General features: G+C 47.0%; 2 protein-coding genes across 2 annotated transcripts; both read left to right on the top strand.

Moving 5' to 3' along the window:
* The first annotated feature begins 3,449 nt into the window (after window positions 1–3,449).
* On the top strand, window positions 3,450–27,936 carry LOC107202187 (calpain-14-like). Its single transcript, XM_033513267.1, has 21 exons — window positions 3,450–3,803; window positions 5,970–6,039; window positions 6,980–7,098; window positions 7,700–7,836; window positions 8,905–9,079; window positions 9,794–9,859; window positions 11,211–11,296; window positions 12,556–12,630; window positions 13,284–13,447; window positions 14,125–14,288; window positions 15,007–15,018; window positions 16,934–17,139; window positions 17,681–17,717; window positions 18,560–18,622; window positions 20,352–20,409; window positions 22,146–22,210; window positions 22,648–22,716; window positions 22,833–22,911; window positions 24,014–24,130; window positions 24,827–24,882; window positions 25,167–27,936. The coding sequence occupies exons 1-21, from the start codon at window positions 3,573–3,575 to the stop codon at window positions 25,191–25,193; spliced, it is 2,076 nt and encodes a 691-aa protein (XP_033369158.1). The 5' UTR covers window positions 3,450–3,572; the 3' UTR covers window positions 25,194–27,936.
* Window positions 27,937–42,095: 14,159 nt separating this feature from the next.
* Window positions 42,096–134,601, top strand: GALNT14 (polypeptide N-acetylgalactosaminyltransferase 14). Its single transcript, XM_015623271.2, has 15 exons — window positions 42,096–42,395; window positions 74,914–75,083; window positions 93,622–93,720; window positions 102,098–102,165; window positions 104,643–104,708; window positions 106,745–106,866; window positions 111,220–111,307; window positions 111,957–112,041; window positions 113,437–113,540; window positions 117,959–118,085; window positions 120,658–120,750; window positions 122,029–122,112; window positions 123,276–123,420; window positions 130,791–130,910; window positions 131,486–134,601. The coding sequence occupies exons 1-15, from the start codon at window positions 42,267–42,269 to the stop codon at window positions 131,642–131,644; spliced, it is 1,659 nt and encodes a 552-aa protein (XP_015478757.1). The 5' UTR covers window positions 42,096–42,266; the 3' UTR covers window positions 131,645–134,601.
* Window positions 134,602–141,776: the final 7,175 nt, after the last annotated feature.

Here is a 141,776-nt window from a genome sequence, read left to right as displayed (position 1 = left end):
ATAAAGCAGCTAGATGAGCCACATCAGCTGCCCTGCATGTCACAGTTCCAGCACTTCTGCCTGCCAAGTGCTTGGCAGCACAGGCTGGTGTTTTAGCTACCCCAGATTTTGTGCATCCTTGTTCTCTCACTTTTGCTGTTTAGAGGTGGTTTGGCTGATACTTGATCGCTAAGTATTCTGCAGAGATCAGAAATTTTATCTGTCATTAGCGGGAGTTGTGGGTAGTCAGAATATCTAATGATGGGATACTTATGAAAAGGATGTTGTAACCTTAAGTGCTAAAGTATAGATCTTGAGTAAATGGGATTTTCATATTTCCACTGATTTTGATGTAGCTTGGATATTTCCACAGCAAAGGATATGTATTTTTAAATCTCAACCAGAGTCTTTAAAAATGAATCTTTAGTCAGAGAGGTATTGCTTGAAGTTCTGAAAGCTGTCCAGGCGTTTTGGGTACAGACGTTTTGTTAAGATCAGTGGGAACAAGTTCACTGCTTGATCTTGAAAATCTCAGCACCAGAAGGTGTTCATCAACCTTTGGGCCAACAATCTAAGCACAGGAAATGCAGGGAAAGGTCATCAACCTGTCTCTATATCCATTCATTTAGTGAGAAAACATAGTTCAGTTCTTCTTTTCAGGATATTTCTATTTGCTTTAAAAGCCCACAGGAAGAGCAGAAGTCAGCCTTGAGGGGTTTTTTTCTGAAATACAGCACTCTGTTTAATCAAAAACTAGAGGTTGTACCTGCAAGTGATGGTTTTATGCTGTTTGTTTAGAGACTAATAAAGATTAACAAAGCCTAATACACTCACACTATCATTTTGACTAATGACTACTAATTTCTGTAGCTAATGTTCTGCTGTACTACATGAATGGTTGTAAAAAATGGCCCTGCATCATTTGTTCTACTCACCCTAAAATTTATTATTTTGCATGCAAACATTTACTGCTCTGTTCCACACAATCAGGAGGAGCTCCTCAGCCCAGATTTGGATTGTCTTTGGTAAATCAGAGGAGCTGGGCTGAGCTCTGTCATCCCCAGGTTTAGAGTTCAAATTGTCCACTGTCCAAGTGTTGCCTGGTGTAAATTCACTTGTAGACTAAGAGGCTCTCAGAGAATTAATTCATGGTCCAGTTACTTTTACAAAAAGTGAAGGATTTTCCATGGATTCTTCAGTTTCCCATTTCAAGACTTAGGGATGAGGCATTTAAGATCTTAAGAAAGCTCAGGGGAGATCACAGGGTGCTAATGCAGTGGAAAGACTCAGATCAGATGGTAAATATGCTAACTAGGGGAATGTGCAAAGAATAGAGAATCAAATCCATTTAACCTACTGGCTCATGGCTTCCCTCTAAAGCTTTTAACCTCTGTCTGCTATACTTGGCTGCTTTCCCTTAGAAATTTTAATTGCTGGAAGAGATATGCACACACTCTGCTCCACCTGTGGAGGAGGACTGATTCAGTATGGCTCAGTACTGTGGATGAGTGGAGTACAGGAATACCTTGGCTGGTCATATACAGCTGTGTCTGGTGCCCTCTCATAGAACAGGCTGTGGCCAGACAGCAGGCAGAAGGTTAAACACAAGGTGGAACACTTGTTGTCTTAGAAGGGACTGTTCATGACACATAAAATGTTTCATTGCATCTTTTGTTCAAAGATTTCCTAGTAATTTGGAAAAGACTTTAAAACAGAAAAAGTAGCATCATTGACTCAACACACACAGTTAGAGTTGATGCCTTAAGTTCTCCAGGCATCGCAGTCAGGGGTGCTGGCTGAATTTCTTGAAAGTAAGGCTACACATTGATGTAATTTAAGCCTTAATTTTGTTAAAGCATTGTTTTTTTCATACTATTTTTGGGTTTCAAGACCTGTATATAAAATTCAATTCTTCTTCAAATTAATGCCAGAGTGAAGTGAGAACTGGTGAAAAGTTAAAATAATTTTATCAGGCACTGTGAGTACTCTGCACACCCAAAAACCAAGTCTCAAATATTTGTTCTTCACTGTAGCTCAGTGTGCCAATTGCTCTCCACTTCTTTTCCTGGGGAGCAGCAGAATGAGAAATTTTTCTTCATATATATTTTGTCTGCCTATGTAAAGTACAGCTGGTCTCCAGGCTGTTTTCTTCCTTTGTTTTTCTCTTAAATCTATCTCTGTCTGTTGCTCATGTTGCAGCCATGAAGGCCAATGGCTGTAAAAAGGAAAGGTTTGGAGGGAGCAACAGCATTTTTCATCTGGAGAAAAAGTAAGCAAGTTGTTAGACACTTAAATTCTTTTTCAGCTCTGAAATGTCTACTGTACAACAGAAAATTGAATTTTCATTTCCAGCGTTATCTTTTGAAGATTTTTTTTGTTTGGTTGCCCTTGAGGGTCAAGCTTTGTGGATCACTTTAGAGTGGGTTCATAACAAATGAGGGCTCTGTATGGTTGGACAGTACAAGCTGTGGTTGTTTGTTTTCTCACAGGGACTGCTGCTGACCTTCAGCTTCAATGGGAGTAACAACAACTGGTGGCTAACTGAGACCAGCATCCCCGGGTGCCTGGGGCAGGGATTTTGAGTCTCAGAGCTTCCTCGGTGGGGGAGCCTTCCAAATACTGTATCATTATGGCATGTGAACCATTTCTTAAACTTTTTACCCTGGTTGATTTTTTCAGCCCACACTGTACTGATTGTGATCACCTTGTTAGTACTGATGGAAGTGATTTGCCTACTGAGATTTTCTGTGATTTCTCCCAGCAAGGGGTGGTGCAAATGTTTAACATAGCTGCTAATATTAAAAAAAGGCCTAGGACATCACTCTTTGGTGTTTTTAGTGAGGGGATGAGAAACATCTGTCTTGAATGTTACAAGGAAAAAAATACCTCAGCATGCAATTTCATGTGTGAATCTGTGGTGGTTCAGCAAGATGGAATGTGAACTCTTGGGGAAGATCATATCATTTTCCAAAATGATGCAAAAAGGGCAAAATAACTATCATAGGAGTGTGAGCTGTGGCTTTCTAAAACCTAAAGTATTCCACTTTTCTGTTAGCCTTTGGTTTATCTTGCTTTTTCTTTTCTTTTTTCTTTTTTCTTTTTGTTTTTGGGGGGTGGTGGGGGGTGGGAAATCACTTCATGCCAGAATGTGATTGAATAAAGACTGTCATTCATGTTGCAACACATTATGAAAATGTCCTGAAGAGCCTAAAATAGTCCAGAGAGAGACATAGAACAGCCATGTGTATGACTGTAGGGCTCTAGTAAAAGTCAGTGGGGTTACTAATTTTGATTTCACTCAGATCTACAGTGATATTAAAGCCTTGAAAATGCAGTGATAAGTGCTCAGTGAGAACTGGGTGAGCCCCTCCTGGGGATGCCACTGTTCCTACCCACCCCTGCTGACTAAGGAGAAAATTTTAAAAGGCAGGATGAAATTTACTTTTTATACTTACTTTAACTTTCAGGAATTCTTCTGAAAAGACACGCCTCATCCGAGAAAACCAAGAGTTTCCAGCAGAACTGTGCAGTGTGAGATTCCTCCAAAATCCTCAGTGGAAAAAAATTATCCTGGTGTTATTGGATATATCAGCATGCCTTTTCTGCTGTGCTTGAAAAAAAATAAATCACCTGTGCCTTTAGGCAGAAGTATCTTTCAAAAACACACCCCTCCTATCCAGCAGAACTACCAGACTTTGCTGGAGTCATGCTTGAAGAACAAACACTTGTTCACAGACGACACCTTCCCTGCTCACATCAGCTCTATTGGAACAGGAGCACTGCTAAAGAAACTGCCCCAAAATTTACAGTGGAAGAGGCCACATGTAAGTGACTTTCAGTGGGTACTGTGTGTAAGAGGATGTTTACAGATGATAGCCAGCAAATAGTTTTAGCATTGAACAGACTACATTCAGACTTTAATTTAGGTGTACTTTAATGTCTCCAGGGATTACATTTATTGCATCAGGTGTCATTTTGGAAGCTGGAGTACATGGAGTCTCATAATTGCCTTTGAAGCATTTGTTGCACAAAATCATAACCAACCTTGTTCAATTTATATCCAGTAACACTTGGAGCAGGCAGGGAGAGGAGGCAAAGGGAGCAGGGAGAGTTGGTTTCCTTATAGTCATGGCTACAATGATCTCACTGTGATTCTGTGATGACAGATGAGATCCTTTTCCTCACAGTTCAAGATCATGATCTTTTAGAAGATTTCTGAGTTTCTAGACAGTTCTTAGCTGTGACCCCTCTCTCCCATGGACCTCATACTGTTAGGATGCTGGAGGCTGCTACTTTCCCAGAGAGGACAGGTGCCTTATCCTTTTGCTGGGCTGTTTTTTTTTCCCTGCTTAACTGTTTAGTCTATTGCACTTCAAGTAATCTTTCCCCAGCTCTCAAGGCTGAGCTTCTATCACAGACAGTGACTGAGCATCAGTCTGTGAGTTTGTTTTAGTTTTGGGGCCTTTGTTTTCTACTTGTGCTCACATTTCCAAGGCCTTTGCTGGAATTCTGGGCTTAAACTGAATATCACAACAAGAGACACCCAGGTGCAAGGGCTGGTCACAGAGCTTGTTCTCATAACAGAAGGGTAGATAACAGGTGTGGGTGGCCTGGACAGGGACCTGGCATAGTTCGCTAAGGCCTGTTACTAGCAATGCCAGTTCTGCTCTTACTGAGCCAGTGAGCAGAGTATTGACAATCAGATCCTCCTGAAAGCACTGTATAGGATTATGTGAGAATTTCATAATTCCTTTGTCTGTGGGAAATTCTGCCAGGTAATACTAGATAGCATCCAGCTATGTTATTTTCTAGCTGTCATGTTTTGTGAGATTTAAACAATTTCCCAGTAGGATTGAGTTTCTGCAAAGAAAAGGTCAGCATGAGTCTTGGCCACTGCAAAGCCTTTCAAGTGTCTCTCCACCCCTCAAATATTGGTGGAATGGACTTGAAACCTCCTTTGTCTCTCAGTGGACTATTCTTCTGCTCTGCTATGTTTGTTGGGGTGTCCTGTATAGATCCAGGAGTTGGACTTGATGATCCTGATGGGTCCCTTCCAACTCAACATGTTCTGTGATTCTGTGATTCTAGAACTGCCTTGTGAAGAAGACAGCTGTCTACTCTGGATGCCAGACTTTCTGAGCAAAGATTCTTTGAGAATGGATGCTATGCATCCTTCAGTCCCTCTGCTGCAGAGGAGATGCTGAGATTCTGCCATTCAGCCTGCAGGCTTGTAGCTTGCTGCATCTATGACTGATGGCCTGCAAACTGAACACCCAAGCTCACCAAGGGCAGGGCTTGGTGTCTAATTACTGTGACTGCCTTCTGAGGGTTTGCTGTATCTTTGCTACTGCCTGAAGGGGAAGCCAACAGTGTGAAACTTAGCTTGAGCAATTTCTGGGTCATTCAAGTGAAATGTAATTTTGACACTTAGATTATTAAGTTAACACCAGAGGCACTTGTGAAGGGAAAAAATCACCACATTATTTCCCTCTGTACAATTATTCACAGACCTATTCTTGTCACAGCAACAGGAATTCTATAGCAGCCATCAGTCTGTAGCTCAATTGTCAGCCAAGCTGTGGAGATGTCAGCCAGGTTGAGTGAAAGTTTGAACAGTTATGCTCTGCCCTCATAACCTCTTTTGGCTGGCACTTGTGTGGAGGAGCGGGACTGGCAGGTTTGAAGGATGTCTTTTCAGCATGGTTTCCATGGAAAGCCATGGTGATGTATCTGAGCACCAGTGACTTATGCTGGAGATGAAACTCAGCACAGACCAAGCATAAATGTGTGCCCAGGCTTGTGTCAGGTTAGCCAGAGCACATAACAGTAGGTTTATACCTGAGCCAGAACAATTTCTGCTGGGACAAATGATTCTCAGTATTTTAAAAGCTTTAACTTTCAAACGAAATCAGCTCATGTTACTGGCTTAACTCTGTCCTTCTATTTTTTTTCTTTTTCTTTTTCTTTTCTTTTCATTTTGTGCTTCCCAGGCTTTGCACAAAAGTCCCGTATTTTATGCTGCAAATAGAAAGCAGCTTGATCTCCGCCAAGGACTGGTGGGTAAGGAAAATCCTTTGTATAAATATCTAAGTATTCTTACACAGGGTAACATTTTGCATGGAAGTTTGAATGTATAAAACTTGGCATGGAAATAGAAGGTATCCATCTCCTCTCTCCACTTGGCATGGTGTGGATGAAGCAATCATTTACTGGCGTAGGCTCAGTAAATAAGCTGGCAAGCTTTGAGATGGGATTTGAGGCATGAGAAGTGTCTCCACAAGCTGAAATCACCACTGTGTGTTGTTTCTGCCCATGCTAATAGGAAGTGATCCTGTGCTCTTACTGGTCCGTGGTGTTGCTGCTTGACAATTGAACAGAGACCACAAAAGGACTTTATATTTGTACCTAATGCTCAGTGTGAGTGTATTCCCTTCTCAGCCTTACAGTTAGAAAAGTAATTTTATGCCTGTGTTGCCTAAAATAAAATCCTATATTGCCATCTGAAAAACAGGTAGAGGTGGGACTAAATTAGTTTTTAAGTGCTTTATGTCCTTAAAACCAAAGTTTGCTAAGTACAGTCTTGCATGTTAGATCCACTGGAAATTATTTTCTTTTCTGAAAAGCTAATGTTTTCAAAGAAAAATGAAAAAGGTGTTGTTTGGTTTTTTTTAATAGTGTGCCTTTATAGAGAACAGAAAAAAACCCCACACATTGTCAGTAAAACACAGAATGTTTCTATTGACAGTTATTGCTTGCTAAATTTCTTATTTAACCAAACAGTACCCAAATGAGAAGACCATGAGAGAATAATTATAAACCAATCACAGTTTGGTTAAGTAAAGAACATGTCTAGATCATCTAATTTTGTGTGTATGATTTGCTATAATTGTAAAGACATCAGCACAACAGCTCTTCTGCTGAGATCTTGGTGGTGTTGCTGAACTTGGCTGAGAGCTCTCACTTTTCAGCCAACTGCATGTGTCCATTTGTCTTGGCACAGAGAACTGCTGGTTCCTGGCGGCCCTGGAAGCCCTGACGTTCCACCAGGACATCTTGGCTGCAGTTGTGCCACAAAACCAGAGCTTTGAGAGGAAATATGCGGGCATTTTCCACTTCCGGGTACAGCTGCTCCCCCAGATTGCAGGACACCCTCAGATATCCTCTGCTATGTTTTGTGTCACACCCTTAGATAATTTGTACGTGGTTCCCTTCGGTCAGGGGCAAGTGGCCAGAGGGTATCCCAGTTTGGAGAGGAGCCCATCACCCCTCCCACAAAGTAGTGCAGGCAGTGAATCAAGCCACTGAGGAAACACCTCTGCTTGGCTGCTCTCTCCAGCTGCGTCCTGTCCATGTTTTAATGCAGACAAAACTCTTTTTCAAGAGTGGCAACAGTCAGTAGGACCTGAGCACATCAGCTCCAATCTTCTTCCCCTTTGTCCATCTCTTGGTACAACTCTGCTACCCTGCAAATTAGGAATTCCTTCCCCAGAAGTCCACCTGTGGCTAATTTCCCTGGTTACTCCTTTTACACCTGATGGATGCTTTGTTTTCTCCTCTGGCCAGGTGGGGTTGAGGAGTTGGCTCTGTGAGTGAGTCAGCACATCACACTGACCCACAGCAGCTTGTTCTGTGCCCACAGCTAGGCTGTCTTGTCTTTCCTGTTGTTTCAAGGGGAGGTCCCTTCCAAGGGAAACATCAGCTCATTCCTTTCCCCTGACAGTTCTGGCACTTCGGGGAATGGATTGACGTGGTGGTTGATGATCGCCTGCCGGTGAATGAGGCGGGGGAGCTGCTCTTTGTTTCCTCAGTCTATAAGAATGTGTTTTGGGGAGCCCTTCTGGAGAAGGCATATGCTAAGTAAGTGACTCATTTTAAGTTATGCAAATAGTCTCTCTAAAATATGTTGGTTGGTGCCTACGCAGTTTGTTCTTGTTTATAAATGCATCTTCTAGGCCTTGCTACATTTGGAGTGTAGTAGATGGCTCTCATCTTTCTATTATCTCACATAAAAGCTGCCATTGCAGTAGCTGTTATCAAACCAGGCCCTTGAGTTTAAATCCAAGGGTTTAGGTGTGAAAACAGCCCTATTGTGGTGGGTTATTCTCTGAGTGTTATCACTGTTTGCAGTGTATTGGCTGAGGCTGATACCTTCCTTGTAAATATCACAGAGGAATAGAACACCACAGATACACATTTTCGAATGTGAATAATTTCCAAGGCCTCCTTTAATGTATTATCAGTGTAAGAAACCTCCAAGGATTTTAATTTTGGAGGTCTGCTGAAGCACTGCACTTTGTTTTGGCAGATGTTTTTTTTGCTTCTCTCCAGGGTGTTTTGTCTAGAGTTGTAGTATCAGCACAAAGAAGAAAGCAGCAAGGCCTAACTGATAGAGTTTGTTAATGTTTGGCTGAAATAGTCTTTGCAGAGGAGGGAAAAATAGTTAACACTGAGAGAAGGATCACACAAAGGTGAGAATGTTCAGTTATTTTCATTTGGTGTTAGTGTTAGAATGAAAAGACTGGGCCAAGTTGCACTGGAGTGATAAAATCAGATTGGAGACTGAGCTCTCAAGACAGTGTCTCTCAATGCACTATATCTTAGATACAGCACAATGCCTGGTGATAAATTCAGGCAACATTCTCTAAGGCAGAGTTATCAAAGAGTCGTGATGGGCACGTTCTCATTACAGTGCAGTCAGGGATGACAGCGAGTGAAGAATCCCTTTCAGACTATGGCCAATCTTGGAGGCAATTTTGTAGATTCTCCCCTTCCCAAATGCCAAAAATTCCCTTAAAATTAAACATGAGTTACAGCCCTCCTTTTGCTTTTTGCACACTTTTTTTTAATGTTTTCATTGGCAAGCTGTTCTCAACTTGTCATCTGCGACTATAACCCAAAGAATATATTGATGTCTTTTTTTGCTAGACTCTATGGCTCCTATGAAGATCTGCAGATTGGGCAAGTTTCAGAAGCCTTGGTGGATTTTACAGGGGGTGTCAATACAAGGATCAAGCTTGCAGAAGCTCCTCCTGATCTGTGGGATATCCTGACAAGAGCCACCTACAGCAGATCTCTCATGGGCTGTCAAACACACTTAGGGGTGAGCTTGGAGGGACATCAAATGACTTTATAACTAAAAACCTTTGCAGACTCATTTCCCACTTCTCAGCTAGTCATTGTGATTCAAAACATGTCAAAGCTGCCACACATGGCTTTCTGTAGAAGTCACGTCTTCATGTTAAACTTTGCTCATGGCTTGAGTCCCTGATGCTCTCAGCTCTCTGTTATTATGTTTAGGACCTGGTTTATCTATCAAAGCAATTCTATTAAATAGGGACCTACTGCATTTTCCCATTTTTATTAAATAAATTTTCCATTTTTACAGATGGTGCAGTGAGATACAGACACACATGGAATAAAGTTATAGCTAAGGTAGAGAGGTGGGTTGTTCAGAACATGCATTAAAGTCTTGGCTTCCAAGCTTTATGCTACCACCTCAACTGTTGGGAAACTACTTTTCTGAAAATCAAAACCTAACCTCCTGGACTTCCTTAAAGTGAGATGGTCTCTAGCTGAAGAGCCACAATTGAGGAAGGGCCATTAACAATCAGCCTTCCAATTCCAAGCATACTTAAAAATCTGGATTTAGGAGCTTCTATTTATTTATTTATTTATTTATTTATTTATTTAATTTTCAGTTCTCCATTTGCTTTGAAAGCCATTGCTTACAGGAGTACAGGTCTCTGGTATTGCTGTATGAGTAGGGATATAATAAAAGGTTTGTTCTCCTTCTGTTTCTCTTTCTTGTATACAGACAACAAAGGTCCTGAAGAATGGGCTTGTTGTTGGCCATGCCTACACAGTAACTGGTATTAGAAAGGTAAGACCAGCCCAAATGTCCTAGGTCCAGATTAATTTGGATATTAGCAATTTTTATTGCTTTCATGGGTTTGCCCATTGATCAGAGCAACTACAATATCTCCTCCCCAATACTCTGTTCTTAGTCTAAGGCTGAAAGAGACTGTGGGCTTTGTTAAGACTCACATTTAAAGTGTGTCCATTGTACTTTTGAGGCCTTGATGTAAAGGACAATTGTTATGGATCAGTGTATCTCTAAGGGTGGGAATGATTCACAAGACTCTGCTGAGACCATCACCTAGAAACGCACCTTAGCTGTTAAGTATGAAAGGACTGGCCTTTGGGGCTGCTGGGAGGATGTGCTGAAACTTGGGGATGTGCTTTTTACTTGGGGTAAAAAGCCTTCCTCTGAAGGCAGTAGAGAAGCTATAGAGAAGCAAAGGTCAAAATATGAAAAACTGCAGATGAAAATGTGAGTCAGGGGAGGACTAAGGGAACTGAACTGTGCTCCTGTGCAGACAGTGCAGGGAGACCCCACTAATCTGCAGAACAATTGCTGGGAGTCCCCTTAGGATATTTGTCTAGAGGTGAAGGACTTGAAATAATACATTTGACAGAGTAGTTTTTTCATCCTGAATTGGTGGATGACTGTCTTGTCCAGCTTCAAAAGGAGGTTGACAAGGATGGCAAAGACTATGTGGAGCTTTGGACATTTTGGTGAAAGCATGTTCAGTACCTTTAGCAGGAGATACTAGGAAGGGCAGAAGAGATGAGCTGGATGAGGCACATCTGTGTCTCCCACAGGAGGAGGAGCAGGAGTTACGTGTGGAGTTTTTCAAAAACATGTCTGTCAGTCTGGCTCCTCCAGTGAGATGAAGAGCCAGGCAGCCTTAAGGGACTGACCAAACATATGGAAACAGTGTGAAGTCAGCTGTTCTGCTGTGCACTGTCGATAAAGCCCCTAATTGGCCTGGTTCCCTCTGTTTCCACCATGGCATCCCAGTTCAGGAGGCATTAACCTGTGTGGGCACCCATGGCGGGCTGCATTGTGCTGTGCCATTGCACTGGGGTAGGACTTGGCTTTCACGTGAGTACAAAATGAACAGATATAGGAAAGGAAGAGGAATTTACAGTCAAGCCTTTATATTAGGAATCTGTCATGTCTCTGGTTTCAGTTTAGAATGTAAGATGAAGGATCTTAATCTCTTTGTTGTTGGCATTCAGAGTTACATATTCAAATATTTTTATCATCATACTTGCTGGCATCTATGAGAACAAACAAAATTGTTTTTAATATCTGACATAGTACAATGATATAAACCAGATGAGAACTGCTGAAACTTTGATAAGCAGAATGTTACTGTTTTCTGCAGGTGACCTGTCAATATGGACCTGAAAACTTAGTGAGACTGAGAAATCCATGGGGAAAAATTGAGTGGAAAGGAGACTGGAGTGACAGGTGAGTTTAAAAAAGGAAAGGTGTGACACTGAGCGAAGGACAGGTTTCTTGGAGGAAAGATGCTGCCATCTTCAGGCATGAATTAATGTTGAGGGCAGCAGTAAGATAACAGTTGCTTGCACAGACCTTCTGGTGTCAGAGCAGTGACTCCGTGGATTTATATGTCTCCAACAGACAGTGCTGCACTTCACACATGCAGCCTCAATCAGATCAGTTCTACTTTTCCTTTTATTGAATGCAAGAGGAAACACAATAGGAACATGAGATGCTGACCACCTTGCTATGATGTGGAGAGCATGCAAAGGGACAGATAGCTGTGCAGGAGACTCTAAAAAACCCCCATGTTTCAGGACATAGTCGTTTTTCATGGGAGGGCACAGAAAGAGTCTTCCACAGGCTGCAAAGTGTTGGAATTGGGTAACTAGGAAGGAGTCCTCTGTCCTGGCTGCTTGGGGAAGTACAGTTGGGCATGAGATCAGAGGAAACAACTAGTGTGGTAAATGGGCTCTATATTTGCATCTACCTGATTTTTGGGTTTTTGTGTTGGTTTTTTTTTGATTGGGACCCATGAAAGACAATGGTTTGCATTCTAGACCATGGGCAACTGTAAACTTGTGTCCTGTTCCTCTTTGAAATGGAGCATGTTTCTTGCTTCCAAGCTTCACTTCATTCCCTGCACAGGCTGTTTGCTGAGGCTCAGGGCATAGAAAGGAGGGAAGAGTAGAGAGGTCACTGGGAATGTGAATGGCTTTCACCTTGTCTGCAGAGCAGTAACTTCTCTGATGCGTGTCTGTCACATAATGACAACACACCAGCTGTTCTGTTGAGGAGCATAATGAGCAACATACTGCAGGCCTGCCTTTGAAACGACTCCCAGCTGCCTCTTGTGCTGTCCTAGTCATTCATTCATTATGCCAAACACTCTTCCTATTATGTCTCCTTTGACAGAAAATTAACCAATAAAGCAGGTCTAGATTTTTATATTTTAAGTACTTGGAAGCTGTGTGTTCAAGTGAAGGGACTGGCTGATGGAAATGGAACATTTCTGGCTTCTGCTGGAGAAAACTGGAGCCATGTAGCTACATCTCATGGGACCCAGGGTGGTCGTGCAGAGTCTGGTGTGGCTGAAGGCATAGTGGGGGATAAGCATGGAGATATGTAGAAACAGGGATCTGGCCTCTTTTTATAGAGGAAGGTTATGTCATCTGCCTCTAATCTATGGCCACATTTGGTTAGTCACCTCATGTTTTTCCCCTTAGCTCTTATAAGTGGGAGCTGCTGAGCCCGAAGGAGAAGATTTTGCTAAGAAAAAAGAAAGAAGATGGAGAATTCTGGTAATGGCATAGTCTTGCTTTTTCCCTCTCACCAGTAGCCCTGGGACTGCACCTGGAGCTGAAGCAACACATTGCCTCTTAGGGCAAGGCATAGGTGATGAGCTTTATAGCAGCCCATGCTCCTCTCAGCTTGATGCCATGAGAAGCAGTGGCTGTGCAGACATGGAATACACTGTTCTTCAATGCAGGAGTGAGGGAGAAGCAGGACATTGCTAGGTCTCCTGGGACTACTGGAGATAAAGGGCAGTCCCAGGAGCTTTTGTCCTAACTTTTTTAATTTTTTTATTTTTTTTTTTAACATAGCTTCGGGAAGATCTTTGCCTGTTTGTCTGCTAGGTTTCTCCACAGCTTTTGCCACAAGGCGGCAATGTTGCTGCCCCTGTAATTTCACTGCACTTCCTTTGCTGGCAATATTATTTTATTCTCTGTTCTGCTATCCTTTGCTGAAGTTTTAGTCGTGCATTAGCTACTCCTAGATGCTGCTGTGAAAGCAGACGCTCTCTTCTTTACTGCCTAATAAAATATGAGCATTACCATATGTAACACAGAATGGTGCAGCTTCTAAGTTCCCCGCTCCCTTTTCTTTCCATTTTATGAGCCATATGGACTAAACTAAACTGCTGACAGGATGTCTCTTGGCACTCTTTTCCCAGGATGTCTCTGCGAGATTTTAAGATTCATTTTGTAGATCTGGTGATCTGTAAATTAACTCCAGACCTGATGAGCCAGGAAGATGGGAAAAAGTGGATGTACTCCTTGAAGAGTGGGAGATGGGTTAAAGGAAGTACAGCAGGAGGAAGTCTGGGATTCTGTAATGGTGAGGGGTGCTCTTTTGGATAACTCTGACTTTTGGATACTCTGCTGACTCAGTTATCAGCTCCTTATAACCTCTTATAAAACTGATAACAGAAACATGTGCTTCCTGTTTCAGCCTCCGCACAAACATCAGAATTAAGCAGCTGAAGGGCTTTGGCTTCTGATATCACAGAAGATGCACTGCTTGAAAACATAGGGCAGTGGGCTGATTATAGCATGAAATAAGCCTTAGGATCCCAGGATCAATGCTAACACTGATCTACTCTAGGGCATTAAACTTGTCTGTTAAAATTTGCATCCTCAGCACCTCCAGGGAGTGTGTTTTAAGTAAAGTGAATAAAATAGTGTCTCAGCTCTTTTGGGAGCAGAGCAGGTGAAGTCTAAACTCAGCTAGTCCATACACCAGAGGTGAGAGAGGAATAGTGTTACATTTATAAACAAAATAAGCTCCTAGTTGCATATAAGCAGAATTATAGTTCCTTGTTCCTGGGTCTTTGTCCTGTCTTAGTAGTTGCGCTGCTAAACTTGTAAACTGCACCTTAAAATCAAATTCCTGTGGGGTCTGGAGGTCAAGACAACCTGTGACCTATTTAGTCCAATGCCAGGCATCATGTGGGAAGCTGGCAATCAATTTTGTGATGGAAAATGACATCAAAATGTTTTTCTTGTTTTGCTTAGGCAACTTTTGGATGAACCCTCAGTACTGGCTGAATGTGTTGCCAGCTGAAGACAGTAAGAAAAGCCCAAGTACATGCAACGTGGTTATATCCCTCATGCAGAAACACAGCACCAAACACCGGAACCGAGCCCCTCACCTTTTCATTGGATTTTTACTCTATAAGGTGCAAATTGCTTTGCTTTTCTTGCTGTCACCAAACGGGAGAACTTCCAGCCCCTGTAGATTGTAGTGTTCTGCAGGCCAAGAGCTCTTGTTGTTTGCAGGGTGATCTCTGCTCTTTCCTTCTGCCTGTGCCCAGTCTCTTCACACATCAGGTGTAGGCTCCCTCGGGCTCTGTGCCCCCCTTGCTGCCTCACCAGCATGCTGTGTGTCACCCTGCAGAGCAGTGAGAAGTGCCTTTTGCTTAAAAGCACATTGGGATTTATTTTGCTGCCTCTGAGAGTATTTGCAATAGCTGGAAGAGAGTGCCAATAACTTACTTTGGGGCAGGAAGACCTCTGCCCTCAGGTTATTTCCAACCATGGTAAAATTTGGTCTAAAAAGTGTTCCTAATATGAAGTGGAAGCTGCTCATGTGTGCATGCTGCTATGGAAGTTGATATCAGTAGGAGTGAGTTTCCTACCTTCAATTCTCTGCTTATCTGAGTACCTTGAGAGCCACTCTTCTCCCTTGAACAGAGCCACAGGTCTTGTTGCTTCTGTGAGCTTGCACAGTTATGGAGTTGTGACTTGGGAAAGGGTTTTTGGGTGGAGAGAGTGAGGCTTCTGAAGGCAAAGACCCCATATAGATGTATGTAGCTGCTCAGCTTCCCAGGAATGATTTGGCTGTGTTTTGTGAGATAGTCCTGACTGACTGATGCTCTGTTTCTTTTCTTCCTGCAGGTGGGCCTACAGGTGAGTCCCTTGCCACCACTGCTGGCTGTTCTCTGGGGGACCTGGGCTGGTGCAGCTGTTAAGACAATGCTGAATGTGGTGTGTTTGCCTTTGTTCCTTGGCTGATGCTATTTGAAGTGAGTGACAGTATTTGAATTCAGTGAGGCACCACAGCAAGGCACTACTAATGCAGAACCATCCTCTCACTCTACTGAACAGCAGCCATATCAGGAGAGCTCATTGGCCTTGAGAGTGGGCATTAGTTGTTCAGCTTCTGTCCTGGGTCTTCAAAGGTATTAGAAGTAGCATCAACCTTTACCTGATGAGCATTTCATCCCTGCTGCAGCTGTGGGATGGTGCTCCAATTCCTGGCTGTGTCGTGGGAATCAGAGATGCCTTTCTCCTGCCTTTCAGTCTTAGCATTAGGTGGGAAAAGAGCCTGTGCCTCAAAGATCTCCTAGGGACCTCAGGTTCCTGGCTGTCTGATGGTACAGGTGTTTTCAGCTTCTTCAGGTCAGCTGTATTTCTAGCATTTTTTTTTTATCTAAGAGCCTTTGGGACATAAGAAAGGGCCATGTAAGTTAAATCCTGATGTAAGTCCTGATTTTGGCCTTGACCTCAAAGGGCTATTTAAAACAGAGAAAGATTTAGCTCGTTTTGTCTTTAAAGGGCATATCTTCCACTCTGTTACTACTCAAATGAGAGTACACCTCTTAAATGATAACTTTTGCTGGCAAAGAACTAGTTTGGGTATATGGTTAGGGCAGCACAATTGTGTTCCTAGTTACTGTAGACACAGCCTGGTAACCATGGGGTAAGATGCCACTCCTTCCTGACTTTAATTTATCTTGGGCACTATCAGGGTTGCCTTCAGGATAAACTTTCTGGCAGAGGGGGTCTGAGCGTGGCCCTAGCACAGTGCTCTGCCACACCTGAGTGGGAATGTGGCAGCCAGGACTTCAATTTCAGGTTTGTAGTGGTTGCCAAGATCAATACGGAGAGATGGCAAGCTGCGAGCATCTAAGGTATTGGAACTGCTGTCAACAGAGTATTGACTGGAATATAAAAACTTTGAATTTAACATAAGGGGCATGAGGAGGAGTAACCCTGAACCCTTCATAAGAAAGATTGCTCTATTAGTAAGAAAAATACTGGCAAAGGAAGAGGAATAGCATCTCCCCATGAGGCTGCAGAGTAGAATGGCTAAATGTTTTGAGGAACAGCCAAGATCAGAAGGTGACAGTAGTTTTAGCTAGCAGGATTATTTATTTGGCTTGTGTACTGGGCACTCAGTGGCATTGAAATTAGTTCCATGTTGCCTGGATCAACACTTTATCCATCATCCCGTGTCAGAAAAGGGCCTGCAGAGCAAAGAGTGCCAGACAGATCAAGGACACTTGCATGAAGTCAGGACAAGGGCTTAGGTTGCTTATGCAGTATGCTCGGGTCACAAGTGTTCTGAAAAATCCTTTGTTACCAGATCCCTAGTGCAAAGGACAAGCTGGGGACAAAGTATATGGTTCCTGTGGGAAAAGAGGTGCTCTGGCTAGTGAAGGGCAGTCTCTAGAGCAGTTCCTGCCTGCAGTCATTTTGACCCATATGGCAAAGACTTTTGCAAAAGCCATGTTGACAGGAATAGCTTCTTGTCCCCAGTTCTTGCTGCTGTTCCTTACAAGTAGCGTAAGGGTTTTTTTTAAGCTGTAGGAAGCCCAGTCTTTTGTCATATTAGTGTTGGACAAGGATGCTGCATAGTGAGAACTGCCATGTCCTGGGAAGAGACAGAGTACTCTGGGCTCTGTTAGCTGCTTGTGCTGTAAAACAGGCTGAGATGTGAAGAAAGGCTGGCTGTGCCCTGCCCGTGAATCCTCCACACGCCTTTTGCCCATGTGATCAGCTGGGGCAGAACACAATTCTCTTGCCTTTCTTCTCTGAACAGTACCAGGAGAGCAACAGAAAGCTACCCCCAGGTTTCTTCACCCGACATCAGCCTGTGAACAAGCACCAGGTTTTCCTTGATGAGCGGGAAGTAACTCATGACTTCCATCTGGAGCCTTGTGTCTACGTGATTGTCCCATCCACCCTGGAGCCTCAGCAAGAGTCCGAGTTCATCCTGCGGGTCTTCTCCAGGAAGCACGTTCTTCGGTGAGATGCTGCTGCCACTCTGCCAGCACCAAATTCCCTGGGAAAGTCTGGTCTTTCTAGTCTAATGGGGGCAGCATAAAGACTTAACTCTGCACAAAGCAGCACAACCTCTTTCAGAGAAGCTGGCTCTGGATTTCTCCTGCTGCAGGATTCTCAGTGGTTGGAGCACTGGTTTTGGCCTTACCCTTTCAAAAAGTCTGAGATAGGCCCGCACAATCCTTGCAGCATGCTCATGTTTGAAACTGTGAGAAGGATAAGAGATCTTTAGCTTTATAGCTCCATTAGTTTCCCAGGAGTTCCCTGCTGGCAAAGCTAGGATGGTTACTTGTACAGAAATGGTGCTTTGGATACTTCAAATGCCAGCAGCTTTTGGGGTTCTGCGTGGATATGAGGCCTTGCCTTACTGTAGCTGTAACAGCAGAGAAAAAAACACAGCAAAAGCAGGTTGGGGCCCCATCTGGGGAAGGGGAATGACACCTGTTGTGAGACAAACACACAACTCAGATCTGTCCTTAATGTGTCTGCTTTTTTGCATCTCCAGGGAAATGGGTGGGAACACGAGCTTCACCCTCTCTAAGGTGAGTGGGTGTGAGGGGAGTAGGGGGTCTGTGGTTCAATCAACAGCTCTGAATATTGGATTTTTACTGCTGCTCTGCCCTAGAGGAGGGGCTGAGTGAGGATGTCAATGCTTGTGTTGCAGCACTTGATAGCACAGCTTGGATTTACAGACAGAATCCTTGGGACCAAGGGGACAGATGCAATCAAATGTGGGGGAGAGGCAAAACTTCCGACAACTTAGTTGTCCTTTTTGCATACATCTTTTAATGATATCATCTTACTTGCTCTGCAGTCTTTCCCATTCATGGCTTTTTAGATACTCATGGTCCATACTTGTACTTCCACCTATCCCTTTCATGCCTTGAACGTTTTGAAGACATTATGGCACCTTAGTAGTGCTATTGTCATGCAAAGGACTAATGGTTATTTTCAAAAGAACTGTGCATGCGCATCTGCAACTTGTGCTAGGGAATTTATAGCATAGTCTGTTCCCCTGGCATAAACAGGGCCTTTCCTGCTTTCATCTCCTCTGTTGGGCTATATAAAGGATTACAGAGACCCTTCTCTCTTCTTGGCACAGAGTGAGCCCTGTGCTTCACACAGCTTGGGTTGGGGTGAGGGGAATGTTTCTCCCCACTAAATGTCATCTGAGTATTTCTCTCCAAGAAATAGCAGTTCTGTGATATAGGGAAGTATCTTAGCAGTGGGCTGTGTTAGTGATGTAACACTGATTACAGTGGTGGGCAGAGGGTGGAAAGGGCAAAGAATGGGATGCCATTCTGGGAAAGCATCTTTAATAACTTGGTTGGCAGTATTTTTCTTCTGCAAGTTAATGATTTTTTTTTTTTTTGATATCTTAAAGGAAATTGTTGATAGATATGAAGGCAAGATTTGGGAGGATTTCTTCACAAAGCATTTTGAACAGGTAAGTGCTTGCATGAGTAAACTCCTCCAGAGCTATTATGTAGCTCTGTGAAAGTAAAAACATGTGGATGTTCAAGGGAGCTCTGTGGATGTGTGGTGATCAGAGAGGGGCTATGGAGCGGAGGTTGGAGTCTGTACAGTGATGACTCCACACAGCAAATTTGCCTATGAAGCTTAGCAATGTGATAGCATTGAGACAGGCACTCTTCTCTGCACAACAGGATGTCAATGCCTGGAACTTCATGTGGGTGTGACAGTATCAAGAGGCTCAAAAGGTATTAGCAAACTGATGGACAAAACGTCCATAAACAAATGCTAAAAGACTGAACAGGAATGTACCCTCTAAGTTAATTTTTCCAACAGTGAAACAGCAGAATGGACTACCTGGTTAGAAGCTGACCAGGCTCATGTGCTCTTCCTAATCATTAATTCCTGTTGCCTGTACTGGGGACAAAGTGATGGGTTGTGTGGATCCATTCTACCCTTTGGGGCATTCTTACATTCACTGGGAAAAGTTACCTATTAGAGAACACTCCTGAAATACTGAACCTTCAATACATACTTCATCACAGTTGGATGGCAGCTAACCTGCTTTGAGAGGTGAAATAGATATTGGGTGTCCCATCATCTTTTCCCCCTAATTTTCCTAGTGAAATGTGATCCTTGCTGTGAAAGATTCTCTTTAGTGATTTCTCTGGCCTGATTTGGGATGGAGCTGACCATCAGGGGTCCCACTGACTGTGGTGACAGATGCAAGTGTTTCACCTTTCAGAAAAGGTCACTGCATTTATTTAGCATCATACCCTGTATTTGGCAAACACAATTTCACAAAAACAAATTTTCACTTTTAAGAGAATATTTTGAAGGAAGCTGTTTCTTAAAACAAGGAATGCTTTCACTTTTTGCCCCTTGTTTAAGATTTTGGTTTTGAGAATGGTGTGGCTTTGATGTGTTAGAAATTGCCACATACTGTGAGGTGCTGGTCCTTTGCTGTCAGGATGTCCAAGTACACACAGAGGCAGAGGGAGTTACTGCCATTTCTGAAGGCTTTACCCTGCCATGTCTCAATGATCTGAAAGCAGGCTTTTATTTTTGAAGAGTGACATTTAAAAAAATCCTTCAAACAAAAGATTGTCACAGCTTCTAAAAGATCTGTAAACTTTAGTATGACAAGAGAGAGGGGGAGTCTCTGCTTTGAAAAGTTTGGGGAGAACTATTCCAAAGTTTTCTTGTTTTTTTTTTTGTTGTGTTTTGTTGTTTTGGTTTTTTTTTTGTTGTTGTTGTTGTTTGGGTGTTTGGATTTTTTTGGTTTTTTTCTTATTTTGTGGTTTGTTTTCCTGTATGGTGTTTTTTTGGGGGGGTGGGGAATTGCTTGTTTGTAAATGATAAAAGGGGAATGTTTGAAGCAGGTCTCTTGACAGTGTGCTTGATGGGACAGATGGCACCAGGGCTGAAAGGTTAACAGCCTGCATCCTCACTCAGTGGAAAACTGCACTACTGCATTGATCTGTGTTGGAGCCCTGAGAACTTAGCCCAGAGCACACTGCAGCTCTTGCAGGCTCAGAATCTTGTCATATTTAAAGGGAGTATTTTCTGTCGATTTTCACAGTGGCTGGAGTGGGGCCAGAAAAGCAGAGAATGAAGATGGGACATGCTGGGAAAACAAAAGAGGGAGAAAAGTGATTTAATACTTAGAATAAAAAAAAAATTAATTCTCTTCCATATCACAGAATCCTGAAATAAATGCTGTTCAGCTCCAGAGGATCTTGAATAATATATCTTGGAGAAGTAAGTGCTGAGAAATAATGTTTCTGTAAAATAAGCCCTCTCAGAGAAAAGCCTCAGTTCTTGTATCTATTTCTTGAATTCTGGGAAGAGAAACTGGCTTCAATCTGACAGAACTGACTCTTCTGATGCCATGTTAGATTTCCAGAGCAAAAGGATTTGCTGGGCTGTGAATCAGCATGGCAGAAATTTTAAAAGCAGTGCTAATCTAGTTTGAATTTCAACAACTGAAAGAATGAAGGGGGAGAACAAGCATGGATGCAGATTCTTAATTTGGCCTCCAAACCCAGACCTGAGCTTTGATTCTGAAATTGTACCTCACTTCACCCTGTGCCACTTCCTCAGTCTCAGCAGCACCAAACTAGAAGATGTGGAAAGCTTGATCTGTAGGAATTTGTGTGGTGGAGAAGGGTTTGTTGTTACTTTCATGTGCCTGATCCATGCTGCTGTTTCTATTTACTCCTCCCTGCTGTGCACGTACAGGGCTCCTTGCTCTGTGTTTGGGGGACAGGATGAGGTGCAGGTGGCCTCTGTAACCCATGCTTGTGAGAGCCAGGTGAGCTCCAGGCTTGTCTCTCTTGTGTGTGACATCCACTCTGCTGGGGGCAGCCCAAAGCATTCCACAGGCTCATAATTTGGACCTTAGTAACAAACAACACTACCTGGACAGCAGTGAGGCATTGCAGTGGCTGTTCTCTGTGAACAGTGACAATGAAATTACAGATGTAATGATGAATCCAGATTTTCTTCCCAGTTTCTTCACTGGTAACAATCAATATGCAATACAGAAAATACTGTGTCCAGCCATTACAAGCAAAAAAGAGGATGATCAAAAGAGTGATGTGATGCCTTTCTCACTTAAACTGTATTTGATATTATTCTCTTTTCTACAAAGGTGGACAAGGAAAGTTCTTCTGTCTTTGTAAACTGACCCACCAGGTGCTGCCTTATCTGTGAGAAAATGATATTGAACAGGGAGCCTTTACTTTTCATAAATTATTGATTTTAAGAATTATTTAAATATCTTTATGGTACTTGGTTCATATTTACTAATCAGGGCTATTACAATATTAAAACTATTAAAGTATCTTGACTTTCTGCAGGGAAGGGATTGGTGAATTATGATTCTGTCGCTTACTCAGCGGAAGGCACAGACTAACTGTAATCATGATTTGTAGTGAGATTAGAGCTGATTTCTGTTACTCTTCATGTAACTTATATATGAACCAGGAATGCTAAGCTTTGAGGCAGCATCATGTTTTCAGCAGTGCCTGTACTTTTAATTAAATTAACAGAGCTGGCAATGTGTCTGTGAAAGAGAGAGAGAGAGAGAGAGAGAGATGCTTAGTACAAGGGTTTCAATTAATCTGCAGTGCTGTTCCCCAAAGCTCTTCAGGTCAAGTGACTTTGCTCAAGGTCATGCAGTAAATTCTGTTTGGGATTAGAGCTTTGGATGTCCTTTTCCTTCCATTTTCTCTAATAGCTGGAGATAGTGTACCATATTTCATTCTATATTACATGCCTGCAGGGAGCTCATATTGGATTTTCTGAGACTAGTAGAATCCATCCTGTTGCCTCATATTTTTATCATCATAAATGATACATCTTCTCAAGTGGGAGTAAAGTTTCACAAAGGCTTTGGGGCCTGAGCCCTCTCAAGTAAGGGGGAATTTTATGAGAGTCCATTTTTCTGAGAGATGTCCAATGACTCCCCAAAACAATTTTTTTTTTCTCTCCAGATTTCCAGAGTTTTCACCTGAATTTCAGTCTGGATTCCTGCCAGGGTATCTTGGCACTCCTGGATGTATCCTTGTCATGAGTGATACTTTTGACTCATATAATACTTTACCAGAGCATTATTTCTTAGGCCAGTCTGAGCGTTACTGTGATTTCTTTACCACCAGGACATGACCCTGCTTATTGAACTTCTCACCCTCCATAATAACAGTTCAGCTGTGACAGAATGGAGCTGGTTTGGGAAAGGGTTGATTCCTGCCACTTGTGAAATCAGCAGCCAGGTTTCCATTGACTTTAGTGGGAGGAGGATCAAGTCTATTAATAGGCACGTGGACTAAGAAATCATTATCCTCATATTATAATTGCATGGATGTTAGAGTGGCTGCAAGTTTTTGGGTTGTTTGGGTTTTTGGTTGATTTTTTTCTCTTTTAATTTTTTAATATATGTAATGGGTGCTTTCTAATATTTAATTGAGTTGTTTTGACCTTAATTCTCCCACTAAGCTGAATGCCACTGGCACACTGAGTATCCAGGAATTCAGAGTCCTGTGGAAAAGACTGCTTTTCTATTTGGTATGACAGTAATTTCTATGCCCCCTTTCAACATCTCCCTGCTCACAATCCCTTTGGTGTCACCTGTTGGGTTTTGGGTGCTTTAGTTTGTTTAAAAGTACTCCTTCACCCCACAGGAAGTTTTCCAGAAGAGAGACACCAAGAGATCAGGAAAGCTTGACCTTGTGGAACTGCACGCAGCTGTACAGGAGACAGGTGAGCCCACATATTTTATCAAGTCTCATCTTCTTTCTCATGAAAGGTGAAGGAAAAACACAGGGCTGGGAAACATCTTGATAACTGTGTGTAGAGCCCAGGAGGACTGGAAAATATTATAGTTCACATGGTCTTGGCTATCTCTTCTTCCTTCTTTAGCTAGGTCAACACATCTGAAAATTATTTTGCCATGAGATAGGCTGCTCACTCTTTTCTCAGTGTGGTCTCGCACTGAGAGTTGTCTGAAACAGAAGTGTCTGTCTATTTCAGACCCAATTTTTAAATCCCTTCCTGTGTGCTGCTAATTGAATTTTAAAAGATTTTGTGGGGTTGTGGGGATGCAGGAGGCCAGATCTAGCTCCTATTAAATTGCTACCTCTGCTGAAGACGACATCTCAAGGACCAAATCTGGACGAGTGGGACTTGTATGGAGGCTATATCAGTGCCAGACTTCACTAATGCAGTGTCTGAGGCTTGATCTAGAAATGGAAGATGATACATATGGGTCTAAATACCAAGCTCTGTTGCTATTGCTGGGTGTTGTGTGGGGGCTGGAGCTCAATCTTATAGCTTCTTTTGCATGTTTACACCTTAAATATCATTCCTCTTTTTTGTGCATATTCACCCAGTTCATCTGAGTCAGTTAAAGCACAGTGAGAAACCCAGGCAGACCTCTGCTAAAGCAAATTAAAATCCCAGGCCATTAATAGAGAATGCTTTTGTTCCTTGCAAATGCTGCTGCTGCTTGACATTGGGACTGATGCTTTCTGTATGAGCTTCCTCTGGATTTTCATCTCCTTTCCTACCCTCTTGGGAATATTGCTCTTAAACCCAGCTGCTGCTATTACCCTCATATCCCATGAGCAAAAGAGGCCTATTTGTATTTTATTCCAACTCTGGGAGGACAGTAAGTATAGGAAAGCAGACCTGAACCCTTTTAAATTTGGAGAAAATATCTTCATGTATAGATTTCATTTGGGATGGCTAATATTTGATTATCTTAGGCCAGGCTTGAAAAAGAAAGCTATTGGAGAAGGGATGAAGGCCACTCAGTTGTGCCATCTCATTCTGTTTTCCTTTTCTTCCCCCCCATTTTACATAGGCATTTCACTCAGCAATGAAGTCTGTAATTTGATGGCAATCAGATATGGTGACCCTGACTTACAGATCAGTTTTGAGAGCTTTGTTTGCTTCATGCTTCGAGTGGAGATCATGGGAGGTGAGGCTGGCGCTCCGTGTTTGGCCAGGCAAGCTGGGCTGCCAGCTGAGCCATGGCCCCTCTGATGCTGTTCCCACTGGCAGTGCCAAGGTCAAAATTGCAGGACTGAATTTATGAATAAAGCAAGAGTAATGAGTTTAAAGTTAGGGACAGATACAGAGGGGGCCAAGCTTTCTCTTTACCTCCCCACCAGTCCCTTCCTACAGACATCCAAGCTGTACATATCAGAGTGATAAAGCTCTCTGCACACTTGCACTGGCCTTCTGTTGGAAGAGGCAGGCAAATTACAGATGAAAAGCTACTTGTTTTCCATGAAGAAGACAGCCTTGAAATACACCTTTTCCAGGAAGAAGAAAGCTTTGAAATATGTCTTTGGTGGACTGCAGTTTGATGATGAGACAGCTGTGTCTTGGATCATGCTGTAAACACTTAACATGTCTCATAATTGTAATGGGTAAGGTTGGGACCACCAGCATTTTGAGGTTTTGCAGATAGATGGGCAGAGAGTAACATGCCTGACTTTATTCAGCTGCTCCCAGCATTCCAGCCTGCAGGGACCTCTCAGGAACAGAGAAGCTCACATATACTTGAGAATAGCCTACAAACTCTGCCATTGGGATTTTTCCCAAGACAGTGCCTTGGCTGTGATGATCTCTTGGCTATCAAGTTAAGGCTCCTCATTTACTTCTTTTGCAGAGGCCTTTCGCAACTTAACACAAGATGGCAAAGGGATATATCTCCGGGAATCTGAGGTAAAGCCCATTCCCTGACTGTCAGATGCAGGCCCCTGTGTTGCATGTGGCATTGCATGTTTTATTCTGCAGCCTTAGAAAAGGTATCTTTAACTGACCACTTACAGGGAAGGTTACAAACAACAGGAGGTTCAGGCTTCTAAGTCTTCTGCTTTATTATGGCTTATATTTCTTCTTCTGAAGGTAGAATATCTCCAATGCCCCATAGTCCAGTCCAGGTGAGAGTATGGCAAAGCTCTCACAGGGATGGATTATTTCAACCCCCTTTCCATATTATTTTACAGTGGATGATGATGACACTTTATTCTTGAAGCAATGCTGTAGAGGAGGAGACAACCAGACCTGTTCCAGGACAAGGAAGGCTGCCTTATTTCAGCTTTTTACTTCATATGAAAAGTCCTTCCCTCAAGCAGACTTAACCTGATTACCACAGATTTGATGAAGTTTTGCTAATCAATGCATTTGAGTCCTATTTCACTTCAGACAACCCTACTGAGGAGAGACCATTGGATGGCAACCACCACAAGTGCACGGTGTGACACCTTGGAGCATGGCGGCTGAGTTGTTTGGGTCACCTACATCATGCTGATGTAATGCTGCTGTCATAGGCACACAATGTGGCAGTGCCCAGAGGCTGTGCTTGGTGATGGGGCTCTTTAGTCTGGGAGGGAAAAGGCCCTGTCCTGAGTAGCTTGTCACCTGATAGAGAGATCCCAGTTCTGTAGCCGCTAGGCACATGGTAGAGAACTGGAATCTGTGTGCTGGGAAAGTAGGGGTGGAGACTCACAATGAATGAACACTCTTCCCTAGCCCTGACTTGGAAAGGTGATCTGCAAGCATTCAAACCATCTCTTCTGCTTTTATAAGTTAACATAGCCCTATTGAAGTGACCCTAATTTGACTTGACCAAGTGATGAGTTGAGCCTCCAAGCTGTTTGTTGATGATTGTGTATTTATTTCAGAAAGGTGGTAGGTTTTCTCTGCAGATTGAAAAGTACAGTACAGTGAAAAGTAAACGGATCCCATATTGTTTTTAAGTCACCAGAGACTGGCAGGGAATGAATATTCTCAGTAGGGTTATACAGGAGCTGTCTGATAAAACATTTGGATATTTATTTTATAGAGGGTGAGTGTGTGAGTATGTACTTCTAAAGGATGCAGGTAAATGTAGGTTGTAACTAATTACATAGTGCAGCCTGGGTGCACAGCTGTGAACAGTGTTAGAGAACATGGTATAAGAGGGACAATTCACATCAAAATCCATGAGAGAGTTACTTAATGCATCTGTCTGTAGGATCCTTTTGCACTTTCTTACCATTCATTTATTTGGGCTGGAAGTTTCCACGCTAAGTGCCTGTTACAGGTTGCTACTTTGATTTTTCTTTTTTTTTTTTTTTTTCCTTTTTGCATTCCTGCAGACAGCTCAACTGAGGCTCTTTTACAGTGCACAGCCTAGTCTGAGTCTGGGTGCTAAATGAAACAGAGCTCCAATGGGAATGAACATATAATGAAAGACCATACTCTAATATCTTTGTAGGAAGGAGTTATATTAAGCTGTCATAGGAAGCCTTCCCTCTGGCTTTTTGTGACTTTTTAGGTGCTTAATCTCATAAATATTTTTTTCAGAGTGCATGTGAGATTCAGGAATGAGGTAAACTGTGGATAAGAAAGTAAACATGGGCATGACTGAGCTCAGGGATGTGCTTACCACTGCACTGAGGCCTGAGCAACAGCATAAGCATATTTATAGAGGAACTCCTTTGCATATAAGTGTTCCCAGTCAGGAGGCATTAAACAGTAAAAACAACAGCATGCACTTAATTCCCCAGAACAGTCTGTTTCTAAGCAATATCATTTTCATCCTGTTTTTATGAGAAAACTCTTAGAACCAGATAAATAGATGGCTGTGTTGGTACTTGTTTATTACAGATGATATATCTATCATCTATTGGGAGCAACCTGCTGTGGAGTCACAGGGTTCAGGTCTGTGAAGCAGAGCAGGTTGGAGGGAGCAGGGATGCCCCGGGGCCCTGGAGCAGCCGAGGGCTCCGTGTCCCGCTGGGCTCCCAAAGGCTCCCAAACAGGCTCCATGTCCTGCCGGGCTCCTGAGGAGGCTCCATCAGCAGCTCCCCTCTCAACACACATCTCTGTTTCCTTTTGTGACTTGTAGCTGAACATGATGGTGCAAAGTAAATTAGCCTGATTTAATTTGCACTCAGCTCAGCAGGGGATGTTATAAACACTGATTTACTGTGTGCAGGAGCAGTGCTGGAAGAACCAAAAACATTGGTTGAAGGAGCGTAGGTCCTGCTTTTCTCAGTATGTTTTGGAAAGGATGGTCCCTGGCACCCATGGGAATCCAGGGGGATCTGTGTGAGTGCAATGTTCACAGCAGGCTCTGTTGGACATGATGAGAGGGAAATCTGTCAGTCCCAACTGGGTTTTGTTGCACATTTAAGGCTGGGAGTGTGCTGAATGTAGCTCTGCCACAGGCTGTGTGCAAAACTGGTGCAGGACACCCAGTTTCAAATTGCAGTTCATTTTAATGTTGTGCACATTGTTTTTTCTATCAGATTTTGTACTTATTTACTTCATACCTCTTTAATGCAGAGCAATGTAATTGCAGGGAGATTATTTTGCTATTGATTACTTGATCCAGGAAAGAAACAGAATTCATCCATGCCATGAATCACTAAGCATTTGCAGCAATAAACTTTATTGAGCCATGTGACTTGCTGTTACAGAATTGTAAAGAATGCTTTACTGGAATGATTATACCAAACCATGTACAATTCAAACTGAATTATCTGGCTCACAATAAAATGTTTTTGGCAAGGTCACCTACTTGGACACTGTGAAGCTTTTATATTGCTAACAGAATAATGTTTTCTGGGCAATTCTGAAGATATATTACTCCTCATTTACAATGTGCATTGTGAAAAAATGGTCTGAAATGCTGCTGAAGGATGCATTCGTTTGTAACCACAGCATTTATAGGGATGCTGAGCTTTGCAGTGGGTGGTATTGCTCCAGCAGAAATGAAAGAAAAGTGGAACTGTGGCTTGAGACTAGTATTGCTAATAAAAGTCCTTTTTGAAAAAGGCAGGTGCAAGAATAGTAAATAATGTCTGGAGTGGGAAGAGGAGATGGATGGTGAGGTATACTGTAACAATAAGGCTGAGATGAAATTGAAAGGAACTAATCAACCCTTTGCAAACAAAGTCTTCTGCCAGAGCTTATTGCTGCAAATACACACACACGCAACTGGAAGTGTTTAATGTTTCCTGGATATAGTTGGTGAGTATGTTGAAGGTGCAGTTGGGGTACAGCAGGTACCAGTCAGCCTCAGTTCTCACATGCATTCTGCATGGTCAGGGATTTTGTCTAGATGGCACTAGGACAGGGTCTCCTCTCAAGCCTGACAGGATTCCAAAAGATCTAAGACTTAGAGGAATGACAAGCATAGCTGTGGAGGTTGTGGCTACAATGAAGGGCTGTGGCAGTTTCAGGCAAAAGAGGAAGAGCTGTCCTCTGGGAACAAGTAACCACAAGGCAAATCACCTCAAGATCATGGGCTCTTGTCCTTAGGCAACTAGGGATGACCACCATGGAGACACCAAGCTGGCCCAGGTTTGAGAGAGGCAGAAACACTCAATCTGTGTGTTTGTTTCTGGGTAATCAATTAAATGCTGTTGAGACATTGCAGAGTAATTCTCTGTCTGAGGTCACATCTCGCCTTTTACCAGTTTTACAGTGGGGTCAGCAGGACTTCTGCCTTACCTAAAAGCATATTGCAATCCTTTGCTGAGAGGTATTCTATTCATGCAAGTGGCTACTGCACTATTATAGCTCTTCAAGCTGTCTCAGCAGACTTTGATCACACCACAAGATGCTCTATATGGACTGAATAATGTTTGGTTTTGATTATTAAGCAGTACATGTAATTCTGGACCTCTAAAAGGCAAATTTTCACTGGACTGGCACAATAAAAGTGAGAACTTTTAAAGCTTTTGGAAGGAAAAGCCTGTTTCCAGGGGCAGGTGGTGTCTGAAAACTGTCCACTGAGCAGAGAGTGGGTGCAAAGTGTCCAACTAGTGCAGATCTTTGCATGGGGCAGTGATGGGGGTCAAGAGATAATCTGGGGACATGGAGTCAAAGCCACTGGTAAATCCAAGTGTCCACCAGTCCTCAATCACCCCCTCTGCAGTTCTACAACCCTACCAGGAGACTCAATTAAGAAAATGGAATTTCAAAATTTGCAAACCTAAAGTCTTACTTTATTTCCTCTGTGAGCTGTTCAGGTCAGTGTTTCATGGAGAGCTGTGAAGACTTTTCTCCTAAAGTTAGTCCTGCTGGACTCTGGTTCAATGCAAACCTGTGGTCCAATGTGGAAGAGGGTGAAAAGTTGGAGTGTGATACAAAGGTATGATGTTTACATCCAGATTCAGAAAACTGAAGGGCAAAAATCCCCTTTGTAATCATTTATAGTGCCACAGTGCTGAGGGGAGAAAGATGAGGTCCCCGGGTGATGGCTGCTAGGTGACACAAGAGCAGGAGTTGAGTTTACTTAGAAAAGAAGTACTTCCCAAGTTCTGAGGGAGAGTGATCTGTGTTCAGCCTGGGGCTCTGTTAAGAGATAAGATTTGATCTGACCTCAGCCTCCTGAGGTCCTTCTCCCTTTGCATACCATAGCATTGCTGCTCTGTAATCTTCCTACTGCTGGGAACTGGATTTTTACCACAAGCAATGCTTCTTTCTTGTTGGCATCCAGGAGCTCATGTTATGACCCCATCCCAGGGTTTGGGGCTTGGCAAGAAGCCAGTGATCTCTGAGTAGTTCTTTTGCACCTCTTTCTCTGCACATACACCCTCACATATTCCTGTGAACCTCATGTCACCTTCCTTAAAAACTGTTGCAATGCTGTGCTGAAAAAAGAAGACAAAAAAAATTTTTTTTTCCTCCTCTGCTCAGGGAGCAGCTCCTTGCAGAATGAAATGCTAACGAGTGCCTTTGCCTTTCCTTCCTGCTGTGTCTTACACTGAATTAGACCTGAAAAGCAGTATCACCAAGCTTGAAGTTCAATTTATCAGTGCAGTCAGGATTGATTTGTTACACTACCTATTCTGGGGAAATGAATGTCTCCATCGCGCTCCCTTCCAGTGCAGGCAGACCTTTGTTTTGCTCACATCAGCCATGTAATGTAGGAAGCTGACATTCCACAGATAAAGGAAAAAACCTACAAAATCCTGACTAATTCTACCAAGCCTGGCAGTGCCAGAGTGATGCCACTTGCAAAGGACATGCTTGGCATTGTGGTAGCTGCAGATACCAGGCAGAAGAGCTCTCTACCTGGGCTTGCCTGCTACTTTTTTGTTATTGAATAAATGTTTAATCCCGTAAGTGTCCTAGAAAATCATTCTGGGTGAATTACATGTCCCCATTATCACTATTAACATTATAGCTGGACCATTGTGTTCATCCTTGGAACTCAAATTTACAGTAAGAGTCAGGTAGAAAACAAACTTGGTTTTTGTACAAATTTTCAGCTGTTGTATGAGACAAGAAAAATGGACTTTGCTACTGCCGTTGAGGAGGAAAATTTTCACTCATAATCTAGCACAGGGGATCTCCATTAAGAGAGCAGCAATTATAAATCCAGTTTTCTCTTGCAGCACATTTTGATGGAATATTTGCAGTGAACCACATACAAATGTGGGATTTGCATTTTCAGATTCAAAAGATCCAAAATGTGATTGCTATGAAGTGTTACAATTTTAAAAGACCCTTTCCCCCCCCACCCCCCCAACTTGTCATGCACACATCAAATGTGGAGGGAAGGGTTAAGAGCTAAGCACCCAGCAGAACCTTGCAGAGTTCTTCATGCTCCTGGAACTATGGCTACAAGAAGGATGTCTACAGCATCTATAGCTGATGCTCATTAAATGTGGTGAAATGAAAGAACTAGCTGCTCTAAAGTAGCTTTTTTTCTTCAGGTAAAAGCAGGATTTCTTTCCCATAAATATGCTGCAGCTAGACATAAATGACTTAGTGTTTGAAAGCAGCTCTGCACTGCTGAAGAGCTGGAACATAAGTGAGAAATTTAGTCTTAAGCTACTCTGAGTGGGTGCTTTCAGCCTGGCTGCTGGCAGCAGCAACACAGCTTTTTGCCTGGGCTGAGGCAGCTGAGGGCTCCTGCCTCTGCAGCTAAATGCTGAGCTTCCACAGGATGCAGGAGTGGGATTATGTCTGTGATTGTCCTGTTACCACAGTCTCTCCCTTTCCACAGCCCTCATCAAAATGAAAGAGTTAGTTTGGAATACTGCTCCAGAGAAACTGAGGTCATGCTTGCTCCATAAGTCTTTGGGTACAGCCCCCTATTAATGGAGTAGGTGTTTTATGTGCTCCTTTGGAACACCCACCCTTGTTGACCCTTCTCTGCAATTTGGGTGTTTATTGGAATTTGCTGTGTTTCCTTTCAAAAGGAAAAAGAAAACAATCCCATCATCACCCACTCTTCCTAGCTGCTCCTTGATCTCGTATCTCAGCAGAATCATAACCCTAGTCTTAAAAACTGTCTCCTTCTCTTAGGGTATAGGTATGCATGTAGCAAAAGACTAACACAGAGGGCTGAGATGTTCCCCCTGATCCTCTGGCCAACATTAATTCCAGCTGTTCATTAGCTCCAGCTCTGCAAACTGATGTCTGAAGTCCTGCAGGAACTGGCTCATGTTGGACCACTGCCCCAGCACTGGTGTGTGACTGCACCAGGAGAGGTGGCACAGACCATTGGAGGTCTTATTTTAACTTGGAGTCACACTTGTCTCAGAGCCCTTTTCTGAAACCCAGGTAGTGTCCACGCTGAACGCATCCCTTGTGCACAACTTTCAGTGAAGCTGGGGAAACGCCAGCCTGATGTTAAGATGCTCGTCCTCAGGGACTCTGACTCCTGGCCTCCCAACACTCACCAGGCAAATACAGACAAGAGAAATAACCCTGAGCATCTCCGAAGTAGTTTAATCTGAAGGGCTCATTATTTTTGAACAGCTGAGTTGAACATTACTGAGAACTCAATTTCCATTTCAGTTTGCTTTTTCACTTGTGCAGGGCAGAGTGTGGGAGCAAGGTTTGGACACTTCACAGCCTCCTCTGTATGGATCAATATTTTCCATTGTGCACAAGTTTCCAAGAGTTTAATCCGCTGAGTTTTGCAGAACTTTAATTGTATCAAATGCAAAAAAGAAAGGGATACTCTATCAAACCAACACATAGCTAAGCACATAAAGAATTTAGGGGATTAATTAACAGAAAATAATTCATATGCTGCAATAATAAACTGCTGAGTCCAGTAGAAGGAACTCACATTTATTCTTCATTTTTATTTTTATTTTTATGGTTTACGAGTACTTGGAAGTACAAAATGGCAAGAGAAGTTTGGTGGAAAGGCTGTGTGGAGGTGCCATTCCTCAACACTATTTTTTAAATTATGAAAAATGTTGCAATAAATCTGTAGAACATCAAAGAACTTCTGTCAGTTCTGATCACCTGATGGATCTGAAGGAAGCTGAGAACTTTGCTGATTTAAGATGCCAGAACCTGAGCTAGACACAGCTGTCACTAGAGAGCTTACTGTGACAGGAAATAAGCCCTTCCTGCTGCAAGGCAGAAATTCTTCCTTTCTCAAATTATTTAAAACAACCAGAGGCAACAGATCCTCTGGTGGCCCATGCTGCTACATATGCCTGAAAGGACCAACTGAGAATGTTTCTTCTCAATGACCTGGCATATAGAATCATAGAATAATTTGTGTTGGAAAGAACTTTTAAAGGTCATGTAGCCCAACCCTTCTGCAGTAAGCAGGGATATCTTCGACTAGACCAGATTACTCAGAGCCTCATCCAACCTGGCTTTGAATGTTTCCAGGGACAGGTCATCTGTCGCCTCTCTGGGCAACGTGTCCCAGTAATTCACCATCTTAATTGGAAAAAATGCCTTCCTTATATCTAGTCTAGATCTTACCCTAATTCAGTTTAAAGCTATTTCCCCTTGTCTTATCACTACCTGCTCATGTAAAAAATCCCTCCCCAGCTTTCTTGTGTGCCCCCTTAAGGTACTGGAAGGTGCTCTAAGGTCTTAATGGAGCCTTTTCTCCTCCATGCTGAACAACCCCAGCTCTCTCAGCCTGTCTTTGTAGAAGAGGTTCTCCAGCTCTCTGAGCATCTTCATGGCTTCCTCTGGACTTGTTCTGACAGGTCCATATCCTCCTTATATTGTGAATCCCAGAGCTGGTTCAGTACTCCAGGTGGAGTCTCATGAGAGCAGAGTCTCCTGAGTAGAGGGAGAGAACCCCCTCTCTGGACTTGCTGGCTTTGCTTCCTTTGTTGCAGCCCAGGATGTGGTTGGAAATATATGAAGAGCTGGCTTTAGTTAAGAAAGCCCAGAGAGAAGGTCTCCTGATTGTTGGTAAAGCTGCTTTCCTAAGAGGCTGTGCTGGGTGCTTGTGCCCTTCCCAGGCTGGGTCCCGGAGCTGAGCTGGCTGTTTTGCAGGGCTGAATGGCAGGGTGAAGGTCCTGCAGCATCAGCTGAGGCTGTTTTTCTGCTCTTTAAGTCAGTGTTTTTCCTTTGGTGAATAACCCTGGACTGGGGATTGCTGCAGTGAGGAAGGAGGCTGTTCTGATGTTAAAAGCAGGTGGTTGCTGTGGGATCAACCCCTTCTGCATTGCTTGGGTAGCAGGGTGAAAGTACTCCATGGGTGAGCAGGCCATGGGGTGGCACAGCTATGGGGTGGGAGGTGGGCACACAGCCTCTCAATCAGTAGCCCAGTTCTTGGGGGCTGCCAAGGATATGCTCACCTGCCCTATTGCCCCCAAACTGAGGCTACTACTATTCATGGTTGCTTCTGGATTGTGCAGGGACAGCCAGCCTGGGACCTGAGCCCCTCCTTGCATTCAGCACATGGAGGAGGGAAATTAAAGGAGTCATCCTTCCAAGTCAGGCTTTTTGTACAGCTCTTCAAACCTAGGAACCACTCCTTTTTCTCCTGGCACTAGGCTTAGCTTGCTGAAACAAAGATTAAAAGCCTGGATTCCACTAAAGATTCTTCAGTGGCAGCCCAAACAGGCTCCCTAGAGAAGATTAACTATCTCCTGCACTGAGGGGAGTTTGAGCTTTAGCAAAATGGACTGATGAGAAAAACATAGGTTGTACTGCAAAGATGAATTTGATAAAGGTGGGCAGAGCACAGTGGAGGCATGAAAGGCTGGTTAAGTGTTCACATTTATGTATAGCTGAGTTCTAGGTCTTTAGACAGGACTTAATCTTTTCTATAAACAAATAACACATTCATTTACATGAATAATCTACATTTCTTATGCAAATCATTTCCCTGCTGCTATTTCTACTGAGAATAATATTCAGTATAATTACCACATTTATTTAGTGACTCTATTTACACAGGATAGCTCTCTGTCCATGAACACACTTCACCAGAGAGGCCCAAAGAGCAACAGGGGAGGCCAAGCTGCCAGTCATGTGTGCCCTGTGCTTTCTATTTTTGTTCCCATGAAGCATTCTGGGACTGTTTGAAATGTCTGGGCAAGAGCAGAAGGATGCCAGCATCCTGCCTCCATCCCAGGGAGAGCACCTGCTGCTAATGGAAGGCAGCTCTCCCCTGTTCACCAGCCTGCTGTTTGAGCTCCAGCTAACTATAATGAGGCAAGGCACTTTGAATAATAACTTTCCTTTGGGTATAAGGCTATCTTAATTTTTTGTGTGTTTAAGTTGGTAATTGCCACAGAGTTTGAAAATCTTCCAGGTTTTACCACTCTTAATTATGTTCTCATGCATATGCATCCCCTGCTTGTGCACTCATTACTGCGAGGAGATCAGAACCCCGAACGTTGGAGCAGTTCCCTCCAATTATCTTCCATATGCAGAAATTCCTGTGAAATACCTCTCCTGCATGGGATGGCCCTAGCTATTTGGAGAACATCTTGCTGTCCAGAGCTCATTTTGCTCTGGGTGGTAAAATCAAGATGCATTTCTTCCCTTGTGTGTCTTGCCCAGGCTGCTCCTACCTGGGATGTCTCCTTGCTTCTAGCACCAGCTGTTGAAATACTTGTTCAGAGGAAGTTATTAAGGTGTCCTAATGGAAAATATTTCAAGTTTCTAGGGCCCTGATTGCCTCTTTACCTGCTCTGTTTGCATCTATTGATCGTTCTGGTTCAACAAGACCCTCTGGGACTAACAAACTCTAACAGGTTTGAATGCATTCATGAGGTTCTATGCAGGGAAAGAAAAATAATGCTGTTGGGCTTCTGACTTGTTCTTGCTCAATAACAGCAAAACAAATGTGTGCAATTAAACATTACTTTGTTTTCTAAACAGCAGCCTTGAAATTTTGTTCTGCTAGTGGGGGAATCAAGCAGCTGCTTTGCTGTCCAGCCAACAGTAATGATTTGGTGATGGGAAAGGAGATGTTAATCCACCTGAGAACATTCAGGGTGGAATACCATTCCCTTGTAGGCAGGCAGGATTTCTAGCACTGTGTGTGTTTTTGTGTAGAAGATCATAGTGGATCCTTTGAAAAGATCAACATGGAGCAAACACAGACATTGACATTACTTGCTCTTTTTGCACAGAGTAATTGCTTGTTAACTATTCTTCAGGGAGCTGTGGGGTTACTTGTTAGCCTCTTGAACCTTTTGTACCGAGGGAGGTTGCCTGATCAAATAGAAATCACTGTCTTTATGTTTAAAGCTTTGGATTATATATGAAGAAATGTCTATTCCTAGACACCTAAATAATGGGATTAAAATCTTAAGAAGTAAGGTGATGTGTTGCTCACTGTCTACAGTGTTTGTATCCTGCAGGAAAAGGGAGAGATAAAGAGTCAGGAATTTTTTCTATGAAAAATTTTATAGGCGGAAGATGAGGGTAAAACTTTCCACCCAGCTGTGAAAACCCTCCTTCCCCAAAAGTGCCTGGTGCAATATTACATATTGCCAGCTGTGTTAATAGATGCCTAGATCCCAGTTGGCATTGGGCCACACTTACATATCCCAGAAATAGAGATTTAATTCTGAAGTCTGCTTAACACCTGCACACAAAAGGACAGAGGCATTAAAGGTGCTTTAAGGACAAAGCTTTATTTTAGCTAACGTGTTCTCTCACCCATCTCACCCATCACATGACTTGTTCTTTATTCTGTTAAGTGTCACCTGTCCAAACCACAATTATGGGCTTCAAAGTGTCTGAGAGACACAGTCCTACAGCTGGCTGAAAGAGACTGATTTAGCACATTCAAAGCAACAAAAGGGTTTGGTCTGAATTCTGGCAGGGTTCTCTGCTTTTAGAGATGGATGGGAGGGGTGTGTGCATGTATGTGAATGCGCACAGGAGCACAGCTCCTTGGGAGGCAGGTGAGCAGCTTTGCTTCCCCTTGAAGTCCCAGCAGCACTGGGGTCCCCCGGGAACATGTTTTACCAGAGCTGTGCTGAGAACTTCAGGGTGCCCAGAACCTCACAGGCTTAGCTGCTGTTGGTGAAGATTCACCTGCCCTGTGCTCTGTTTATTGATTGTTTGCTGCAGCTTGGCCCATAAAACTCTCTGCTGCCTTTGTTCTCAAATGCTCCTTTGTGGCCATTTGCAGTGCCTGCCACTGGCTGCTGGTGCAGCGACCTGGAGCTAGGCAGCTTACCCCACCAAAACTCTGAAAAAAACCCAGGCTGTGGGATCAACAGCCATCACTTATCCAGGGGCTTTTTCCAGAAAATGGGAGCATCAGGAGAGACTAACAAGCACCAGAGACATCTGGGGACAGACAGGATCCAGAAGACTTTATTGTAGCAATAAAGCCCAGAGGCAGGGCTGGTCAAGAGCAAACAGTGAACAGTATTGAAGGTGGTTCCAGTGGAAGAGCACTGTCCAATGGAACTGTTCTTTGCTAAAATGTCCCTTGGTCACACATTTAAGTCAATGTGTCTCCCTTCAAATCTCTCATTGTTTTGCCTGTGTTCCCACACCTGCTTGGATTGGCATCACTGGGCACCTTGTAAATGCTGTGAGTACAGGCTGCATCTAGTCCAGAAAAAAATGTGCTCCAGGAAATGGAGACAAGGACTGGGGAGCACGTGAATTAAACACAAGTACAAGTGGATGCCCATTTGATTGCAGTTGCTGGAGATGGAAAATACCTTGAGGTAAGCAAGAATTCCCCCCAGCCTTCCTCCAGTTTTACTGCAGAGAAGTCTTTGCAGCTGTTCCAGTGGTGAGGGAGCTCAGTGCTGCCTCATCCATCAGTGCCACAGACACTAGCCTGGAGATGGGAGTCTGACTTGTAGGAACTTCAGGCAAATGTCTGGGTGTGTGCTCTTGCCCATCGACTCAGGAAGCAGCTTCTGTTGCTGCAGCTGACTTGATGAGAACTTCAATTAACAAATGCTATTAAAGTAGCTCTCCTCTTTATTTTATTTTTTTTAATGCATAGCATTTCCTGACAGCTTAAACGTTTAATTAACTGGAGATGCCATTGTGGAAAGTTTGCTAGGGAAGAATGCTTGCGGTTTAATTAAAAGGAAAAAAAATCCTTTAGAGGTACTGGAAGAGAGATCTGCTTGCAGCACTGATAGTGGCAAAAAGCCTGCAGGAGCTCCTGTATTTCCCCTTCTGAGTGCAGCAATAGGTCAGGAGGTGCACAGTGATATCATCACCCAAGAGGAGAAGGTGAGTGCTTCACAGCTTCATGTTTAACCCTGCCATTTAAGCTGCAGACATAGGACAAGCTACAGTTCTGTTACCTCAGCAAGGGAGAGGAGACAGCCAATATAAAGTTTTGGTTTTGTTTTTTCAGTATGTTAACTTGCAATTCTCCTGGTATTAGGCCAGAGCTCTCCCTAACATTTTTGGTCTCCAAGAGCACACAGGGAGAATATTTTTCATATAAGCACTGGTCTGACTTTTTTGGCTTCCGTTACAGCACAAAAACAAAGGCAGATCTTACCTGCCACAAAAATGTGTAATACTGTTCACATTATCTTCAACAGCCATCATGGAAACTGTTTTTTGAGATGTCAGGGTACTGCCTGAGGTGGCAGAGAGCCTTTTCTACCCTCAAAATGCTAAGGGCTGTATGAGATGGTAGCTGTGGGTAGGAGTCACCAGCTCAGCACACACTTGCACCCCTGCAGCAGCTTTCCAAGGGGCCACGACATGGTGATGTCAAGTGCTGCAGAGCTGGGGACCCCATGGCAAAGCAACAACCTCCTCACTCCTCTGCAAGGGACTTCTTCCCTTCCTCTCCTCTCACTGGCCGAGTGGCCTGGAGGCTTTTTGAACAGCTACAGGTTGGAAAAGGGAACTTTGTTCCAGTGTTAAATATAAACCTGGAAGCCACTGACACGACTGTTGCCATTTGAAGCACAGCTCCATCCTTAGAGGGATACCAAATGGTGCTGAGTCATCTCTGGGAGCAGGCTGGGGCTGTGGGGTGGTGCTGGGCTGGGGCATGTGCTGGCTTGCTGTCCTGGAGCCTCTGCACCCAGGCTGGCACCTCCTCTGCTGGTGACGAGGGACAGCTGGGCTCCTGCTGAAACACGCCAGGGCTCAGCTCTTGCCAAAACAGCTATTTGGGAGCGGCTTGCTGTGCTCACCCTCCTCTTCTGGCCCTGTCCTCGGCATGGTTAAATTCAGTAAGTGTAGCACACCCTCTGCCAGGGCTGGGAGAGAAGCTTCTGAATGAGCTTCTTCCCTGGAGCCTGGAGCAGGCACCACAGAGGCACCACTAACCCCTGAATGAAATCCAGCACCCTGTATAACCACGTATTGCCATGCTGACCCTTTCAAACACTGATCTCTTGTTTTTTTGCAAACACAGTCTTTCTGATACATGTGCTACTGCAAGCAGCACCTCTTTTTGGGGAGGGTGCACTGCCATGAACAGCACTGAGTGCTGGGCTACTGACTGAACCAGATCCTCCGCTGGCAGTGTTCTTCTGTCCTACAAGCCCCTTTCAATACAGAGCTTAGTGGGGCTCCTCCATCTTACAATAACCTCTTGTGTGAAGTTGAGACTCCACAGTATCCCCAAGTTTGGCGGTAGGTTTTGATCCTTTCCTCTGATCACTTCTTGGCTGTATCTGTTTAAGTCCCTTTTAACTTTCTGAGAAAAAAAACCTGCAAAGTATTTGTGATCCTTTTGGAAAAGAAACACTCTGTGAACGGAATCTCAGATGTGAACTGAACTCAAACCCAAAAGTATTCCTAGTAAAAACTGCACTGAAGCAGTGTCCAGCTGGTTTGTAGACCCAGTGAGATTAGATTCCCTTGAAATGTGCTTTACAGATGCCCTTGAAACAGAAAGGAAAGCTACTCTCCCCTTCCACCCATTCCATAAGGACCCTGAAGGGCCATCGTCTGAAGCTGTGATTGTGAAGAGTCCCCCTCCCACTCAGAAATCAGGTCCTATTCTTGCTTTCACGAAACAATCACTATCATCAGCTTTTCAATGCTGATACCAACAAATGCCAGCTACCCATTTCCTAAACTGTTTTTCTGTCTCTGGCTGTACTGCCTGTAAATTTTGCTGTGTTGGAAATAGGTAATATGTTACGGACCTCACTTGTGAAGGAGCTGAGATTGGCAGATGAAAAATTAGAAGAAATGGGAAAGATACGGGTCAATAATACAACAGAAGATTTTTTTTTATTGCCATGTTTTTAATGGAATTGCAGTAGGATTTTTATACAAGTCTCTAAAAGTCTACGATTTCAAATAATTCTGAACCTCTAGATTTGTATTCTTGCCTTATTCTTGTTTAAATAGCTGTTACCATCATCTGCTTGATATATTATCTGTTCCAGCATACAGGCACACTGTCAGGAGGAATATACTTCCTTGGCAACTACGTATTGTTAGAGCTCCTTGAGTCTCCTGCATCCACACGGGACACCTGCACAGATGGTGGATTTGTACAGTGTCCCCTCCTAGCTGGAGTAGAAGCAGTGCCAGTGGGGAAGCATCGGGCCTTTGCCTCTTCTCTGCCGGGCACGGCGAGTTATCCATCACAGCACCGAGCCCTGCCAGTGAAGCTTTCCCTCAGCAGAGGGAGTTGTTTCTCAAGGTAATAAGAAAGCATTATCTGATTGCATTTTTGTCAGGTATGTCCTATTTATTACCTTACCTGTAATCTAATTTGTAATGTATTTCCTTGATATTTTCTATACTTCCCCTCTGTATTTTGCAATAGCTTCCCCTGAAAGTCTGACCTACAAAAAAGACAAGGTTTTTAATCCAGCTTTGAATGATAACACCCCTCCAGGTGCCTTTATCTGGAAAAACTCTCCTTGCACAGAGGGAGGTCTGTTAGAAAAAACTCAGCACCCTCTGAAAATGTATTGAGGGAACACTGTTTAAGAGCAGCCAAGGTCACTTTGTCCCAGGCAGGAAAACACACATGGCTATTTTCTACTTGTGGCAAGGTGATCTTTTTGGTCAGGAAGCCATTCCTGATCCAAAGGAGGTACGTGAGAGCTAGCAACCAGTCTGTCCCAACAGCAGGGATGAGCAAAAGGCAAGAAAACAACTATAAGCCATGTAAAAACTACCACTGATGTGCCTCAGCTACTGAAAGCTGCTCAGGTGTTTTACCTTGGCTGTCAGGAAAAAGCGTAAGGCAACAGTTTGGGGAGAGAGCAGTACCTGTAGGTCCCAACTAAATTGGGCAGAGATGAAGTGTGATGGTCCAGTTACCCTGAATGTGGGGCTGAGGAAGGTTAATTGGTGTGGCAAATGATGCACACCATGGGAACAGGTTGCATTTTCAGGTTGGTGTGGGCTTCCCATGTGACATCAGGTTGGTGGCTCACCAGGGCATTGAGGGCTTTCTGCCCTCTTCCCACCTCGTTAGTTCTGCTCCTGCCTGGCTGTAAAATAAAGTTCAAACTAACTGCCTGCTGGACCTAGATTTCCTCATTCTGGTAAAGGTGTTTCAAAGTCACACGGCTTTAAAACAAAGAGAGAGAAATGTCCCTTTTTGTGGATGCTAATGAAATTTTTATCTGGGCATCTTTCTGTGAATGTTGGGCCTGAGAGGCATGGATTATGTTAGGGAGAAGGGCTTATTGAGCCCTGGAAATAAATCAGAGGAGGACAGAGGATGAAGATTGCAAATGATAAATTAGTAAGTGACAGAAAACAACTGCAGGAAATAATAAAGCCAGGAGGAGTGTGTGGGAAATGCATAGGAGAGGTTGTTTACAACATGTGCATCGGACTTTCCAGCATTTGACATCTTATCTCTATTTCATTCCATATGTTACTTTATGCATAGATTCCTGTTTTTATGGGGTTTGTTCTATAGTTCTATAGTTTTTGTACTAACATGAATGACTCACATCTGCTCCAATACTTAATTTATTCTCTAATGTCTTCTGCAAAGGTTTGCGCAGCTCATGTAATACTTGTCAGTGGCAAGATCGGAAGAGCAGCGTCAGGCGAGCAGGGATAGCTGGGTGAGACAGCTCTTTTCTGGAGTCCTATTCTGTAGTTGTGTTAGTTTTTTTTCCCTCTCAGCAAGGTCTGTAATTCCCACTTTGGCTGTGCTGGGGCTGCGTGTAGAGCCAGCAAGGAACACCCCATGGGACAAGGATGACGGCTGAGGGCCATCCTTGCAGGACCATGGCCTGGCATTAAGCTGCTGCTGGAATACCAACAGCTGATGATTATGATTTTATTTTTTACGTGTTCTTGACAGCTCTAGAGACACACATCTTCTCTTCCAAATCCAGTAATTAAATTCCACCTACCTGAATTCCCCCTGCTGTTTCAATTGGTTAAATTAATCTTCCCATCATGTCTGAGCCTCCTCTGTGTGTTGTTGAACGGTGGCCTCCTCTCGCCCCGGAGTCGGGCGGGGACCGGGACCGACCCGGGCCAAACTCGCAGCGGCGCTGCCCAGCCCCGCGCATCCCTCCGCGGGCAGGTGCCCCGCACTCCCTCACGGAGGCAGGACAGAGGGATGGGCGTCCCCGGTTACGCGCAGACACCCCCGCACCCCTCGGTGTCCCCGTCCCCGGGGCTGCCTCCCGGCCGGCGCGGAGCGGGCAGGGCAGGAGCTCCCCGGGGACCAGCCCGGCTGCCTGCCCGCTGCACCTTTCCCCGGCTGGAGCTCCGGCTCCAGCCCCCCTCCTCCCGGCGCCTCCTCCTCCCGTTCCTCCTCCCCTCCCCTCCCCTGCAGAGCATGTACAGCCCGGGACTCGCTTCGCCGGCTTCGAGGCGGGCGGGCGAGACCCTCCGAGCCGCCAGTCCCGCTCCCGCTGCCCCCCGAGCCGCCCGCGGCTCCCCCCCAGCGCCTCCCGGTGCCCCCGCCGGACTTTTCCCTCCTGCCGAGGATGAGGCGGCCGACGCGGCGGCTGGCGCTGTCTCTGCTGGGGGTGCTCTGGCTCGCCGCCCTCCTCCTCTTCTTCTTCGGGGCGCGGAGGAAGTTGGAGGCGGCGGAGCCCGAGGGACACACGCCGGAGGTAAGGAAGGGGCGGCGGGGCCGCGGCTGCTCCGGCGGGACTTGGGCGCGATGCCGCCGCCGCCCGGGGAAGTTCCCGGCGGGTTTCGGGCCCCCCACCCCTTCGCGTTCCCTCTCAAGTTTGGTACCGGACCTGTGCCTTTGCAGGGGGGGGAAGGGGGGCGGGCACTGGGGCCCTTTCCGTACTCCCCGGTCTTGATTTCCCCCCTCCGCTCGGTCTCGGACAGCGGCAGCCCCAGCCGCCCCCTCTGCCCGGCTTCACCGGGGGCTGCGGCCGTCGGGGCTGCCCCGGCCGCGGGTGCTGCCGGCGGTACCGACCCTTGGTCCCGCCGCCGACTTGGAGCATCCCAGGCTCCCGGCCCTGGGAGCGGGGGGACCGGTGCATCCCAAGGAAACGAAACGCGTGTTTCGTATCACGGCTGGGGGACCGGCGACTCCTTTCCCCCGTGGGTTCACGCCGTGCTCCCGAGCTGTGCTCTAAAGGAGGAGCAAGGGCTCGAATCTGTCCGGGCTGCGGCCATAGGGGAGCGGACTTGGCTGGTCCGTGTTTGGCGTACGCGGGCTGGGCGAGCCCGGTTGAAGCGCGGGGGCTTTTCGCGGCTGGTTGTGGTGGAAGAGCAGGCACAGGCAGGATGCTGGTGCTGGGAGGAGGGTGCCCGTGCAATCGCGCCTTTCTGTGTCCTCTTTGGATCCCCGGAGGGACAGCACGGCAGAGATGTGAGGTGCATCTCGCTCCGCACAGTGCAGTGAATCCGAGGAGTTTCAGTGCCCAAACGAAAAGCAGGGGAGATGAGAGCAGCTTCGGCTGAGCGGGGTCCCGTGTCCTCTCCTCGGCTGAGAGCGGCTGGGGCTTAGCCGAGGGTTAACTTTCCAAAGGACATGGATTAGATGCTGCTTAGCTGTACTGTTGTAAATCTTGAATTAATTAATCCGGGTTAGAGTCCAGCTCCTGAAAATACACCGAGATTAGGGTTATTGTGGCAGAGGGAGGAGGGAGTGAGCCCTCAGCCCCTTTTTTTGTATCGGTGACACCCAGCAGGGTTTGGCCCACAGTATGTGACAGCTTTACTTGTTCGCCACATCTTTGGAGAGTCTCATATATGTGTCTGTCACCTCAGCAACTGAATTAACGACCTGATTGGGAAAAAAAAAAGTCAGAACTCATAAAGCTTACTTTGATTTTTTCATCCTGGGGAATTATTGGTTTTCCATGCTTTTTTAAATAAAAATGATTGAGGAGGTTTCTTCAGGCTTTTGTAAATCTTTCAATCCTAGAAGAAGGGAATGAATCTGTGTGACTTCAGGCCCCAAAAAGAAATAATTATCTATACACTTATTTATTTATTTAAGCTGGGGAAGCAATAAATAAGTCACTGAAAGAAGAGTTAGAAGACAAGAGCTTTCTTAACCATAGCTGTGCTTTGGTGTCAGAACTGTATTTTTAAAAATGGAAGAAAAAAGACCTCCCTCTGTCTGACGGGGGCTACTATAATCTCCTTGAAATGAAATGAACCTTGCTTCTCGTTTAGCACCAGCTGCTGCTGAATTGCTGCCATTTTGCAGCCCATTTTGACTTTCTGCTCCCATTCAAGGCTCCCCCCCACCTCTGGGTTTAGGTTGCTGATGCTGTTACAGGCTGGTCTTGGCTCCCGCAGCAGGTGAAGGGAACTTCTGCCACACAGAATCCGTCCCCACGTTTTGAAGCTTCTACTGCCAAGTTGCCATAACTCCAGAAATCTGACTGCTTAAATTGCCTCTCCTTCATTTATTCTGAATTTTCCATCCAAACAGTTGCATCCCCTTGAGACCCATAGAGTGCAGATTGTTTTTTATTTTTTAATGCACTGCATTTTTTGGCTTTGGAAACTGCTTTGGAGCAGTATGACTTATAAGCTGCTTATGAGCGTGGGGATGTGGTGTCACTTCAGTTAACACTTGTGAATGGCTGCAGAGCTGACTGGGGTACCAGAGACGGGACTGCTGGGGTCCAGAGTAGCCTCGTGCTGTGTCCTGTTGCCTTGGCCACTGGGACTGGCTGCCACTGCTGAGTACTTGAGCAGTTAAGGGTTGTCCTCCCAAATTCCTCCAGAAACAAGAGGAGGTGGTGGATTGCTAACAGCACCTCAAACATTGTTAGGCAGCTACAGAGGAGAAATGGAGCAAATCCACATCAACTTTGCTGGCAGCATTTTCCAACCTGTTCCCTTCCCCCATCTCTCCCGGTTGAGCTGTAGTTCTGTGGACATGGGCGCACCATGTATCGTGCCTCGTGTAGGTTTAACCTTTAGACCTTTCCAGTTAGGCTCCAGCTGGTTACGCTGCCTCCTGCCCCTGCCTGTCCCTGGCAGGGCTCCTGGCACACGTGGCTGCTGGAAGGCCACAGTGTCCGAGCTCCCTGGCTGCCTGTGGCACACTGGTGCCCTGCAAAGAGCCAACAGCAGAGCTCCTGCTCACAGAGCTGCTGCCCTTGGCTCCAGGGATGCCCATCAATCACTGTTATTTTGGTCTGCACCCTGCCCTCTGCTTTACTCTGAATCCTGACCCAGGTCCAGGCTGTGTTTCCCAAAGGAAGGTTTGTGATGTTTTTCTTGCAGCCAGAGGATCCTCTGTTGGGGTGGGCAGGGTCTCCAAGGGGCAGGCCTTTGGTGTGAGGGGTACGACGCAATCTTTGAGTCCTTCCTTTGCCCAAAACGCTGCTGGCTTGGCATCTCAAGGACCTGATGAAGGCAGGCATTCAGGGAAGGTGTTGCAGCAGTAGCTGAGCTTTCCCAAGCTGCTCATTCCCAAAAAGGTGGGTGCAGCAGTCTGTTGTAATTAACTTGGCTGCACCTTCCCCTGCAATCCATCTCTATGGATCTCGGTGCTGCCCAGTGGCAGGCAGGCACAAAGCCCCTCTTCTTGCCAGCCCTTGCTTCCCTTAATCCCTGTCACCGCCTTTCCCTCCTCCTCCCCCTCCTCTTCCTCCTCCCTGCTGCATGCAGCCGCTGGTGGTACATGCTGGGGCAGCAGGAGCAGGTTGAGGCTGGATTTTAGGGTGTGGGACTCCCTCCGAGCCTGGAGGTACAGCAGCTTCACAGGGCTAGTAGGATATGGAAGAAAAAAACTGGCCGTGTTTAGGACCGTGGAGTTGATCCTGGGACAACTTCGCTGGTCCCTCCGGTGCTGTTTTTACCGCTGTTGCTTGTCTCTTTTCCAAGGGGCAGATCAAGCCCTATTAGTGCCGTAAGTAACACTCACCCTTTCGCTGCCCTTTAAGCAGTCCTGTGATTTGGCAGGGAAGAGGAGCTGTAGCAAGGTGCCTGCCCTTGCCAGGGAGCTTTACCCGGCTCGGTGCCTGGTTAGTAGCCACGGGCTCAGCCTGCAGGCAGTCTGAGCTTGATGGATGGGGGTGTAAGGACACGGGGCTGGCTGGGGTCATGGATCAGCTGGGACTCATTGATGCCTCCTTCCTTCCCTGCCTTTGGCGGAGGGTTTCAAAACACTTTACAGGCTTTAATTAGTTGCAGCCTGTCTCCTTGTCCCAGCAGTTTTCCAGCTGGGTAAACCAGGACCTGGAGAGGCTAATTGAACTTTGGATCCTTCTGTCTCTGGTGGACTCTGGAGGAATTGGAATCGTTTTATCCTCTTGGAAAATCAGGCTGCCGGTGACCCACCTGAAGTCACCCAGGGAGGCAGTGGTGGGGCTTGGCATGTGCTCCAGTAATCTGGGCTCATGGCCCCATGCTACTGCCTGGCATCTCCCCTGCTTCTCCTCTGATCCATCCCACTGCTCTGCTTTGAGGGGGGGGGACATCTAAATTAATAACTTAATTACATTAAGGAATAATGAGGGGAACTGATATGCGGGATTAATTACAAGCAAAATCCCAAATTAATTGTGAGGAGTACTTGTAGCTGGCTCTGCAGCAATGCTTTGCTGGTGTGCTGGCTCCTGTTTCCTGTGCCAGGCTGTGGCTGTGTGGCCCTGGGGGATGCTAATGAGGGAACAGGAGATGAGTAGGTGAGTGACAAGCCCTTGGTGGTCTCACTTCCTGCACCTGTATCAGACTACAGTGGCTGTATGGCAGAGCCCTGCAGCAGGGAAGGGTTTTCTGAGCTCCTGTGCTCTGGGCCAGCAGTATGTGCAGGAGGGGCAGGAAGATAGTCTTTGGTTTGGGATTTTATTTCCCTTCATTCCTTCCTGCATGCTAGCTTGCTCCTTTTGATGAATGGCTGAAGCACAGCTGACAGCCGCTGGAGGGAAAGCAGGTCTGTGACGGGCCTGAGTGCAGGAGAAAAGCTACAGAGGAAAAGTTTCCTTTATTAAAAATAGTGACCTGTTCTACTTGACTTGTACTGGTGTTTGCAATGCAACATCTCCTTTCTGAATGTGCTCAAATGCAGCTGGGGAATGGCTCCTGGGAGATGTGGAGGAGCTTGGCAGCCTCACTGCCTGCTCCAGGCATTCTGGGGTGCTCATCACCCTGCAGGGTTGGACCTCAGTGCAAAGGGGCCCTTGCCAGCTTTGTGTAAATAAATGTGCCTTGCACCAGCCTGTGCTTCCTTCTGCATCATTGCCATCTAGAAAGCCTCAGCACCTGGAGCTCAGCTGACAGTCTCCAGATATTAAATTCCTGTCAGTTTTATAGCAGCAGAGCCACTTAACAGATTAAAATAACTGTGTATCCTGCAAAAATTCAGATCTTGACAATTAAGGGATTGAAGTGGCAAAGCTGTTGGGAACCAAAAAAAAAAAAAAAGAGGCAGAGTGTTTAATACCCAGGAAGCTTGTATTGACTGGGACTTGGGACTTGGCTGGGGACATGGATAGGTCCAGGATGTGAGAGAAGGGGAAACTTATTTCATGCTTTGTTGGTGAAATCCCACTCTGAAATCTCTAGGAGCAAAACCAGGCTTTCTAGGATGTGCAGAGCTTTGTGAAGGAAGTGTGATGGAATCCAGTTCTTCTCTCTCTTGCTCGTGTGTTTAGTGCTAGATAAAACAGAAAGCCATGCCCAAGCTGCCCTCATCTGTGAGATCAGGCAGGACAGGTCTGGTGGAGCAGGGGTGAGGTGAGGAAGTCACCTCGGTGACAGCCAGCTGTGGACAAATGCTGAACAGCCTGCCTGGTGCACCTCGTTTAATTAACCTGCCCGCTGCACATTAAAGCGCTCCCTGGGATACCTGTGAAACAATAATCAGTCAATGAAAACCCTCCTAATTTTTCACTGGTAATTGCAGTGAATGAATTTTGCCTCCATTACATTCTGGTGGAGCTCTGTGTTGCAGCTGTGACGGATGGGGGCATAAATATTGATTGAACAAGACCTGTTTGCTTTGCAAAACAGTGAGCATTGGAATGTACAGGTGCCTTTCTTAGCTTGCTTTTAAAAGAAGTATCAGGGAGAGAAGGAGAGGAGGCAAGGATTCTGCTTCTCTCCTGGTAAGAGTATAAATAAATTTCTGTGCAGGTGGTATGTGTTTTGTTGACGAGAACTGTTGAGCACCAGAAGAAGAAAAATACTTTTTATTGTGCTCTGGAAGGATGAAAAGAATTGGAAGAGTCCTTCTGCTTCACTCTGAAGGGGTGCTGGGAGGTGGTGATGCTCTGAGGGTGGGTTTAGCCCAGGAGTGTCACGGTTTCTCTTGTAAACCGCTTCTCCTGTCAAGGTCCCTGTGGAGCACCCTGCACGTGGAATTGCTCCAGGCCGCAGCATCCCTCTCCAGCTGGTGTGACATGGTGTGGCATCATCCTCTCCTAGGTAACAGGGAAGGGCTCTCAAGCCCCTGCTGCTGCTGCTGGGTTTTTAGGTGGACTCAGCTCTGGCTCACAGCCTGGAACCCTTGGTAGCCTTTAGGGGTGGGCTTGACAAAAGTCCTACTTTTGAGTGTGAGAGTCTTCAAAATCAGCTCTGTGTCTGGATACCAAGGCTTCAGAGACACAGCACATCTGTTGAAGTGTCTCCATGCTTGAGAAAGATGTTGACTATCAGGGAAGATGTTTTTTCCTATTCTTTCACCACCTCAGATATGCACAGTTGAATTGTTTACTCAAAAACTCCTTGTTTTCTCCTCGCTCTTCCTTTCCTTGTTAAGAAAGCATCATCCTGATTTATTTTGATGGGCTCATGGCCCAGGGCTTGTCTTGGCTGGGTTTACTTCTTGCTCTGCCGAGACCTCTCTTGTCTCTGGCTCTGCAACTTGACCTGTGCCTCTCCTCGGGCAGGGGATTCTGCACATGGGATGGCTGCAGGGTGGGAGCTATAAATGGGAATGCTATGCCTGGGGAAGGCAGGTCCAGGGAGCATTTTATGGTACTGTGTCTAGAGATTTTCCGTGCCTCCTGAAACTGAGAGGTTGGTTGTGTGTGTAGAGACCAGAGCAGAGCGTGGAGGGCACACTGCTGGGCCTGCTGTGGCTCTGCAGGTGTGAGCTGGGTGAGCTCCAGCATGGGAAGGGCACTGCCAGGAGATGCAGCCTTGCAAATAACGCTGTCTTGTGATCCCTCATGAATGCAGGTGCAGGGTTACTGTCCCAAGTTGACAAATCTCTGTGAAGCTGGATACTGGGGTTCTGTGTGCCCAGTGTTTTTCTTGGGTCCATGGATGCGGGTGTTCTGTGTGCACAGCTCGCAGGATGCCGCTTTGGGACCTCTGGGTGTGTTCTCTGTGCTGTAATCTTTTTGCCAGTGGGAAAAGCAATCTTGGAAGAAGTTGTGGAAATGCAAAAGCAACGTACTCCGCCTGGGAGAGTCTCATCTGTGAGGGCAGGCCAGCATTTGGTGCAATAAAACCAATTAAGGGGAATGTATCTATGGAGAAAGCAGAAGTAGGATCTGTTTAAGGGAGACGTTTGCGTGAAGGAGTAATTACGTGCAGCCTAACGACAAAGGGTGCAGCGGATTGACTATTAATTGGAGTAGCAGGAGCAGGAGATTGCTGGCGTTAGCTGTGTGTTTCTTGCTGGCTTCCTCCTGTTTAAAGAAGGAAGGGGTGAGGAGCAGATGATGGGGGGGAGTTTGCTCTCAATCCACTTTCCCGTGCAATGAAAAAGCCATTTCTCCCCCTTTCTCTCACTGCAAAATGTTCAGATTTTGCCAGCAACACTTAGTGCAGTTGCTTACTAAGCTGCAATTAAATTGATTTCCCACCCTCTTTACCCTTTTTGGTTCCAGAATCTCAGCAGGAATCAATGCTACGGGAAGAGTAAGCCAAGGAGGAGGTCTTGAGCCCCATCTTCTGCTCATCTAAATCAGTATTGCTCCACTCTTCATATGTATTTCCAGAGGAGCTGGGAAAGCGAGCCTGCCTAGGTGTAGGTTTTCCCATATAGCTGCTGCTGCGGTGGGAAGGGCAGCTCTAGGTCAGCCTGGATCAGTCTATAGGGTACCTGGAAAGCCTCCTGCTGTGGGATGGACATTGGGTGTCCTGGGAGTGTCTGGGGCTCTGGGTGCCAGTGGCACAAAGTTGCTGGGGGAGCAGGAGGAAGGTTTCTCATCCTTAACATGTGCCTTTGGAAAATGATCGGTGGTGACAAGTTCAGCAAGAGTTCACCCCTTTGTTCATGGAGGCATCATTAGTTGTACTAATAGTTTGTCTCAACCCTGCTGTTTGGAGGCCCCTTGTAGAGCCCTGGATAGCCCTTCCTTCAGCCCAAGGGAGTGAGAGGTCTGGTGGTCCTTTGTGGGTCATTGGAGAGGTGTTTGAATAAGGAACAATGTGCCAGTGTCACTTCTCCACGGGGGGACAAGGTGACATGCTGGATGGGGGACTGTCCCCAGACAGCAGGTGCACAATTGGGTGCTGGCACTGGGAGGGTGTGGCAGGGTTTGTGTCCCCCACCAAGCCCTGCCTTGCCACACCTAGGCAGAAAATAATGATGATTTACTGCAAAGTAGCTCGAGCTCCGGCTTTGTGATATTATTTGGAGGAACAAGTGAGCTAATGATTGCATCTCATCTCAGAAAGTACTGTGGGAAGTGCAGTGCCAGGAGAGAATTGATTCAGAAGCAAAACAGGTTCATTTTCAGGCTGAAAGCTGAAAGACAAGGGAAAGAGAGATTCTCCTTTATTTGTTTAATATTTATTTTTATTTTTTTTTAATTTTTGGGTTTTTTCACTTAATCTCAAGTGAAACTGAGGGTCTTAGCCTTTCCCTCCTTGGTTTTCTCGTGGAAATACCAGCAATAAACCTGATTGGAAAGTGATGTGAGGAGAGCAGGGTTCATGCGGTGCAAAAACAAATGAGCTATGAAATCACCCTCTATTCTCTAAACATTATTCACAGAGCCAGGAGAATTGAGACGGATGATTCTTTTTCTTTCGAAGCCACTGAAGGAGTAAGTCCAAAGGATGTGATTTGGCCAATGCCAGGAGAGAAAGGCTGCTTTGTCCTGGCTTTCCAAATAGCTTTGCCTGCATTTAGACACACACCATTTCCTCCTCAAGGACCACCGTCAGCATCCGCCAGTTACAACCACACCTCATAACCCATTATGGAGACACACGGCTCACAAATAAGACATGAATATGTTCAGTGGTGCAGGCCTTGGCTGGATGGAGTTTGTGCACATCTTTCCTTGCTTGTGTGTTGAATTTTTAGTTGCTTGTTGTTCGGTGAGATGGAGAAAAGATGAGAAGGAGGAGTTACAAGTGTGAGCAGACTCCTTTTCAATGGCTGGCTTAGTTGTTCTTACAATACAGTGATTTAAAAAAAAAATAAAAAATATTTAATTGGAGTGTTTTCATCTGGGTCTAGGTAATCTGCTTTACCCAATGGGTTGATGCAGGATCGTTCAGGATGGAATAATATCCTCCGATATCCTTTTGTATCTGCCTTGGAGGATGTTTGGGATGCAACCCTTTGCACTTTGACCTTGCCTAGATGAAATGCGAAACTCAGGGTCTTGGTTGGGGTAGGTGCATGTTTTTTCTGGTGAGGTGGACAGTGGGAAGACACTGGGAGCTGCTGGAGGTGGTGTGTGGGAGCCAAGCTGGGAAGGAGACTTGTGTAGCATTGTCCTCCCTTCAATAGGAATGGAGCTGGATGGAGAAGGAGCAAGAAGGAGTTGCAGCATTCATAACGCCCATTGCATTTTCCTGGTGCCATAATACAGTGTAATTTGGAGAGAGGCAGACTCAGACATGCATTACCCAGCCATCTGCTGCTACCACTGGGATCCAAATGGATGAATATACACATAGTGCTTGGAGTTAAACCATGTACGATGTGTAGGCTGCATATGGCTTGTTCTTGGTGGTACAGCAAAACCCTTTGTGAAGATATGTACTGCCCTCCCATCCTGCAGGAAGATCTCTGGTTTAAGTCTCCTCAGAGAGAAACAAGCCAACCCCTGGCAGCTCTTGGGGATGTACCCTCAGCACAGCAGTGTGCTGGCAGCCATGTCTGCTAGCCATGGCATGAGAGGAGCTGATTCTGGGGTTGAAACCCCTTGCAGCGGTGATGTGTGAAGGGTTTGGTCAGGAGCACTAAAAATGGTGAGAAAGTGAAATATCTGAAATTTGAAATTAGACTTGCAAGTGGCAAAAAAGGGAATCAAATGAAGAGAAAAGTGTTACGTTGCCTGGTGACATGGCCTGTGTTACCTGGGCGTGGATGTGTCTCCTCAGCAGGGACCTCCCCTGGATGCACCTGTGCACTCAGGAAACACAAGGTTTCCAAAAGTCAAACAAAATATAAACACAATCTACCTTGTGAGGTGAGAGTGAGTTCCAGGAGGCATCTGAATGCAGGGATAGGTCGTTCAGATGTTCTTCACCTGAGGCACCACAAGATTCAACAAGGTGAGGACACCTTCCCTCCTGAAGGCAATGCCGGCAAAGGAAAGTCAGTTTCAATTTGGCCTTTGCAGATAGAAGCTCTTCTCTCATGGTGGGGAACAGCAGGAAATCGTGTTGGTGCTTAAGGGCACCAGCTGCTGGGAGGTGGAGGGCAGCCAGCCTTCCTCAGCAGACACAAGGGGTGTTCTGTAAAATGGGATTTCTTTGCTCTTGGTGCCTTACTGCATCCTTGGGAGTGCAACTCCTGCTGCCATCATCGTGGCCAAATCCTGACTCTGTGAATGAAAGAGAAGTTTGATTCACAGAAGTGAAGCACATCTCTGCTGCGTAACAAAACCTTTGCACATCTTCTGTTTACCCAGAGCATTGTGCTGGCACGGCAGCCGTAGCACTGGGGCAGAGCTGGTGCAGCAGCAGGTGCAGGTCCAGCATGGGGATTTGCCCATGTGATAGCTGGAAATTAACTCATTAAATAAAGCAATTTGCACCTTTTAATCTCAGTGATTCCTGCATGTGGGCACCTGTATTTAGGAGAGGAGCTTATTCTGCTTCAATTAATATTATATCAGTATAAGCTGAATAATTAAAGGTGTGAATGAAAGGCTGGGTAGCTAATTCCCTTCCCTCTGGTGCACAGGCTGCACTGAGGTAACCTGGGAGAGGGAGCTCCTGGCAGTGCAGATGTTAGTCCAGCCAAAATAACCAAAAAGTTCTGAGTTTCTATATGTAAATATCAACTGGGATCAACAAAGTTTTGATGCTGATCTCCTCATATTGATCTTGGTTTGTGCACTGGCACCAGCTGTGTGTGTGTGGCTTTGGGCAGCCCAGCATTTCTCTGAATGCGGGCTTGGCTCTCAAGATGCTCTCCCCATCTTCAGGGAGAACCAGCAGCCATTACTGCATCTGAGAGATAAAGCAGATAAATTTCCACTTTTTTTTCCTTGTTTCCAGAAGCTGTGTTTCAAGTCTGTAAGCCAGGAGTGGCTGTGTTTCACAGGTGTTTCATTACAGTAAGATGTCGTAGATAACTGGCCATTTCTGCCTCAAAATCACAGGAAACTTTTCAGAACTGGATTAATACAGTGAAAGACTAAATGCTTTAAAAGTGTAAAACCTGAGGACATTTCTTCTTTGAGAACACACTAATGCTTGACCTAAAAAGTACGATATATCTCAAGTCCTGAGGCACAGCTAAACTCATGCCATGCTCAGAATTTCTTCTCCTCCCCCAGTAATCCTTTCCCAGTGCATCAGACAGGTACAGGAGATTAATTTTCTCAAGCTCTTAACGTTTGCTCCATGTTGTGAGGACCCAAATTCCACGAGAGGCTGGCTTTCGCTGAAGGAGGCTCTCAAGCCACCCAGTTCATCCCAGCGTGTGCTTAAGGGGTTTTTCCACGTGGGATTTGGTTTGGAGAGAACGTGTGGGGAAGCCAGCACTCTCTTTTCTGTAAGCAGGGCTGATTTCAGTGCTGTAAGGAGCGCGGGGAAGTTTGATAACCCAGCAGCATGGTTCAGTGCCTTCCCTAGTGCTGCCTGGCTGTGTTCTTGCAAGGAGCCACAGTGTGATTACAAGGGCTGTTAAATGCCCTTAATATTCACGCTGTTGGAGGGAGCATTACTCCTGCCGGCTCTGCTGTCTGTTGCTGTTTGCAGTAGCATCGCATTGATGATTAAATCACCAGTGCCGCAGTGAGTAGTGTGTGAGGCCCCTCCAGCCAGGAGATGCAGAGTTAAATCCCTCCGGTTTGTCCACTTTTTTTTTTTTCTTTTTTCTGTCTCTTAACATTTTTTTTAAGCAAACAAAGCACAGCAGAACAGTTTGGAGCCATGGAACAAGATGGGAAATGAGCCCCCTTGCAGAGAGGTTAAGAGAATAGGGCATGGACACTGTGAAGGGAAGGAGCTGGAGGGCTCAGGGCAGCCCATGTTTGATGCAACAGTGCTTTGCATGCTTCTTCTCATCCTCTACTTCTCAGGCATAGATGGGAGAAGCAGCAAACTGAATAATACATATTTTTGTAAATATACTGCTAAGTGCTTGGTGGTGCAGCAGAGTGGGGAGTGGCAGGGGGTGCTATGATTGTGGTGTGGGGAGGCTTTTGGCACTGAAACTAGGGGTTGTTTGTTGTGAGAGGGCCCTGTTGTATCCTAATCTCTCCTAGGTGCTCAGGGGAGCAGCTCCTACTTGGAGTTGGGTTTGGAGAGTGTTTGTTCCCCATCATGCCTGCACCACTGCCACAGCTGCTGTGTTTCTTTGTCTGGCACTGGGATGCAGCTATTTCTCCAACAAAGCCTTGTCCCTCATGTGCAGCCAGCATCAGCTGCCTCAGACAATCTTCAGTATGCCAGGTATTTTAGGGAAAAGAGCCAAAAGCAGATTCTTGGCACCCTGTTCCACTTGTTGGTCTGCTCTGCATCCCTCTCTGTCCCCCAGGGCTTTGTTCACACTTCCTTGTGTGCCATCCTGCCCAACCACAGGTATCGCATGCAGGTGGCTTGTCTTGGAGGTGTCCCCACACTTCCTGTTTGGCCCAAAATGTGCAGTGTCCATCCAGACATAAAGACTTGGTTTTTGCTTATGAGGCCAGGGGCCTAGAAACTTCAGTGGTTGTTTTTGAGAGAAGTACTGAGCTGAGCATCCTCAGCTGCAGGGAAATGCTGGGGACTTCCCCAAGGCCAGTTCCTGGCAGCACTGCACAGGTATTGCCGGGGAGAAGGCTGGCACCTCCACAAATGCCTTGTTTCCGTGGCCTGCCCTGCCGGGGTGTGGGTGAGGAGCCCTGACAGGGTGGCCATTAGCGGAGCTGTCGGGTAATCGCTCCCCGTCGGTTTGAGTTAGGGAGAGCAGGTGCCGGGGACGCCTGGCTGGGCGCCGGCACGAGCCGCGCTCAGGGTTCACCGAGCCTCCATTGATTTCTAAGCTTGTCACGCTGTTCATTAGGAGAGGGAGAGCAAACGAGGTGCTTAGCAGAAGTGCTCCAAGTCGATCCTGATGGAGTGGGTTTCTCTGCTGCCTGGTTAGGGGCGATAAAAAAAATTCTCACCCAAGACTCTTCTGCTCGTAGAGTCTTTGGCCTCAAACCTCCTGTCTTCCAGGAGTGTCTGGAAGGATCTGTCCATCTGCCCTGGCATTGCCCTGTCCTTGCAGATATGCTGTACTGAGAGGGAGTGCAGAAAGTTGTGCTGCTGGTGCTTGCACTTGTGGGATGATTTTGTTCCCTGTCCCTCCCACTTGTCCTTGCAGGTTCCCACATCTGGATGGGAACCTGGAAGGACAGTCCCTGTTGTGTACTGAGCTTGCTGTGTCTCTTTTTCATGCTGGAGCTGCATTGACCAAGGCAGTAAATCAGCTGGCTGGTGCTGTGGATATAAATTATGGATGTAATGAACCAAAGGGGAGAAGAGGAAAAAAAAGGAGGGTAGAAACAGAAGGTAAAATTGGGAAGAAAATAGGGTACTCAACAATGGACGGGCTATGAGATGAAATACCTACCTTGGCCAAGGCCCCTCAGCACAGCAGCATGGTCCTAGCAATGGCTGGAGGTGCTGCAAGGGGACCTGCTAGGGCAGGAAAAGGGGGTTCCTGTGCATGCAGAGATGTGCTGGCACCCCACCTTCTTCCCACACTTGCTGACAGCTACTAATGGATGGTGGAGATAGGGATGGAAGCTGGTATCTTCTGCGTGGGCCATGCCTCAGGGCTGGATAGAGGGCACCAAATGGAGCTAAATCATAGACCAGTTTATAGTCTTGCTGGCTACAGCTACAGGGAAGTTTTGAGATACTATTTTTTGAATGTCTCTACAGCTCTTAAGGTTGCAGCCCCTTCATTTTCTTTCTGCCTTAGCTGGATTTCCTTTTTTTTTTTTTTTTTTTAGTTTTAAAGTGCTTTCCTGCTGTTGAAAGGCTAAAAGCCCCCAAGGCTTAAGCCTTCTACTGATTTCAGCTGTTTCTAGATCCTTGAGCTGCCTGTATTCTGTCCCTCAGCCCTAGCCTGTGTTTTGGGGATGCAGAAGGAAGTTTGGAGCTGAGTCAGTGGCATCTCCACCAGTGGGTTGTTATCCAGCTGAACAGAGCCTGGCTGCTCCCCATGGGCCACAAACCAGATGTTGTGTAGCAGTGATTTAAAGTCTCCGTCATTTAGAGACAAATCAGTGATAATGAGTCTCTTTTTATAGAGAGGGACTTTGAGGCACGGGAAGATTTAATGGCAGACGCTTTGTAAAATTAGCTACTTAGCTAACTTTAGCAAAATCTTAGCCAAATTAATGAAAAAGGAGCTAAATTCAGCTAAAATCACTGGTGAATTGTCAATCTGGGTGGGGAGAAAGCGAGGCATCAGTAGCACTGATGAAGCTGTAACACCAGTTGGTAGTTCAGGAACGTGCCCCTGCCTTGGGTATGCTGCTGAGTTTTGGGTGTCTCACTGGCATGGGTCCTGGATTGGAAGAAATTAAGGTGGATGATGGGGAGTTATTTTCAGGGAGATGAGAGTAATTTCCTTGTGGAGCTTGCTGCTGCCAGGCTTTTGTGGCGTGAAGCACTTCATGGATGGCAGCAGGAGGGTTCGATGTCTTCATGGTCACCCTCAGCCACAGCTTTTGTAAGAGGAGGAAAAAGAGATGGGAGAAAAGGTATCTCATGATTCAGGATGGTATCTTGAGGGCAGAAAAATGGGGAAAAACATCATTCCTAGGGGAGCTGTGTGTAGCTGTCTGAAGTCTGAACTTCCCTGCCCCATGCTGGAGGAAAGGTGCCTGGTTGGATGGGTCAGGAACAATTCATTTCCTGAGGTTGGGTATGGAGAAAAAACAGGACTATTGTAGTCCCATGCCCTTGGAAGTGAAATATGAGGAAGGAGAGATGAAGAAAAGCCTCTGAAGTGGCTGAAGGAGGAGGTGAAAGAGGGTGAGATGAAATCCAATTCTGTGAGCCTGGCTGTTGGCCAGGAGGATGTGGTGAACTTCTGCTGTGTGCCTCGGAATCGGTCATGACCAGGAGCACTTAGGAGCTATTTTTCCTCCAGCAGAGCTACATCTTTCTGCAGATGTTAAGTTGACAGAAACAAGATGGATTGTTGCAGAAGTACAAAGGGCTTGGATGTACATTTTTCCCTTTATCCCAATTTATGTTCAAGATAGTTGGAAAATTATCCCTGGTAGAGGATCTGGTGACGTGCTAGTAGCTTTCTGGCTTTTGAATTTTCCCAGAGATGGTTCCAGTGGTCTAACCAAGGGTGTCAGTGTTACTGGCCAGCAGTGGTGAAGCCAGTCCATAGGGCCCCCATCTCCTCCTCCATTAGCTAATAAGCTTATGGATCAGGAGGGACTGGAGTTGTGGTTTTGTGGACTGTGCATGGCTGAGCTGGCTCTTATCTGCCCAGCTTTTTTCAGCCCTTGGAGCTGGCAGAGTAGTTTTCTCCAAGTCATTTTTTCTGAGTGGTGCAGAATCAGGAGGGCACGTGCCAGGGAAGCTGTCTGGAGGCATCCCTGCCTGCAGCAGTGGGGCTGGGGACCACAAAAGGGACCTAAGGCAAACCCCGGAGCCTGCACTCCTGGGAGGTGGGAAGGGAATGCAGAGCTGTGCAGAGTAGGGCAGGGGTTTGCTCAGTGTTCCCAGCTGGCTTCTGGGGCAGGAATTACTGTTAGGATTTCAGGAAAGTGGTCTTGGAAGAAATAAGTAGAGGCAGAAATCTGAATAATCTCTCAGTTTGCAGACTGTTCTGATAAAGTGATGTCTTCTGGACTGACAAACAGGTCGTGTAGTTTGTGCTTCCTCCAGAAAAAAACAATCCCTAAATCCCAAAAACCACCAGCCTGCTATTTGACAGGTATTTGGGGGGCAGGGCAATTAAGAAATACATCTCTCTGTCTCATTTGTTTTCATTAAATATTATATCAGGAAGCATTGTTTAGTTTAGGAATTTGTTTTTCTTCTGTAGAAACCCTCCACTGACAGCAGTCCCTGTTTGGCAGTGCTGGCAGTGTTCAGCAGGTGGGTGAATGTGACACATAATTTCAGTTCAGTATCACCTGTGCTGCACAGGAGGGCTGGTATCCCATCCTAACCTTGATCTTTGTTTTCCTTCTGCAGCTCCAGTGTGCCCAGCAGGAATGTGGAGCAGCTGGGACAGCTGTCAGAAGCCACTGTAGTTCTTTTGGGTTTGTGGATAGTAACGAGCTGCCATGGGAAATAGGAGTTTCTTTTAAAGCAATCTTCTCTGTGAAAGTCCCCTTGAATTTAATGAAGACTTAGAAAGTTGTTCCTGCAATTTTTACGCTGGCATATAGATATCCATAAAAGAGCCCTCCCGTAAATGGAACCGAAAGGAAACCATTCATTTTAGCGTCTGTGCATTTATGGATTGATTTTTACAGAATCCTATTAGTTTCACTGCCAGTAAATGGCATGAGGACTCTATTTCAAACCAGACAATGTCAAGATGTAGAGGTGGGCATTAAATATCATCCCACCTGTTGCTGTTCAGCTATGCTGTGTGTGTCTGAGCAGAATGTAATGGCAGAGGCCAGGAATGCCAAGTCGATCTCTTCCTGCTCTTTGCTTGGTAAAATCATTAGGAGCCATGATAGCATAAGAGGCTGGCATTACACTGTTTCAACAGCCCATTAAATACTTCTGATCATTTTTGTGCAGTGCTTTCTTAAAAGCAAAGGAATACTCTCCTGTAGCTGTTCCTTGGTGCTGCTTTTGAGAAAACAATGATTTATGAAACTCCTCCTAAATAAACAAGTTAAATACAATGAAAAAAAAAATAACCAACCCCATAAACCACAGACTACTGCTCTTCCCCAAAATGCAGACAATTTGTAGATTTTTTTTTCTCCCCCCTCTGTCAGGGAGAGGACAGAACATCCTCTACCAGCCCAGAGGGCTGCTGACAGCCCAGCTCTGCCCATTTTACACTCTACTTTCACGTGATGTTTGAGCTGCTGACAGCCAGATGGTTTCATAAGCAGCCACCTCTCTTTGGGCCAAGGGTAGCTCACCTTCCAGTGTCATTATCTGGCTCTCAGATTATTAAAAATGAAAACATGCTATTAGTGTTATTTCCATTTCCCCCATCCCTGTTTAAGCTCCCTGCTTTGTGCATCCCACTTGATTTTTGGCGGTGTGACGCTTTGATTTTTGTTGGTGGGTTGTTTTACTCCTTGATTTCAATTCCAGCTGCATTTGGTTTGCAGAATGTGGGGACTTTGCAATTTAAACCAAAACTGAGCTGCACACATTGAAGCAAGGCTGGAAAAGAAAAGGCTGACACTTTGAGCGTGGCACAAGTGGGGGACATTGCTTAGCCATGGCCTTGCCAATCTCCTGCTGGGGCAAAGCAAATCTGTGATGCCTTACTGGACTGTTTAGAAAACACAAAGTAATGTGAAAGTCATATATATCCATATGTGTATTTTCCTATATATAGGTGTTTTGTAGCTGAGAGGGAAGGGGTTGTTGCCAAGATCAGTAGTGTAGCCTCAGATGCCATGTGCTATTTAGGGAGTTGATGCTGCTGGTTCTCAGCCATCTGATCACAGACACAAAAATGCGCTTCAGAGTTGTTTCTCCTGTTTTACCTCTGTGGGCTGACCAGGTCACCCCTGCATTGATGCTGTTTTTGCAGTGGAGACTCGGAGGATGTCACTTCAGAAAGAGAAAAGGACCTTTTTGAGGGTCAGAGAAAAAGAGAAGGATGTTAATAAAAGAGCCTGACCCTGAGTTTATCCTCTCCCTGGCTGTTAGGCTGCTGCTCACATCCTTTGTCCGCTGTATCTTGCAGGCTGTGGAAAGTAGGGACCTGTCGGGACGGACACTGGTGCTCCAAATCCCTGCTGTTCCCCTGCCCACGGCAGGCACCTGCCAGCACAGCCTTGCCAGGAGCATTTTCCTGCCTCAGTGCTGGGGAGTGGTTTCTAGGGTTGGAAGAGCACATGGCTCTTTCCTCCCTGGGCAGCCTTGAGCTTCCCCAGTGGAGTGAGCACTGAGCTCACCTGTTCTGCCTGGGGGCTGGTGAAATTCCTGGTGAGCCAGCTCAGCTCTGAGCTCCCAAAAGTTCTGCAGATGCTTTGAGCTTGCCCTTTTTTGACGTGTGTAATTTCTGCTGGAAGCTGTGTTTGGTGTGGGTTTGTGCCAGGGCACCTTTAAATTGCAGGGCTGGGCTCCTGGCAATAATAGGATTTGGCTGTAACATCTGTAGCCTAAATTTCATCCTCTCCCAAGGCTTCTGAGACTGGCTGGAGCTGGATTTTTAAATTTAATCTAATTTTATTTTTTTTAAGCTTGAATTGGACTGTACCCAAAGAGCTGCCACATATACCTGCAGCTCTGGGATAGCCCAGCATCTGGGCTGACAGCTTATAGCACATTCCCAGTGGATTTACATCCCATGGAGAATTTCAGGGTCTCTGTGGGCCAAGCAGTTCCACATGTAAGCTGTCGCATCAGGACATGGAGGAAGGATAGGGAGGCCTGGGTGCTGTGCCCTGGGGGTACAGAGCTCTCACCTCACTGCTCTGTGCTTCCCAATGAGAGGCCTGGGAATGTGGCCTAGAAGCATGGTAAAAGCTCACTTTGCCACTTACTTCACCCAGTCTGATGGCGAAAAGTAGCTCCCTGGGTAAGGCTGTAATAAAAGTTATGCTCAAAGTAGGGCTAAAATCCCATTTCTTTTGCCCTTTAATTATTTAATTTATTTTCTATATATAACATGCTTGCTCTTCATGAGTCAACTGAATTTTCTTCTTTTTTTTTTTTTTTTCCTCAAATATTTATCTGTGTTGGCGGAGGGAACATTTTAAAATGAGCTTCTCAGAACTTGCCCTAGCTGCCCTAGTGTTTCTTCTGGCTGCTTCTGCTACGAAGTAGTTACTTGCTCCACATTTCCCACATGTTTTCCCTGCTCCTTCCAGTGCAGATAAAAATATTAAATCAAAACACAACAAAGAATTTTAATTTTATTCCTCATCTTCACCACTTGGGAAATAAAGGGCTGGTGGGCTTCGCCTGGTGTTGGCAGCTGAGCCCTGCTCCAGTAGTGCTCGCTGCCCATTCCTGTTTGGCATCGCTGAACCTGGGCAGGAGTGAGGGATGAGCCTGCTGGAGCTCAGCTGTGACATGTGAAATAGCAGAGCCCCTGCCAAATGCCCTGTGGAGGGGAAAACCATCTTGTCCTGTTGTACCAGCATCCTGGTGCCTTTTAGCTGCCTGGATTCATATTTTAGAATAATTAGGCTTTTGCTGCTTTTTACTCCCTGCTATCTTGAAGAGGTGGAAATGGAGGGGACAAAAGGTGATGGCTTCTCTGCAAGAAGTAGCCTTGGGCTGCTTAGCCTGGGATGGAGGAGTGGGCTTGTGCTGCAGATCTGGAAAGTCATTAATGGCAGACAGTTGATGGATAGGAAACAGTTCCTGTCTGGGATCATCAGAGAAAGCTGGCAGTGGCAGGTTCGGCGTGCTTGGATACAAGCTGCTTGTGGAGGCCCCTGCAGCAGCATCTTCTGGGCCTGGCTGGCTTCAGCAGTGGCTGGGCAGGATGCATGGGAAAAAGGTCTGGGCAGGCGTTAAATGAGATCTGCCTTTTCCCCTGCTCCTCTGAACACTACATTCCTCAGCTCAACAGTTTTAGAGCTGGGTGGTACAACCAAGTCCAGCTGGCTGGGATGAGTTCCCTGCCAGTGCAGACAGCTGGGCAGATGTTTCTGGTGCCTGTCTAGGACAGGGAGGAGGCTGCATCCCTGCTGGGGCTGCTGTGCATCCTGCTCAGGAGCTTAAAGCAGCATTTCCCAGGGCCAGAGCACAGCACAGACCATTAGTCTTGCTGAGTACAGCTATGATTGTGCTTAGTGCTGCCTTCCTATCTCTCCTGGCTGAACTGTAGAGCACTTTGCAATGATTAATTCAGCATGAGACTCTTAAGTGAGCATTATTGCCCCGTGTTAAAGCAGACATAAAGGTCGCTGGCAGACCAGGAGCAGAAACTCTCTGCCATACAGTTGTTCACCAGCCTGGCTCTCTGTAGCCACCAGTACCTCCCACTGGCCTTCTTTTGTCTCAGCGCTTTTTTGGGTCCATTTAGTTGCCCTTGAGATGTTATTCCTTTTGCTGCAAAAAAAAAGGGGGATGAATTCAGATGCTGAGCTTTACCCAGTAGTTTGGGATTAAAACTCACTTTGACTGCATAGATGAAAAGTCTTGGCTTGTGTAACTGGTTATTTCTGGTGCATCTCTCCAGGCATCTGCCTTGATGTCGGCAGCAGCAGCAGCATATGCTGCTGGCTGCGGAGGGACCAGTCCTGTCACCATCTGTGTGCAGACTTGCTGGGGCAGTGGCAAGCATTGCTGCTGGGGCTCTGTGCCCTGCCTTTCCCAGGGCCATGCGTGAAACAGGGGCAGGTCATCCAGCTCAGAGCTGAGAGCCTGTGGTACAGTGTCCAGAGCTCTTCACATCTCATCAGAGTTTTTTCTCCTTTGGGCTCTAGCGAGGGTATAAAGATTATGAAAGCTCTCAGCTGGAGCTTTTGCTCTGAAGCTGCCTTTACAACAGTAAATCAAATATCAAAGCAGGTGAGTTTTTTACAGCCATCAGGACTAGTGCTGGTTGAGATGCCTTATACTCTGCTGATAGGACCTCTACACTGCCTGCTGTATTTTTGGGAAAGATCATGGAGTAGCATGTCTGCTGCTTGGTACATATTCTCTATCCACATGGTTTCTGCTCTTCCCTGAGGTGGTGTGGCTTTTCCTTGCTCCAGCATGCCTCTCAAAGCCTGAGTGTACCCCCAAATATTTTCTCCCTTACATTTGAAGAGACCCTGTGGCTGGTGCCAAGGGTTGGGTAGCAAGGGGAGGTAGAGATGGGCTTGGAGCTGGATAAGAGCTGTTGGAGTGTATAGGAGAGGGTAATGATGGAAAAAGGTCTGTGAGGAGGAACAAGCCCAGTGGATGCCTAACATTAAGAGAATCAGCATCACCAATTTGGAGCTTGCCTTGTGCTTTCAGAATCGTCCAGACAGCAGAAGGTTGTGTTTCATCTCTGGTTACACAGGCCCAGCAATGGTGGCTGGTGTGAAATGCTTCCTTCCAGTGCTATGAGCCCCCTTTGCAGTTTCTACTCCCCTGGCTGCTGCCAGGAAGCCCAGCTGGAGGCATGGATCCCCAGCAAGGAGATTCCCTTCCCCTTTAGCTGTGGCTTATCAGGCACTGTATATCCAAACCTGTGGGCAGAGAAGCTGTGTTAGCCTGGTCTAGCCATATCCCTCCTTTCCTCACCTGCCTGGCCAGAGTTTGAGTGTCTTGTTTTCCTCCTGCTGGAGAGATGGCTTCTCATTTCCTTGCAGCTATTGCCAGCAGCAAACACGACCTCATTTATATTATCCCGTGTCTGATCCCACCTAATCCTTAATGCAGCTCTGCAAGCAAGGGGAGAGTTCTGCTGCTGGAGCAAGAGGAATCGAAGGCCACGTGTGTTGGGATGTAGCCCAGGTAGGCAATGGGGGTGCCTAAATACGGGTCCAGCCTCTGTTCTCCATTACTGGTGTCACATGTCCCCTCTCCTCCCATGGCTTTCTGAGGGCAGGGAGCTTTGCCTTCAGCAGATACTGCACAGCTCCTGGTGGAGCTGATGTGTCCATCCAGCATGAGATGCTCTCCATGGAAGCGAGTATGGGGCTCTTCCAGGGTTTGGAGGTCCCGGAGGTGTTGCCTATCAACTTGGTTCTGGTAATTGGGTGGACAAGCGTTGTGTGGTCACACCTCTGTGCTGCCTAGGCCAGTAAGTGGAACACATGTTGTCTGGCCACCCAGCTGTGCTGCAAGAAGCTGTACTGTGCTCATGACCATTGCCACTGTCCAAGCCTGATGCTGCCAAAGCATGAAGACCCAAGAAATTTAGGGCAGCTTACGTCTGCCTGGATTTGAGCTTTGCTGCTGGCTTGTATTGTGATTGCTCTGCTTGCTCACATGCATCTTATGACAAAATGTCACCTGCAGGACTGCCCTGGTGTCTGCATGGAAGGGGGGGATGAGGTTTGTGGTTTTGAGATGCTGAGATGTGCGGCAGGGCTTGCTGCCTCCACAGTGTGTGGGGTTGTGGAGCTTAACAGGGGCAGGCCATGAGCCATCCTGCCTGGGTGGAGGAGACCTCTTCCTGCATCAGACAATGGGATTGCTCCAAGCCCAAGCAGGAGCTGCCCACCAAGACTTCCATACTGTGTTTTTGTGACTGAGGACTCAAAAAATGCTATTTTCCTTATTGCAGTGAAACGTATGTTTGTATGTCAGAGAGAGAATCAGTGCCAAATGTAGATTTTACTTTTTTTCATGATAATAACTGCAAAGCTCAGTGCTGGTTCCTGGTTTCCACCCAGATCCCCATGCTCTTGGATGTTTTGAGCTTGCTGCATCAGGAGGCTTAGCACGGGTTTGTTTTTTATGATGTCTGTGCTGAGGCATCCATGGCCAGACGTGGCTCTGCTCAGGGTTTTCCCATGCAAGCATCAGGGCTGTGCTGCTGGACAATGGCCAGAGCCTGGAGATCTGCCTGTGATCTGCCCAGCCAGGCCACACCAGCCATGCCCTGCTTCTGTTTTTCCCCAGCCAAGCCTGCATCAACCCAAGGCGCAGCACTTGAGGCTGCTGCTGCACCTGTGCTCCTGGCTGGCTGGGACCCACAGTCCTTCTCCAGCAGGCTTGATTGTTTTGAAACTTGCCATACCTTCCTAGGGTGCGTTTCTCACTAGCCAACACTGATTTTTTTACTTCTATTACTGAGCTGAGATAGCAGGAGGCTGGGCTGACACATGTGCTCTAAATTATGCTGCTGTATCTCCGGTGCTGTCAGTCATGGTGCGCCCAGGCCCGGGATCATGCAGACACTCCAGCAGCAGGTACCTAAGGATCAAAGGTTTAGATCCGTTCTTGCTGTCACAAATGTTTTATATCTAGTTTCTCCTTGAGGGGAGTTGGGGGGAGGATGTGCTGGTACACTCTGGAGCATCGTTGCTGTGACCTGAGCTTCATCTCCCTGTGCCTGTGTGTTGAGGACCAGCTCTGGGCTACAGAAACACCTTCCTCTGCAAAATGTGTGTGTTGAGATGAGGACATGGGTCACCAGGGATTTTTGACAGGGGGATGGTGTCTGACAGGCAGGCACTGGCAGGTCCTGAGCTCCAGCTGAGCCTGGAGAGTTTGTCCCATAGGTCAATACCCCACAGCCTCTGCTGCCCCTGCATCCTCCTACATCATGTGAGTTAGGGCAGCTCTCATATTTCCTGGTGATGCTTTTAAATCTATTGGAGAAGTCATGCTTTGACCAGGAATTTCTGCACTGCTACCATGATAGCTGCTTGGTGTGGTTCGGACTGGGCTGGGATGCAGCACATCACTGTGTAGTGGGCATATGGCAGGAAGACTCTCTGTGAGGGCTCAGGACATTTTGGTTAGTCATCAGGAAAGGTTTTCCTCTGTTATTCCCACTCTGCTAAGGGAGAGAGGTGGGAAAGGGGGGAAAAAAAAGCCCTTCAACTGGTGCTGCTCAGCACAGGCGAAGGCGATGCTCCCGCCCAGTGAGAGCCTTGTGACTTAATTGTAGGAGCAGGGAAGCTGAGGCATGGCTGGAGGGAGTCCAGGGCTTTTCCAGAACTGGAAATCAAGTGCAGAAGTGGGGAGTTTGATCTGACAGCATTTCTTGTCCTTTCTGAGCTCCTTCCTTGGAGCAGGTTGTGCCTTGATGCTGTCTTGGTTCATCTCTGCTCCCCAAAGCAGTTAGCTGTCAGAGAGGGGGAAGGGCGAAGCTTCTTAAAGGCAGCTAAAGCCATGCATGTAACTGTCTTGTGTGTTTGCAATTACTGCATTTTCCTTTAATACCTATTTCTATAATATATGTGGTTTTTTATAACCTTTCCCTCCCTTGGAGACACTTCACATTCATATGCTGCTGTTACCGTCACCCCTCGTTGCTGCCTGGCTTGGAACGGTGGCTGCTCATGGAAGGATAGTAGCATTAGTTTCTAAAGCTGTGTAAAGATCCTCATGGAAGCAATTACCAGATGGATTACCCTTGGCTTTGCTGCTGTGAAAAGGCCATGTTGGGTCGAGGATGCTGACTATATTAACAGCACGATCCCTTCCTTCTTGGGAGGAGTGGTTGGGATTAACCTCCTGATTTTTAAAGGGCTGGGTTCAAAGCAGGACGTTCAGAGCAGGGATCCGGCTGGCTGGTCCCTTTATTCTTCCCTCCCTGTTCCCTTTTCCCTTTCCTTTCTTCTGATGTGCCCTGTCCCGGGATGTCCTCTGACACGTGGGAACCACAGCTCCATGGGGAAGGGGAGGACCTTCCCTGACCTCTGAGATGCTGAAGCTCTGTGGTTTGGTAGGAGTTCTGGATGTTATGCAGGAGGAGCAGCAAAGCTCAGCTGGAGACGGAGTACAGCTATGGGCTCCTAAGTACTAAATCATCTGCTGCTCCTGCTGAAGCCTGGGAAGGCTAGTTTGACCTTCATGGCTGGGAAGCAGCTCGTGTCTGTCCTGAAAGGCACAGAAGGAAAACAACACACTGTCTCTCCATGTAGGAATTCCCTTTTGTCACTTTATTCACTCACTGTGGGTCAATCTGGGCTCTTCTCAATATATTTGACCTCTGGTGATCCTGAGGATGTGCTCAGCTTGGCTGGTGTGGGTGCACACATGGGATGTTGCCTTAATTTCTTTCACAATTAGTGCCCTTTGTAATTGCTGACGGCCTTTGGGGAGCAGCTCTTGCTCTCACCCACGTACCGGCTGTGCAGCCAGCAGAGGATGGCACTGAGTGGTGGCAGTGGGCTGCGGAGGGGCTGCCTGTGGTGCACCAGTTAACGTGGCCCCGTGACCCCAAAGACACTCTTTGGCATCTCCTGTCACCCTGGTGAGCCTGGAGAGGGTTGCTGAGGGAATCCTCTCTGGCAGGAGGGGAAAGGTGTTTTTGGGAATTAGCAGGTGGAGAACGATGGAGAGAGCCCAGGGGAGATGTGAGTATCCCACTGCTGATGGGAGTAGCAGTGGGAGTACTGGTGGGGGACTGCTCCCATCAGCTCAGGGGAGTTGGCTTGGGAATTGATGCTCAATTCATGGTGGGGCTGCTGCTATTCCAGATGTTTTCCACTTAATTTGTTTGTTTTTAAATCTGAAATCTTAAAAAATAAAAATCGTGGTGAAAGCAGAGACTTAAAATATATTTTGTCTGGTTTGCCATCCAGAATTATAATTTGTAAACCCATTAGATGGTTCACAGGTACCAGTGGACTTGAATTGGCATTGTTCATCCTTTTCTTGGGGCTGTGGGAAAACACAGAAGACAATTTTTTGATTGACCTGGGGAGACTGATGCAGCCCAAGCACAATCAGTTGAACTGAGAAGTCCCGGGAGAGCTGTGGGCAGGGGTAGGAGGAAATGACCAAAAATCCTCTCCATCCTTCTGCTTGACTCCCAGCACAGAGCTGGGTCTTCTCTTTTGTCCAGTCAGCAGCTTGGTTTGTGCTGACCTCCTAAATATTCAGCTCATTATACACTGTAACATATAAATAAAACAGAAGCAGGCAGCAATATTCTCCAGGAGGATATAATCGGCTTCCTTTCCTTTTTAATTATACAGGATTTGTCTCCATGTGTCAGGCTATCCTATGGGCTAATTTATAATTTTAAAGAGTTAAGATCTGTGTTCTTTATGTAGTGAGACTCTGATTTGGAGTCCAAGATGAAAGAGCATCTTTTTAGGTGGAAATGCAAGGAATTTTGTTGCTGGATGTTGTTTCTAGAGGTCAGTGGTCCTGCATTCCTTTCCCTTGTCACAGAGAGGCAGGAGGTTCTTCACTGCTTTGGAGATGGTGAGGGCCCCCATGGGAATTCCTGGGATCTGTCTGGGGTGTGTGATGCTGACTGCTAACATTGCCTGTCAGTCTGTAGAGGCAGGATGGTGGCCTGGTGCTACAGTGGATAGGAGTACTGTCCACGTATGGAGCTCTGCTGCCTGCGGGAGATGTGGATATATTTTAACCTGGCACTGCTGCCAGTGCAGCAGTTGCTTGCTGATAAGTGTGGTGTGAACTCTGAGCTGACTTGTTTTCTCCTAAGGGAAGCCCTTGAAACAAAATTTGGCTTTTCATCAAAGCAATGAATCTGTCATCTTTCCCTCTCTGCAGCTTGGAGTCCCCTGCTCCTGATTTGCAAATAAATTCCCCATTTTGGTGGCTGCCCTGGCCATCCATTTTAAAATTAAAGCTTTGGTGCCCTTACTGGGAAAAGCATCAGTAATTCTCCAGTGGCTTTTCATGCTGTTATATTTGGCTGGAGACTTCAGCAGGTTCAAGCCTCTGGAGGGTGTTTCAGACCATGTATGTTGTTTACCACAGATACAGACAGGAAGATACACAAATTACTGGTTCTATCTGTGATTGACATAACGATGGCCCAGATTCCTTAGCCCTGGGTCAGCTGCTTGCACTGACTGAGTGGCCAACAACCTGAGCTGATGCCAGTTGAGTGTAGTGACAGTAAGAGGAAGATGTTGAAGAGCCTTCTCCAAGGCCTCGGATAGGATATCTCCATCCAGGCTGAAGTTGCAGCTGTACTTTGTGAAGGTCAGGTCTTCCAGTTCTTGAAGGTCACATCTTCTTCCATGGCCCCTTTCCAGCTTTTGTTGCTCCTGTTGCCTGATGCAGTAGGTGCCTGGATTGTCTAAATGTGTGTGTGCTCCACAGGAGAGATCTGGGCTCTGCCCACACAGGAGCAGATGTTAGAGGTGTTAGAGGGAAGGGGAGCACAAGGGCAGAAAAGGCAGTGACAGTGTGGTCCTGGCCTCAGGGCCAAGTGAGAAAGTGATCCACTGAAAGTTCCTCAAGGACTCATGCTCCCTGCTGAGGTAGCAGAGGAGGAGGAGATGCTCCATCCTTTGAAGATGGAGCTGAATGCCTGTGGATGTGCGTGAGCAGGAAGGGTCAGTGACAATGAGAAGTTTGATGGCAAATGCTCAAAGCTTCTCCAGAGACCCCAGCTGCAGGCCAGGCTTTGCTGGAGAAGTGCTTTGCTTTAATTAGGCATCTGTATTAATATTTTATTTGATTTTTCTTTTGTTTTGTTCTTTCTTCCCCCAAAGTGCAGTCAGAACAGGCTCGAATCTGAAGCTTTTCCTTGAGAGACAAAAAAAGTCACTTCCAAGCAGGGGGAAGTGCTTACTCTCCTTGGAGCAGGGCTGGATCCTGAATCTTCTGTGCATCCCCATGGGGTCCCAGAGGAGCTGCCACCAAGGTGCTCATGCATGTTGTGCCCAGGTGCCAGTGCAGGAGGAAGAGGAGTTCCACAGCCCTCAAATAAATGAACTGGAGCTAAAATTGCAATGGGTCAGGAAACTAACTAGGGCAGATCATGGCCAGGGCCCAGAGCTACCTCCATTCCCAGTGTGTGGTTTTTGTCAGCACAAAGGAGGGGCACTGAGCCAGTGAAGTACTTAACTTCAGGCATTTAAACAGAGATTTCTGTCGGTTCCTACAAATGCCTGGAGTCACTTAAGTTTGTATTTAAGTGCTTGATTGGCTTAGGGATTGTGCAGTTAGGGGAAGGAGGGTAAGAGGAAGGAGGTGACTTCCAGGGTTGGTACAGGTTTGGTGCTTAATGGTACCTGATGTACTGGAGCATGTGTTGCAGATTGAGTACAAATCCTGTTTTCCAGAGACCCACAGCCTGCTTTTGGCACTACCACATCATCTTTGGATGGTGCTTCCTGTCTCCCCCTTGTATCCTGGGGCTGAGGCCACCAGGATGCACAGTGCTGCTCGCTCAGGGCTAAGCCGAGGCGCTGGGCTCTACACGATGCCAAAACCTGACTGAAGGATCTCGTACCTCTGTGCTCCATCTGGGTTATTCAAGGATGAGGACAAAGGCAGTCTGATGCTGTCCCACTTTTTCTCCTTCTGGTCCTGCTGACCCTCTTAAGTGCATGCTCTGGCACCAGGGGACGAGGAGGGATGAGCCCTATCCTGTTTGAAGTATTATAATCCTTTCAGATGGCATTAGTTCCTGGGCCAGCAGCAGCTCTATAATTGAACCTCCTGTTTGCAGGGCCCCCGCGCTTCAGTGAGACTTCTAAATCTCATTTGTATAATGCCTAGTTGCAATTCCTGCTGAAAGATTGCCCTCTGCCTCCAGTGCCCCCAAGCCTGCTGAGCACAAAGATGTCCTCGCTGGCAGAGGAGTGACAGAGCGTGACCAGGCAGCAGCATGCTGCATGGCATCTGAGTTTCCAGAGCTTTCACGTGCTTATTGGAGCTTTTGATAGGCTGATGTAAGTTTTTATTTCCCCCTCCTCTCCTGTTTTTTAATGCCTGAGTCCCAGGGAAGGGGCTCGGTGGTGAGTGCTCAGTCAGGTGTTATGTCGGGATGAGATTTTCCAGGGAAAGGTGGATTTGAAGGGAAACAAGGTAGAGGCATGTTTGGCTGCTGCCAGACTCCTTTGGGGTCATTTTTGCCACCTGCACAGGCAAAATCCTTTTTCTGGCCAAATGGGTTCCCTGGAAAATCCTGTCAGCTCTGCCAGCCCCCTGTGCTGGCTTGGGTTTGCTGCCTTCTGAAAGGCTGCTCATGGCACTGGTGTGATTCACTCTGGTCTGAAAGCAGAACTCGGCAGCCCCAAAAGGAAAATGGCTTTTATTTTAGCAAAGGCTTAAGTTCTCTATGTCAAAACAGTGCCACAAAAGAAGAAAGTGAATCAGAATGTCCCTTTGGCTCGCACTGCCCACTCCTTGCCTTGCTGGGCAGCTGGAGGCTGGCCCCGGGGACCGGTGTGACCTGCCTGTCCCCAGTCACTGCTGGCTCCTCTTGTTTCACCCAACATGCCCTTTCTGTGCTGGCTGCCTCTGGGTGGCCAAAGTGCTGCCAGAACTGCCTGTTCCTTGCCCAGTGTCCAGCCTGGCCGGGCCCCCCGTGCCATGCAGGGTGCCGGGGGCTGCCTGCCGGGGGACGTCGCGGGCCCGCAGCAGCAGCCGGCTGGGCTGCGTGTTCCTCCTTCCCGCTCCAGCGATCCCTGCTGTACTGTAATCACACAATTATTATGCCATTAAAATGTCATATTCGCAGAAATCCACATAAACAAGGCATTAGCAGTTGCCAGAAAATTGTAGTTTTGCTGCTAATGACCCATTTTCCCCCCACAGAACCACTCCTTTTGTTCTTAAATATTATTTTTTCCCTTCTTTGTTTCTTTGCTTTTTTTTTTGTTTCATTTTGTTTTGTTTCTGAGCTATGATTTAAGAGGCAGATGACGAATTACGTCTTTGAACTGAGAGGCTTTTAATCTTTAATGTACAGTTACAGTGAAAAGCTGCCTCTGTGCTTGCTCTGGGCTGTGTGCCCTAAGCCAACAAGGGTGATGGGTGGTTTTGGATGATGTGCCTTTAGTGGGTCATTTTTTGGGGGGTGCTTTACTGAAATGGCAGAGAAAGCTTTTGGGGAGCCCTGCTCTTGGCTGGGTGCTGGTATGAGATGGAAACTTATCTCCACAATAAATTTTGTCCCTGTCTTCTTGTGAGTGTCCCTCTTGCTGACCACCCCTGGGGATCCCCAGTGTGGTCTTGGAAGAGGCAACACTTGTTTGCCAAGAGCAGACATCTGCCCCTTGGATACATTTTTATTCTCTTTCAGGCTCATTGAGTCTCTCCAACTCTTTTAAGCGTTGTCTGTGTTTCCTTATAATTAATACCAGTCATTAAACTGCAGTGTTGAAAGAGAAATTACCTAATTCGAAGAAAAAAAATGAAAATTTATTACTGGTACGTGAGAGAAAATGAATAGGAAACTTGGAGAGATGAGCCCTGTAGAAGATAAATAGAAAGGCAAGTGGAGTATTGACTTGATCCTTTTCTAGTGCAGGGTAATTTGGCCTCTAAAGTGAGTTAGATCATAATAAATTAAATTTAGATTTCTGCACATCAGTTAAATAACTCCCAAGACAGAATTCTGCTGTGAGGAGGAGGTGATAATACATTGCAGAAATATTGTCATGAAGACCTTGTCTGGTAACCTGTAACCAATGTGCTGTCCCTTGGTGAGCAAAGGGGATTTCTTCTGATGCTTTGACTCTCATTCCCTGTCTCTGGTCAGGTGCAGGTGAGAAACAGGGGAGTCCATGTGTGCATGTTGGTGAGATTTCCTGCTTCCTGCTGCTTGCAGAGCTGGGAGCTTTTCATGCTTTCTTCTTCTGCTTTGAGCAGGTATGTTTTGCAGAGGTCAGTGTGCACCTGTGTCTGAGATGAGCATTCTGCTCCAATTTCAGCTACCCTTTTAAGGAGGCTTGGGATGGAAAGAACACCCAGAAGATTTGGAAAAGCAAATGACCAACCTCCAGTATCTACCTCTGGCTGAGAAAGCGAACCCGATCCCTGGTCTTGTTTTGTGGCCAGATAGGGATTAAAACAACTCTTTAATCTCTGGCATCTAGTTACTGTTGATCTCAGGTGTGTATTTAATTACCCAATATTTAGTTTCCATCCCACTGATAGCTTTCCTCAGCCCTAAGAAGACAACCTGGGTGAATCAGGGTGGGCTGGTATCTTTCAGGTGGACATTGCACAGGAGTATTAATTAGTCACTGCAGAGTGAAGTAGGAATGCAATCCTGGAATGCAAGGTATTCCCAGAACAGGATGAGAGGTGAATACTGTGGGGTAAGGCACTGGTGTTTGTCCATGTATCCATTTAGTACTGGGACCCCATCCCTGGTAACAGGACATTAGTGGAGTTGGATGCTGGAAAAATGGCATCCCAGACCATGGAGCACCTTGCTATGTGTCAAGCCCTGCTTCTGCTGCCTGGCCAGAGCATTGCTGCCCTTGCATCAGGTGCAGAAGCTCCAGTTTTATTGAGGGAATCCAACAGCCCTCCCACCTGAGCCATCAGATTCTTGCTCAGCTGCACCCTTCTAGCTGATCCAAGGCTGTCAGGGGTAACTGACATCACAAAAACCAAAACAACGTATATACACACACACACATCTTACAGCCTTAAGTGCTGTGTGGCCACTTTTGGAAGCCATTTCTCTTCTTATTAAGTTTGATAAAGCTAACTTTTATTTTTTCTTCACAGCATTAAAATTTAGGGACTGCGGCTCCGGTGATTGTTTCAGCAGCGCCAAGCCTCCTGGGGTCATCGTGAAATCTTATAAACATCAGGCTGTCGGTGGCTCCGCGATGCAATCGCCTCACTTTTCCCTCATCTTTTACTGTGGTGCTAAATCATGTTTTGCAAGATGCCTTAGAAAAAACCAACATAAACAGCATTTATCACCCTGTGCACGTCAGCCCTCCTGAAAGTCCGTGGCCGGGTTGTATGCGTCCTCCTCGTAAAACTCCTGCAGGGACCTTACTGGTTTCATAACTTTCTCCCAGCCTTGAATAACTTTATTCCAGTCCTGAATAACTTCCTCTCAGTATGGCTGGTGACTCAGGGGTTTCTTCTGATCTTCTTGCACTGGGGTAGGTGCTGGAGGAGGTCCTGAGAAGGCCATGGGGTCACACCAGGGGAGGATGAATACAACCCTGTGTCTGGAAACCCCTGCATCCCTGGAATTTGTTGTCTCTTTGGGAGTGCTCGTGTCGCTGTAACCCAGAGTGGTGTGGGGCGTCCTGTGGCTGGAGGTGCCTGGCTTGCTCCTGTGGTGGTTCACTTGCAGGAGCTGGTGCTCCCTCCTCCCCTTCCTGTGACTACAAAAAATGCACTGCCAGATGCGAGTAAAATCAATTACAGGATAAAAATCGCCCTTTTCAAAAGCTTCATTTTGCGCTATTAGCAGGCAAAATCGGCTTTGAGATGTTGTGAACTGAGAAGGGGGGGAAAAAAAAAGAGGAGCAGAAGAAAAGATCAATTATTGGATAAGATCACAATTTTCTTTAGGGCTGAGTTGTCTGTAAATGTTTGCATCTCTCAGTGTTACAGGTAGGCTGAGATCAAAGAGGTTGTGCTGCTGTAGCGATGAGATCTTATCGGCGCTGTTTTGTGCTGGCTGCCTCAGATGCTGCCAAAGGATGCTTAAACCCCGACAGCACCGAGCCTCCAAGAAATGCTTAAACCCCCGAAGGTTGTTGAACTGCTGGGTAACCCCAAAATGCAGTGCTTCCATCCTTCTGGAGTTGGGGGGGACCGCACAGGCACGTGCTTCCCTGCACTTTTCCCTGCAGTAGGGGTCTGTGGGAGAGGTGTGGTGGCAAAGATGGACTGAGATTGGGCTGGGAGCATGATAGCCCCCTTCTTCCAGGGTCCTGTTGCTGGAGCTGGGGCTAGGATGTGGCTGTGGAAATGTGGGATTACTCCATTCCTACCCAAAAGGTTATGGGGGCAATGGGTCATGTGATGTAAAATACCTTTGTTTTTTGGCTGGAGGGAAATTAAAACAATTACAAAGCTTTTGTGCTGTTACATTTTCTTGAGTGCTGCTTGAGACGCGGATCCACTGAAGACCTGAATTTGGTTTCAAATTAGTCATTTTAATTCAAATTGGCAGGCTGTATTTGACATATTTTTTCAGGACCTAAGGATGAAAAGTAAACCCTGAAGACCTGATGGGACTCCTCGTTAGCCTGCCCTTGCAATGCTTGCCCGAGTTGCAGGGCTGACTGGCCTCCGGCGGGGCTTGGGAGGACCTCTGGAGCGGGGTCAGGCGCCCTCCGGTCTCTGCTCTCTCTAACGGGGCTGACTTTGTGCGCGCAGGAACCAGACGTGGACTGGGACGACCTCTGGGATCAGTTTGAAGAGCGGAGGTACCTGAGTGCCCGGAGGTGGAAGGGCGGCGAGGACCCGTACCGGCTCCATGCCTTTAACCAGCGGGAGAGCGAGAGGATCCCCAGTGACCGCGCTGTCCGCGACACCCGCCATCACAGGTTCTGCCTCCCCCTGGCTCCTCCTGATCTTCCTCACCAAACTTCTTGACAGGGGGGCATAGTCCTGTTCCCCTTCAGGGCTGTGGTTTTGGGCTGCCAGTGGGTGCTCTTGGGATTGGGTCTGCCTGCGTTGTATTTCTGGGATTGAGTCTTTCCCTTTGCTTGATTTCTTGGCATGTCTGGAAGTCTTAAGCCTGTCAATTGAAACTGTATAAATTACACCAGGACCATAGGAAAAGAAAGGAAAGGCCTTCGTTTTCCCTTTAGAAAAGTAATGGGTTTGCAAGAGCAAGTTTCAGCGATAGGCAAAGTCTTCACTGGTGGTGGGAAGTCTTGCTTTGCAGACGATGCAGTGAGGTGATGCAAGTAGGATAAAATAACTGTTAAGGGTTTAAATTGCTCTGCAGAGAGAAGAGTAGGGAATAAGGGGTAATTGCTGTGTGGGGAAAAGAGAAGGGTAATATTTGTTGGGTTGCTAGCTGCTCCAGCACCCACCACTGAGGTAAAAAATATCCTTTGATGCCCAAAGGAGATCTTGGGAAGGGCAGGGAGGGAGGATTGCAGCAATGGTTGCTTGTAGCTGCACTCTCTTGTCAGTGTGAGAAGGGTGGGGTGGTAATTTTGGGGCACCCTTCTTGCTGAGGTGTCAGCTGTAGTCTCCCTTTGGTTGTCTTTCCTAACTCACTGGGGAAGAGCTGCCCTTCCAGCTGAAGGTCAGTGGGGTTAATTGTTAGTTTGCTGTATGGGGTGCTGTGGGGATGTCTCAGAGGGGAAGGAGAAGCTCCCAAGGTCCTCTCGATCCAGTTTTCCTCCTTGTCATATTAGGACACAGCATGTTCCTGGCCCCTGCTGTCGGTCACCAGTCCACAGCTGGTGAAAGCTCTTTCCATGGAGCTGTGCCTGGCATTATGTCCCAACTTGCTGGCAGCAGCTGTCTCTCTAGTGCCTTGTCCTAGGAGCCCTTTTGGACAAGTCCTGCTCTGGTGAGAGCTGTGTGCTGGACCCAGCCATGACACCCTGCTGGCCCTGTTGCACCTTCCTCCCAGATCAGAGTGACTCCACTCCTGGCATCTGACCCAACTCTGAACTTCCCCTATTCCAGTTCAAATGCAGCACTCAGGCTGAAATGCTGACACAGCACCAGTTCCCCAGCCCTGTAACAAGCAATGTGCTTATTTATTTATTTAGCTTCTTTTTGTTGTAAGGACCAGATGCTCCTTTCTCCGGAGAAAAGCTGTCAGCCCTGACGGACGCCTGTTATAGCTGAGCAGAGAGCGAATGTGCTATTCCTGGAGAGAATTAATGCCAGGGATTTTAACCATCTGCCCTATTAAAAGGGAAGATTGGCTCGGTTGCCCCTTGCCTCCCCTCACTGTGCGGTGGCAGTCACCTTGTTCCTGGGCGGGCAGACATAGCACTGAGTGCTCCTGTGAAAGAAAAGTTCTCATTAAGGAGGAAGTGAGGGCACAGCACATGGGAGGGGCTGGGGCTAATTTAATTTGTTTCCAATTTCCTTAACCCGGTAATTGGATTCTGATTTATTGAATATGCCTGAAGAACGCTGCGGATGATGCACCATTAGCCAAGCATTAGAGTGGCCACGGAGGAAATGGAGCTGCCGGCAGATCTGGGGGAGGCAGGCGCTGTTCAGGAGGATGGAGGAGGGAGAAGGATCTGGGACTGGTGGTTGAGAGAGAGAGAGGAAAGTACAGAACTGAGCCCTCTCTGGAAAAGTAATCCTTACTTACAGCACTGGTGTCCCAGGAGCTGCTGCAGGTGATGCTCAGGCCCTGTCATGCAAACTGGAAGCTGGTCTTGAATTGTGCAGCAGAAATGTGAAGGCATGGATAGGCATGGCCTGCTCTCAGAGCAAGAAGAAATTGCTGATGGCTGTGCAAGAACATACAAAGGGAATCCAGCATGGGGTTGACTAGATGCCCTCCTGTGAAGGGGAGAGCAGGATTGTGTGGACCAGGCTCTTGTGAGAGAAAGGACGCCCACAGTGCTTGTGCTGCATGTCCTACTGGTGGCTTGGTTTCAAGGGAGAACCTGGGTTAAGCTGCTCAGAGTGAACTCAGAGGGTCAGGTCTCAATTCTACTCCAGTTGACTCTGGGGCAATTCAGGACCCCACAAGAAGGGGTACCACTGTGCCAAGAGGCTCCTGCCCACCTCGCACCTTGTGCGAGGATTTTAGGAGGCTTTGGAGAGGGTCTTGTCCATCATTTCAGCTCATTGGCATTGATAAGCAACTTCTCCTTCAGCCTCTCAGTCAGATGTGCTCTGCTCTGTGACAAGGTTTCCAGTGTGTTGGTTCTCCATCCTTCATTGCCTCTGTATGACGTGTGGCAGCACCAAGATGCATGGACTGTCAGACCATGGTAATACCCAGAGACCCATACACTATATCCTAATCCTGGGGACTGGGATGTGGGAATGCTGCTCCTTACAGCTTATCTGTGGGGTGTTTTTCATTAGGATGGTCGCAGAAAATTTTTTTTGGTGTTTTCTCTGCTAATCCAGCCAAGTATCTGGACTTGCCAGTGATAGCTGAATATACAAAGTCTGGCAAGGGCTGAGCAGCAAGCTCCTTGCCAGGAGGTCATGGAGAGGGCAAATACTTTCAATGGGATAGGATGTGGCACTGACAGCCAGTTGCTTAGCAATGTTTGCTGGATTTATTTTGTTTTTAAATTGTGGCCAGTGGAATAGTTTCAGATGGAAAGGAATTGCAGTGTTCCAAGAAATCAGAGCAGGAGAAACTGTGGTGGCTCTCTTTGTCTACTTCTGTCTAGTGCAGGGCTATGAACTTCAGCTTGGTTTGTGGGTGATTTCAGCCATGGAACTGTCATGCTTTCCGTGCACTACCTTGTGTCACTTGGCCTGGGAGATCTCACAGCTGGAGCATCGCTAAGCCCTTGGACCACATAAAGGGCTGCCTTTCTCCAAGGAGAAGACCTTGGATGGTCCTGTGGTTGTGCTTCCCATGCCCACCAAAACTCAAGGTTAGAACATCTGTGATTGCATAGCAGACTGGACCTGGAGCTCGGTGGCACACCCAGACTCTGCACAGCCAGCTCATGCCTCTGGAGTGGGTGGCTAGTCTCCCTCCACCACGGTAGCCACATGCACTTGGGATTACCTCATCCCCACCTCCTACAACTCCCACCATCAAACTGCGGGACCGAAACGGCAGTGAATGAGTCAGTGGCAGGCGTGAGCACGGGGAGGGGAGAGGAGCTGAGGTTTCCAGTATTGCTCAGTGGCTTGGAAAGCCGACAGGGAGGATGTGTCGCGATCAGCCAGAAGATTTTGTCGTGATGGCTCCTGGGCTTTTTCCATCTGTGGCAGACAGCTCCTGGGGAGGGTGGTATTCACCACGCCAGTGCTCCATATGCTGCTTGGGCTGACCTCCTCCTCCCAGTGCTCTGCTGGGTTTGATGGATGTGCAGATGCTGTTGTGGCTGCCAGGCTCCGTGGCCGGCACCAGCCTGGGCGGGGGTTTGTGCTGGCTGAGGGCGGCAAAGCAGAGAGGGGAAATCAGGGACAAGGAGAGGAGATGAGAGGCTGGAGGAGAGGTGAAAGCCTCCAGCAGACTTCTCCAGCTATTGCAAATCACATCAGCCAGCTTCAGGCATCTCCCAGTGTCTGTTTTCCTCTATTTGTCTTGTTTTTTTCTTCAGCAGTGCCACTACATGTTTATTAGTGCTGTCTCAAGAGCTGATAAAGCAAGAAGGCTGGGGATGGAGCCCTCTCAAATTCTAGCATAAGACTCATTTTTGAAGTTCCATCCTTCCCTGAGTCGCAAGTGCTTTACAAGAGGTCCTACCTACCCAACTGAAGTTTAATTTTACTGCTCTTAGGGATGTGTTTGTGTATGTGTGTGTCTGAAATAGAGAAAGCAGCTGCTAAGATCAAGTTGTGATTGAAACACAGCGCTGGCAGGGATGCTGCAGGCATGAAGATCAGGTGTTGCATTGTCTGCTGAAGGTGAGAGCATCCTGGCAGACCAGAAGTGAGGTCCTGCCAACTTGTGCCCCATAAAAGCTCTGCTATTATAGTGTGTCCTATTCTCTTTGAGGAGAGCAGCACACTCAGTATTTCCTCCAGGTTTCTTCTCTTAAATTCCTGTGCTAAGCCAGCTGGAGAGTGTCCCTTGGGTAACAAGGCTGCTTAGGACTGGTTGCTCTGCTCATATGGACTGTTTATGGAGGGATGAGAAGATGCAGGTGATGCCTGTGAGGTTTCCCTAAGGCAGAGCTGCTGTCTTGTATTCTCAAGGTCCAGAAATGTCAGGATTTCAGCCCTTGGGCAGGAGCATTATACACTGCAGTGCTGCTTTGACCCATTAATTTCAGCTTGCATCCCGAGGGTGCAGAGCTTGCACATTCCACGTCACGGTGGAGCAGCTGTGGTTGGGGTAGGCAAAAATACCTGGCTGTGTTGAGTGTGGGGATGACTGGGAAGAAAAGGTGGTCCTGAGAGTCACCTCTGCTGAGTGTGGTACCTGTTACATGGCCTCCTGGGGCTGAGGGTGGCTCTCTGCCGTTCTCTGTGTCCCACTTGGACACGGCTGGTACATGGGAGCGCATGTTGGCATCCCTGTGCAGATGACCAGAGGGCAGCTGTGGCACATGCAGGCTCTGGAGTGGCTCCATTTTTGGGTGAGTTGATGATTGCCACCCAGGAGTGGCAAGTGATGAGAATATGGTGATATCTTCTTGGGAATGAGGAGTTGAAGGGGAGAAAAGTAGGTTCTGACATCTTTGTCTTTGGTGTTCAGGATGTTCATGATGCCCTTAGACTTCTCACATTGCATCTCTTCTTCAAACTTCCTTTCCCTCCAGACCAAAACTACTTTGAGGTTGTTCTTGAGGTGGACACTGGGTCTCAGGGAGCTCCACACTGGGATTTAAGCATCTTACCTTTGTTGCTTTGTTTCTTGAGAGTCCCCAAAGGAGCAATGTAATGTCTGGAGAACAGTATGTATGGAAAAGCCCAGGCAGGACAGAGAGGGACTCTGCTCTGCTGTCCTCAGTGGTACCTGGACATCAGACCTGCAGAAGCAGGTAAATTCCTAGGGTCCCTAGGGTAACCTTTGGGTGACCAAACCCACTGTGAATTTGAGGGAAGGTTTGTAGGGACCTAGATGGATCTTGCACAATTGAGAGCAGAACCAAACCTATAGATTTTTGAGGTCTCCTGTTATCTTTCACTTTACTGACTCCATACATTTCTTACTCTGGACTGTAGCTAGGCTAATCCACTTTCCTGTGTAATGCAGACTAAGTCCTGAGGGATTATTATTTTTAAAATGTGCTTACTCAAGCAGTGTCTCACAAGTTGCTGACTCGAGGTGTGCTGTGTGGTAGACCAGGGCAAGTGGTGGTGTGGGCAGTGGTGCGTGTGCTTGTGGTCTCCCTGTGCCTGATGCTGCTGGGTGCTGCATCTGCTCGGGGCAGAGGGGTGATGGGGCAGGTCTGAGCAGAGGAGCCTTGAGTGCAGTGCAGATGGATGGACCCCTGCCCATGAGGTTGGATGAAGGAGGGAGCCAGGTGAGGAGGATGGTGGAGAAGGAGTGCTCAGGTGCTGCCTCATCTCTGGACCTGGCGTTGGTGAAAGCTGGACGAGGTGTCCTCGTGTGGCCAGGTGTCTGTGCTGCTGGCATTGCTCTGTTCTGTACCCTCTTGTGTGGGTGCTCCCCCATGAGAAGGGTGGCAGCACCTTGTGAGATTGGGGTGGCTGGGTGTAAGAGGGTGCGGGTTTCTTCTTGCCATTGGGGCTCATTATTTGCTGCTGGGTGGCTGTCAGCAATGTCCTGGAGTGTTTTTCTGTAGCTTGATCTGTTATTCCAGCTGTTACTCTGTTTTCTGGGCAGAGCCAGGATATTTGTCATTGCATTGCAAAATAAGATTTATCACATTTAGGCAAAATCCTGTATGTGTGAGGGGTGTCTCTGGTTCTTTTGCCTGCAGAGCATTTTGGGGCTGAAACATCTGGGTAAGAGAAGATCTGGGACAGCCCTGCCCTTGGTTTTGGTCTTCTTATTTCAAATGACAGCAAGAGCAGAACATGACCCTGCAGGGGAGCAGGTACACAAATCAGTGGTGGAAAACACATTTTACACAAAAGTATTTCCATTAGGAAACACCATGATTACTTTTTTCCCTTGGACATCAGACCCCAAGAAGTTCGCTCTCGGCGCTGTGTTTTTCTATCACCTCTTTAGGCTGAGATCTCTTGGGATGAAGATACGAGAACAATCCTTCAAGTAGAGTAGGGGCTGTCTTGTCCCTTTGGGATAAACTAGAACTGCCTGCATTGGTCAAGGTCTTGGTTCCGCCCTTGATCAGATAGCTTTTGTGGCCTAAATTTGAAACTTTCATGCTGATGTGGAGTTCTCACCTCACATAGTGGCATTTACTCTTGGTTTTCTGGGTGAATTTGCACTTGAAAACTTCAAGGGGGTTTGAGGAACCTTTTTATGATCAAAACGCAGAGATTGTTTCCAGGTAGCACAGAGAACAAGGAATATTGAGATTGGCAATTCTTGGCAGCTAAGCAAGGAAAGCAAGACAGCTATTAATCAGAAACCGGCACCTCATAAAATCATAGAATAATTTGGGCTGGAAGAGACCACAGGAGGTCTCTGATCCAGTCTCCTGCTTGAAGTTGGGTCAGCTCTGTAATCAGCCCAGGTTTGTCTCAATGGAGGAAGCAATGAGCCCAAAGGGACTCCTGCCTCTCAGGCTTGCCCCAGCATTTTGTAGAAGCTGATGTAATTTAAAAACCCTGGTTGCACCACATGGAATTTGTAGTTCTTTCCCCTCAGCTACCTGTGTTTGTGAAACAAGCTTTGAAGTTGCTTGAGGTGCTGTCATATCCTCTTTTGGTGTTCATCACTTTTGGGTGATTCACTTAACTACCACACTCATTTATCTTCTCTGGTTTAACACTACAAGGCTTTGCCAGTGGTGGGGTTGAGACTTGAGAAAACCTGGTCAAAGACAAAAATCCCATGGAGTCTCCACTCCATTATGTTGCCTGAAAATGGAGAAAAATATTCACTTGACTGTTTTAGCACTGCAGAAATCCTGTATTTCATATTTTCCTGCTTCTGCTGGAGCTGGTATCTGGTACAGGTGTGGGAATACCTGCATTAAGGTGCCTCTTTCTGGTAGTTGCACCTTCTGTTCCTGGAGAGCTCATGCAGAAGTGTGGGGGGTCTCTTTGGGGACTCACTTCAGAGCTGGACACACAATCCTGGGAAATAGCTGGTGAGTGTCCAGCTCCCCATGCTGGGAGTATCTGTGGCCACCCCAGTGTCTGTGACATTTTCTGCCCCATGTTTTTGTCTGGTGCAGGTGGAAGGCTCAGCTGATGGTTTCTGAGAGAGGGACTGTGGCTTCAGGGCATAAAAATCCATGAATGCAATGATCTTTTTTCAAATGTCTTTCTACATAATGTCTTTTTTTGAAGATTTCTGGGTTTGGGGTTTTTATGAATGTGTTAGGAGAAGAAAGAGTAGATGAGAAGGGTCTGCATGAAATGGGATTATAGTGAGTTTGAGGTCTGAGAGAAGTTGCATTCACTGGGGTTGGCTGCCCATGTCTGAGCTGGGATCTATCCTTGGCCAGCGCTCCTGGCTAGACCATCATCCCAACATTCACTTGTCTGGAAGAGTCTGTTCTTCCTTCCTTGGATGTGATACGAGGAAGGCCCTTGCCCACGTGCCTTTCCTGGGAGTTGGTGTGCTCCCTGGCCATCATGGGCACACAAACCACCCTGTGTGACTTGCACAAACTTCCATGGAAAGGAGAGAGACTTTCAGGCATTGAGATCCCAATCCAAACCCAGATGCCTGAGGCAGCCTATGGTACTGCTCTGTGCCCTCCAAGCCCTGCTCAATCACTCCCTGGAGCTAGATGTGGTGGGTTGGGTCACTCAGAGTTGTCACCTTGGCAGGGACACAGTGTCATTGTCACCACTAGCCTAACTGCATCCCAGGAAAAGGAGCTCCTGCCACCCTCTTAGTTTCAGGGGTACCATGTTTTCCTCACCCTAGCAGTCCAGTGGCTATACTCAGGTTTTTGGAGCACAGCTCAGCTGATCCCAGGTTGCAAATCGTGCCCTGGAGTCATGGGCGCTGACTCTGGATGTTGTCTGTCACCAAGGGGCAGGAGCTGAGGTGAAGTGAGATGCTGCAGTTTTGTATCTTAGGGGCTGCCTAGAGAAAAGGCAGTCTGAGGAGCTTGCATAAAAAATGGTTCTGGAGGAAATGCTGGGGCTGGGGGAGGCCGGTGTTTCTCCAGGAGCAGGGTTGATTGTGTTTTGATTGTGGCTGCTGCAGGGAGGTGGCAGATGTGACAGTGCTGATTCTGCAGTGGTGGATTTTCAGTGCTATTCCTCCCCTCTTCTTTTTCTTGCTTGAGAAGGATGAGGGTAACTTGAGAAGCAGCTGATGGAAGTGTATAGGCGGGTGTTTGGGATGCAGGACAATGTGCCAGTTAAGTGGTTGTGTTACTCATTTTTTTCCTGGAGGGCAAAGCTACTTCCATCTGAATGGGCTGTGCAAGGAGTGTGAGTTATGGCACTTATCTGCACAGCGAGCAGAAACTATTCCTGAGCTGTATTCTTGGCTAAAAGATGTCTGCAGACCAAAGGGGATTGGCAGGGTGGGTACTGGGGAGTCTGTAGGGACTTGGTGTCTTGCAGTCTGGCTGCTGGCAGTGGGGATGACTGGATTGTTCCAGCAAATATCATGGTATAATACTAAATTTTTTGCTGCTGAGTTTTGTTTATCCAAGTTGTCCCTCCTCCCAGCCCCTCAGTGCCTTGCTGGGTGGGAAGAACATCTGCATGGGACAGGCGTCCTCCCAATGAGAATCCGAGGAGCTCACAGGGGACCAGGCACAACTTCCATCCCAGTTCTCCCTTCCCTGAAGAACACCTTTATTTTGTGTTCCTTGACAAAAATTGCAGTTTCAGAGAGGAAAAAAAGCTGAGAACATTCCCCCCCACACCCCCCCCCAAGTGATGTATTTCTTTCCCCTAAGTCATTTTGGCTTTGTTTCCCTATGAGACAGTTTTGATTTCATTTTGGAAATTCCCCACTCACCCGTCCACTGCATTTTGCCAAGAAAAATGCATGCACAAAACAGCTCTGGGTCGATCTGGAATGACCCTTCCCTTGTCCTTTTTCAGTCCTTCTGTTTTCCCTGCTTGCATCCTAGCCCTGTGGAGAGATGTGTACAGTATTGAGGATTTCTGTGCAAGCACTGGGGAACCTTCTTCTACACAGTCTCTGTGGGAATTTGCTTCAGTCATTAGTTTCCCCCATGAGGCCAGGTTTGGTTTTGGGATGGAAGAATTAGGAGAGCCCATGGGATTTCCCTTTTGTTGTGCAGAGTGGGATTTCTCTTTCGTTATACAGATTGGGGCGCTGGAGCAATAAGGGATGAGTGCCTGGGGAGAAGGAATGGGGACTGGTGCTCCAGTGTCAGTCTTGGCTGACTAAAGCATCCCTGCGCCAGAGGTCATGGAATGGACAAGAAGAATGTGTACAACCTTTGAAGAGAGGGTTTTGCCTCTGTAATATTCTGTGGCAGGTTGGTTTGTGTTGAGGAGTAACTGCTGGTGAGATGCACTGTTAGCCCAGAGTTGAGCCACGGTCTATCCATCAATACTGCGCGTCTCTCTCCAGCCTCCAGTCTCTTGCTCAGTCCCTCGGGAAATGGCAGAGCTACTACTGCCAGGGCTAATTATTCCTCAAGACAGAAGACATGTGATAAAATATTAACCTTTTTCAAAAACAGAGCCCCAGTTAATTAGCTCCACTTTTGTGACACATTCACCCAGAGATAAAAGCTCGTTCCCCAGATATCTGTCCGTGGAGCAATGATCTTTCTGCGTGTCCCTGTCACAATGTGGGGCACAGAGGAGTGAGAGCTGGGAATTGAATAAAAGACAGTGACCTGCCATTCACTGTGCCCTGAGGACCATTTTAAGGTGAGCAATGCCTGGGCACTACTGCTTTTGTTCAAGAGCCTGAAGCTGGAAACAGAGCGGGTGGTGGGACCTACCTTGCTCCCTATACCTGGGCTGTGTCTGTGTTGTCAGTGCTACATCTCTGGAGCTTGAGTTTGGGGGCTGTGTGGGTAGATAGGGTTCAGTAGAGCTGAGTGAATAATGGTGTTTCAGTTCTTCGGTTATTTAAGAGAAGGAAAAGCCAGGAGACAGCAATTTCAGGATAAACCAAAAGCAAAGCTGTTGGTTAATCTAAAAGTAAAAAGACAGGAAAACTTAAAGCCAAAGGGATCTGTTTTTCTCATCCTGAAAAGGGAAAAATTTCATTTAGATCTCAAATGTTTTTGACACTTTAGTCATCTAGAAATGACAAGCTGTATTTAAAAGCAAGTGATTTTGTGTATCAGATGAAAAGTGCACATTGGGCTCCTGAGGAACAAACGATGTGCTGGAGTGGAAGTGATGCTGCAATGTGCGTTGGCGGGTGCAGGAACCACTGGTGGGAGGCAGTCACTGCGCCAGGGAGAGGCTTCTTCCCAGTGGAGGGAGAGATGGGGGTCTCTGACAGACCAGGACTGGCTGCAGACCCAGCTCTGGCCCTTGGAATGGCTCTGCCAACATCAGTCAGTCTGTGGGGGCACAGGATTTACTTCTTAAACTTCAGGTGTCTCCTTCCCTGCAACAGACTGAAAGGATCCTGGGTTGTTTTTTTAGGGAAGAGGAAATCTTGCCTGTCTCTGTGCCCTTTAGAGGGTTCACCCACCTGAACCACATCAGGGTACAGTGATGATTTTGTGGTGGCCATCCCTTCATCACCAAGTGCTTCAGCATTCCCAGGGTGCCATTGATCATCACCCTCTGCTAGAACCATCCTCTGCCTTTGACTGCTGTAACATATTGACCACTTGTCTTATAGTTATTACGTGCCATCGATTGCTTTGATAACTTGCTCCAAGCAATTCTGACAGAATGAAGTTGTTTGTTTAACTCTCGTGCTTGTCTCGCTATTTCTATTGACCTAATATGTTTATGTAGGCTGAAGTCAAAGTCAAGTATTAGTAAATAATAGAACTAATTCTCTGAGACTCGCTCCTGTTGATAATTAAAACCATGAGACAGTTTCCTCCATCAAACTCTTGTTTGTTTTCTTCTGCTAGCTGGCATCTTGAAGTCCTACTCCATCAGCTGCAGCAAAAGGGCATTTTGTTTTGGGGCCATTTGGGTGTATTTCTGCTTTGAGCACTGCAGATGCCTACATGTTGGAAGTGTTTTTGAGCTATCACATTGTGGAGCTGGATTTGTGCTTCCCCAGCTGTGACTACGGAGGTGTTGTGAGGATGGAGACTTTCTCTGCTTTGATTTGCCATGTGGCGCCAGGAAGCTCTGGTCAGAAAGCATCCTCCCTAAGGAATCTTTGCATTCAGGGTACCAGCCTTCTGAAACATAATTTCAGGTTTTCCTGGCTTCTAAAGATCTTTAGTAATGGGTTGGTGGTTTTCCATGAAGGTGCAAGGAACCAGATTTTGCTTTTACTTCCACCAAGTGAAAAACTTTGCTGTCAGCTCTGGTATTCCAGTAAAACTGGCATCAGTTTAAAATTCTACTGAATCCTACTGGTTTTGTTTTCTTCCTTTCACTATTGTTGGCTCCATTTTATTTTTTGCCTCAGTTCTGAGGAAGGAAGGGTGGAGGGAGTCAAGAAGCAAGACAGACCCTGAGTCTGTGTGGAGGGCCCTAGAAGTCTGAATTATTCATGAGCTGCTTTGAAAATCAAGACACACAATCTGGTTTTACTTGTTTTTAAAGGCAGCCATGCTATTCTTTCCTTCCTTCTTAGTAAATTCTCTTTTTTTCCCCCTCCCCTTTTCTGAAGACAAAAATCCAGCAAATTTTTAATGAATTATAAATGCATCTTCTCATCAGTTTTGAGGTTCACAGGCAGACATGTACGTCATGTTCAGAGAAGGTTATTTTTGCCTTCTTGCATTTCTCCTTTTTTTCAAATTTAGTCGTTTGATTAATTTTTTAGATATCTATCTTGCAGGGAAAAGAAAGAAAGAATCTGAAAGAGGCAGTGAGTTAGACGAAATATTAATTGCACACTAGCCAAATCCAGCACTGCTTCAAGTTCCAGAAGCTGTGTAGAAAAATGTCCTTCTTGGTCAACCCCAGGAGACTGATGTCAGGTCAGCCAGTGGTTAAGTTGCATCAATTTGCAGGGCTCTACTCTTTTGTGCATTTTCTGGTATTTTGTGGGGAAGGTATAGACTTGGACAGGTTCCTCTGGACATCGTATCTACAGCCAGAGCTGGTTCACTGCCCCAGCAGATTTTTCCTGATGGTCGTCTTTACAATTTTATCAAATTACATCTAGTTCAAGCCTGCTGCATAATTCCTTGCTAGCCCTGGTGCTAACCACCAGTGAGTGTTTGTTGCAGATGTGCCTCCTTACCCTTGCTGAAGTCCTTGTACACCCTGAAGTCATCTGCTCAACCAGGGATTCCTCTCTTTGGATCACCACTGTTTCTCACAGCCCCAGCAGTGTCTGTTGCATGCTGCCCTTTTTTGGGAATGCAAACCTGAGGCACATGCCAGTCCAGCACAGAGAAATCCTACTGACCTTTGTCAAGGGTATTTTTTCACTTTGGCAAGCCAAACTTGAGTTGGCATTCCCTGCAATCATGTGGCACTGCCGCCTGACATCTGACTCCGCATCCTTTCTTCTTTCCTTCTGGCACGGCTGCTTTCCCCACTGTTGAGCCTTCCAGCTGTGTTTTCAGCCTCTCTTTGCTCTAGGCCTTCTCTCTGGTGTTTCAGTAGCACCAGCCTGCCCACAGCCCTGGCCAGCCCAAGGTGGACCTGCAGGACCAGGTTAGGGTCTGTAGCTGGTGGCAATTCCTGCAGCCAGTGCTTTTCCTGTTGTGCTGTGAAAGTCCCATCTGTGCTCTGAGATGCCCTGTTCATGCTCAGATGGTGGTGTGTCATGGTGGAGCTTAGAGGCAACACCAGAGGGAATCCCAGAGCTTTCTCAGTAGGTCTTTGTGCCAGACCTGACCCCACTTGTGGTACAGCAGTTCTCACTGCTCACAGCTGTGCCCTGCTGAGGCCCTGGCTGCTGTGGTGGTGATGGAGATGCACAGACTGTGGCCAGCCCTCTGTTTGGCAGCTTCTTCCTGACTGGGGAGGGGCAAAGCATACTCAGAGAGGGAGTAGGAGATGCTGGCATAACTTGGGAAGGCAAAGGAGCATTTTGAAGGTCTCCCAAAGCTGAGTGAAAAAATATTTTGAGGTAACATGCAGGAGGGGTGGCTTGGGGAGAGCCAAGAAGAACCAAGGGTGTTGATGGGAGGTGAATACCATGAAGATCATTTGACCCCTCTACGTGCTCTGGTCAAGCAAATTCTGAATTGTGTCCCATTTATACTGTTGTATGAGACTGATGTGTTGACTGTGGCGAGAACAGCACTTCTTGGATTTTCCATCTCTGGAGGTTATCAAGTAATGATTTTTTGAGAGCTACTCTGCAGTCAGGTAGAAGTCACTGGACTTAATGCATGGATAACTGAGAAATGCAGAAATAACTGGGAGAAATGCCAGAGGCTGTGTTGCCCAGAGGTCAGGTGAGGTGGTGCACAGTCCTGTCCAGCAGTAAGCTCTGTGAACTTGCTAGATTCCATATGAGTTGGCACATACATTGTTTTATAGCTCTATATCAAACCAGGCCCAGGGTTCCTATTTTTAGAGTATTTTTGTGGAAATCTCCTAGGTTAGTTATTAGGAAGAAATTCTTTACTGTGAGGGCAGGGAGGCAGTGGAATAGGTTGCCCAGAGAAGCTGTGGAATGCCACATCCCTGGAGGTGTTCAAGTGTTGGATGGGATTTAGAGGAACATGGTCTAGTACAAGGTGTCCCTTCCCAAGGCAGGGAGTTGGAACTAGATGTTCTCTAAAGTCCCTTTAAACCCAAACTATTCTATGTTTTTATGATTTATCAGTTTTGCTTCAGCTCAAAGACAGGTTTTAGGCACAATAATTTTCTATTGTTGTGTACGCTGCCCTTAGAGGTTGTCCTGAGAGGTATGACAGGTGCCTGCATGTCCTGCCATCCATTTCTACTGGTGTGCAGAGCCTGGGTATGTTTGCTATTGGCCAGGATAGCTGGGGCTCTAATATTTTCTTTCCTACTGACAACTCTTTCTTTGCTTGTGGTGGGTAGTGGTTTTCTCTCTCACTAGGGCAGTAATTCTCATTTTCCTCCATGGGAGTAATTTTCACACCTTGGGGAATGTCTGAAATCAGCGTGATTTGTCCATCAGGGGTGGTGTGAACCCATCCTATTGGTGTTGGCAGGTCCCTGTCCTTTGAGCTGATGTGAGAGCCCACTGTGGCTGCAGAGGGCAAACCCAAATACCCTTATTTTGGATGTGTGGTGACGAGACTGCTCTCCCACGTGTTTCCAAGGAGAAGAGAGGAGCCAGGAGGGAAGTGAAAGATGGTGTAGCTCTCCCTGATGCAGCTGGCTATTTGAAATAAATATGCAGAGAGTGCTTTGGAAGTGGTGAGCTGTGTTGAGGGAGAGTTTGGACTTCATGGAAAACATCAAAAATTCAAAACAGACTTGTTGGCAGTGATGGCTATTGGAATAGAGCAGAGGAATGAGCAGAAGCCTGGCAGGGGGAATCTAGGGGAGTGGGATGAGGATAGTCATTTATTGAAAGAAGTTCATGAGGCACAGGAGAAGGGTGAATGAAAGAGGTGGGTTTTGAGAGATACAGCACAGTGCTGTGGGCATGTGCTGTGCCATTGGATGAGCCTTGGGGCAGCAGAAGAGGCTCTGGAACAGGCTCCAGCTCTGTTCACACTGTTAATCTTTACCATTGTGCTGTGCAGTCATGGTGGCAAGGTGGTCTTTGGTTTGGTGAGGGGCACTGTGAATGAAGTTTGCCATTTTTTAAATGTCAAATGGGTTCAGATTCCCTGGGAATGGGCATGTGCTGCCCTATCAGGAGGATCAGTAAGGATGCAGGGGCAGCTGTGTGCAGAGGCCAGCAGTCTGTGATACCACTCTGCTCACCAGCAGCAGAAGCGGCAAAGAAACTCAGTAAAAATATCTTGAGAAAGGGACTTTGGGGGCAATGCTGGAGTGTCCAAAGTTTGGGACTGCAATTCCTGCAGTGAGTGCAGGGCCCTGGTTGGCTGCTCCATGTCCCCACATACAGACACTGCATAATTTATTCCTGAGCTGTTAACAGCACATTGGGAACATGGAGATGAGATGTGCTGCTCTGTCCAACCTGAAGGAAGTGTAACAGGCAACCAGTCCAGGCTGGGATTTTCCAAGGCTGATTCCTAAGGTGTTTGTGGCCAAACTACCCCTTTCAGAACTTTCTGATTCTGAAATTATTTCCATTTTGAATGGAAAAAAAAAACAAACTGTAATCAGAAAGTGACTCTTTCCATCAAACGAAGTTTGACTTTTTGCATGAGGAAATAAGAATTGTTCTCCATCTGGATGCTCTCCCTGGGGTTTTTAGGGCAGGCCAGCCTAGCTTTTTTCTTTTTTCACCCCACCCAGATGCTGGGAACCTGCAGAGCAACCTGGCAGCATTCCTGCTTGCACTTGCTGTGCTAGCATTGCTCCCTAGTCCTGCTGCAAGGTTCAAAGCATCAAACTTTAAATGGCTTTAGCCAGTGAGTTTCAACACACTGCAAATACAGGCAGTGCAGTTGTTAGGTTTTTTTACTTTACTTTTTTTTTAACAGTCTGAAAAAGTCAAACTTTCATTGGTTTCCTGAAAATGTTGTGGGTGTTGTTTTCGGTTTTGTTTTTTTTGTTGGCAATTGGGTGACCTGTGAAATACCATCAGCAGCACAAAACGTTTATCCAGTGACAGCCTGAGGTAGCATAGGCAGCTTTTAGTGGGTTTATTTTCATTATTACAGCAATTTTAGGGGCTGCATGCTGCAATTTTCACTTGCAGTGAGGTATTAAATTGAAATTACCCCAGATGTAATTGTCACACAAAATAATTCTGGACATGCTGGATTTAATGCTTTTCCAAGCTGTGGTTTTTATTACCCAAGTAAGTGCCAAAAAAAGACACTTGTAGTCAACAACTTAAACTGAAATCTGCCTTCTGGGGACCCAGGATGTTTAGCTGCAGTTACACTGGGGGAGGAAGGGGAAAAAAAAGGCTCCAAGTGGAGGAAACTTTGGGAGGGCTTCTGGAAGAAGTACCCAGGGGTAAAATCCTGGGCAAGGATGGAGTCAAGGCCATAAAGCACCCAGGAGGAGGAGCCCTGGAAGATACAGCAGCTCTGCCTCACCCTTTGCAGGCAGTTTTTGGAGAGGCAAGTCCCAGCTGTAGTATAGTGCTGGTCACAGAGGCAAAGTGAGGCCTGAGGTCCATAGCAGCATCATTCCTGTCCTTGGGATGTGACAAGCCTCACTAGGCAGAAGCCCTGGGGTGAGCTGCAGCTCTGGAGGTGCCCATGTGTGACATTCCAGCTTTTCCCACATGCACATTGCCTGGCTGGGCCAGTCTGCTGCATTGACATCTGGAGTTTTAAAAGCAAGTTGTTGCTCAGGAGGAGGCACAGGCAGCCTGCAGCAGCCCCAGCACTCCCACCCGTGGGAGGCACAGACACACCCAGCTCCTGCTTTATTTACCAGCTCCTTGGCTGTTGTAATAGCGTAAGTAAAGTATTGATGACTTTGTATTTTCCACTCTCACTCATTCTTTTCCAGAAATAGCTTCCCTTGTTTGCTCCACAGAGCCCTGCTGGAAGTGGGTGGAAGGACACGCATCTGGGAGCAGAGTATAAATAGCACAGGGAGAGCAGTTGCCATATTCTGTCCCTGCAGCTCCGCAGAGCAAACGGGAGCTGAGCCTGAGCGTGGCAGAACTGAGCAGCAGCAGTTTGGGATGGCTCTGCTGGAGCGGGACACTGGATGATGCAAGGGGCTGCAGTGACCCAGAGAAGCAGCTCAGGGCGTGACCCGGTGCTGTTTCATAATTCAGAAACCCTCTGTTTCCAGCATCCCTGAGATGCAATTTTGATGGATGAGGTAGTTGTCGCACAGGGCAATGTTGCTGAACTTTCTCCTGCATATGGAATAGCTGTGCGACTTCGGTGTCCTTTGGGGATGGACCCAGAATTAGAATTGGCTCGAAGGTGAATTTCTGGTGTGGATGACTGTGCTGAAGGAACAGGGGAGTAATGAGAAGCCTGCTTTTGGTCAAGTTCAAGCAGGATTTGGAAAGGGTTTTGAGTGAAACAATGAGAGAAAGCAGCAAATAACTTAGTGTGAGCTTGCAAATATTTTGTCCCACCCAAGATACCATCTTTTCTTTATCTTTGGAATTATTTCTCCTGTTGTGCACTCTTGTTCACTTTGTAAATAATCAGAAATGCAATTTCGAAATTTAAATATGGAAAACCTTGTTAAAAATAATATCTGGAGGATTTTGGCATTTGAGAGGTACAACATGCTGTTCTGAATACCATAAACCAGAAATATCTGGCTGCTCGAATGTGCTTTCTCCTCACCATCCCCAACTTAATTTCTCCATCTGTTTTTACTTCACCTTGCAGGTGCTGTGGTCCAGAGCTTTGGGGGAGCAAACTAATGGTCTGTTGGAAGAGCTCAGTGCTCTTTCCTGCTGTGTTTGAGGATGCTTCTGGTAGCACCTGGGCAGTGACACAAGAACAGACAAGTGGCATGTGGATGGGAAGGAACAGGGTGGCTGTGATGGAGAGCTGCTGTTGTGTCATCTGAAGAACATCTTAAGGGACTGATAGGGACCTAGAAAGGGCAGCATGGATGGAAGAGGTACCTGGATTTTCCGAGCTGGGAATATATTGGTGTCGGTCTATAAAAGCCACAAATTTAATCAGCTAAAGGTCAAAGTAATTACAGAGTCTGTGACATTTCCTCCTGGGAAGGAGGCAGCAGCAGCTGTGGTTGCAGCTGTGGGTTTTCACCTTCTGAAGGCTGGCTTGGAAAGTTTTAAATCCCAGTCTTCCCTATAGTCTGGTTATGCAATTAAGGCAGAATTAATAAGGAAACAATCAATTTAGAAACAGAGTTTGACTTACCTTGCAACTGGCTGGTGGGAGTTGCTTCCTCAGGAGGCTGTGAGTGAGGTGGATTGGAGCTGGAGCTGTAGGGATGCTCTTACCTCTGCTGGTGCCATGAGCCAGGGGGATGAGAGAAGCACTGGTGGGTAACTGGGAAGCACTGGTTAGAGAAAAGGGCATCAGCTGGGTGCCTCCCTTCTCATCCCATCCTGTCCCGTCCCGTCAAGTTCTTTGCTGCTTTAATCCTTGGTGATTTACTTGGCAGTTTCTGGACTCCTTCAGAAATTATTCACACAGAAAAAGTATTATTTATTTATTTGTAATACTGGCTGGAGACCATTTACTGATGGACTGTGCTGCCTGTGTTGATGAAGTGAGCCCTCACTTTGAATTCCAGCACCTGAACGGCCTTTTCTGCTTTCTCCCTCCCCAGGTGTACGACTTTGCACTACAGCCAGGACCTCCCGCCCACCAGCGTGGTCATCACCTTCCACAACGAGGCCAGGTCCACCCTGCTAAGGACAATTCGGAGGTAAGAGCTTCTAGGGATCTCTTCAAAGAGGGTCAGTGGACCAATGGTCATCACAAACAAAGAATCTATTTGCACTCACTGCAGCTGCAGGACCAGACCTGCCTCTCAAATGGTGACTGAGAGGAATTAGCCTGAAAGTTGCTTTCTGAGAAGTAGGTTTTACGGGGAAAGTGAGGAGCCATGCTCTCACCGCTACTTTGGAGGGTCTGTAGCATGGGAAAGTCTTGAGGGATCATCAGCAGATTAGACAGAGTCTGGGCTAAGAGCTTTTGTATCCAGCTGGGTATGAGTGCTCAGCTGTATTTTGTCCCAGCCCTCTAGGGACAGCTATCATTCTATGGATATCTGCTCCAGTGCTGCTGTATGAGCTTCTCCAGTGCCCCATTGAGTGCCAGAAAGGCTTGCTAATTGAGAAGCCCTAATGACACACATGCAGACCAGATTTTCCAGGATGGTTTCTATACTCCTGCAGCGACACGGTGGAGCACTCTGGGCATGTGGCCATTCCTTCATTTGTCAGTTTATTCTTGGCTGTGTTTTGCTGTCGTGGATAGACTGAAGGCTTCATTTTCACTGCAGGCTTTTGAAATCTGTGCTTCATCCCAGTGTGTGCCTTGAATCTGCGGGTTCTCTTGTGGGAAGACCTGGTGAGGTGTGTCCAGGTCTAGGCTGGTGGGTTCCTCTTTAGCAGGCCTGGGTGTGCTGTGCTCTGTGCTTTGCAGTTGCATCTCGTGTGCACTCGGTGACGGTCTGTGCCCTGCTGCAAGTCTTGTCTTTTAAACCCTGGCATCCCCAGGGACTCCTTGCCACTGCTGCTGCTGGTCAGACTGGGATTGCTGGTTAGGGGGAGGCCTCAGATGTGCCCTCTTGACTGTCACGTCTTTGCTGAGTTTTCCTCTCAGCATCCTCCCTTAGGTGAACATATCCAGGGCCACAAGTGAGTTTGACAGTCCCGAAATTGAATTCCTGCTCTGCTTTATGGTTTCATGCCCAATCCTGTCTCCTTGCTTCACACTCAGTAATCAGTCACTGCCTTCTCTCCCTGGGGTGTGTCGATTTTGGGTGACACTGATGCTTGGTGCTGTGTACTGCCTCCTTGATCCTGGACCTTCTCTTTTGTCTTTACAGTGCCTTGCATAAGTTTGCCATTCTCCAGAACCAGTTGTATTTGTAACAGAGGTGGCAAGTGCAGTCCTCTAGCCCCTGAGATATAGGGGGCTTGTAACATGTGAAGTGCAGGGATGGATTTTAATCTCATTTCTCCCCATAACTCAGCACCTACCATCCTGCCAGGTGTGATGTGGTTACATGAAAAATGTTAGACCCATGGTACAGCTTTTGTGCCTGGATCCCTCATATCTGGCTTCATTAGAGAATCATTCATTGCAGTGATGGCAAGGTTAGAGATACAGGTCCATTTAATTTTTACTTCTTCCTCTAGGTGATTGTCCTTTGAAGTTCCCTATTTCCAGCATAAAAAGACTTTCTTACTTGTTCCTCTTTTTTTTTTTTTTTTCCTTGCTTGACTTGATTAATTGGCTTCACTGCCTTCCCTACCTGGCTGTGTGTGATTTTCACCACAGCTTTGCCCCTTTGCACTGCTCCTCCTTCCTTTTGGGCCCTGGCAATTCCAGTGCTCACATTTTATCTGTGGGGAAGTTTTCCCCAGCTCTGGAGGGGACCCTTCTGAGCCCTCTTGTAGGTTCATCCCCCAAGAGTTCCAGAGCCCCACAGAGTATCCCACTGAGCTGCAGCCCAGAGGCAAGCCCAGGCAGTGAGGAACTGAGATGACAGCCTTGGGTCCCCATCTCCTCTGCCTGTCCCTGGGTCCTGAGCTGACCCTCTTTTTTCTGGTCCCCATGGTGTGGAGGTGGCATCAGGTTCACTGTTTTCCTTCTGGATGCAGCGCCTAGAGGCTTGCTTTGATGCAACCAAGCCTAGGGATAGTAATCCTTGGTGGCAGGCTGGTGATGTGGCTCCTGCTCTGTTCCTCTCATGATCTGGTTGTGCACATATTGCCACCTTCCTCCCTGCCTCTTTTTGGACCCAGCTGAGGGCTCATCTGCCTCTTTAGCCTCTGTAGGTTAATTTGCTGTGCCTTCTGACTGCTTGGGGCTTTTTCCCTCTTGTTTGCCAAATAGTTTAATTAGATCTTCCAGATGACTCCATCCCACAGTGGCTGTAACAACATGGATCATTTTCCTTGGCCATTCAAAACAAACTCTGTCCTCCTGACAGCACTTTGTGCCTTTTGGGGCAGTCTGTGGCCAACTGCTTTGAGCATCGTGGTGGGTAAATTTGGCATCTCTTCTACCCTGTTCTCCCCAGTACATACCCACAGTGGTATAACCCAGGTGACAGATGGATAGACTGGGGAATAGAGAGGTGATTTGTTTGTAGCTGGTGGAAGATTCTGAATTGCAAACCTGGTTTCCCAGGTTCCAGTATGTTGGATTTTCCAGCCCCATTGCAGAATCAATGTTCTGTTAATCGCCCTGTCAGGAGCAAGAAATAGGACAAAGGGACATTTCTTGGCTTGTCCAAAGCCATGGGTGATGGGGCACTGTACCTGTGGAAGTGCTGCTGAAGGCACTTGCAGAAGTGACCACATATACCTGATGTGCTATTCCTGGATGCTTGAGAGCACCTCAATGCTCCCCAAGTGCTGAGCCTGAGCTGTGTTTCAGGCTCTTGGTAGGGAGCAGCAGCACGTGGCTTCCGTGGCACCCCTTACTTATCCAGGTCACGTTGGGAGTGCTTGGGACGGTTCGTTTATGGACGTTTTGCGTTGTCAGAGTTATTGAGAGAAGCTGGTGGATTGTGTTGAATAATGAATTCATTTAAAAATTTCATGATCTTTTCTCTGACCATTTGCCAGCTGGAAGTAAAGCAGAGGGGAAAAAAAGTAAATTTATTGAAGGCCCACATCTCTGGAAGTGGTGAGGTCAGCATTTATACATGCATGTGCAACTGTGCTTGAGAATATGTACAACTGTCCGGGGAGTAGGGGATGGGTGTCTTCAGAAGGGGAAACAGGAAATAGGAGAAGAAGCCAGAAAGGAGGAGATAAGTCAATAGCAAAGTAGCTCTGGAGATTTTTTAAGGTTTTTTTTACTGAAGAAAGTATCATTGTGTTGTTTCAACCACTGACTTCTCAACAAGTTCCTTATCCCTCTGTGGTTCAGTTTCACGTATTTCAAGCTCCAGGGCTCAGTGCCTAAAAGATGGTGAGAGTCTCCAGCAGTGCATGAGGTGGGACCATGTGAGTAAACCCAAGGTGGGAAGGTAGGAGCAAGGGAGAAAATAAGCAGTATAGAGGCATTTAAAAAAAGATAATAAAATCCCACCAAACAACAGTTTCTTCTTTTCTGTCTCTCCATCCTATAGTAGCCTGGATTTAGCAAGGGAATCCTAATCCTGTCATGTGGATGACCTGCTGGGCAGACGGTGAGACAGTCCCGTTTACTCTGCTGAGTGGTTTTTATTTATTTATTCTTCAAACTTGCAGCTGGGGAGCTAAGGGCAGGAATAAGAAAACTTAAATTATTTACTTCTTGCTGACAAACCAAAACACATCCTTTGGCAGGAGTCCTGATGCAAGTGCTGTGAATACCACATCAAATATTTAGATCATTAATTGCAGAGTGAGTAGCATACCTTTCATTTTCCAGTGCTCATAGGTGAGAGAAGTGATGTGCTGGGCAACCAGTGCCTCTCACCTTCCCTTGTGCCACCGCCTTGTCTGCATCCAGACACATCTGAGACAGGGAGGTGACAAAGCCTCCTTGCTTAGGCACCATAGAGAGCCTGTGCCATAACTGAAATGAGCCTGATTAAAGAAGCAAAAACAAGCCAGGTGTTGCATAGAAACTGTATAATTAGCACTTTGTGCTGACTGTTTTTTTCATTTCTTTTTTTCTTTTGCTTTTTGCTTAAACCCTGGACTTTTTTTTCCTCTTAATTTGCTAATCATCTCTCGCGGTGACTGAGTACACAGCCCTCCATGCGCTCTTACCTTTTGATGTTAACATAAGAGAACTCTTGAATTTCAAAGAGCTTGGTGGGTATTTGAAAGAATAAAATGTGAAAGCCGCAGTGTAATCAAAGCTCATTATGGTTATTCTTGGTGTGATGTCTTTCTTCCTACATAATTAGCCATTTGGGGTTGTTCATTTTGGCGGGTTTTTTCTCTCCATACTCTGTCTGATTTCGATAATTGTGACCCTTGGCCCTTTTCATACTTCATTATCCTCCCAAAGGTGTTTTTTTCCCCTCCCAGCAAGTCCTAATATGTTGCCATGGAGAGAATTAACAGGTTCATGAGTTCTCAAGGATGGGTGTCCACAGTCACCTCTCCAAAGCAAGTGGGTGATGACCAAAACCACACTGACTTGGTCAGAAGATCTAAATTCCTTCCTGCAAACATTTTCATTGTCTTACATGATCTGGGTGACTTTTGCACTGGTATTTATTTGGAGATGAAGTTGCTGGATCCAGTGGAAAAGGATCCAAAGAAATTCTTGAGGAGGATGGAAGAGGGACCCTACAGTGAAAATTTAAGTTGAAATTCTCCATGGCTATGTCTGCATAAGGTAAATAAATCAGAACAAAGAAAATTTCAGCATTTTCTTTTCAAGATAATTCAGCAGCAAACCTGTTCTTATTAGGTTGAGTAAGCGTTTTCTAGACTGGAGGCACGAGCTTTCATTTTGGTGGTAGCAGGTCTTTTGGCAATTTAAGGGGGAAAGCGTTGTGATCTTTGGCACAGCAGAACTTTAAAACTGTTTTGCTTTGTTCAGATATGCCCATCACTGCAGTATGTGTCTACCTATGTTTGATTTCAGGGGAAAAAAATCTATAATAACAGAGGGACTTCAAAGCACTATAATATTGTCTTCTGATTTTACCCATATAAAAGGAAAAAAAAAGCCATGCACAGACATAAAGAAAGGAAAGTATTAAAAAAAAAAAATCAAAGCTGAGCAGAGGCACAAGTAATAGAAAAGCCGGCTTTGAATTTTTAAAAGTGCTTTTATAGTCTATCTGAAAAAAAAAAAAAAAACAAACCCAAAAACCATAATGTTGAAAATGTGGAGGATTTGATGCCTCTTTTTCCCATCCTCCCTGAGGAGCGCTGCAGGAGGGGTGCTTACATTCTGTGTTCACAGCATCATGTGTGTGTTATTATGTGGTTAATAGAGCACCAGGCAGAAAATGCCTTGGAGACACGAATTTGGCTTTGCTGGGCATCTCTCTGTGCCTGCATCAAGTGGCCCTTGGCTTAGCAGCTGTTCTGGGGCTTGCTGGACTCTGTGCACCGACTTGCAGGGGCAATAATGAGCTGAATGTGGGTTGAAAGCAGAGGACACCAGGTCCCATAGAGCCAGCCTTTGGACTGCCCTCACCAGGTCGAGTTGTTCATGTGAATTTAGGAAAAGTGTTGTGTGGTGAGTGAGTCCCACAAAGGATTTGGTGGGAGAGGGCTGTGATGGTACAGATGAGGGGGTGCTGTGCCACCCACAGTGGTGTCTGTCATTAACCCCATGGAAGGGTGATGGTTTATGGAGCCAGAGGAGCCCTTGGACATGTCCTTCCCTCATGGATCTGCATGCTGGCCTTTTCCCTCTTGCTCTGGTCAGTCCCACAGATGGCTGCTGGTGGCATTCAGGGGGTCATCTTCCCTGATTTGCAGGGAGGCAAGCCCAGGCACAGAGTTGGCAGCAAACTGCTTAACCTGTAACAGTGGGAGCCTGCAGCGGAGCTGAGACTGGGCTGCACCTCTCCCCAGCTCAGGGCCTTGGAAATGGTCCATTTTCTTCCACAAGATGTGCTCTAAGCGCTGAGTACTGCTTGGAGCCCAGGCCTGAGCCTACACTGCCCAATGCCATGGTTTTGGTTGAGTTACTCTGGTTGGTACCAGCAAAAGCAGAATCAGACTCCTTGCAGCCACCTTCCCACAGAATTAAGCCCTGCATTGCATTTCTGGCAGCCAAATCTACGGGGGAGACCAGGCAAAGGCAGGCCTTGAATGTTCCAATTTTCCCTCTACCTCCTGCTCTTGGTGGGTTATTTATTTATTTTGCTGGCTTTTTTACAAGCCTGCTTCTTTCCTGCAGGTTGCACAGAGTTAGGTTTCCAGGCAATCAGCACTTGTTAAATATTCCACTGAGCGTGATATTGCTCTCCTGTCTCTGTCTACTGATGCTCGGCTACGGTAATTTGCTGAACTCAGCTCTGCCGTACGGGGATTTCTAAAAAATAACAAGCCTATTAATAACAATAATTAAAAAACACTTGACAGGTGGAAACAGCACATCTAAATTGTTCTGTGTCCCCCAGTGGGAGGAGGGGCGCTGAACCACTTTTCCCCAGTACTTCATTCAAGCTGTGGGTGTTGGAGAGGTGTTGTTTAACTCTGCTTGGTACAAGCCAAAGCGTCAGGGTGGCCACAGCAGCTCCAGGCTGTTGCTCAGGGGACAGTGGCTTTCTCTTCCTTCAAACCTTAGCATGCAAGGCACCTGAAGTGGGGGAAAAGAATGGCTTTTGCCAAGATCCTGAAACTGGAAGAGGCAGGGATTGTCTTTCCAGAGAAAATAATTATTGGAAGTGATTTTTGAGGAGCTCCACAAGGGAGATGCTAGGCTTACCCACTCTGGTCTGACAGAAAAACCCCTTTTTTGAGGATTTCTGCCCAGGGAAAATAAAAACCAGCATGGAGGAAGGATTAATTATGTATGCAAGAAATTATTTTCTGTGAGTTGTTCAGAGAAGTAGTACATGCCCATTTACTTTAAGTGTTCAAGGCCTGGTTGGATGGGGCATTGAGCACACTGTTCTAGTGGAAATTGTCCCTTCCCTGTGGCGCTGGGATTGGAACTGGATGATCTTTAAGCTCCCTTCCAACCTAAACCATTCTTTGATTCTGTGTCAAGCATCTTCCTTGGGATGTCCTGTATGCCTCACAGAAAAATGTAGTTCAGCTGTTTCTCTCTGCTGGGTTGTAATTCCAGCACCTGCAGGGGAGGGAGTACACCAGTGCAGGAAGAAGGCACCTGGCAAAGGGGAACCCCCTGGGTGGGGTAGGCTGCATTTTTTGCCAGCTGGTTAGTTGGCTCCCAAGTTCCCTGGGGCTTCTGCCCTTTGTAGCTCTCCTTACTGTGGCCTGGGCCAGGGATGTGGTTTTTCCAGACTTCCAGGTGCTTTTTTTTTTTTTTGCCAGAGTTTTGGGAGCTTGAGAGACTGGGAAAACCTGTTAATAAGGATCTGGCAGGGGATCATGGGCTGCAAGTTTGTTAGGTAGTTGGGTGACTGCCCTCCTGTGCCAGTGGGAGGTCTGAAGGTCTGAATTTTGGAGGGATTTAAAATCCTTTGTGGAAAAGGAACCATGCTCAGGATGAAGGCAAAGAAGTTTAAATGCTGTAAAAGCCTGTGCAACCTGACTGGCATTATCAAAGCCTGACTCAAGCACTTAGGAAACTTTTGGGATGCTCTGGGGCTTCTGCTTCAAGCAGACAGCCTTGACCCTTTGCTGGGGCAGGATTTTAAGCATGTGCAATAGCAACTGCAACTCCGTGTCTTATGTGTCAGGGTAACTTTTGCACTGCTGTTTATTTGGAGATGAAATTGCTGGAGCCAGTGCAGCCAATCCATGACATCTGCACCGTAAGAGAAAGGGAAAGAACAGGTCTAGATTTTTTTAATAATAACAACCCTTGGTGGTGTAATTAAGGGAAGATTGTAGCTTTGAGCCATGTTTCATAGTGTCTGTCCACATGGAGGGAGCTGTGAGCCACATCCTCCAGCCTCTCTCTTTCATTACCTAGGGTGGGCTCCAGCCCTGCTCTTATCCTCTCAGCAGCCTCCGAAACACAATCAGCTCGGAGATGAAAACAGGAGTTATCCTGCCACAGCTGTGAGCTGTGTAAAGATGGGTTTCAGCTGGCTAATTTTCTCTGTGTTGGCCCTGCTGTTGCTGGACACCATATCATTAGCCCCAGAGAAGGTGGAGGGGTGACAGCAGCTTTGCTGCAAGCCCAGTTAGGAATCCTGGTGCAATTTTGGGGAAAAAAGCGCCAGTTTTTCCTGGCTTTACGTGGGGCTCTGGTTTTGCTCACAGAGGTGAGAAGGGTGAATCTCAGCTATTTCCTAGGAATACAGAGCGCTTGGCTCCTAGATCAGGCTACAGGAAGTTGATAGCCAGACACTGTAGATTACTAGGAGGTGGTTTCTGGGTTCTTACCTAGTATATCCTGTCTGGAAATCCAAGTCTGCTCTTTTGTGCTTTGGCAGGGGTTCAGTTCCTCATCTTTTCCACTCCATTTGCCGGGTTGTTAAGTTGGTCAAGCGCTGTCATGGATTTTCTCTCTTCATTCCTTAGCGTGCTGAACCGCACCCCGGTGCACCTCGTCCATGAAATCATACTCGTGGATGACTTCAGTGATGACCGTAAGTGACCCTTTCCCTGTTAAAAGCAAAGGGCCAAAAAGCCTGGGAGAGACTGGGATTAGTGCTGAGACAGGGGAGAGTTTGCTGGAGTGGAAGAAAATTTAAAGCTCTGTAGCTGTGAAGAGCAAACCCTGCTGTGCTTGGTTTGCATCGCCATGTGTAGAATTCCAATTCCAAATGATCCAACCTCCTCTCATGAAAATAATGCAAGAAAAGCGCTTGGCAGATCGTTTTTATACCCAGCAGATGTGAATACAATCCTTACATGGCTGTGTATCCCACCACAGCCTTGGTGTGTTTGATCTGGCTTTCAGCTGCAGTCAGGAGCAGTTCTGGGTTGACACCACTGGAATTCCATGGGACAATGAGAGTCTAACCCTCTTGACCCTATGTATGTTTCTGCACACATTTATATAGGTGGTCAGCAACTCTTGATTTTTTTTCCCCACCTTCTTTTTCACCCACAGAAAGAGGATTCCCTGCATGGGTTTCCCATCTCTGAGGTGCAGCATAAATAGCGTTGTACACCACACAAACAGCCCACATCCTCCTGCTGTTCACTCCCAGTTAATAACGTGACTCAAGGGACATCAGTAGCTCTGGTCTCCAGCAGCTGAAGCCCCAGGGCCTCCCAGGGAACCACCCCAGCTGAAGACCTTGCCTAGTGCGATGGGAGAGTCAAAGATCTGAGTGCTCAAGAATAATGTCTCAGGCATAAAAAGGATGATAAACTGGCTGAGTGGTCTGTGGCACTTATGTTTCAAGGAGTTGCAAAATAAAGCTGTTTACTTGGAAACGTGAAAACAAAGCCAGATAGGTTTCTTTTAAAAAATGGATCTAGGCTTTGCTCTTGGATGTTATAAATAGGAACTGCCTCAGAGAGCATTAGGGACAGATTTCACACAAGACCCATTTCTTGGCATTGATACCTCCCCAGGAAGTTGCTGAAGCTTGGGGAAGGAGCTGCTGTGATTATGGTGAGCCCTGGAGCAGCTCCAGCACACGGTGCAGGCAGGCTGGGCGAGTCTGGGAACTGGCAGAACGGCTGTGACAGAGAAGAGGAGAAGGTGCAGGGACTGTTCCTCTGGAGAAGAGCAGAGCAGGATTTTTGGAGGGTGGAGGAAGTAAATGCCAGGTATTGGGCTAAATAGGCAAAGCACTTGCCTTCCTAGAAGGAGGCAGGTTTGTGGGAACGCAGCTCCCCTGTCCAGGGTGCCGAGTGCTGTGAGCCAAGGAAAAAGGACAGGGCTAGGTTTTAATTCATCCCAGGGCACCAGAGGGGAGCCTGTTCCCTGTGTAACTTAGGGCAGCCCCTTTGCTACTCAGTGCTTCTCAGCTATCTGACATCTTTGCTGTGATAGTCTGAGCCTGCTGGCATCTGCTCTGCATGCATTTACATAAAATACATGCATTTGCATAATGCACTACACACACATGGTCAGTTTTTTCCCTGCAACCCACCCCAAGCAATTAGTGCTTTTATCTCATGCCCAGTTGTGTCTCATTTCTCACCTCTCTCTGCCTGCTGACTTCATTCACTGGGATGCAGTTCTTCAGCACGTGGGTTCCCACTGTCCCCAGCAGATTTTCACTGAGAGTCTGTAGCCAAGCCCTGTCACTTCTCCCTGCTCCCCTGCTCCAGCTCTGTCCATGAATTGTTAGGGGTGTGGGTACAGAGATCTCTTGCTGGTGGAGATTGCTGGAGAGGGTGAAAGTGCTCAGGAAGTTGTGTGGGATGGGACACTCACCTCTGTGTCTGTAGTGCTGAGGAAGAGGAGGCAGAGGGGTGAGAGCCATGAACTGTTTGTGGAGGTGGTTATAGTGTGGGTGTGTAGAGGTGGAGGGAGCTGTGATGGGTACACCTGACATCCTCCACTTTGCTGGGAGAAAGACAGGCGAGGAGGGGTCCTAGGGCTGTGTCAGGGGTTGCAGGACCTCCCTATCTCAGGTGTAGGTGGCTGTCAGGACTTTCTGCCCTGTGGAGCTCTTGCCCAGGGTGTGGGGAGCCCCCAGCTGCTCCACAGGGCTCTCTTTGAGCATCCCTTTCTCCTTGCTGGAGGCTCCAGGCCACCACAGGAAGCTCCTGCCCTGCCAGGCAGACACGCATCAACAGCTTGTGTGTTGCTTTGCAGCTACCAAAAATAGTCATTTGCATTAATGTGCAAAAATTTAGATTCTGACCTGAACCACAACTTTTCTATGCTGATTTTAGAGCATAATTCAGCTGCTCTCAGTGTAAATCTGCTGAATTTACACTAGTTTTATGAAAACTGCTGCTCTGCCAGGCCCAATTTATGCTTCATGAGCTGAGGGGTAAGGCTGTTGTGACCCAACAGTGCCATTGCCCTAACAAGCCATCAACCAGTCCAGGACAGGGTCCTTTTCCTGCTCCCAGTCTCTCCTAGGAGTCCCCATTTCTGCTGCCAGAGCCACGGTGAGGGCTGAGGGTGACGTGTCCTCCCTTTGTGTCTCCCAAGCTGATGACTGCCGTTTGCTGGGCCAGCTCCCCAAGGTGAAGTGCTTGCGGAATGGACGGCGGGAAGGTAAGAGCTGCCTGCCCACAGCCCACGTGAGAAACACAGGTTTTGGGAGGTGGGACAGTGATGCAGGCAGGGGGAACCTCCACAGAGTGGTCAACAAGGAGGTCAGTGGCTCCTGGGAATAAGGGGGGCCCTGGTGAAAGAAAATGTGATAAAGAGCTGGGATTTGAAATGGATCTCCCCTCTCCCACTGAAAAAGATGGGACTATTAAGAGATCCAGTGAGGCTCAGCTGTAGCTTATTAGCCAGAAAATTAGAACAGGCAAAACAAAGCCCCGGGTCTTATTTGTAAAGATGTTTGCTCTAATGAAAGAGAGAAGATCTGCTCCTGCTGCTTCTGTGGGATTTTTATTTTTTTTTAATAATTAATTATATTTGAGAGATTAAGAAGGGCTATATGGAGGATGAATGCATGTCCTACTGGGCTGCTGCTGGCAACCTTTTGAGACATCTTCCCATTCCCCATAGTCTGAATGCGTGTTTCAAATCCTGGTTTGCAGTATTAGGATAACTAAATGAAGATTTTTGATGCTACAAATCCAAGGTGTGCATCCAGGTCAGTGTTGGTTTGAGACTGAGGAGTGGAGAAGGTTCTTTTCTGTGTGGATTCTTTCTGCAGAGGGTTTCAGCTCTGCAGGTCTGGTGACAGGGTGGCATCAGGCCCCATGGGTGTAAGAGACATTCCTGCTTTGGCAGGAGGTTAAGGGAGATCTCCATAGACCAGCACCTTCTTCTCACCTCTCTGCCCTGTGCTATGAGGGTATGTGTGTGCTCATCCACAGCAGTTGATAGACCTGCAGTTATTGGTGCTCTATAGATCAGTCACAGTGTGGGAATTCAGCCTTACCTTGCTGAGTACATTGCTTAAACTGTATCCCCCAGGGGCTGCCAGCATTTGGGAAGGGCAGGGATGGGTAAAGAAGAACATACCTATGCACAAGATCTTTGGAGTCACAGAGAGATACAGGGACAAGTCTGCATTGCAGGAGGAGACCTTGGCAAATGCTGGATGCTCCAGGCTTTGTTCATGTGTTCCCTCTCCTGCTCAGAAGCTGTTCCTTAACTCCTTTCCCCTAGGGAATTTTAGTATGAGAGTCAGTCATGCATCAACCTGATGCATGGCTTCTCCCTGGAATCCTGTCTCTCTTTATCTGCCCCTATGCCCCCTTGTATTGCCACTGTTTCTCCTTCATAAAGAAGTTTTTCTCCCCTTGAGTCACCAGTGTCTCCTCTTGTTTGCCAGCAAACCATCTCCTTTCTTATGCCATGGTTCCCTTGAGCATCCACTGCAAGCAGGAGAAGTGTTGGAAAGCTGGTTAACCTGCATAAGTAGGAACAGGGCATCTTTAAGAGCAGTGATATTGCTAAAGAGTCTAGTGTGAAATCCATGTGTGCAGCTGCTTTCCATGACCTCCCTCTTTTTTTTGTTTTTCTTTCTCACAAATGCATGCAGCAATCCATGCCCATCTCCAAATTATTCCAAATTCATCATTGTGGCACTGATAAGTCAAGCACCTTGAAAAGCCAACTGTCTTTCCTTGGCAGAAAATGTGTTTTCACTGAGCTGCAGATCAGTGGTGCTCTCAGGGTGGGGGAGAGATCTGGGGCTCACTGGGACACAGCAGGAAAAATTAGTCTGAGAAAAGCTTAATTCTGGCACAAGGTGTTCCCACCCTCAACTCTTCTGTCTCATTCCCCACTGCCTCACATCTCTGTTAGATTTGTTGTCTGCAGAGGGTCATGAAAGCATTTTGAGTCACGTTTTGAACCAGAAGGTGACAGTAGAACTAATTGTGCAAACTACATATTGGCATAAATGCCATAAATCAGTAACCTTGGTTGGAGCCATTTATTTCTTTGGGGATCTTGGGAAATGCTTGGCATACCTTGCAGCACTGGAAAGGAGACTGTGAACCTGGGCCATGTTTTATCTGGGTGGGATTTAGGCAGGTTAAAACCCAGGAGAAGCACGAGTGGAGGAGGCTGGGGATGTTACCCAGCCATCTGGGCAGCAGCTGACATGGTGTGTCCCTGAGCAGGTCTGATCCGGTCCCGAATCCGAGGGGCAGATGTGGCAAAAGCAGGTGTCCTGACATTCCTGGACAGTCACTGCGAGGTGAATAAGGACTGGCTGCTCCCTCTGCTGCAGAGGATCAAAGAGGTGAGTGCTCCTGGGAGACCAGAGTCACCCTCAGGGGATGCATCCCCAGTGTCCCCCTCCTCTTCCTCTCAGAGGGCATGACCATCCAACCATAACCAGCTACATACAAGCATCCAAGTAAGGGGTACAAGGAGGCTTTTTGGGGTACAAAGTGGCCTTTTCTGGTCTTCCTCCACCCAGCAGGCAGGTGAGGTGTCTGTGTGACTGGGGGAGCAGGTGGGTGGGTGGGACAAGGTGTCTCCCAGGGCAGTGGGACTCTAACTGGCAAGCACAGGTTGAGTGGTGATAGGGGAATACGTGGGCAGTGCTCCAGAGAGATTTTAATTAGGCTCGTGTAAGATGCTCAGTGATGATGATTTAAGGGAGTGACGGCTCCTTGAATAGGGGCCGAATTTAATTTCATGCAAATTAAGTGCTAATAAATTGATTTAATAGGATTTAAATTCTGCTGATTTGGGAGCAGACAATGACATTTGCCTTTCTCTGGTGGAGGCTCTTGCCAGACGTGCACACAGAGGCTGCTGGCGCCTTGTCACTCCAGTCAGGGGAGCTCTGTGCCCGTGACCTGCTGGCAGCAGAGCGCAGGGATCGAAGCCTTCATCTCCAGTGCAGATGCACCATCCTTTCCCTTTGCTGTGCCTCGCTCCTTCACCCTTGCTACACCTCTGGCTCCTGATGGCTGGTGTTAATTACTCAGCACTTTTACAACTCCTGAGTTGCATTGACATAAGGGCAGCTGAGGAGCAAGGGGAGGCTGAGGTGGTGGGTCATGGAAAAACCTGCCTGGCTGGTGTTCACAGTGCCCCTCACCTGATGCATCCTGCCTTTCACACCTGCAGATGTGACAGCTGTGATGGCTGGGCTGTGCATCCTCTCTGTGTGTCAGTGAAGGGACTGGGGGAAGGGGGCACAGCACCAGGTCAGGTCCCTCCACATGAGTGAGGCCAGTCGGTGCTGCTGGCACTCGCAGCACAGCCAGCGCTGGAGAGGTCCCAACCTCGTCTGGCAGGCTGGCCACAGAGCTGCTGATAGCTGGAGATGTAATGAAAATGGTCTTTTCATATCATGGATTGTGCCTCTGGTAAGTTATGAGAGCACGTGCTGTGATGTCCCTCTGGAGCCTCGTGGCTGGCCTGGCCAGAGTGGGGTTCACTTCTAAATTTGTCAGCATCACTTGTTCCTCTGGGCTTTCTAAAGGCAGGCATTCCCTGCTTTTTGCCAAAGCCCTGCTTGTACTTCAGTGAGGAGTATCCAGAGCAATTTCCTCGTTCCCAAGCAGGGCTTTTGATGTGTTTTGTCAGGAGAAGGGCAGTGAAGGCAGCAGGAAGGGGGCTGGCAGATCTGCTTTCAGATCAGCTCCAGGACGGTGCCCCATGTCCCGCACCCATGGGGTAGGTGTGCGTGAATGCCACGTGCAGCATCACCAAAGGAGTTCCAATGCCTTGTGGTCTGAATGCAGGATCAAACACACACATCACCCCTGTGAACTCTTCTGGATTGAATCTTTCCCCAGCTGGAAGTAAGGCAGTCTGGAAGCTTGCAGTGCTGCTCATACTGCCCTGACCTTGTCCAGTATCTGGCAGCCTCAGGCAGCAGGGGAGATGTACTACAAAGAGCGTTGAGGAACCTGCAAAGCCAGAGGTTCCCGCTTGCCTGCTTTTTAACTGCTCACAGAAACTGCGGGATAAGGGCAGACTCCACGGTCTCCTCCCAGGCACCCCGTACCCATCCTTGCCAGCAGGGTTACAGTATTGATCAGTGAAGTGTATGAAATGTTACTGCTGCCACCTTCAGGCTGTGCTCAAGAGATGGGCTCCCTGTCCAACTGCTCCATGAGGATCAGCTGCCTAGGAAGAGCATGTTCTCTCTCTGTTGCTCCTAGGAACTATCTGTTTTGTGCTAATGTGGTTTAAGTTCAAGCAAACGACTGCTGAGTGCCTCGAAGCACACACATCACTTTTGCCACCACAGCCCAGCCACCCCATGCATCACTTCTCTCATTTTCTCAGCCAGAGCAGCTATTCCTGCCACTTTCCATGCTGGGAAGTGCCAGAGCCCATGTGTGCCACCATGCACCCGTGTGGAGGTGCCCCTCAAGCTCCACCTCGAGCCTTCCCAGCAGCTGATGGTTTTCCTCCCCACCAAAGCTGATGCTCACTGGTGGGTGTGGGCAGCACATAACCAGCATATGGATTTGGAAACAAGCAGGAAGAGCAGGTAATGGGAGTGTGGAGGAGAGAGAGAGGTTCTGGAGGATCTCAGCCCTGTGCCTGGGAGAGTGCCTGTCTCAGAGAGCAGCAGTGATGGTCAGTGTCTTCTACCAGCATGTTTGCAAACATGTGGTTGAGAGTGTGGGCCTGTGGTCTTATTTTTACTTCTGGAACAAACATCTCTAAAGCTGTTAATGGTGCATTTCAACTGAGTAACTTTGCTAAAAATGTAATTATCCATCCTGAGGTATTTTTACAATATGACTCAACAAGCTTGCCCCAAAACTGGATTTGCAAACAGTACTGGGATGAACCAAGAATGGTGACCCCCAACTCCCAGCTCAAATATCCCTCAGTCTGGTGCTTTCCTGGGAAAAAGAAGACATATGAGGGGCAGCCTGCCTAATCTTTGCCTAATCCTGCTGTGGGGCCAGAGGTGGAACTGTGGTCCTTTTTGTTTACCATTACAAGGTCAGGATGTAGAGGCTGAGAGCCACGCTGCAGCCAAGGTTCTTCAAGGCTGAAACATATTTGTTATCTTCAGGACCATTTCCAGAGTTTTTAGATCCGTACATAGGTGTGTTCGAGAAGTGCATTGCAGAAATGAATTCTCAGGTTTGTGAGAGAGACTTGGAGGTTTGAGTGTTGTTAATATTAATATGCCCTGGTATGGGTGGGTATCAAAAAAAAACCCAGAAAGATGAAGCTGCCTATAATAAGATCTGGTGCTCAGCCCAAAATAAATCATAGCAACAGCTCTGTGCTCTTGAGCATGCCGTGCTTTTCTTTTGAGGGTCAGAGAGACCTTCATGAAAGCTGAGTAAATATAAATGTTCCCAGGACCTGGCAGGGAAAGTGAGGCAGGGAGAAGACAGCACTGCTCAAGGGTAGCATTTTGCAGTAGTGCACTCAGCCCAGATGTGAAGGGGATTTTCTTACAAGAAGTTGTGCCATGCAGTGAGTAGCAGTGGAATTGAAAATTGGGGGTGAGTGTCAGCTAGCTAGAAGTGCTCACCAGTAAGATGCTTGAGGGGCAGGTTTTAAATGAGTGGATGCAATGCTCAGCACACAAAGCAGATGCTTCACTTAAAACCTTCCCCCTAGCCTCAGGCAATTAAAGGATGCTTGGCTGTCCTGGGCTATGACAGCTTGGGGGGCACTGTGCAGGAGCCACAATGGATTTGGTGGGTTTGAAAGGCACATCATGCTTGGATGTGGCTTGTGTTTCCCCGTGTAGTACAGAGGCGCAGCAGACCTTGCCCTTTCAGTGAGATGTTTGACTCACAGAAAGTGATGGTGAGACCCCTGGCTTGACCCTGTTATGGAAATACCAAGTATTTGTCATGCTCAATTGGAAAATCAGCTCTAGTCCAGCTCCCAGCTCACGGCCTTTGGTTGCTTCTTCCTACAGCTGAATTTGAATACTTCTTTGTCAGGACTAATTTCTAAAACAAAGTCTTTCCCCAGTGAGAGAGCAAGCCCGAGTGTGCTCAGATGCTTTCCTTTGTATAGCTGTGAAAAACAATTTGATCTGGTGAGGGTAAAACCTTGAAGTTTGAGCTATAATTGGAGTTTGGGATTTTTGAAAAGAAAAAGGGAGATAAGAGACCAGTCAAAGCTGTCAGAGTCTCTTCCTCCTGTAGATATTTTTGTTCATAACTGTTTGTATAATCTCTTTGCCCATAACAAGATGTTAATTAAATCACCACCAACTATTTTGAATAAATCATGTCTTTCTTTTTTAACCCTTTCACACCTTTGGCAAAACCAACTGTACTGCCATAGTTGGTGCATTTAAAAAAATACCCATATTTAAGCTATTTGGCTGTGTTTTTCCTCTGTCATTTCAATTGCCTGTTTGTCACTTGGACTTCTGAAATCCAGTTAAAAGAATTTAAGGAAAGTGAAAGGGGAATATTTTGGTGAATTTGCAAAAGGCAGAAGGAGCTTTGCATCCAGCCCAGCTGGGTGCCAAGTACAGGCACAGTCTGAGGATGAGGAGGCAGTGAAGGGCACTTGTCCCTAGCAAAACCAGGTGACACCAATGTTTCCAGCCACTTGGTGTCTCCAGGAGTTTGGAGTCCCTTGCCCAGTTTGAATGGTGTCATCTGAAGTCATGGGTGTTTTTGGTTCTGCTTTGCAGGATCCCACCCGAGTGGTCAGTCCTGTTATTGACATCATCAACCTGGACACTTTTGCCTACGTGGCAGCTTCCTCAGACCTCAGAGGAGGTAAGTCTGAGCTTTGTGTGTGTCCTGTGGGCATCCATTCCATGGTGGGAATGTGCACTGGCCTTTGCACCACACCTGTCTGCTGCTGCCTCACAGAAAAGCACATTAACACTGCTCAGTGCTCCCGCTGGCTGCTCCCAGGCTGCCCCACACACAGGCAGGTGTGGCGTGGGGAATGTGCTTGCTGCAGTGGATGAGGCAGTCAAGCAGGACGGAAGGGTCATGTCAAAGCCACCCTGGGCAGCACTGGAAGTGACAGGAGGAGATGAGAGATGTCTAGGCAAGAACTGGAGGATGCAAGTGCACTGCTTATTAATATGCCTGGGCTATTTGTAGCACATAGTATCCATCAGAGCGTGCTTCTGTGTGCACAGGGGGACTAGGTTTCAGCAGCAGCTTTAATTCTGACTTTTCCTGCCTTTGGAGCACTTGACTTTGAAATTGCAATGCAATGTGTTGTTTCTTGTTCATATGTAGTAGTAAAATATCTTAGGCATTGGACTTTTCTCTCAAGAGCTGCATCTCTGTGGCTTAAGTCATTTGAAAGTCAGGAAAATGTTCCATCAAACACAGCTTCCGCAGCCTGCATTGCCTCCTAATCCGTATCAATTTCTAATTTCCCCATGGCATTTCTCTACTCTGGTTTTAGGTTTTGACTGGAGTCTGCATTTCAAATGGGAGCAGCTTTCCCCGGAGCAGAAAGCCAAACGACTTGATCCCACCGAGCCCATTAAGTAAGTCAGGAGGGGGAAGGAGGCACCCGAGTGAGGCAGGACAGGCTTTTCTTATGTGTGTCCCTGTGCACCACAGCAGTGTGCAATCTCTTCCAGGACAGCTTCGAACTTCTAGTACCTCTAGCAAGCTTCTGGCTAGCCTGGGTTTTGTAGTACAACTTCACCTTCCAACAATGAAGCCTGAGAATGCCACAGAGATAGAAGGGGGGTGTGTTTATGCTTACTGGGGTTTTGGTAGTACTAAGGATTATGGTTAGGGGAGAAGGCCAGTGCTGTAGACAGCTGCTTCTCTCAGGTCACCTACCACTTAAAAATAAGGCAGTGTCCTCAGCCCACATGATAAGCTTGGTGTCTAGTCCAGCCTTCCCAGATCAGTACTGCTCTTCTGGACCTCACTGAAGACTCTGAAATGGGGATGTACTGGAGAGGAAGTCAAGCTGAACAGCAGAGGAGGTGCCATTGTTCTCATGCCATGGAATGGAGGGGATCCTTCATTCTGCTGGACATCTCTGCTGGCAGCAAGCCTGGTGCTGGTGTCTGCAGCCCCAGCCAGATGTAAGACATGGAAGACACCAAGTGCTGGGAGAAGCTGAGGGCCTCAGAGGGCTCCCAGGGGAGAAAAGCACTGCTTCTCCTTAGGATGCTGCTGTTAACAGGAGCTCTCACTGGCTTCCCAGAGGCTGGCCTTGTATTCCTGATCACACTGCTGTGTAGGGCACTGTGGAGATCAGCCTGGGCACAGCATTCCCCCCAAGTATAGGCTTGGGCTCCTCCCAAGCCTATACTGAGGCATCCACACTGTCTCCAGTTGAATGGGGATGGAACTTGTGCCAGCAAACAGCAAGTCTCCTCAAGCTATCTTCTGGGTCTGCTCTCCCCCCCCCTCCACAGGCCTTCTCTGTGCAGTTTTCTTAGCTAATCCAAAGAAAGAAAAATAACCCTGGTTTGAAATAAAGATCACACAGCTAGTGATGGCTTTTAAAAAGCCCTTCTGAATTGGCTCTGCCTTCCTCTCCCCAGTGGAATGGTGCTCTTAATAGGCTGGCTCCAGGCAAAAAGCCTGTCTGAGTGAATATCCCCGAGTGCTAAGTGCATTTTTGATGCTGAAGCCTACAATCAGGGCTGTGAACTTCGGGCTTGTAGGAGTTGTGCTGACGGGTGCATTAGCCAGTCATTAAGTGCCAGGCAATTTATGATTGACAGCAAAACACCAAGGCGGCTGAAAGAAAGGCTCAGATGCATTTTGAGGGGTTTCATCCTTTTCTTGGTGAGAAGGCGACACATAGGTAATGTCCTGGTCATGGAAGAGGAGGCAAAGGGAAGGGCTGCTTCTGTGCGTCCAGGTGCTGCGGCAGTGCTTGAGAGTGTGTCCTCTTCTCCTTGTCCGTTCTTCAGGACACCCATCATTGCTGGGGGGCTGTTTGTGATCGACAAGGCCTGGTTCAACCACCTGGGGAAGTACGACAGTGCCATGGACATCTGGGGTGGGGAGAACTTTGGTGAGTTGTTCTTCATCCTCCTATGCCTTGCTGTGTTGGCTTCCCTTTCTGAGTCAGGCCAGATGGATACAAGGTCATTTCAAACTTCACTTTGAATGCTCTGGGTGGTTTCCCTCATTTACATTCATAGGTTGTGGTCTTAGGAGAGTGAGAGATCCAGCAACCACGAATGATGGGAAGTGAGCAATTGTTGGTACTTGGGACTGCCTGCCTTCCATGCTGCTTTGATTTTCTGTAGGTAAATAACCTTCAACCACACAGTTTTCAACTTTGGTGTTACCAACAGATGAGAAAACACTACATGCACCCTCCCTGATCTTATTTTCTCCTTAATAAAGCAAAGAATATGTCTTACTCCATTAATGACAGCATTTCCAAGCTTTGAACTGAGGTACCAGTCCCTCTTTGAGTTTGCAGAGTACCTGATACTGTAGGTCCATCAGCATGCAGCAAACAGGTGGCAAAGTAGCAGGGCTGCTTCCATTCCAGTACATGGGCTGTATCCATTCCTGTATCCCTGGGTGGCTGGATGCTGCCTGGCTTTCTGTGATACTGTCACTTTTCCTGCACCAAAGAAAAAGGGTTGAGCTGACCTAAATTCTGTCACCTCTGGCCCTTATCATGGGACAAGATGGACATAAAGAAATCTCCTGCAAGCACACTTGAAAGGGCACATGAAAGAGGTAACAGCCTGTCCCTTGTCCCCTTGTAAAGCAGAGCTGGATCAGGCTGGACTGTTCTCCCTTTGAAGCTGCAGTGATGCTGGGGATCAGAACAATACACTGTACCCACGAGAGCAAGGGGAGGCACTCGATGTCAGGCAGACAGATCAGAACCTGGCTTTAGTAGCTTGCACCTCTGGGGAGTGGGGTTAGCCAGGAAGGAAGGCTCTTGTGTCGTAACACACACAGCGATGCTGTCAGTCATCCAGGGGAGCAGATGCTGCCTCTTTGCAGTAATCCATCCACTGCTTGGCACTGGTGTTTCCTTCACATGCCTTGTCCCTCTAGATATATTTTATTTATTTATATCTCGCTATGCAGTAGGAATCTCACTCTTTCGTGCTTTCTTTCTGTGGGCGGGTATCTTGCCTGTGGGCGGGTATCTTGCCTGTGGGCTGACCCAAAGTATCTGAGTGGAGGGGCTGTGAGGAAACCTGGGAGGGGAGTGGCAGCCCTCCCACCTCTCCTGCTGGATCAATAACCCAAATAAAGCATTCAAGAAGGGAACTAGACAGGAGAAGAGCAGGAGGGGAACTGCCATGCTGTGCCTGACCTGCTGCCTGTGCTTGTCATTTGTCTCTGACAGCAGCCAGCAGGAGCTGCTCCTGGGAGATGAACAATGACAGGACAGCCTGCTCTTGGGGGAAGTTGCATCCTGGCAGCTTGTCCCACGCCCTGTAACAGAAGGCATTGTGCTCCTTACGCCTGGTTATGGCACATCCTGCAGAGGAGAGGTTTCCCTTACTGGTGCTGTGCCCCAGGAGGATGGTCCTGACCAAACATCTCTAGCAGTGCTGCAGGGTGTACCAAGGCCTCCTGTGATAAAGCAAAATCAAGGTTAACATGGCAACAACAAAGTGTAGGTCTGCATAGCAGCAGGGCAGACCCCATCTTGCCCATTGCCCTGGGAGCAGAAGCATGCCTGGCTCATAGCTCCATCTCCTGCAGGTGCAGTAGTCAAGGGCGGCTTGTCCCATCTCTCCTTTGCACCCTGCTGGCTCTGGGCAGGGAATGGACAGCAGGAGCTGACCTGCTTGTTTTGGGCACTTAGAGTGAACCACAGTCTTGCTGATAGCTTAGTCCTGAGGGGGAGGAGCAGTGCTGCTGCCTTTAATGGTACTGAGGGGGCAGCTGGAGGGGGCTGGAGGCTTCAGGCAGAACAAAAGTGAGTGTGTTTGGCTTTGAAGGAGGACGCTGTAGGTGTTTTGTGTCTTAAATTTACTGAATTCCCTGTAAATGGGTAGTGGCAGGAAGGACTTGCAGGCCAGCGAGAAGTGCTAGAGGTGTTTTGCTGAATGAAGGCCAAGTCCAGCACAGCCCAACATGTACTGCTCACACCCTTCCTGGGGGTCACTTGGAGGGGCCACGTGCACTAGCAACATCTCTTGAGGATCAAGGGAAGCACACTGTTGGTTCCTGCTCCCCTGGCTCTCTGAGCTGACCCTGTACCATGCTTTAGTTGGTGCTTCAGTTTGCCTTCCCTTGGGACACTTAGCTCCTGGCTGCCTGTCAGAGACCTTGTTTGTCACCTGCCATGGATGGCTCCATGAGTGATCCCTCCCTGTGGAAACTTGTGCTTTTATTGTTTCTGCTGTACCTGGAGCAGGCTCTGCAGGGTACAGCTAGCCTGAAGCTGAGAGCTCAGACTCCTCAGCATCTCCTGTGCACTGTGTCCTCATTCTAGTTCACAGTACACAGAGATGACCTCTTCATTAGGCTTTAAAAAGATCAGGCAAGGACTGAATGGTGTATTTCCCTTTTAGCACATCAGGGAGCTGCTCTTCTCCCAGAAGGACCGGAGGAGGGGAAGGCAGCTTGCAGTAGCCACGCTGTGCTCCACAGCTGCTCAGCTGGTTGTCCCCTTGTGTCAGGTGTCCTTGTGACTGACACAGCAGTGCCAGCGGAGTGGCCAGTGCTGTGACACACAGACAAGTGACTGCAAAAGCCACGTGCAAAGGGAGCCAAGAGCAGCAGCTTAGAGTGGCCGCATCCTGCCATAATCTCATTTCCCTGCAGCTGTGATTAAGGTTGCTCCCAATATAGCACCAGGATATGGCACAAGGGCACGTTTTATTGGCCTCTTAATACCCAGCACTGGGGAAAGCGGTGAGGCTCCAGCTGCTGTTGGCAGCTCTTGCATGTAAACACAACAGTGAAGGGAAGGGAACGGAATTTCTGGAAAGGAATACTGCTCCCTGCTGTGCTTTCCCACCCCTGCCATTGCTTGTCCCTGCTGCCAGGGCAAGTTGTTGGGGATGGGATCAAAGCCTTGGATTTTGGACCCAGGCATCAAGGCAAGAAGGCTTTGCAGCTGTGTCAGCCTCCCATTTCCATCAGCTCAGGAGCGGGCAGGTAGTGCTGGGAGCAGGATGGGAGCAACATGAACCTGGCTCCCACCTCTGCAGCAGCTCAGGGCTGAGCAGTGCGTGCTCAGAGGGCTTTGGAGTTCCAGGCTCCAGTTGGCCTTTGCTCCCTGAAGCTGTGAGCTGTTTTTGGAGGGATGGAGGTTTTGTAAGCCAGCAGTGCCTGCCCTTGGAGGAGGAGGAGGAGTCCTGTCCACACTGCCCAATTGGCCTTCCTGCCACAAGTGCTTGTCTTGCCAGTATCTGACCTGGGGACAAGTCATCCTTGTGCTGGTGTATATGAGGGGACTGATGGGAGCAGAAGCTGGCAAAGACAATGGGTGTTCTGCTGTCTTAATTCTGTAGTTAAATGGGTGTGTGTGTGAAAAGGAATTATTAGTTTTGAGATAGATGCATGCTACATGTAGCTCTGCACTGTCAACAGACGATAAAATAGGATTCAAAGAACTGCAGAAGCCTTTTCATTTTCATTTCATCTCTTTTCCAGGCCGATTCTGTCTGAGCTTGACTGTCTGACAATAGAGCTACAGATTCATAGCTTCATAAGCATCAGGGCCAGATGGACCCATTAGATCAGCCATTCTGCTTACCCTTCCTACCTCATCCAGCTCCCTGCCAAGAGCTTTATTACTTCTGGTGTCAGTTGTGCCACAGGCTCATTTTCCTTGAGAAGGGCCCTGTGGGCCAGCCACTGAGTGGCTTGGAGTGACTGGGAGACATTTCCCATACTGATAACTTATCCAGATCTTTGGGATAATCCCTCCCACCGCTGACCTTTGCCTGTGTGAAGGTGTGTGCCTTGCTTGATTGCATTATTGGCACTGAAGGCCCAGAGTACCTGGGAAGGGTAAGCTGCTGTCCATTTTGGGACAGGCGATGGATGCACAGCTCTGTTCACTTTGCAGAGTCAGTGGTGGATTCATAAAGATAATGACAGTTGTAGTCATTAATGGAGAGAATTCATAGCCTCACCTGGTGAACTTGACGGCCCTTTGGAGGGGAGTGACTCTGAAACAGGCAGTGCAGAAGTAATAAGGGAGGCACAAAACTGGCAAGAGGATTCTGCAGTGTATGAAAAGGGACCTGCTTACTGTCTCATGCTCACCATTGTGATAGCACCTGCTGTGCTAGAGACAGGTTTCAAGTGCACTGACTTCAAACAGCTTGCAAAGAAGCTTTGAAATGTGCTTTTAGGGCCCTTGTGCCTAGGAAAGCCCGTCTGGTAATTGATTTACCCCAGTTTAATGTTGCAGAAGATGAAGTAAGAACTAACACCAGGATTCAGACTGCTCCAGGACAGAAAGACAAAGTGCTGAAGCTGCTTCTCTTACAGAAATCTCTTTCCGTGTGTGGATGTGTGGAGGGAGCCTGGAAATCATCCCCTGTAGCCGCGTTGGACACGTCTTTCGGAAGAAACATCCGTACGTCTTTCCAGAGGGAAATGCCAATACATACATTAAGTAAGTGGTTTGTGCTTGCTTTGGTTTTTTTGTGAAACAGCCTTGTAGGGAGTGGGGGAGCAGAGAAGACAGGCAGGAAAGTTTGTTTGGAAAACTTTGAAATATCCTTGGGCAGGAATTTCTTGAGCTGAAGAAAATGTAAGTCAATACATCTGTCCCATAGGATTTCTCCAGTGTCGAGAACATGACAGAAATAGGACATTTATATGGTACATTTCATCAGCACAGAAATGGAGGGATGGCCCTAGCACATCCCTGAGTGCTGGCTACCGGAACATCAAATGGTTTAGACCTTGAGGTCATCAGAACACATTTCTAATGACCTGAAATCAGGCTGCCAGCAACATCTGTCAGTAGCCAGTGACCTTAGCTGAGGGCTCAGTGTGGCTCAGCTGAACCAGAAAATTTGGCTCTCAGTGCCTCTCCGGGATGGGAGCCACACATCTTGCTGGAGTGGGTGGCTCTGTCTCCAGGCTGGTGCTGTCTCCTGAGCAGAGGCAGCAGTGGGGGGCTGCACCTGCTGGTGTGGACACCAAAGGGACTGCCAGGGCATGCCAGCTGAAGGGCACCTCACCTCACACACAGGAACACAGACTGAATCAGGTACTAAAAGAGCTGCCTGAAATGGGCTAAGATCCTGGAAACATCAGGCAAAGAATGGGGAAATCCAGAAGTGGGAATAGGCATGGGAAGGATGATCAGAGCAGCTAGTGAGGTCAGGAAGGATTTCCTCCATTTTTAGAGTGTGAGGCTGAACGTTGTTGCTTAAGTGAATGACAGAGAAAAGCACTGGGGGCACTTACAGTAAATGCAGGGTTGTTTCTGAGCTAACCTGCAGCTGTGAGTGCTTTCACACCAGGCTTTCCTTTTAGTGTGGGCTTCCCACTGTTAGAAAGAACCAGTAACATTTGTGAAGACCCACGTGTCTGCCACAGGGTTACTGCTGACCCAGGCTCTCTGCAGCTTCCTCAGCCTTTGCTTGAGACAAGGGGGAGTGCAAATTACACCTCTCACTAACACCTAATGTGTGATTTCCAGGCACACAGTGTGTGGAGCAGGAAGGGGGTGGCGGTGACAGGCACAGGACTGGCATCAAGGAGCAGAGCACAAATTTGAGAATCACTAGGGGGGTTCTTGCTTTCAGTAGTGAAGCAAGACTACTTCAGAGGGGCCTGGGATCAGTGGCAAAATCTCCACTGTCAGAGTCCCTGCAAACTGAATGAAGAAGTGGCACCTGCATTGCATCACCTGCAGGAGGAGCAAGGGGAGCTTGAATGGGTACAGCTCTTCTGACTCCCTGTCAGGGACAGGCCTCTGGGGACACTGGGGATGTCTGTGTCATGCCTGGGTGTGAGCCTTGGCATTTATCCCCGTGTTTCTTGTAAACTCAAATGAGATCAGGAAGACAAACAAAGGAACCCTGCACATTGAGGAAGGTTAGGTACAGATGTAGACACTGATTTAGTCATCTGTTGAGCAAGAGCACTTAGACTATTGCCTTAGAGAGAGAGGAGGAAACCCATGAATCAGCAAGGAACTGAAAATCAGTCTGAAGAAATGTACCTGTAGGCATCAGCAGCTGGGATGTTATTAACCTTAGGGTATCTATCAGCCTTAATGTTACAGTGTATAGACTGAGAGGAGAAGCAGCTCCTGGCAACCTGATGCTCTGTAGCACTTCTGTTTAAATAGAGGTGTTAGCAAAAAATATCTCCACCTTTCTGCCAGATACTGATTGTATTTGCACAGAGCCCCTACTTCAGTGTGAGAGACAGCTCAGGCTCCAGTGTGGTGCTGGTTTCATGTGCAGAATAATTCTTTTCTGGGCACCTGGGACTTGGCTGGATCCAGAGCCTGCCCACAGCACCTGCAGCTTAGTAGTGTGGCAGCAATAGCTTGGAGGCACTGGAGCCTGTCTTGGAGCAGGAGATTGGAGGACTTCCCTGATCTGGGCAGGAATAGGCAGATAGGCATGGAGCAAGAAACCCATTTGCAAGAGGAGTTAGAGCCATCTGAAGTCAACAGAAGATTTTCTGAGGTTCAAAAACCTTCTGCAGACAACTGGCTGACGTGGGAGACTGGCATTCATGCTTGCAGCACTGTGGTGGGGTGGTTTCTCTGTAGGTTTTGAATGCTAAGGTTTGCCTCAGTGAAATCCAGGAGTGCAAAGCCGGAGAGTCCATCCAGGATTGAAACAACGGAAATATTTGGCAAGCTTTTCAGAGCTCCATCCCAGCCACTAAATAAAACCCCAGGCACTCCTGCCTTGGAGATGATGCTTAAGACAATCGTCACTTTTGGGTCTGGTGGACACAAGGCATCCAGCTGAGTTTGCACTGGTGAATTCTTCATCCAAGCTTTGTTTGGCCTGATGTGTTCTGTTTACTTCCCCTGGAGTAATGGCAAGGAAGGAGTACCTTCTCCAGTAGTGAGGGATGGGCTGGCTCAGAGGGGGCTTGGGTGAAGACCAAGCTGAGGGTGGGAAGAGGGCAGGATGGCTCATTTGGTGCATTTTGGGAAGTGTCCCCCTGCAGGCCCCCTTGGTTTCAGTGTGTCTCGTTGCCTCCCTCAGGAACACCAAGCGCACGGCCGAGGTGTGGATGGACGAGTTCAAGCAGTACTACTACGCCGCCCGGCCCGCAGCCCAGGGGAGGCCTTTTGGGAAGTAAGGATTCTTCCCCTGCTGCCTGTGCCCTGCCTGCTGCAGTGGGTGCTCACAGAGACGTCCCCTGCTGTGGAAACCTGCCTGCATTGTCTCTGTAGGGACAATAAAATACTAATGATAGGCACGTGCTTACAGCAGTGAGGTGGATAAACAGCCAGTTTAAATGCTGTGCTGGTTTATTCCAGTGAGTGAACCAAAGCCAGGACAGGGCTCTGCCTCTGTCCTGTCCTTGGTGTTACATAGAACTACTTTTGGTCCCAGGCTGGAATTTGTCAGGGAGAGTCCAGAGGTGTTGGTGGCAACTGACAGGCAGGAAAATCATTGAAATTTTGGTCTGCTGATGCTTTATTGCAAGGGAGCAAGTGTTTGTGTGCAGGGAGTTTGTCATTCATTCTATGGCGAGTCAGAAATGCCTCCCTGTCAGGAGGACTGTAGAAAGTTTTCTTTGCCTTAGAAAGTTTTCTTCAGACTCCCAGAGGTTCTGAGTCTAAACTTGAATTCCTTGTGACCACTCTTCAGTCTCCAGAATAAATAAGTCCTGGTTACCCCCCTGTTACCACTGAATTAATATCCTCCCCCCATCCATCAGCAGAGAATGAAGTAGCAGCTCTGTCCTCTGCTTTTGGTGTAGTAGGGTATAGAGAAGTTGACCTGTGTGAAAAGGGGGTACTGGAGGCCTCTGACTATTCCATAAAAGCCAGCTCATAACAGCACCACAGGTGGAGGCTGGCCCAGGGAGGAGCTGGAGTTTTGAAAATGTCACTGTACAGCATGATCCCTCAGTAGAAATTTTGTCCTGATTAATAAAAAAGTATTTCACAGTGTGATTAACTTCTGCTGGCTTACCAGCATGTTCAGGTGCTCTTGCAAATCAAGGCCTCCTGTAGTCCTGTAAAGCAAAAGTAACTTAGTATAGCAAATAGAATATTTTAATGTCCTAATATGTTAATATATTCAGGTAAGAATTATTACATAGTAGACAGCACATATTTTTTACTAATCACTTTTAAATGACTGTGCTCTTCCATGAACCTTTTCAGCTCTAGACTCCATGTTAAAATGACAATATGTCACCGTGCCATTTTACCAAGTGAGACCTCCAAAGAGACAGAGATCAAAACAATCGCTCAAGCTCATTCAGAGAGAAACCAGAGCTGCTGATGTTCTTGTGTTTGCTGTCTTTGCATTTCTGATTGGTTTCTCTTGGCCTCCCTTTTTGTGTGTGGGGTCTCACCTGCATCATTTCCATTGCATCTCTGTGATATTTTCTTCCCACAGCGTCCAGAGCAGAGTGGAGCTGCGGAAGAAGTTGAAATGTCACAGCTTCAAGTGGTACCTGGAGAACGTTTATCCTGAACTTCGGTACGGATCTGCAATCTCCACCTGCATCCAGCAGGCCAGTGGGATGCTCCATCCCTGCCTCCTACCCCACTGAGCTTTCTTATGCCCCAGAGACATAGGCACTCCCTCCCTCGGCCTTCAGAGAAGGGCAGAGTGAATTTTGTGCTGGCTTTAAACGCAGCTTGCTTACAGTGTGACATACTGCAGGGCTTTGGAGATCCTTGGGGGTCCCTTCTAGCTCAGGATGTTCTATGATACCTGCTTCCTCTAAGCTCTTTGCTTCAGGGCTGGTGAGGGACAAACCACCAGTTACTCCCATTTGCTTTGGGGAGTTCATCAGGTGTCCTCCTGCCCATGGTGTGGAACAGGTTGTGTAGGGAAATAAGAGAGTTTTCCTTAAAAAAATATCCCAAGGCAGAAAATCCACCATAGCCTCTGCCAGGGTGTTTCGATACTTCATGATTCCTCCTTACTAAACAAACCCCTAATTTCCAGTCCTTTCACACTGTACTGTGGCAATCAAAGCTTCTCTGCTGTGAAACCATTCATTCTAGGATTTTATGACCTGTATTCAGATGGTTCTGCCTGGCCTCTAGCCCAGTGCTTTGCTAAATATTATTGCTTTTGCACAGATACCTTTTAGTTACCAATTCACTCCAGAAACCATTGCATTCATTCCCCTGGTCCCTATCAGGAGCCTTCCTCAGAAAGGATGGTAAAGTCCTAGAGATACCTTCAGGGACCTGCTGGTGCAATAGCTGAGTGCAGAATCACTGTGTGAAAATGATGATTTATAGCCATTTTCTTACCTTTTTTTTTTTTTTTTTTTTTGCCATATGTGGCGTTGCACAGCATTCACGGGCAATGCCAGGGCTCTGTGACAGTTTGTTATAAAGTTCCCCTCTCCTGTAAGCTGAAGGCTGACCTTCAGCCTGCTCACAGCCTACTCCTGGTTCCTCTGTTTGCCTTGTGCAGTTACTTATTTTTTCCCCTTATAAAGGTCAGCCATCCATCTCTGAGCTCTGCTTCTGCAGCATCCTTGTCCACGTGCTGCTCTCAGTGCTCCAGTATTGTGGTAGATCTTGCCACCCCAACTTTTCTGAAGGTGGAAAGGTGCAACCTTACCCCACTGAGCCTCCCTGTGCATGGGGCAGTAGGATGTTGTTTTCACACTGTTCCCACAGGATTCCTGAGGAATCGCTCTATCAGACTGGGATAATCAGGCAAAGGCAGAGCTGCCTGGAATCACACAAGTCTGAAGACCAAGAGCTCCCCATCCTGAGCTTAAATCCTTGTAACAGCAGCAAGGGCACAGTACCAAAGGCACAGGTAAGATGTGTTGTGTATCCCCATGGTGTGCTGGATGGGAAGAAGCCGTGGGGGCAGCTTCAAGATGATTTCTTAAAGTTGCTAAAGCTCTGTTGGAGGATTTAGCCATTCTGCCAGTGTCTTTCCTTAGGCAGCATGTTGTTAAACCCTGGCAGCTCCACCTGACCTTGGTGGAGGCCCTGGGCAGCAGCAGGGATTGGTGCAGGAGCCACAGGACAGTGTGTCCCACTCATCTGTGTGGGAACCTATGCTGAGCTCTTCCAGCTGCCCAGGAACACCACGTGCTGCTCATCTGCACAGATCAAAGGCAAAGAGAATTATAACTTCCTCTCGTCTCTTAGCCTTTTTGATCTCAAAATGGACTGAGTCACAGTGGCATTTGTAACTTCATAGTCTGCATTCTCTCAGTATTGGATTGCCCATTAAACTAGTGAGAATTTAATGAGGATGATCTCAGTGTTTTCAGTCCTGTTGAGATGAGGAAAAGCTGTATGAATTGATGTTCTCAAAAGCACAGCCTAGGAGATGTTAGAGCTAAGAGCAGGCACATGTGCCTTGCAGCAGAGTTTCTGGAGCAAGACCCTAAAGATACACACAGTTTCAAAACTCACCTTTGCTTCAGGCTCCTTTTGTGATTTTGGGGCATGTCAGTAAGTTCTGTGTTCCCATCTAGAAAACAGGGAGGATAACAATCCCTTGCTTTTCTGTGGTTGCCATGAAATAATTCAGTAGGAAATGGTGTGGTGTGCTTACTTCCACTCACTGCACATCCTTAACCCTCATGGTTACACATTCAAACCAGGTAGCTGTGCATATAAAAGGCCCAGCTTGGGCAGACTGCTTAAAATATCTGTGATTTGTGTGTGCAAACAAAGCATGTCATTATGTGCATCTCTTTCAAATGCAGTTGTGTGCCTGTCTGTAGGCAGGAAATTAATATCTGTTTCACAGCATGGCAAAATCAACAATGACTACTTGAATATTAGTCATTTCAGAAAATGTAGTTAATATAATTGCAAGTGCCACACAGTAACACTTTTTAAGGTTTCACTGGTTTCCATGTTCCAGAATTGTTTTTCTTTCTTCCACTGCTACATGGACTTTCCACACAAACAGCAAAGAAAGCAAGCTGATGAGAGCAGGTCATCATGTTTTTCAGGGCTAGCTCTTCAGAAGAAAGGAAAAGTGTTCTAATGACAGTAGCAACTTCCAATTAATTATCTGTTTTTAAAAAAAGTCTGGGAAAATCAGAATGAAAAATGCTGCTGCAAGTTAGTGTTTCAAAATGAAATGGTATTGGTGTTTCTGAAATACCAATTTGATGTGGTATTTTAAAATGAGAAATGTCATGCCAACAAGTTGGACCGTTTCATTCCCACCAAACACATTTTGTTTTGACATTTCTGTGCAGTAAATTTTTGGAATTTTTCACACCACGAACTTTTCATCTTCCTGTTCTGGTTCTGCAGCAGTTTGCAATAGGTCAACACTTCCCACTGGATGGCAGCTCCATTTCTTGTGCACATCCAAGACTAACTCTGTAAAGGAACAGAAAAATGCGTTACAAACAGATTGCAGAATGGCTGCGCTCAGTACACAGCAGGAGTAGAGAAAAGCCTTTCCTTTTTATCTTTCTCTGTCTTTCTAGGATAGTTCTTTGTTACTCGTACCCATGGAGAATAGTTCAGATTAAAGCAGGGGATTTAAACTTTCATTGTGAATAGAAGCTTAAATTTTAATGATTCAGTTGCCACAAGATCACCTGAATTTGTGGATGACATGGGTGTTACAGTCACCAGACTGTGTAGAATTGATTATGTGCAGTCCTTGGTTTGCATTTGATATACCAGAATAGAGCAATAATCTTCACTTTTAACATACTGAAGTCACGTCTTGTTTACCCTAAGCTTCGTTTTGTGAAAAATAGGCCTAGCTTAATCAAAGCTGTGCTTTCTTGGCATTCAGTAAGTGCCGTGGAAATATCCTGTCTGCCCAAATTATTTATTATCACTATTATAGTAGCAGTAATTTGGTTGCTTTGATTGCCTTTCTGTAGCTGTCTCCCTGCTGGGCTGCCCCAGCCCTTTACCAGCATTACATGCATGAAGTCTTGGGACTGGGTGTGAGAAGATCTGAGCTGTCATGGTTTGAGGAGAGAGGTGCAGGAGCTGTCAGATGGCAATCAATTGCTCTTTATTTTAGGTTTTTCTACCTGTAGGGGAAGGGTGTTGTGAGACCTTAGGCTACATCCATAGTTTGGGTAAACTGAGGGTACTCAGTGGTGAAATCAGACCTACACCTTTAACAGGTCTCAGAAAACCTCCCTGATGGTGTCTGGTGTTGGTCCTGAATTACTGAAAGGGGCACTGAGGCACAAGAAGACCCCTCATCTTTGTGTAGGAGAGCTCTGTCTTCTCATCCTGGGAATCCACTTGGCCCTTTCCCTTCCAGAAGGCCTGGCAGCAGTCAGGGTGGGCTCTGTCCCCTGAGGTGGCTCTCAGAGGGATCTTGAGGTGGTTGAGGACCCCAGGGTCGCTGTCTGGGGGCTCCTGAGACAGTGACAGGCAGAGATGTTTGTGCAGTGCCCATCCCCAAGGCACAGCAGGCTCTGCCTGTGCTCCTGCCCACTGGAGACTCGGCGCTCCATGCCTTGTTGAGTCTCATTTGCTAAATGAACAGATTGATTTAGTTTTTCACGAGAGAAATGCATCTGAGGGAAAATAATTGATCATAATTTTGTCCTCATCTATCTAATGAAGATGTGAGTAGTTTGGTTTCTTTTTTCAAACCAAGTGTCAGTTGGTATTAGTTCATAGAGTTTGGAACAGACATCTGACTGGGATTTATTTAAGTCATTAGCAGCTTCAGGAAACCTGACATACTTCAGATAAAAAAATCTGAAGATGCTTTGACCTGGATATAACACATGTGTAAGCAGTTGCTGCAAGAGGAATGTAAAGCTCGGGCATCTTTTTAGACAAGTGAGGAAACAGAGAGAAGGCTGTGGTATCCATTTCCTGGGTCTGCACCCCAAAATACCTGGGCTTTGCAGCTGAGTGGCTGCCACTGCATTTGAGTGGCATGACTTAGACACTTCTTGGGAAGGAAAGGCAGTGTGATGGTCTTCCTGGTATGGCTTGGATGCTCATGCCCATTGGCTTGAGGTCCTCTGTGTGCTGACTGGATCTGCACTTTTTTGGGAGAGCATTTAGCATCTATCCAAATTAAGTGACTCTCCTGAGACATCTCAGCCATAAACACTCTCTTCTGACCTTCCTCCCCTCAAAAGCCTTCGTTCTTCTCCATGGCCATGACCTGCCCCAGCTGTAGGCTGGCTGGGGCTGTGGGAGCCAGGCTGAGTGAGCAGTAGTGTCGTCTCTGCACCCAGGCTGTCCTGGGCACCTCGTGTGCTTGGTTTTCCCTCTCCTGAGATGTGTGGAAGTGCCAGTTGTATCCCAGGGTCTTTGATGAGGGCAGCGCCTTGGTGTCCTTAGGTCACTCACGTAGTTGCATGCCTTGGGAAGTCCTTCCCTGAAATTTTAAGAAGATAATTGGATAATTAAATTGTTCCACCATCTTGAGAAACACTTCTCTCTAGCTACTGCCCCTGCTTTAGGGTACGGCTGACCTCTTGCTCAGCAGCAGAGGCCTCGCTGTCACAGAACGCTGGGCTCCATGGGACTGCTCCTTCCCGGGCTGAGGGGCTCCTTGCTCCATCTGCCAGCCAGGCTATGCCAAGCCAAAGGTCACTCTTGAGAATAATTTCCTCAGTTCACAATAATGCTGAGTAACAGTGACAGGTGCCGGCTCAGATGATGCTAAAGCCTTGAGAAACAGTCACAAAGTCTCAGATGAGGGGGTTGGTGTTACCTGAGGCTTTGGAGGAAGGGGGTTGCTGGTTGTGCTGTGCAGCTGGTACCTCTCTTCTCCAAGCCCACCCTCTTCTTCCTGGCTCCACCACCCCTCCATCTTTGCCTTCAAAAAGGCAAGAAATCTTGATGTCAGTTTTACCTCTGATTTTCTTTGGTTCTGGGTCAGCTCTAAACCTGATGGCATCTTCTCAGGCAAATCTGCAGCCCTGAAGCCATGCTAGCTCCTTGCAGGGCTCCTTAGGAGTACCATGGGCTGCCCCATCCACCACAACCTCTGTGGTGCAAAGCTCTGCTGCTATTACTGCTGTGCTGGCCACGTCAGTGTGTCAGGGTTTAGGAGATAAAGTAGTTCCTCATGGGAAAAAAAAATAAATTAATCCCAGCTCATAAAAATAAGAGAAGAGAAGGAGTAAGATAAAAATTTGTGTGGCTATGGGCATGTATTTTAACTCAAAGTCCTTCATGGATTCTGTGGTGTTCAACTGACTTCCCTCCTCCTCCCCCTTCAAATTTCTTCATTTTCTGCATAATTTTCTTCGGCTTTCATCTAGGGCTGAAAGGGAAGAAGACATGATTAGAGCTGGATAAAACATTTTCAACAGGACTGGCTTCCATAAAAAGCCATTCTGCCGAGATAGATGAGCTGTGTGAAAATCTGTCAGCTGAGATAAAGGCAGTGGAAGGACAGCCTGGGGGCAGGAGGGTAGGATCCAGTGTCAGCTGTGGAACTGATGCAGACATCCAGCTCTGGAGCCCTCACTTCTTATGATGAACAGCAGCTTAGGGAAAATGGTTGCTACCACCCTTCCTATCCTGTGGTCCACTGAGGATGAGAGGATGGCCCTGCCTTGATGAGAGGATGTGAATATTGTGAAGGTTTGAACATAGCCCAGTCTGTAAAAAAAATCATGGAGAACCTCTGGTAGGAGCAGTCTTCCATGAGATAATCTCAGTGAAGCAAGAAGGTTAAGATGTCAAAACAAACAAACAAAGAAGTCCCATGGCCTGAGTTAGCTGGACAATTCAACATATACACAAGTTACAGGATTAACTGGCTGCTGCTGAGGAGTCTCATGGGTGCAGCTTCAGCCCTATCCTGAACTAAAATGACAAACAATTGGTTAAAAATGTAAAGCAGGTTTTGAAAGCAGCTTGTCGCAGCGTGGGTGCCAAGAACAGATGTTGAAGCTTGCCCCGTAGGGTTTGGTTCTTCACAGATGCTGGACTAATTTGGCACCTGATTTCCCAGGCTGGTGGTTTACACAGCAGCTGACAGCGTGCATGGTTGGGATGTCTGGAACGTGTTCACTGTAGGATCAGGTAAACCCTGCTCATATGACAAAGAAAAGTAGTTGCCAGAAGGCCCTTTGGGTGTGTGGATTATGACTTTGGAAATGAATGCTTGTTATGTACCCAGATCCTGGGCAGCTCTTGCTGAGGAGCCTGTGGGCAGGCTGTTCAGAAAGCCAGGTTTGATTTCCATGAGCTGGTGGGGAATAGAGAGCTGAGAAGCACAGAGTATGAGGATCACAGTGTGAAGTCCTTGTGGAGCTGGGTCTGCTGTGCAAACGCGTGTTTTCCCTTCCAGGTGGCTAAGAACCTGAATGAAAGTGGGATTTATATTCCCAGGAGTTAAATGCCTATAGCTGTCTGTTTTGAAGTTGAGGAGAGGAGTTAGAGCTGCTGACAGTGACAAATACCAAAGGACTGGGAGCATTTCCCTGCTCTAATAACTCATGCTAATGCAACCCAAAACCTCCACCATTCAAAGTCAGGCGAGCTGCAGGCATCCCAGCTCTGAGAGCAGGGCAGCCATTCTTCATATTCCCCTCCAGCACTCAGAAAGGGTTGAAGTCTCCCAGGAGCCCCATTTTTCCAGTCCCAGCCTCACAGCCATATGTTTGAGCACCGCCTTTCCCCCCACTGCCAACACTGCTGCTCACATCACTTGTCACAGAGCTCTGACTCCTCCATAGCTGAGCTCCCAACTGTTCTGCTTCCTCTTTGCACCTTTTCTTTCACAGCAGGTTCAGAGTTTTCGTAGCCTGTACCCTGTCAAAGCATCTGCCGTGGCTCCTGGGGTCTCTTGTGGGAACTCTTTAGATCCCTGGACTTGCTGTCTCTGGCAGGGTTATTGCACACTGATAGTGAGGCCAGGCTGCTGTTGGTCCTCCAGCCCTGCTCACCTGCCCTGCCAGGGCTCAGAGACCTGTTTTCCATCTGCTCCCACTGCTGCTGCTCAGAGCCATTCACACAGCAGGAGTGGATCCTGCTTTGCACCCTGGCTGGGATCCCTCAGAAGACTCTTCCAGCCCCGCTCTTTCTAATTTCAAAGTTGATGCTCACATAAAGCTACAAGCAAAACACCTGTTCCAGAAGAGCCTCTCCAGAGTTATGTAAAGCATGGTTTGTGGTTTCCCATCAGCCAAACCAGCTCTTGTCTGTGCACACACACGAGTAACAGGGAGACAGATATCCCTTGGCTGGGATCCTCTCAGGAGGTGCTCTTGGGTAATATGAGCACAGGTAGGTGATAGAAAATGTTCAGCTGGAATTAATGCTGGAGTAAACTTCTGTGAAACGCTCTTGGGCTAAGCAGTGTGTCTGTACATCTACAGTGCTTTGTCCAGCACATTTAACATGAGATCCTCATCAAACTATCAGCTGCTCCTCTTTCTCCCAAAAACATCCATTGGTGAAAAAGATGGTAATCCCAGAGATCTCCTATTGTTTGGTAATCATCACATGACAAAAAGTCTCTGCTCCCCCAAAGTTTATTTCTGGGGCTGAGAGGCTGATAAAAAGCTGTTGAACATATAGGAGCAGCAAAAGAAAAAAACCTCATAGACAGCCCAGTGGGAGTAGCAATGGTTATAGCAAACCAGTAATACACATCTAGATGTGTATAAGAAGAAAAAAACCTCATAGACAGCCCAGTGGGAGTAGCAATGGTTATAGCAAACCAGTACAGCAAACCTTTGAAATCTGGTCCCACTGCCTTGATAGAAAGCAGAGCTTTACCTCTTATTTTTGTGATACTTCAGAACAGAACCCCAGGAGTTGGAGACATTTGCCATGTATCACCTCTTGTCCCCCACTGACAGCTGCAAAGCATCTCTGCTGCTCTTCCCTGAAAAAATAGAATTGCACATTGTGCGGTTATTAGTGTTCCTGCCTCTCTTCTGCTTTATTCCCATCCTTTTGTTCTCCAACCACAGGCCAGTTCTGGCTATGGAATCTTTTGTCTCATGAAACATGTTCTTCCTGCAGCTTTTGTAGACATTTTCTTTGGTACCTGAAGTCCCTCAATGATAACTGCAATTCTGGGGAGGCTTGAAACATCCCAGTGACTTCTCCTGATACCTCTTGAAGTCAGTGAGGTTTGTGCTTGATTTTGTAAGGGCCAGGATCCAAGCCAAAGTGTTTGTTTTCCAGGTAAAAGAATAGCAAGAATCAACACTGCTCTCTCACCACCTTTCTTTTCCTTCCTCTGTGCAGGAATGGACGTACACGTACAACCACCACGTCCGCCAGCAGCAGCTGTGTTTGTCTGTGTACACCCTCTTCCCTGGTTCCCAGGTGCTGCTGTCACCTTGTAAAGAAGGTGACAACAAGCAGGTGAGCCCTTTTCACTGATCCCACATTTTCTTCGAAGTTCCATTTCTTTCATCACAGTATTATTGCACATTAAATGGCCTGTGCTCTGACTTCATCTGGGTAGCACAGTCAATTTGGGAGTACAGACTCTGGCCTGTTCAGCCCTTTGCCTCTTAAATGAGTGTGTTGATAAGGATGTCTATTAGTGAGGGTGGTGATCTGGATACTTCAATGCAGAAGTCAAACCCAAACTGGCAATTTAGTTCACATGGGCTGCCAGTCAGGCAGCAGATGCTAACATTTCCCTGCAGTTAATCACTGAGCTGGCATTTGAACCAGTGACCTGGGGAAAAAGCTGTTAGTAATATATTATCTTCCTGAAGCCAGGCAGAGGCCAAATTAAATAAGTGTGTTTCTGATGGGAAAAATGCTCAGCGTGTCCTCCGCTTGGTGTGGGTTTGGGGACCTTGTTCTTGACAGCATCAGCCCACAAGGGCTTGATGACAGCTGTCCTCTGGATGCTGGAACAGCACAGTAAAAGCATGGTGGGGAGGAAGCTTGCTCACCCGTTTGTTCTGTCGTGTGTCTCCCCTCAGCGCTGGGGCAAGGTCGGGTCCCACATTGAACACATAGCTTCACGCTTCTGCTTGGACACGGAGACCATCGGGGACACGAACGAGAGCATTAAAGAGCTCGTCATCAACCCCTGTGAGAGCACAGCCATGAGCCAGCGCTGGGACATGGTCATGTCTTGACCTGCTGCGGGATGTGCACGGAAGGGACGGCTGAGATGCACCAGATGGGGTTCAAATCCAAACCATTGGGGGTCCCTGTGCTTTGTGGGACAGGAGGAGAATCATTCCAATAAAAATGGGACACGGCACTCCAGGTGGAGCAGCGGGTGTTGACCGCCAGGCATGCAGCTGGTATTGGCCTGGTGATGATCAAGGAGGAGGGATGGCAGAAAAACAAGTTTGAAATGTTTTAGAGGGGCACCTGGGCTCCTGCAATGGGCTGTACAGAACTTCAGCATGCACAGCATTGATTAATCTCCCTGGAAATGCAGGTAGAAGAGCCTTCAATGCCTAAAGGAGACTTGGGCTGGGCAAAACAAGCATCTCAGTAGTTCTTGTGGGTCGAGGTGGGTGCACAAGGTGGGATGTGCTAAGGGATGCGCCAAGGGATGCTCAGAAACATCGCCGGAGATCAAGTGGAAGACACTGAATTATTTTTGCACTTTGCTGTGGATGTTTCTGTCTTCTGCAGACAGCATGGGTGGAGCTGTGTTGCACATTTGAATTGGTACGTGATCCATGTCCATGTTGTGTATACAGGGGCAGAGCAATCCTTGATGGCTGTGGATCAGAACGGCGAGTGATGGGGGAATCCTACTCTGCACTAACTGCACATGGTGCTTGTTGCATCTCCAAAGCCCAAGCAAACAGAGGATTCACTGCGTGAGATTAAAGGATATAAATTTCTCTCAAGCTGTGAGGAAAGGCAGTAACGTGATTATTTCTCCTCTCTGAAGGCCATGGGTTGCTGAAAACTCCCCTAAAATTCTGCTATGGGTCTCTCACTTCTCTGCTTCAGATCTGGACTAATTTAAATATTTTCACTTTTCTTCCATAAAAGTAATATTTTTGGTAATTGAAGGTAATTGTGTCATATTTCTGTTTCCCAATTTCCAAACTACAGATGAAGGGACTCCCATAAAGTGCTGCTACTGATGGAACGGTGAAGGTTTAATTTTTAATTAAATTAGAGACTGCTCCAAGAAAGGAAAAGGGTTATTACCTGTGCTTGTTTCCCAGTTACCTTGTAGCCCACAATGTACTGAAGGAAAGGTTTGGGATTCCCCATTCATACCTGCGAGCAGGGCAGCCTGGGCCACGATGTAACTCTCTCTCAAAGTCACTTGGCATAGTCAGACCAGGCAGAAATTATTTCCTCAGCTTTTGGAGATAAGTCTTTTACCAGAGATTGTATCAGGTGCTGCCACTGTGTGGGAGTGAGGTGACTGCCTGAGGAGAGTAGGACAGACAACCTCAGGAGGGGTCATAGGAGTAGAAGACTGGAAGGTCCAGCCTGTCTTTCAGGGCAGCTGTCACTACAGCCCCAGGTAACAGGCTGTGCATCACCAGGAGCTGTGCACACAGCTCTCCTGTAGTAAAGACTGTCAAAGAGACCCTTCACAGGACTGTCAATGTGACTTGGAAAAAAAATACACCGTTTCTGTCTAAAAATGCTAGGATTCAGTGAAAATCCTATCCTTTGTTTCCTGTGCTGCAAACTGCAGGTAAAATACCATAAGCTTTAAGTCTTCAAGTGCTCTCAGCATCCCTTCTTGAATAAATTGCTGGCTTTCAGGATTTTACTGCCTCAGTTTCTCCTCCCTCAGTGCCGGGAGAAAGCCATGTGTATAAATCTTCCCGGCTTTAGAAGCAGAACCAGCATAGCTCTTTATGTGCAAAAGGTCACGGTGCAAAATGCTTTTCATGTGCTGCAGTGATTACTAACCTCATCAGGCTCCCTTGGTGCCAGCCTCAAGGGCTTCTGTTACAAAAGGGCTGGAGAGCTGTCATTTCATGGTGGGAGGTGGCGTTGTTTCTGTGCCACCACTCTGCAGGAAACAAAGGGGAGCACTTCAAATGGAATGGACCCCTTTCACAAAGGAGGGCAGTGACCTTGGGCTTGTTTTTAATTGAACAGGGACATACCACATCTACTTTTCACAACGGTGATGACCGGCAAGGGGTAGTAATTCCCTGTCTAGTGTTTACAAGGGAAAGCAGCTCCCAAGAGCTTGAAGCTTAACAGGTTCACACCTGTACTGTGCCTGCAGCCTGGGACTGCCCAGCAGCTGGCGATTGGATTCCAAAAATTCAAATTGCTGAACAACTTGGCATGGGTTTTGAAGGTCAGCACACCTGGCAGGTACACTCTGGGCAGGACCTCAGGCCTATCTAGCTTTACTGTTTTCCACCAAAGCTGAAAATCTCCGTTCTCCTGGCAGCCAAAGCTCTCTAAACTGCTCTTTGCCTTAGCAGAAACAGCTACCTCACTACATATGTGTGTGTGCTTAGGCACATGGACCCATGGGACCTGCAGGGATGTGTTCTAAGAAGGAATTGTTTGACCAGCTTTGCAGCTCTCTTGCCTTTTGGGAAACACAAATGCTAGAGCAAACCCCTCCTGTTCCAAAGCATGTGCTTAGCGATCACTGTGAACGTCTCTGGGGACAGTGGGGGGCAGGCAGTGGAGAGAGGGGCATCAGGCATGGTGTCCCTTACCAGAGAGCAGCAGCCAACTTCAGCTAAGTCTCTTGCAGGCCCAAAAGTCAGCACATACCTCACAGACCTGGGGAACAGCAGCACTTGTCAAGCTGGTGATTTTGTCTCACACAGCCATCAGCTGTAACCCTTAGGCTACAGCTTATTTCATGGTCCAGGAAATGAGATTATCCCTATGGATCAGCAGTGTTTTCAGAGAAGCCTGAAAGTATCAGCCTGACTCCTGGGGAGCTTTATATAAAGCTGGCAATGGTCTGGCAATCTCCAGAGTTAGCCCCAATATGGCATTTAGCAAATCTGCTTAACACCCCTGCAGAGAGACCTCGCATCATGTCAAGGAAAAGGTTAACTTGCTGCTGAAATCCAACTCGTACCTTCAGGTTTGTTTCATTTATTAAAATACACTGAAAACAGATGAACTTTTCTTGCTTTGTGTTTTTTCAATGCCTAGACAAATTATTATCATGCTGTGAACAGGTACAATGTGACTGATTGGGATTTAGATGGGCTCCCGTGCCAATGCTTCTTTAAGCCCCAGCATCATTTGGTAGTAATGCTTTTTGGTAACATTTTGCACTGACTTGAAAGAACATAAGATAAAGTAGAAAATATGATTCTAATCCTGGCTGTTGAGCTTTGTGACAGCCTTTATGATCTCCAGGTAAGTCACTTCTTGTGCTTTGAAAATTAGATTCAGAGCAGGAAACTCAAGGCTAGAACTACTACTGGCTTTTAAAGACCCCACTAAGGCTATCCAAAAAAAAAACAAACAACACAACACCAAAACACTTCAGAAGAAGTAAAAAAAAAACCAACACTTACCCTCCCTCTTGAAGGAGATCTATGTTCCAATGAGAAAAAATCTGACTGGTTTTAGTTGGGCTGGGGAAGTCTTGCAGTCCTTATGTTGCTGCTTATGTGATTTCTGGGTGTTTTGTGGTCATCTTCTCTCTGTACCAGTGCAGTACCATAAGATAACAACACCACAAATCATCTGTGCACAGAACTTCAGGTTACAACATGACAGGGTGGAGACTTAGTGGTAAAGAGGTGGAAACTGAACTCAAAAGTCTTTGTTTATCCAGTAATGCAACAGCAAAATGGGGCTGGTGGATGAAGATTTGAGAACTGGTGGTGGTTCAAGACAAGCCCTGAGTGCTAATCTCTTCTGCTTCTAGGAGTGGCTTGGGATAGCTTTCTTCATTTCCCGCCACAGTTTCCCCAACTTTTAATGAAGACTAAGTGTTTTGAGGAGAGAAAAAGCCCAAGGATTAGTTTTTGTTGCATGCAGTGCCAGCAGTACTGGGCTGGCAGCCTCCATGGACCCTTTTTATCTGCCTGTACAGTGTCTGGTTCAGATGGAGTTAATTTTCTTCCTAACAGCCTGTAAGGTCCTGTGGTTTACACTGGTGACCAAAACAGTGTTGATAACACACACCAGTGTTTTAGTTATTGCTCTGCCTGCACAGTGCCATGGCCTTCTTCATCTCTCACTCTGCTGCCCTGTGAGCAGGCTGGGGCTGGGGGAGAGGACTGGGAGGGGGCACAGCTGGGACAGCTCCCCCAGACTGACCAAGGACACATCTGATACCATGACATCACACTGAGAGGTAAAACTGTTCTGCCACAGGAGGTCTCAACCTGGGTGGGCATCAGGCTGCAAATGGTGACTGCCTTTGCATCACTTGGTTGGTTTTGGGGTTGTTTCATTTCATTTTCCTTCATGACTGTCTTTATCTTGACTCACAAGTTTCTCTCACTTTTGCCCTTCAGATTCTTTCTCCTATCCTGTTGGGCAGGGAGGGAGGGAGGGAGGAGTAGGGGCTGAGCTGCCAGACAGGGTCAGCCCACGCCAGTGCCCTAGGCCAAGCAGGCTGGTGTTCCTCGTGGCTCAGTCTCTGATCACAACTCTGCAGTATGATCTACACTGCTCACATTTCAGGTTTTAAAAGCTTCTGTGAAAAGCTGGGAGCTAGCATTGTTTGTAGAAGTTGTAATGGAAGCAAAGTCAAGCAGGTTTCACACAAGCAACAGAAGAAACTTCTGCTGCTCATTAATGTTCTGGCTAAATTAATTTTGAGTGATCAGTCCAGCACCAGTTTTAATGTGTAGCTGCTTTAGATGTCTGGAGAGTTAAAGGAAGCCTGGTATGGCTTACACTGAGACTTACATCTGAAATCCAGTGGCATTTTTCCAGATTTATGGATGTCTTCCCAATGCCCACTGTTCTGTTTCTCACTGGAGGTGCCTTCAGAACCCTGTAGGAACCTGTTGCAAGCTACTGCCTCTCAACAGAGTCTAAGTTTTGAATGGAGCTGCATTTTAGTGCAAAGCTGACAAAAAGAAACACATAAATTTACAGGTAAGAATGCTCCTTTTGTGGTGCTGGGGGCTGTTTTGTTTTCTCTGATCCTGCTTGGAAATGCAGAGTGGTTCTGTGTGATGTACAAAAGAAGCCATGACTGGGTTCCAAGGCTGGGTTTTGCATAAGCACTCGAGTAATAATTATCAACTATCTATTGCAGTGAGTGATGTCTCATTTTCCTGTGATTTACATGAAAAAGCATCCAGACAAGGTATTGCTGCTGCACAGGGTTAAATTCAGTTGTAAAACCAACCAGCCATCCAACCAATCAAAGAGGGAAAAAAAGGAGAAGGAGCACTGAAAGCATGTATTGTAATCTGATAGATGTAATATAAGAATGATATTGCGAAATTAGGACTGTTCCCAGGGTGAAAGGCTTGGGAGTCTGCAAGTCAGTAGAAATGTGTTTAGGGTTATTTTTAAGAGCCATAGTGACTTTGAATTGCACCATGGGATAAGTTTATAACACAGCCCCTGAACAAAGTCCCCCCAGTCTACAGTTTTCTGAATGAACACAAGGCTCAGCACTTTCCTGTGGCCCAAGCTGTGCTTGTGTCAGGTGTTAAGCATGCTCTTTGTGATCCTAACTAACTCTGGTCATGGAGACACCTGATGATCCACGTGTTTGTGTCTCTGCAGACAGAGAAAACCCTGCCTCCTTTCCACAGCTTTGGAGCAGTTGTGTGGGCATCTTCTAATGGAGGTGCTGTAATGGTCCTCTGGCATTTGAAATGTTTTCACAAGAATCAGTGTCACAAGCACTTTGATCAGTTTTCATGAATTCTGATTCTGCTGACAATTCCTGGGTCATCCCCATGGACATCCAGCCTATGTTGTGTAGCAGGGATGATTGTTTTCTCTAAATGCAGTCAGACCCAAAGCCTATGTGTAGTCACAACCAAATCCAGGGGTGTTACTAACACCAGCTCTCACCATTTTAGCCTACACCCAGACAATTTTGATGGCTTTTACAAATTTTACTGGACTCCAGCTGCTTGAGACCACTGACAAAAAGGACGTGGAGCAATGGTCATCTCACTGAAGAGGAAGCTATGTTGGGAGAGGGCACTTCTCATACTGAGGCTGCTATCAACTCCTTACTAATCCTTGGGGAAGTGATCTGGGGGGAAGGGGATGTCTGTGCAGAAGGCAAGGTGAAAAGGAGGTTCCCTGGAGGTTTGGCAGTGGTGGGAAGCACTGCCTGACACAAACTGATGGAGGGCAAGGTGGATGGATTCACAAGATGTGGAGGTGTGAGGCTGGGGAGTAACCAAGGGCAAATCAAACTTTGAGCATGAAAACATCTGCACCCAGGGGTGCAGAGAGCCTGGGTGGATCTCAGATCAACACCCTGCACTTTCAGGGGGGATTTATTTTGACTGATAACTGATCCAGTGCTTGAAATGGCTGCCCAAGAACACTGTAGGGGTTAAAAAAATTTGCTTGTCTGCTCACACGATACTTTCACCTTTGTTAATGGAACTGTTAGAGTGGCATGTCAGTGCCCTGGATGTGAAACCTTGATTTGGACACATCCCATGTATTGATAACAGGCATTGCTCTGCAGCTGTGCATGGCCAGAGTATGCATTGGTATGTTTGCAATGGATCCTCAGCGTGAAGGATCGCAGACATTGCATCTTGAAATTGATTTTCTTCTATGGAAAGCTGTTCGAAGCAAAAACCAATTTGGTTTGTATAAACTGCATTAGAGATAAGAAGATATTCCTCAGAGTGCAGGAGATCACCTTTGAAGATGCTTTCACCCTACTGCAAGTAACAAGTCACACAATAAAAATAATTTCTTACAGCTGATCTGATCTCTACCCATCCGTGAGTTAGCGCTGAAATGAGATAAACCTATCTCCTCTAATTCAGGACAGGTGTATCATATTTCCCTATCATATTACAGAGACTAGGGAGGCCTGGTGGTGTTAAGAGTGAACATATAACCAGGGCAAGTGCAGCAGCTTTATCTACTTTGAGGGACTGGCCTTGTAAATAAGCTATTGAGCTGCTTCCATTGATCTAAAGCCCATCTATCTGGAAGCTGGTCTGTAAGGTGCTACCTGTGCTGCTACCTAGTAAGCAGTGGCTGTGGAAGGTCACCTATGTGGCTTTCTTGTCTTTCTGACTAGATCTGGTGCTTTGTATCTTCTCTCCAATTCAGTCCTTCCAGTCTGGTCCTCAGTTGGTTCCTGTTTGTTTAGGTAGTGTGGTAGCCAGCCTACAGAAAGCAAAACAGTATGCTTTAAAGGGAAAAGCAGTGAGGGGAAAAAACCCAAACACAACAAACCCACCACTTTTTCCTCTTTCTCTTCTCCCAGTCTCTTGGTCTTTTGTAATAGGTATCCCTGATGTGTACTGGAGCATCTAATTTGTAGGGTGTCTAAGAAGTATCAGGGCTTGGGAAGCTACAGTGGTGTTGAACAAACAGGTGGATTTGCAGTCCAACTGTGGGCTGGAGCCATCCCTTCTCTTCCCTAAGCAAAAGGTTGTCAGCTCCAGTTGTAAGACTGGGTCTGTTTTGTGGGTCCTGCGTTGCCATTTTCCCTCGGCACAAGTGTCAGGTTGGCTCAGGAACACTGAGAAGTTTCCCCAGACAGGAGCAGATGGATTCCTAGCAAGTGATAAGTGTAACTCAGGCTGTTCATGAGACTACAGGGGAAAAGACTGTGGCTGACCAAGCCTGGGGTGAGCACTGGTTGTTCTTCAGGGAACAGGATGATGTTCACAGCTGGGCTTGTTGCCTTTGATGGCAGGAAGCAAATCTTCTGTTGGTTTGGCTGCATGTAGCTGTGGAAATGAAAGGTGCTGTGTTTATGGATCACAGTAATTAATGGCAGTTGTCAAAAGGTGCCTGAGAACACAAGCATTCAGAAGGGAAAGGAAAAATCTGGTGCCTCAGCTGGATTTTGTAAGGAGTTACTGGACTGGGGAAAGAAAAAGAACACGTTCTTAACCTGACTTCAACTTTTTGTGGCAAATACTGATGGCAGCAGCCGTGGGTGGGTGGACGTGCGGGAAGAGATTGTCTGCTATCCAGCCTGTGATTGAAAAGGTCAGCCCTGAGCTGCCTTAATGTGAGGCAGTGGTGAGTTAGGAGCTGTGCTTGCTGGATCAGGTGTCCTGTGTGCTCAGGAGTGCAGGGCTGTGCTGGGCCCCAGGAGCCCTCTCTCCAGGGAGGATCTGCAGTGGTGTGCTGCTCTCCCCTGGTTGTGCGGCACCTTCCCTTCCTGGTGTGCCATTCCTGCTCCTGGGGACCCAATGCCAGTCCCAGCACAGCCAGGGGAGCTCAGTTACCTCTGGTGGGACCCCACAAAGCGAGAAGCCAGGTCTGTTCAGGCAGCCACATGTTGTTCCTTGGAGGCTGCTCTTTCTAGGACAGCCTGGAGTGTCATTTGGTTGTTGGAATGTTATCAGCTAATTTAGAATTACTCACACGAGCCCTTATCAGTGCATGAGACCAAAGGGTGTTAGTGGGCATAATGATAAGGAAGGTTTTATGAACCACTTCATGAAGCCAAATCCTCAGGAGCTATTGAGGCTGTAATTAGATTTGAGGATAATAAGATTTTTTTTTCTTTCTTCTACTTTTTTCCCCCCTCTTTCTTTCTGGTAGCAAATCAAGAGAAAAATTGGAGCTCTCAGTTCATTCTTGTGTATTCAGAGTGTGGCTGCAGGCTCTACTCAGTAACACAAAGGGATTACAACTTGATATCAAGTAGCCTGGGAGAAGTGTGAGCATGAAAGTACCAGGGTGTGTTTTGCTGTAGAGCATGTGGATCCCTTATGGATGTGCCTCCCAAGCCTTAGGAGCAATTAATAATAAAATCAACCAATAACAAGATCTGCAATGTGAAGAGAAAACTAGCCAGCACTTTGTTATGGGGAGAAAATGAGCAAACCAGCAGGGGACATGCTGATCGTGTCTGATTCATGTCGTCTCTATAATCTCAGCTAAAGTTTTAACAGCCCAGGAAGATGAATTACCCACTCTAACCAACACAGGGATCAGCATGGGGTTTATTAGAAGCAGGCTATCATTTAACAATGTCAGGAGTGTATTTATTATTAAGCAGTAGACTCCACAGTCTAAATGGAAAACCATCACTCCTCCTTAGACACCAAACAAGGTATGTTCATAAAGCCAAATGGCCAGTACGTTGTATTGCCTGAACACAAATACACAGTCTGCTTTACTGGACCTCAGGGCTTTCTGTGTTTAGCTACAGACTAATAAACCAAAGTGTTTGAAGCTACTGCAGGACAAAGCTGTACACCATATGCTAATTTTGACTCTCAAAACTCCCTGGTGACTTCACTCCAGTGAAGGAAGAAGAGAAAGAAACCAGAGAAAAGAATTCTGGTTTCAGCACAGAAGGATTGGTTAAAAGTGGACGCTTACGGGTTGGAGTACAAAACCCTGTGAAAGCAGCTCTGCTTTCTGATACACACTGTGTACTTCAGCTCTGATTTTGGTCAGTCCTGCCCTTTTCCTGGAGCCCAATGCCTTTGTCCATACGGAGATCAATCAGTTAAGTGTCTGGTAACACACAGTGAACGTTTTGGTTGTATTTATCGCCACATTAAGGTACCCAGTATGGAAGCATAAATAATACAGTTCAAGTAAACTACCACTTAATGTAGTAATATTTCAAGCTGGATTTATGGGAAAGGCTTTGGGCTGGCCATGTTTTCAGTCCAACTTTGCTAAATCCAGAGTATTTCTGGACCAACAAACACACAATGCTCTCAGCCTGCAGCATGGCCAAAGAACTCTTACGTTTTGCAGTTCAGCTCTTGCTGCAGAGTCAAACAGCAATCACAGGAACTGTCTTCTGGCCTAAATGTGGGAATGAGTTCCTGGGCACAGCCATCTGAGTGATGTGACTGTGTGCTGCCACAACTGGCTTTGAACATCACCAAAAATATATTTTCTTTGCACTTTATGGGGCCTTATCAGCAATATTTTTAACATGTCCTCCGAATGGCCCTGTTGGAAGATACCTTGAAATATGACAAAGTGAATTTTCAAAATTTAGAAGCCAAACTGCAGAATGAACTGAGAACTGAGTCGGGGATGGAGCAAATACATCAGATTAATTTTTTCACGTATTTTTATCAGCTATCTGGGAATACCTGATTTCTGACATTTAAGCAATATTACAGAAATTCCTTCACATTTCATGTCACTTTAAATTATTTAATTTCTCAGATTAGGGATTTA

This window comes from Parus major, chromosome 3 (assembly GCF_001522545.3).
Source record: "Parus major isolate Abel chromosome 3, Parus_major1.1, whole genome shotgun sequence".
Lineage (NCBI taxonomy): Eukaryota > Metazoa > Chordata > Aves > Passeriformes > Paridae > Parus > Parus major.
This window is presented reverse-complemented; position numbering and strand designations above follow the sequence as displayed.

Coding starts and splice junctions, on each gene's coding strand:
- LOC107202187 (XM_033513267.1), top strand. CDS start 3,573: ATGCCTTTTCTGCTGTGCTTGAAAAAAAATAAATCACCTGTGCCTTTA. Junction 9,080..9,793: donor GCTGTCAAACACACTTAGGG/GTGAGCTTGGAG, acceptor TCTTGTATACAG/ACAACAAAGGTCCTGAAGAA. Junction 12,631..13,283: donor AAAGAAGATGGAGAATTCTG/GTAATGGCATAG, acceptor CTCTTTTCCCAG/GATGTCTCTGCGAGATTTTA.
- GALNT14 (XM_015623271.2), top strand. CDS start 42,267: ATGAGGCGGCCGACGCGGCGGCTGGCGCTGTCTCTGCTGGGGGTGCTC. Junction 102,166..104,642: donor GGATGACTTCAGTGATGACC/GTAAGTGACCCT, acceptor GTGTCTCCCAAG/CTGATGACTGCCGTTTGCTG. Junction 106,867..111,219: donor TGCTGCAGAGGATCAAAGAG/GTGAGTGCTCCT, acceptor TCTGCTTTGCAG/GATCCCACCCGAGTGGTCAG.